At 44.6% G+C, this 119,168-nt stretch overlaps 4 protein-coding genes across 4 annotated transcripts; 3 read left to right on the forward strand and 1 right to left on the reverse strand.

The window, feature by feature from the left end:
• Positions 1-10,260: 10,260 nt before the first annotated feature.
• Positions 10,261-31,189, forward strand: dcaf11 (ddb1 and cul4 associated factor 11). The gene is made up of 15 exons (XM_080522309.1): positions 10,261-10,433; positions 12,083-12,308; positions 13,388-13,515; positions 14,436-14,593; positions 14,697-14,761; positions 14,841-14,941; positions 16,511-16,657; positions 20,347-20,401; positions 21,001-21,069; positions 21,270-21,327; positions 25,186-25,371; positions 25,496-25,649; positions 26,699-26,851; positions 27,112-27,218; positions 29,671-31,189. The coding sequence occupies exons 2-15, from the start codon at positions 12,097-12,099 to the stop codon at positions 29,746-29,748; spliced, it is 1,671 nt and encodes a 556-aa protein (XP_080378435.1). The 5' UTR covers positions 10,261-10,433; positions 12,083-12,096; the 3' UTR covers positions 29,749-31,189.
• Positions 31,190-34,799: 3,610 nt separating this feature from the next.
• fitm1 (fat storage inducing transmembrane protein 1) lies at positions 34,800-39,300 on the forward strand. Its single transcript, XM_080522305.1, has 2 exons — positions 34,800-35,176; positions 38,615-39,300. The coding sequence occupies exons 1-2, from the start codon at positions 34,881-34,883 to the stop codon at positions 39,276-39,278; spliced, it is 960 nt and encodes a 319-aa protein (XP_080378431.1). The 5' UTR covers positions 34,800-34,880; the 3' UTR covers positions 39,279-39,300.
• Positions 39,301-39,320: 20 nt separating this feature from the next.
• Positions 39,321-85,932, reverse strand: psme1 (proteasome activator subunit 1). The gene is made up of 11 exons (XM_080522306.1): positions 85,753-85,932; positions 85,465-85,497; positions 70,911-70,973; positions 70,734-70,835; positions 42,543-42,600; positions 42,271-42,368; positions 42,060-42,128; positions 41,471-41,538; positions 40,188-40,242; positions 40,016-40,102; positions 39,321-39,538 (listed from the first exon to the last, which is right to left on the reverse strand). Exons 1-11 carry the CDS (start codon positions 85,789-85,791, stop codon positions 39,458-39,460), a joined length of 753 nt encoding a protein of 250 aa, XP_080378432.1. The 5' UTR covers positions 85,792-85,932; the 3' UTR covers positions 39,321-39,457.
• Positions 85,933-95,370: 9,438 nt separating this feature from the next.
• Positions 95,371-109,346, forward strand: pck2 (phosphoenolpyruvate carboxykinase 2 (mitochondrial)). The gene is made up of 11 exons (XM_080522298.1): positions 95,371-95,686; positions 101,107-101,319; positions 102,223-102,407; positions 103,936-104,006; positions 105,327-105,462; positions 105,545-105,732; positions 106,352-106,514; positions 106,654-106,869; positions 107,438-107,575; positions 107,811-107,906; positions 108,193-109,346. The coding sequence occupies exons 1-11, from the start codon at positions 95,655-95,657 to the stop codon at positions 108,660-108,662; spliced, it is 1,908 nt and encodes a 635-aa protein (XP_080378424.1). The 5' UTR covers positions 95,371-95,654; the 3' UTR covers positions 108,663-109,346.
• Positions 109,347-119,168: the final 9,822 nt, after the last annotated feature.

The following is a 119,168-nucleotide window of genomic DNA, read 5'->3' on the forward strand; positions in this document are numbered from 1 at the left end:
CAGAGTTTTGACCACGAAGAGGCTGAATTGAACCAGATTTCATCATCATGGTCATTTCAAACCCAGTGATTGATGAAGAAGACACAGAAGGTGGTTCTGCCATCGGTGACCCCGTCTGGAACATGTTTGAGGAAGCAGAAGACGCTTCGTCCTCCATTCGTCCTCGTCTCCTCGTCTCCTCGCCTCAGCAGCCGCCACTTTTCACCTTTGAGGCTCCTGGCTTTTGGAACAACGACCCAGCTTCGTGGATCATAGCCGCTAACGGCTAGCGGCTCCCGCCACCTGTGCTCCTTTTCTCCTCTATGAGTCTCTTCCAGGCTCAATCTTTCATCAAGGCTCATAAAACGCCCACTATAACTTCAAAACACTGTAAAAACTTGGATATTTAAGAGGAAACAAGCCGATATAAACACAACAGATCGAGATCTGCACATCTCTTGACGTCACGCCCACGAAGAAGGATTCCCCCGATTTCCTCGGCTGGAGATTCAAAATTCAAATAACTTTATTATGCAACAACAGTGGTGGGGCAGAGTCGGAGGAACCTTAGAAGTAGTAGCCCAACTATCGTTTTTTGCAAAGTAGTGTTTTAGATTTCACTAGGCCTTTAAATTGTTTTCACAAATAAAACACTGAAAAGTGTTGCGTGCAAAAGTATTCAGCCCCCCTGAGTCAATACTTTGTGGAACCGTCTTTTGCTGCAATTACAGCTGCAAGTCTTTTGGGGTTTGTCTCTACCAGCTTTGCAAATCTAGAGACTGAGATTTTTGGCCATTCTTCTTTGCAAAACAGCTCAAGCTACCCTTCGCTTAGATGGAGAGCGTTTGTGAACGGCGGTTTTCAGATCTTGCCACAGATTCTCAATGGGGTTTAGGTCGGGACTTTGACTGGGCCATTCTAACATGAATATGTTTTGTTTTAAACCATTCCATTGTAGCCCTGGCTTTATGTTGAGGATGGTTGTCCTGCTGGAAGGTGAACCTCCAACCCAGTCTCAAGTCTTTTGCAGACTCCAACAGGTTTTCTTCCAAGATTGCCTTGTATTTGGCTCCATCCATCTTCCATCAACTCTGACCAACTTCCCTGTCCCTGCTGAAGAGAAGCACCACCACCATGTTTGACAGTGGGGATGGTGTGTTCAGGGTGATGTGCAGTGTTAGGTTTCCGCCACACATAACGTTTTGCATTTTGGTCTCATCTGACCAGAGCACCTTCTTCCACATGTTTGCTGTGTCCCCACATGGTTTATGGTAAACTGCAAATGGGACTTCTTATGCTTTCTTTGAACAATGGCTTTCTTCTTGCCTCTCTTCCATAAAGGCCCGATTTGTGGAGTGCAGCCCAATAGTTGTCCTGTGGACAGATTCCCCCACCTGAGCTGTGGATCTCTGCAGTTGGTCCAGAGTCACCATGGGCCTCTTGGCTGCATCTCTTGTCAGTGCTCTCCTTGTTCGGCCTGGAAGTTTAGCTGGACGGCCGTGTCTTGGTAGGTTTGCAGTTGTGCCAGACTCTTTCCATTTCCGGATGATGGATTGAACAGTGCTCCGTGAGATGTTCAAAGCTTGTGAAATCTTTTTATAGCCTAACCTGCTTTAAACTTCTCCCCAACTTTATCTCTGACCAGTCTGGCTCCTTGGACTTCATGGTCCTGTTTGCTCCCCAATATTCTCTTAACAAACCTCTGAGGCGTCACAGAACAGCTGTATTTGTACTGAGATTAGATTACACACAGGTGGACCTATTTAGTCATTAGGTCAACATTCAATCATTCAGCAGTCATCAGGCAACTTCTGAAGGCAATTGGTTGAACTCAGAGAAAAGGGGGCTGAATACTTTTGCACGCTGCACTTTTCAGTTTTTTATTTGTGAAAAAAATTTAAAGTCATATAATTTTCTTTGTACTTCACAATTGTGTGACACTTTGTGTTGGTCTTTCACATAAAATTCCAATAAAATATATTTATGTTTGTGGCGTGTAATGTGACAAAATGTGGAAAAGTTCAAGGGGTATGAATACTTTTGCAAGCCACTGTACATTTATATTTTTGCACAATAATAAAAAAAAAATACTACAGAGAATGACCACAATCTCAACATAAACCCAATTTTAATGAAACCTTCTGGCGCAAAATACAGTGAAATGAAAAACTTCTATAGTTGTTGTATTGTGGGTGTTTTTACAAACTCCCCCCATAAGATACCAGTGGGGAAATCTAAGATGGTGGCATTGTGGGCTCTGCGGTACTCGTTCATGGTCGCCACCATCGTCATTCTACGGAATTGACACAAAACGGTATGAGTGAGCCATATTCCAAGTACTACCGCCTCCCACTGATGGTGGTGCTGTTGTGGTGATTCGGGGGGAAAATGGTGGAACAAAATGGCGCTGATCACCAGAAGTGGCCATATTGGTGGCCATCTTGAATTCTCCACTGGCAACTTCTTACCCCACAGCGTGGCTTTGCTGCATGGCAGCATCACTGACAGCTCAGGTTTCAGACCACACTGATGCAACATTTCATTCAACCTTTAGTTCAGACTCTTAGGTCCATATAAAAACAGAATAAACAATGTGCACTAAAAACAACAAACACACACAACAATAAATTTGAATATTTTTACCCACATAAGCTAGTCTAGTCCTCCGGTCCTCCGGGGTCCAGTTGTGTACCTGACACTGCTTTCCTTAGCTCTGATTCTAACCTTTATAATACCCTTGTTGGAAAAGCTCCAGTCTGTTCATGAATCTGTTTACCACATTTGTAATAGCCGCATTAAAAGTCAACATGATATTTAGCAAAAGTTTCAAGTGAAAACGCACCGTTTTCGTATTTAATGTGGCAGCTCTCTTGCAAGGCAGCGTCAGCGATACTCAGCCCCATTGACAACGTTTCAAGTGAAAATGCATCATTTACACGGCATCAAAAACTTGTTCACTGTCCTCAATAAAATGGCAGAAACCCTAATAACAATGGAGTTGGCATGTTTGGTAACCAGTTGATACTATTGTTTGTGTTTGTATTGAAACCACACACATGCCACGGAGAATAACGCTATAAAAATTACCAATGGGAGACCACGGACATTCTAGTGGACAGACGACCAAGTTGGATTGTTATTACAGTGACTGTCAAAATAAAACGTCAAGTGCCATATGACAAGTGAATATGGACGAGTTACTATGTCCAGCTTCTGAGCATGTGCAGAACTATTACTCACTTATATATCCATGGGGTGCATACGCAAAAGCAGATTTTCAAAAAAGTTGCATTTGACCCCGTTTCTATGGAGACGGAGTCACAGCATTTTCAAATAGTTGCATTTTCAGTGGCACAACCACCTCGTCGTGTAAACGGTCCTCTAAACGCAACCAAACTTTTGCAATTTTCACTTGAAAACGTCACCATGGAAACGGGGCCATAGATTTTGAACTTGGGGTCCTCTCTGTGCAGAGGTTTCATGGTCATCCTGTGCATACTGAACCTCCAGTTCACTCTCAGTGTCTCAAAACGTGTTTTGAACCTTGAGTGCGTCTGTTTGTCTCTTTGTACTTTTCCCGAAAGTCAGGTGAGCTCGGCTCCGCAGGAACATCATCAAACCGGACTCTCCTGAGGCACCAGAGTCCGGCCTCTTTTCGGCGATTGCGTCGCCAAGTACTTCGAAGAGTTAAAATTTAATCCGGCCGCATGGTGAATGATTGCAGGTAATGATCGGCTTGTCGTGCCATCCAGTTCCCAGTGATTACGGCTCTTCTCGTGCTGCTGTTATGACATGTTGCTGTACAAAGATACTCCCACGGGGATTTGAAACAAAAACTGGTCACTCTGGTTGTGGATGAGTTAATGAGGCTCCTGCTTGTGCACAAGTTGTGGTGCTGAAGCCACTCAGCTTTAATTGCTCACATACTTCAGTGTCTTCATGGTTAATGGTAAGGATAATAACTCAATTAAAAGCAGTTGACCTTCAGCCTGTCATAAAAAGAATCCATCAGTTAGTTCATCTCAGATCACATCAGACAGCACACTGATGTGTCGGGTTTAAAACCGGGTCTGTTTAGATTACACATGCTCCCCCTATACATGCCTGTGTGGGGTTTTTTCTTTTTTTCTTTTTTGTGCTATCCTCCTCCTACATTCCTGAGACGTGCTTGTTAAGTTAATTGTTGACTCTCAATCGGCTCCAGGTGTGTGGCTGATAATCCGTCTCTCTGCCCCGCTGGTGAACCGCTGAGCTGCACAGGGTGTACCTTTACCTTTATTACCAAATAGGCCGTGTCAGCACAATTTTAGAATAAAGCGGGCATATGAGACGGATGACGAGACGTCTATTCATCTTTTATACGCGTTGATTTGGGAGGCCGCTGTTGGGCGGAGGCGGGCGACAGGCCTGGACAGGTCATCAGTCACACAACTGCAGAGTGTCACCGAATAACACCGACTGTGTTTTTAGTCTGTGGGGGGAAAAATCCACCCCCAAGCTGGGACTGAAACCAGGTATCTTAAACCGACGCATTATAGCTAATCACTGCTGCTATCCTTTCCCTCACCACCCTCATTTTCAACTTTTAATTAAATTAAGCCTTAATGATCTTTAATTTGCCTCCATTAGGTTTCTGCTTTCAAGTTTGAGTGTTTGTCTCTCTATGTCAACTGTATTCATAATTGTCTTTCAGGACATGTGCTCGCCTGTCGACACAGGGCGGGAGGCAGTGTGCAGGTTAATGAGCCATCATGTGGTTAACACGCGCACACACACACACACACACACACACAGCCAATTTAGAGCCTTTAGTTAATAATCATCTGCGTAAGCCTATTAATAGATAAATGGTAACTTCAAAACCAAATTCACAAAGTGCTTTAAGTCCAAAGCGAGGTCAAATATATTTACATTTTATAATTTTTTTATTTATTGTAAACATGTCAAAGCACACACAAAATACTGATGCAAAAAGAAAACCTTTTTTTATACTAATCTATATGTATCTGTATTTATACACCAATATACACATGTGCATGCACACACAAGTAGTGTATACATATACACATATGCGCGCACACACACACACACATACACACACCCTTTCTAAATTATCTCTGTAAATTAATATATTCTATGAAAATTCACATACAATAAATGATCTGTATCCAAGTATACATACATCTATCTAGAAAACATACATAAATACATACTTACAAACGTAAATATATCTACAAACACATGTATCATATAACTTGGTCATCACATCTGAAAAGAACATCCCAGATTAAAGTTAGATTTTGCCACAGCTAAAGCGACTCTACTCAAGATCTCAGGCCCTAACAGATAGGATATTAGATAAGATATTAAAACCTTTAACGGCTAAGATCAGGACCAAAAAACAATCACTTCAATGAGTGAAAGAGTTCTTGAAAAGAGCTCAGGGAGAACATGCAAACTCCTCATGAAGCTCAGGCAGCTACTGGTGTCAGATGTGGGATTATTTCATTGTGGCTGCTCAGTTCTGGGTACTTCTAGTTAAAGTGTTGCTTCCTTAACATCGAGGCCACTACAGTGTATCACTAGCAATAATTATATTAGGGAGTTTGAATGTGTGATCCAATTCTTCCGTTTTGCTTCTTGCTTTTTTTTTTTTTTAAGAAATATACATCCAGATTACTAATATGTTCTTTTTTTCAACTTAATACAGTGTTAATAGAATATGGGATTGATAAAGAATTGCATTGTAATTATCAGGAATGAAATAGAATCGCATGTACATGCAAGTAAAAAAATACAAATATATTCCTGTGATGAAGTTGTTTTCACGGGAGTTTGCACTTTCATGAGTATATTTCATACTTAAATTCAATTTACACCACTTTAAAAAGTGCTTAACATAATCTGAAACGTAGTAATCCAGAGTAAATACTGTTAATGTAGATTTTTTTTCTCCCATGAGGAATCTACAGTTTATTAAGCTTCAAATACTGGGGTGTGTCTCTTAATTTGAAGTTTTTATTGCCATTTCTAAAATTTTAGACATTTATAATCCTTTACTATTCTCATTTTCTAATCTTTGTGTAGCTGCTGCGATGATTGAATGTCCTCATATGGGATTATTATAAATCTCATTGAGCCCACCCACCATTTTTTATTAATATCCAAACTGCCTTTTTTTGTAATGTCTTTTTGTAATGTCTGGATTACTCACTATGTATAACAATTGTATATTTCCCACATCACTGTCCTTAGAGGGTATGTTCTTAAATAAATACTTTAAAGGGGAAAAAATGAGCCATACAGTAATATGATTTATTAGAAATGGTATTTTATACATGTAAGGTGAAATTAATGCTCTTTTTAACGATGTAATTGATGATTTTTAGTACTTTTTTCACTCAATTTGAGTCCAGTTGAATGTGTCAGTAGTTGTTTCCACTTGTGGTAATTGGTATGCCAACACTGCCGGAGTCAGCCTCCTCTGCGGATAGATCAAAGCTAACAATGCTTTGAACATCTCAGCCAAAACTGGAATAAAAGAAAAAAATGTTAACAGTATCTTATTGTGCAGTTTGACCCTCATAACCAGCTAAATGTTAGTACAAATGAAACTCTTTATCAGGCTACGTAATGATAACAGAATGATAGTTACAGATGAGGAAGGCGGAACAAAAGCTTACAGGACAAACTGTACCCAGAGGAAGAATGCAACATCTTAAATTGTCACTCAGAAAGGGTTTTCTTTTAATGATACAATCAGGCAGGCGGCCTCCGTCTTAATGACAATCCCATGCGTTCTGATTAACAGGAACAAAACTTCTCATTGTGTGATTCCAGCATGAAAGAAAAAGCCTTGCTTGGTTTGTTCTAGTGCTCACATGTATCCATTCCTGCAGCAGCGGATGGGTGATTAAAAGTTAGAGTAAACCTTATGTTACCATGGTTACTCTTACGTGTGTGTGTGTGTGTGTGTGTGTGTGTGTGTGTGTGTGTGTGTGTGTGTGTGTGTGTGTATATATATATATATTTGGGTGTGGGTATTTGCTGATTATTTTCCATTTGTACATTATTCCTTTAGTTACATTGATAATTATTAATCAATCAAAATATGATTTTCAGAATGGCTATTGTAGTCAACATCTGGGTATATCTGGGTATTTATTTATTTATTTATTTATTCACCATCTAAAATCTGTGAAATCATAACACACACACACACACACACACACGCACACACACACAAACTGCTCTGTCAAAGTCTGCCATGTTTAGCCCACAGAGTTTCAGGCCACATCCGTTCCTTTTAAACATAATGCAGCTGCTCCCGTCATAAAAAGGCATAAACAAAACATTGTTAGTTAAATCGGCACACAGTAATTACAAGTGATTAAACTGAAAGCTGCATGTGTTACACAGGAATGGTGTTATTAAACCCATACTTTATTTTTAGTGTATTGCGCCGCACATGCATGATGCAACAGCTGTAGTAAGTTTTTTGGGACATTTCATTTTATTTTGCTCCAGAAGGTTTCAATAAAATTGGATTTATGTGGAGAGTCATTTTCAGCCCAACAAGTTTCAGTATTGTTTGGTTTTTGTGAAAATATTAACATTTTCATCATGTATACTATACTTTGCATGTATACTCTAAAGTGTAAATTATAGGTTAATTAAAACACTATTATATTGTTCCAGTTCACACAGGACACAGGATTGTTTTACAGTTTACTACAAATTTACTCTATTTGTGTATAATTATGTTTACAACAGATGAGACTTTTTTTTTATCGTGAACTACCTAACATTGGAATTTACCTGAAACATAAGATATTTACGCACCTTTAAGTGCTTTAAAGTCATGATACATGAAATATTGAAGTGTTCACAGCTAATCCAGGGTGGAAAAATATCTTCTTTTTTTCAGTGTGTTTTATCTGTAATTTTTTAAATGTATTTTATTTCTATATAAAGCTTTTATGTATTTTTTATTTCTTTGTAAATCACAGTTGTTGTGAATTTTGCCTTGTGAATTGCCTATAAATACATTTGACTTTCCTTGCCTTGCCTGCAACGTCTAATTATTCACTCCAATCAAAAGATACCTAAAAGATGTTTTTATTAATTTTCAAGTCCAAATGTATTTAATGAGCCCCTCTTTATAGATGAGGGTATAATATTTATATATCACAAGATCATTACAATGTTCTGGACTATTTGCAATAGTGCGACTTGCTCGACGAACTGATGAAAAGCCCAGGCTGCTGCTGACGTCGGCCTTTGGTATTAGAGAAATGAGTGGAAATGAACAGTTTAGGGTTTTAATTTCATCACTTCTGTTTGTTTTTGTTAATTCTTTATCTTTGTGAGGAGGCCACGTGTGACTTGTTCTTGTTCCACTCTCTCTCATCATCACTATCAGATTTCCCCTTTCTTACATTGTTCTGCTGAACATCTGCTTCTCCATGCCGCCCGGCGAGCCGCTCAGCGAGCTGCTCCACGCTAAGCACTTCAGCCGTGCCACGTAACACACAGTAATATTGAATTTCTCCTGTGAAAAACAGGCAGGAATATTCTCAAGGACATTCTGCTGAAATGACTCTCAGGTTTGAGTTTTAGTTCTCTTTTTTAAGTGATTTGGTGTGTGTGTAATTAGATTACACCCCCCACTTTGCCACCCTGAAGCTCCTCCACGGACTCAAACACAAATGAGAAGCAAGAAAAGCAAGTGGTAAACTCTACTACAGATTACCAATAAGGATAACATCTATTGATTTCAATTTTTTCTTCAGACTTGATCTGGTTGAAATAATTTCTGAACTGTAATAACTATTTTGTGACCATTGAATGTATTCAATCACACATCACAACCCCCACAACCTTAAAAAAAAAACTCAATCCCACTGAAGTCGTCCAAAAACACACATTCAGTGTGAGATTTTAAAGAGAAATTAAACAGTTTCCAAACCAACTCTTGTTCATTTTTCTTACAGGAATTATTCTTGTTGAAATTATGTTCATCATTGACTTTATCATTCTTTTTAAGTCATCCATCCATCCATTATCGTCATCGTCATCGTCATCGTCATCATCATCATCACCCTCATCGTCATGATCATCATCATCCATCCATCCACCAATCCATAGCCTTTGTTGTATTATTGGCCAGTAAGGCTCCATGCCTCTCGTTACAGTGCCCCCTACAGGTTTGACATGCTTTGTGTAAATGAAAATGATCTGGTTTGAAAATAGTTACTTTTAAAAAGCGTAGAAGGAAATATCTGTTTTTGTAAATACCCGGCTCAGTGTAAACGTGGCCTCTGTCTCCTGAAACTTCCTCCAGCTCGTCATAATTTCTAACAGCTGGAAAAGTTCATCTTCGAGGCCAGATTGGACTCCAGCAGGCCGGTTCTGGCCCACGGGCCGTACATGTGACACCCCTGACCAAACCATAACTCCAAAAGAAAGCTGTTGTTTTTAAAATATGCACCGCCGCTGTGTTGTTGGGCCTGCTGAGCCTGTTGCTCTAAATGAAGTCCATCCTTTTCTGCCCCGGCTCTGGATTCTTTGGCACGCGGTGGATGGAGACTCCTGGTTCTGGTTTGCATCCAGGAGCAGCACGGTCTGACATATTTACCGCTCCTCCCCAAGTCTCACTCCAGCTCTTCTCACTCTGGATATTTGCTGAAGCAGGATTGGCTTCATGGTTTCTGACGTCACTAATGCACAGTTTACACAAGTCCTTTATAGTAACTATCAAATATATTAAAACATTATATCATCACACACACACACACACACACACACACACACACACACACACACACACACACACACACACACACACACACACACGCATTTGAATTGTTCTGTGGAAATAATTCCAATCCATCCGGGATTAAAATTTCTAAAGATATTTGCAGTGATTATTGTGACTGGGATGGGAAAACGTTCTGCTTTCTTCAGGAAAAGCTCATTCCTGACCATGTTTTGATCAGGAAATGTCCCAACTGACCGACCTGTGCGCACCTGTCATTTCCGCATTCCACTTCTCCGTATGAGCGACATGTGTCTCCAGAAAAATAAAGAAAAATAACCGAGTTTTAGAGTTAAACCTCTTCAGGTCACCCCTTAATATATTTGTAGACACATTTTTTAAAGGGGAACAACGACGTTGTTTTTTAAAAAATGCGTGGTCGGCCGTGACGTCAGAGTCACGTGACGGTGGAGCGAGCAGGAGGGGCAATTCAGGGTATTGTAAACAACATGGCGATCCGCGGACTGGCCCTGATAGAACACTGAGCACACAGCGCTTAACACTGCCCCTTTTTTTGGGGGGGGGAAAACAAAGCATAAACCCGCTCCAGAACGCGCAGAAAGCCCCCCTCCCCACTCCCAGACCACACCGAACCGGACCGAGGGGCTGTCAGGACGGACTTCTGGACCGACAAACGGTAGATAAATGTTATCGATAAGGTGGTTAGCATCGCGGGCTAGCAGATAAGAAACTCCTCATGAATGATGTTTCTGATTAAATTACCTCTGTTTGCAAGAAGACAGTTTGTGTTGAAGTCACAGTACACAAGCTTCGAGATTAAAGTCAAGGTGCAGCTTCTGGAGGAGTGTTTTATTTTTCTTTTAATGTTGTTTAACAACGTTGTGGCTGCATCACAATGTTTTGCCAGGTGTGTGATTGTTTTTCTTTTTTATTTGCAGTTTTTGTTTTCTAATTTAAACATGTTTTTTTCATATTAACATTATTTTCATGATGAGCAAACATGCAGTGCAGAGGGCAGGAAATGCACGTTTATTATTTAATTATGTCTGAAGGTTTTAACCTTGTTTAATATCATACCACTAGTGCAGGAGAGGCATACACACAGGGCATCCTGCCAGTTACATATATATATATATATATATGTATATATATATATTATACACACACCTCTAGATACGCATAGAAATACACATCTATCTAATTCAGGGGTCTGCAACATTTATCACCAAAAGGGACATTTCTGTGAGATTCCAACCAAATCAAATGTATCTGGTCGTCCCATAAAACGTGCAACACAGCTTTAAAGAACAGTAGTTTTGAAACGTGTACAAAAACTGGATCTTGCATTGCGTTTGTGACAGTTCAGTTACAATTAAGGATGGTATACATTTTCATCACATTTACGTTTCATCCTTTTTTCCCCAGCATTTTTCAGGCATTTTTTTTTTTTTTACATTTTAGAGTAAAATAGAATAGAAATATTATGTTAATCCCCAAGGGAAATTTCTTTAAGCCTTGTTCCACACAGAATAGAGATGCAAATAAAGTTGAATATCAAATAAGATGGATTAAAATATTAAATAAGTGATGTTAAATATGAACATAGACACTAATGCAAGTACAGAAAAAAATACATTAACCCAAACTCTATTTGCAGGGCGGCAGTATAGAGTCTTGTCACAAGGTGGAAGGACATTTGAGCAATTTTAATAATTTTTGTCTTTTTATTTTTAAACCTTTCTTCCCTTTTAGAATTTTTAGTCATTTTAAGCATTTTTTTCTCCCTATTTTTTTTCTATTGGGCCTTTTTTTAAAAGCCCTTTTTCTTCCAATAGATAAAAGTCATTTAGAAAATGACTCTGAGATAAATGAGATAAAACGTTATTGCGGTGTGATTTAATGAAGCTTTTAGGGAGCCACTACTAAAGAGCCACAGGTTGAGAAAGAAGAAGTCAAACTTATCTCATTCTACTCCTTCTCCCTATATTCAATAATCACGAGTATTATGTAAAAAAAAGAACATTTATATCTATAATGATGAAGAATAGTACCAGCAGAATAGATGTGCAGTGCTAAAACTTGTGTCATGTGTTAATTAATACTGTGATGTGAGTCTGAGCGGCTCTCTCATCACTGATCTGTCTCCTGATCATTTCTTCTTGCATTTCGCCTCCAGTGATAAAACAATAAACTATTAACACGCCATATTTGAAATTTTCACCCGTAAACTTTCACACTGTGCTCTAAAATTTCACCAGGGACTATTACTCAAGTGTGTGCACATGTAAAAACTATTCTGTCTCAACTGTCCCCCGTCCTGCCAAGGCCCTCGTCAGTCTATGGGCTCTCAGTCCAGTTCTGGGATGTCTGGAGGTCGGGGATCTTCCAGTGGCAACCCAGCTGAGCAGCCTGAAGCAGCAGAACCCAACCAGAACAGCAGCAGCAGCAGCAGCAGCAGGAGCCGCAGGACGGCCGACAGGCAGCAGGGAGACAGACAGTCTGCTTCAGAGGACGTCGACTTGGCTGAAGTGCTGGCGTATCTACTGAGGAGGTGAAACGTCACTGGAGCTCTTCATCAGTCAACAGGCGCAGTCAGGGGTCGAAACGGGCGTCAACCCTGAGGGCTCCAATCCAGCCAGACCACAAAGAAAATTGGGAAAAAAATCCAAGAAAACATTGATTTATTTACTTTATTTTGATCATATTTCATCAAACCACCACACTGAGACCCGAGCTGGGATTCCAGTGAAGCTGCCATGAAAGCTCGTGACCTCGTTGTTATCAACCAAGGCTCAAACTGGCAGGGTTTGTTCAAACATCATTGTTTCTCAATGTTGAGATTGTATTTATATTTACTGGATTTGAAAAATATATCCGTTTCCATGACTTGTGTTCTGCGCCACAAGAAAAATAAAGTTTAAATTGAAATGTGTTATGGCATTAACACCCAGTGTTTAGGAATAGTGGCGAGAGAACAACCAGCAGTTTACAGACGAGGCTGATCACTTGTGTCATTTTATGGGAAAAGCATTTAAAGCATATCAACAAATGTTTCTTTTTTTGGTTCCTCTTTGATGAAATGATCTTTTTGTGTGTTATACATAGATAATTTAACTTGAGCACTCGTCATGTTCTTGATAAATCAATGCCAAATGACTATCTACTAAAAATGGTGTATTCACCAAACAATGAGGAAAAATTGATGCTGCTTCTTGCAAATCTAGAAGATTAATCACAATTCAGTATTACTGCAGACTGCGACCTACTTCTCTTCTGATCCTGAGCTAAGGAATACATTACTACCTTTCTGAACTCTTGTTTCTACATGAGATTGCACAATGCGTGATGGTAAGGAGTTGGATGTTTCCCCAGCAGCTTGAGCCTACATCAGTGACTAAAGATTAACGACTGGACTCTGTTGTGTTGTTTTTTTCTGCAGTTAGAAAGGCTGGGGAGCTTGTAAATATCCCTCTGTTACGGTTTCCACTTGAAATGTAGCTGGATAATTAATAGATTAATAATAAAAAAAAAAAAATCAGTTTTCTTGTAACGGCATGGCACTGGCTGACTGAGGCATGTTGTGTGTGCGAATGTTCGCGCGCGTGTGTGCGTGTGTGCGTGTGTGTGCAGGGGCCAGGTCCGGCTGGTCCACGGCAGCGGCGCCACCGGCCTGCAGCTGGTCCAGTCCTACTCCGACTCTGATGAAGACAGCGACGGAGCCTGGGAGGGACGGCTGGGAGACCGCTACAACCCACCAGGTGAAACACACACACACACACACACACACACACACACACACACACACACACACACACACACACACACACACACACACCGTTAGATGTAGAACGAAACATCAGGCCCGAGGGCCAAAACCAGCTTGCAAGAGGCTCCAAACCACCAAGCAAATTGTACAACTTTCAAAGAAAACATTGTTTTTTTAAAAATAAAAACATGTTTCTTTAAGAGTAGCAGACACCAGTTTGTATAAACACCCATAATGCAACAGCTATCGGAGAAGTTTTTTTTTTTCACATTTCACTGTATTTTGCGTCATTGTAGTAATTTTTTGGGACTTGACTATTGACAAAACTCGACAAGATTAAATGGCAAAAGGTCAAAGGCCAAAACAAAACACTTGACAAACACATGAATGAATCGACTAAAATGACTAAAACATGTATAAAACTGTTAAAAATACAGTAAAGAAACTTCTATTTATAACTTTATGAGTCGTGTCACTTCATTTTATAGTTTCTTCATGTTTTGTGGCTCCGGATTAATTTTATTTGTTGGATCGTGGCAAAAAAGGCTCTTATGTTCATGAAGTTTTCAGGCGCCTGATGTAAACTCATAATTTTCAATCACTTTTTAAATTCAAATAATGATAATTATGCACTTTTTTATGACTTTATGACAATATTTGATTTGATTTCTCTCTGTTCGAAGCGCTCTAGAAATGACTCTTATTTGGTGCTGTATAAATAAAGTTGGATTGAAATGAATTAAAAGCTGCTTAATTACTCAAAAAACACACGTACGTTTCACAGTTTGCATTAAAGTATTGGAGAAATAATAACTTTATTCCAATTATGTGATTGCAGGAAGTCGGTTGAACAAACACAACAAGTTGTCTTTTACTAACACTCGTTTGTTTCTTCAAACAATGTTTGTGTAGTGGACACGCAGCCCGACACAAACGAAGTGGACCGCAGTGAGATCCGGACTCAGATCCTGCTGGCCACGGCCTCCTCCTCCTCCTCCTCCTCCTCCTCCTCCTCCTCCTCCTCCTCCAGCGTGAAGGCCCGTCACAGCTTCACCCACATGCTGGCTGAGGTCCGACCACACCAAAAACACAAACGCACCAGTAGTGAGTGAACAAAGGCTAGTTTTGGGTTGGACTGGCAGTGATCTGTGGGCGTGTCTCGTTCCGATGCAGAGGGAACAAGGCAGGTGTCGGGGCTCCAGCTTCTCCCACGGCGAGTGCAGTCGCATCCGCACACAGTGAGTGTCCTTTAACTGCTCCTGGACACACAATGACCAGAACGTACGTGGAGGCATTGATCCGTGTGGCGTTCTGCAGCTTCCTGCCAAACTACGTGTCCCACAAGGACGCGTACCAGCAGAAGGCCTTCTGCGGAGTGTACAGCGAGGACGGCAACATGTTCCTCTCCGCCTGCCAAGGTAAATATCAGCAAACCCAACAGGAGAACTCTGGGGAGACAATCGGAGCCCACCGTGAGTCCTGATGCATAAAACTACACCAACCGTCCGAACGCCTCGTCCACTCCTGCAGCGCTGGAAGCACAATGTGCTGCCAGCGTAGAGAGGCTTCAGTGGACTGGTGCGTTTACCCCGTTGCCATGGAGACAGAATCTCGGCATATTCAAAAAGTTGTGTTTTCCCCCATTTCAGTGGACATGGACTTGGACCTTTTTGAAAAAGTTCCGTTTTCCACGGGCACTGAGTTAGACCGTTTTTAAAAAGTTGTATTTTTCCTCCTTTAGACAGAGACCGAGTTCGACCATTTTCAAAAAATTATATTTTCCACATTTCCATGGAAATGAAGTAGGAACATTTTTTAAAAAGTTGTGTTTTCCCCATTTCAATGGAATTGGACTGTTTTCAAAAAGTTGTTTTTTTTCCACAGAGATCATTTGAGCTGTTTCAAAAAGTGGCCTTTTCCACAGAGACTGGGTCAGACTTTTTTTTTAAGTTCCATTTCCACGGAGACACAGTAGGAGCATTTTCAAAAAGGTCTGTTTTTCTCTCCGAGACATAGTTTGAGCTGTTTCAAAAAGTTACATTATCCCAGATCCCACAGTGGAGTGGGCCAGTTTTCAAAAAGTTGTGTTTTATCCCCTGTTTCAGTGGAGATGGAATTAGACCAATTTTTAAAAAGTTGCATTTTCTCCATTTCTGCAGAGATGCAGTAGGATCATTTTGAAAAAGTGCCATTTTCCACAGTGTTTTTTTGAAAAGCAGCATTTTATCCATTTCCACGTAGATGGAGTTGGACCGTTTTCAAATATTTCCGTTTTCCATTGGCACTAAGTTCGACCGTTTTCAAAAAGTTATATTTTCCACATTTCCGTGGAAACGAAGTATAAACATTTTCAAAAAGTTGTGTTTTCCCTATTTCAATGGAATTGGACCATTTTCAAAAAGTTTTTTTTTTTCCACAGAGACAAAATTTGAGCTGTTTCAAAAAGGTGCATTTTCCACAGAGACTGGGTCAGACTTTTTTTTTTAAGTTCCATTTCCATGGAGACACAGTAGGAGCATTTTCAAAAAGGTCTGTTTTTCTCTCCGAGACATAGTTTGAGCTGTTTCAAAAAGTTACATTATCCCAGATCCCACAGTGGAGTGGGCCAGTTTTCAAAAAGTTGTTTTCCCCTTGTTTCAGTGGAGATGGAATTTTCAAGAAGTTGCATTTTCCACAGAGAAAAAGTTTGAGCCGTTCCAAAAGGTTGCAGTTTCGGAGTGGGACAGTTTTCAGAAAGTTGTGTTTTTAGTGCCAAGCACCGTTGTCACATAAACGGACGCCCAGAATGCTACGGAAGTTTAGCATTTTCACTTGAAGACGTTTGAAAGCGACCTTTAGCACATCTTGTCTCCACACAGAGAGTAATGGAGTAATTTCACGGCATCGATGATTCACAACATGAGAGACAATATGACCTCAGTTTAAATCTCTGTGGGATGTTTTCAAATGAATGTTGTTGTTTTTTTTTGTCTGTCGCCGCGCTGCAGATCAGAACATCCGTCTGTACGACACCACCCGGGGCCGTTTCCACCTGCGGCGCACCGTGAAGGCCCGAGACGTGGGCTGGAGCGTGCTGGACGTCTGCTTCACGCCGGACACTCAACACCTGCTCTACTCCAGCTGGTCTGACTACAGTAAGACTCCACCACAACACGTACTGTAATTATGGCTTTTAAAGATGCAGGGCATTCGCTCTGCAGACACTTGCTGCTTTGGGATGAGAAGATATTAGACAATTACAAAGATTACATGTTTAATTCATTGAATAATAATGTCTGCAAAAATGTGATTTAAAAATTTTGGGGGGGGGGGGGGAAATGCATTTTTTTGTAAATGAACTGCTGAGTTTCTGCCCCCATTATTGGATATTTTGTCGAGTTTGTAAAAAACAGAGCATACTACTTATACTATGTACTGTTCTACACTATCATACATACTGTTCCTCCAAATGTTTGTATGTATAAACATATAGACATGCAAACAATCACATTGTATCTGAGTACATCTCTTTTACCTATCTGCACTGTGTGTATATCAATCCTGGCAGTTCACTCTGTTTTGAGAGGATTTTTCTTTTTACTGGATTGTTTTCTTTTTTTAAATTTGTGCATATTCTATTTTTTGTGCTCTTTTTTTGCTCTTGTTTAGATATTTACATATGTTTACATATTTTAATTCCTTAATTTTATAAGTTCTGCACCTTTTTACCTTGAGCTGTTGTAAGTTTGTGTTTCCCCCTGGGGAGGAATAAAGCTCTATTCTATTTCCTAATCAGGGTTAAAAAGAACAATGCATTCCCTTAAAACATCATGTCTTATAGTATTTATATATCACAATTTCTTCTTTGTTCAGTTTATTATTGCTTCTCTATATAGTGCAGATCCAGAGTGCATCCTAAAAATGATAATACAGAAAAAACCTTAATGTCTTTCAGGATCTTTACTTAAGATTAATAAACTGAACTATTTCAAGTCTTTTTTGTTACATTAGTTTTAAGGTCATATAAATCAAAATTCAGCATTTCAAAATATTAGAATAAATCAGCTGTTTTGATTTTTCCAATGAACATGTTTAAAGTCTTCGTGTCGATGTATAACTGACCAAATGTAGCAGCCAACAATGTTGTAATTTTAACCATTTTAAATGTAATACAGCCAATAGTGTAAGAATTGTTAAGATTTTGAACATAAAAAACATTTTATTGTAATAAACTCAATAATTTAACAATTTTGACAATTTTGTCAGGCCAATAAGGTATTAATTTTAAGAATTTTAAATGTAATAAAACCGACAATATAATAATTAGAATTGTATACATAATAAATCCAATAATGTATTAATTTTAAGAATTTTAAATGTAATAAAACCGACAATTAGATTTGACTTTATTGTCATTGTACAGGTACAGGTACAACGAAATTACATTCACAATATGAATTTTATACATAATAAAGCCAATAATGTATTAATTTTAAGAATTTTAAATGTAATGCAGCCAATAATATAATAATGTTAAGAATTGTAAATGTAATAAAGCCAATAATATATTAACTTTAAGGATTTTAAATGTAATAATGCCAATAATATAAGAATTTTAAGAATTTTAAACATAATAAAGCCAATAATATAATTTAATTTAGAATATAATAAAGCCAATTATGATTCATTTTAAGAATTTTCAATGTAATAAAGCCAATAATATATTGTCTTTAAGGATTTTAAACGTACTTAACGTAACATAATAATTGTGGCCATTATAATGGTCATTTAATAGTTGTAGCCATTTGAAATGTAATGTGATCATTTTGAGCATTGTGTTTATTGGAGAGGTTTCTTAGAGCTGGATAAAAGTGGCTTAGCAGACTCTATACATGTGATTTCCTCTTGCTGAGTGTGGATAAAGGATTTGATTCCTCTTGACCAGGCCAAAGCAGAGTTCTTCTGCTCTAATAAATGAGAGGCTATGAGTGTAATAACTGCCCCACGGTGCACTTTGTTATTAGTATTTCTCCTCCTGCACACTGACAAGCCACGTGACGACGCTAAAACGCTGAGGATTCACAAAGTGTCTGGAGTCCAGAGCGACTAAAGTAAACTGCTGATTCACTTCCCTCTGCTTCAAGTGGTGAGCGAGGGACTGATTCCAGTCTCGCCGGAGTCGCTTGGCCATGTTTTCTAAAACGAGGCACAGCTTCTTAAAATATGTCCGCACTTCATAGCTCTGATAGTGGCTCGGTTTCTACGGCCGGCCTGAGTCCAGTGCAGGTTTGCGGATGAGTTGCAGATGGTCCGGTCTGGTTTTGAGAGACGGATGTGCTCAGCAAAACACACTCCGACTGCTTGTATTGTTTGAATGTTTGAAACACCGAAATAAAAGGAGACAAAAAGGAGAAACTCCCTTTTTAACAGAACCCGGCAGAACCAGACTCACTCTGGGCGATCCCACCGTGAAAGTTCCCATAATACTATTAGTATCTACAAGATATATGCTGAAGACCACTAAAATATTGATTTCTATTGGCTTTTCCCTACATGAGCTTGAAGAAAGTTCCTTTGGCAGTATGGACATCAGTCTGAACAAGACACAAATGTATTAACCCGCCTGTGTAAAGAGGCGGTTGTCATTTTGCTTTGACAATAAAGGATTAGGTTGCATCTCCTCCCGTCACCGTTTAGTGCTCTACGCAATTCGATCATTTACTCAGGCATCCTTCTGTCTTCTCTACCGTTACCAGCTGTTGCTGGACGGATTCCAGAGCCTTGAAGCTGTCTGTAGCGCTTTTCCAGGAGCTCCTACTGAGCCTCACTCGCCTCGACTCGGCCTCACTCGCTTTCCATTACAGTACAGATTGGTCACGGTGTGGGCGGAGTCATCGGAGTTTTCCCGCCGTGCACAACTGAGCACCCCCGATGCAGAGTGAACCTGCTTTGGATATATCTTTATATACTTATTAATAATATTACCAAATATGGATTGGTACACTGTCCGGTGTTGCGGAGTGTTACTGGTGCTCCAGTTAACTGGTGACTTCACGATACTTTAATAGAAATGTGGATAAACGGCGTTTTCCAGGGCAGCTATGGATTTCAGTCGGGTTTTTAACATCTGCTGTGAAAAGGAGACGCTGGAGGAAGCGGGTCACCAGTTAACAGGGAAACCAGTTAATCCAAAACGCTGCGGTTCGGAGACTTCCTGATACTTCGCAGCGAGTCGCTCCATCGACCTCCTGAATCCTCTGGTCGACCACCTGACGAAAACACCTGCACATTGTTGCTGATCCGCGGGTTGATTTCTGAGTGTCTATCTCAGTCGGTGAGCGTTTCTTTTGTGATCGGGGTTTTAAAAAAATGGCAGGCGAATGACACACCTTCTGACTCATCTGTGTCGCGACGCACCGGAGGAAGCATTGTTCTGATCGTCTCTACTGAGCATGTGCAGGACGACTACTGACTGCTAGCTTGGTGTGCATGTGCAGTCTAGAAAGTTGTGTTGTTGGCCGTTCCCACGGTGACGGGAGTTGGAGTGTTTTCAAAAAGTTGTGTTTTCAGCCTTCCAAGAACCGTTGCAGACTGTCGTTTTCACTCGAAAACATTGTTGTCAACATTGTTGTGCCTCGCTGTAGTTTGCTCCAGAAGGGTGCATTCAAATGTTGAGATTCTAGTCACATATACTGTGCGTCACAGAACAATGAAACATTAAATTTGAAATCTAAAGGTAATTATGGCACTATTTAACCGTCCCGTCCCACTTGAGATGAAGCCAGGCTGACGGAGGACGTGTTGGACGTGGTTTCATTCATCTCTTCTCTTCGTGTCTCTGCAGTTCATCTGTGCAGTATAGATGGAGACGGTGAAAACCACACCGCCCTGGACCTCAAGTGAGTGTTTCCCTTCTGACATGACAGAGCAGGTCCTCCATCACGTCCTTCCATTACCACCTGGATAAATGATGCTGTCGCCGCGCGTCACCCCGACATCCATCCTCCCGCTCCTCACCCTCCCCCCAGCTCCCCACCTTCTCTCCCACTCCCCACCCTCCCTCCCGCTCCCCACCCTCCCTCCAGCTCCCCACCCTCCCTCCCGCTCCCCACCCTCCCCCCAGCTCCCCACCCTCCCCCCAGCTCCCCACCCTCCCCCCAGCTCCCCACCCTCTCTCCCGCTCCCCACCCTCCCCTTTGTTACACCCAGAGATCATTAATCCCAGCAAAGTGCTGCTATTTACACCCTGAGCTCTCCTTCCAGAGAGGTTGTCATCTTCATAAAGCTGCTTTCTCTTTGCCATGCTGCATTCTCACTCCTGTGTGTGTGTGTGTGTGTGTGTGTGTGTGTGTGTGTGTGTGTGTGTGTGTGTGTGTGTGTGTGTGTGTGTGTGTGTGTGTGTGTGTGTGTGTGTGTGTGTGTGTGTGTGTGTGTGTGTGTGTGTGTGTGTGTGTGTGTGTGTGTGTGTGTGTGTGTGTGTGTGTGTGTGTGTGTGTAGTCCAGATGAGAGGAGGTTCTGTGTGTTCTCGCTGGCTGCGTCCACAGATGGCAAAGAGATCCTGGGAGGGTGAGTACAATTTGCTTTCCTGTTCTCCAGGCAGTGACTGACAGAGATTGAAGGCTCTTCTTTTTCTTCCATTTAAAAAAAAATTTTTTTTTTTTACAAGTGCTAATTTGTGCAACTCTTTCATTTGTTCTGTGTAGAAGTTAAACTCACATCCAGCAGAGATTTCAACAGTGAAAGTGTCTCCTCTTTCTCTACCGCAGAGCGAACGACGGCTGCCTCTACGTTTTTGATTTGGAGCAGAATAAACGAACACTGAAGGTTAGTGCGACTTTTCTCTTCTTCCTGCATCACGTCTGCTTTTTTTTCTTTCTTTTTTTTTTCTTGGTCAAGGTGAGCCCAGATCAAAGTGTGTCGGTTTAGGTAAAAGTGTTCCGCCGTCCTGCTGTTTAATGCAGTCAGGCTCCGCCCCGTGGCGGTTAACCCTCCCCCGTCCTCCTCCTCCTACATCTGCCCTCTGCCTGAGCATCAGTGGTTGACCTCGACCATCTGCTGCAGCACTTCTGGATGTCGGCTCCTCTCTTTCCTCCGTCGTCCCAAATTCTGGGATTCACCCCTCCTCTTCCTGAAAACCGGCCCTTGTCTTGATTTTGACGTGAGCGTTGTCGTCAGCCAAATTCCGTCTCGCTTGACCCTCCTGTATGGAAGTAAAACTGTGCCATCAGATTCTGAATTCCAATTTCTAACTCTGAATTTTTTTTACCATCGAAATCAGACTTTGAATTTTAAAAGCTGGCGAATTTCAAGTACGTAATTTTTTTTTGCTTCTGAATTTTTTTTCAACATCTAAAAATATTCAATGTGTCTAAAAAATTCAGCTGCAAAAAAAATTCAGCCGCAAAAACAAATTAAGCTGCGAAAAAAGATTCAGCTGCAAAACAGCCATCAGGACGATGCAATCGATACCTGTCTCATTCACCCAACATCCAGTCAAGGGAAGCTTGATTGGATGTTTCAAACAGGAGACAATGGAACTATTTTCTGCATGTCAAACATTGCATACAGTAAATATCATTTCTTTGAAAACATTTTCACACATCATTAAAAGTTCGCCACATGTTGTTTCATAACTTCTGGTGATTTGCAATGTGTGGTTTAATGTCTCATGCAGAATTTACACACATAAATGGCAAATACTCAGCGAAGCGCCGTCACTCCCGCTGGCCGCCACGGCTGATTGGCCCAGTGTTGCACCGGTCACGTGACCAACAAAGCTTCCCTTGATTGGATGTTGGGTGAATGAGACAGGTATCGATTGCATCGTCCTGATGGCACAGATATTCTGGCTGTTTTGCAGCACAATTTTTTTTTTGCAGCTGAATTTTTCGCAGCTGAATTTGTTTTTGCGGCTGAATTTTTAGACACATTGAATTTTTACACACTGAATATTTTTAGATGTTGAAAAAATAATCAGAAGCAAAAAAAGATACGTACTTGAAATTCCACAGCCTTTAAAATTCAAAGTCTGATTTCGATGGTAAAAAAAAATTCAGGGTTAGAAATTGGAATTCAGAATCTGATGGCACAGTTTTACTTCCGTACTCCTGCATTCTTGGCAGATTTCACCTTTACACTTTCCATCTTCACTGCTTGACTCAACAACTATTGGGTTGTTTAAAACCAGTAAACCAGAAGATGTAGCAAACCTTGTAAGTAATGAACATAATGCACACATTGCTGCTGTTTTGCTGTTATTTGGATTATTAGATAATCAGATTAGGGCTGCAACTAATGATTCGTTTGCTAATTGATTAATCTGTAGATTATACAAGATTATTCAATTAAAAATTTTGTTTAGCCTTTTTAGCAGTTATTAAAAACACATTTTCATGAAGACAAACACTAGAATTGTTCATTTTACAGCTTTTTGTTTAAATTATTTATGTAAATTAGCTATAAAAAAAATAGACCTGATGAGCTTAATGCTTAATAAGCAATAACTGGTCACAAATATAAAGTGGTGTGTTGACCTTTTCTCAGGTTGCAGGTCACATGACTTAAAGTATTTAGTGTGAAGTTGCTCTTAGTCTTTGAGGACTTGGGCCAGCTACAGTAGAACACATTTTTATTAATCAACTATTTTAATAATTATTTTAATAATTATCAGTGATAATAGATGCGCTGCCTTGCCCAATAAAGACGTCATCTTTGGGCCGCTGGTGGCTTTGATGACGCATTCGCCGTGGCGTTGTCTGCGATGTCACAATGTTCCGCCCAGTGTTGCAGTAATTGTTCAGTGAGCTCTTGTCTTGACGGCGGGGGAGGCGGACCACCGCCCAAAGCCTCCAGCTCTTCCCAGAAGTTGTCCATGGGGTTCAGGTTCAGGTTCAGGCCTGGTGGGACCTGATGAATCCTGCTGTTGTGGTCTTGGAATAATCCAGTGTCGTCAGGGAGGAACAACACTCTATTGATGGGGAAGCCTGAACAAGCAGTGTGTTGAGCTGAGCTCACCCTCGGCTCCAGATCACAGCTCTGCTCTCGACATGCTTGCAGCTTGGCGCTAGGCATGATGGGAGCCTGTCCTCTCCCCCCTGGTGCTCCAGAGTTTCATCTTTACGCTCCCTAGCAAACTGAAGCCTTTCATTTCCACCATTCTCTTGACTGATTCGTGGTTTTCTCTGGGCTCCACAGCTGTTCAGTCCCAGTCCCAAAGGAGCATTTCCCTTTGCATTGTGGAAATGCTCCTGCTGTCACGGTTACAATGACGGTACAAGAGTCCACACAGGAAGGAGGAAATATTCAGGAACCACTTTTAGTTGTTGATGGAAGGAAATTCCTCATCACTCATAAAAACAGGTATTTCCAGCATTAGATTTTGGTGGAACATCCGCGGGTTGGTTGACATCGTACTGAAGCTCCAGAACATTCCCGAGGCATTGTGAACACAAGATCCCATTTGTTCCCTCCATCTCCCAACATCTCCATTCTCACTGGAAAAACAATCAACCATCAGTTTCTCAACAGTTTACACTTTCTCCTGGCTTCAAGACTCTTCCTTCGAGAAAGTTTTTTTTTTTTTTCTTTTTACCCCGAGTCGGTCAAATGTTGATGTATATTTTCACTGGAGCGACGCCATCTTTGATATCCCAGAAACCCTTGCAGCAGGTTTCTAAAGACGACGTCAGGTAGTGAAACATAAACACAGTTTGTTTTGATCGATTTGGGAAACAGAGTTGGAAATGAGTGAAGGTGGTCTTGTTTGCTTGTTTTCATGTGCTGGTTTGTTCTCTGGGCAGAAGTGAGACTTTTCATGGGAAGTAGATTTTAAATAGGCATTCTGCTAGAGTAACTTTAAACATTGTTTTCCTGCGATTTCATTTAAAAAGAAACAGTGATGTTAGTTAGTTCTTTACCCAGCATTAGCAGGTTCTACAATCTCCTGAGATGTTTTTTCTGAATGCCAGTAATTTGACCCCAGCATCTCTTTTGTGACTGCGGGGCGTGTCTTTCTACATGGTTGTTTAAGAAATGAGGAATTGGGGTGGAAGAACTTGCTGCCAGCTAAAATATAAGCACCAAAGCAGTAATTATCCAATTGGAGGCTTTTACCTATTAGTTAAATCCAGGTGACGACTTTTCTTTTTGGTCAGGTAGTTTATATTTGTATTGAGCAGAGTTGACCCAAACTTCATCGCTCGTCGTACTATGTTTTTATTTTTGGCTCATTAGAAGTGTAATCTGATTCCTTTCATTATTAAAAGGCCGTATGCGTCCTGTGGAGCTGTGAATCTTAGGGCGTCCTCAGGTCTCCTACGTCCTCCACCCGGTGACCCCTGTTGACTCACTTCATGGTTTTTCCATTGATCCTGGAGTTATTAGTGGGATTGTTTGCCAAAATAAATTCAGTTCACCCGTTCAGTTGCCCGAAAGGAATCCTGTCTGGAAAGTCATTATGTGAAGTGTGGCTGTTTGTGAGGCGTACGACCACAAGGTTGTAATTCGAGTTCGTTTCATACACAAGTTTTCCATGTGCACAGACATGCCCGAGCACACAAAGAAACATTTATATTCCACTGTCTTCCTCTCTGTTTAACAAAGGAAATCCGACAATCTCTCACACTTCTTCCCCGACTCGTCCCAAAAAAGAAAAAAACCCTGTATTTGTTCTGTCTGCTTCAGATTGATGCCCACGAGGACGATGTGAACGCGGTGGCGTTCGCTGACAGCTCGTCCCAGCTGCTCTTCTCTGGCAGCGACGACGCGCTGTGCAAGGTGTGGGACAGACGGACGCTGCGGGAAGACAGACCGCAGCCTGTGGGACAGCTGGCCGGCCACCGAGACGGCATCACCTTCATCCACAGCAAGGTGGGTGGGGGGGGGGTCCACTCACCCATCTGTCCTCATATACAGGAGATACTGTATATGTTTCATTGCCACTTATTGGTTAAACCCTCTGGTTTGTGTTGTTTGGTCTGGTTTCTCTGTTCAGGGTGACGCCCGCTATCTGATCAGCAACTCGAAGGACCAGTCCATCAAGCTCTGGGACGTCAGGAAGTTCTCACCCAAAGAAGGGTTGGCGGCCTCCCGCCTGGCCGTCACCCAACAAAACTGGGATTACCGCTGGCAGCAGGTTCCCCAGAGAGGTGAGGGTGAGGGGGAGGGGGAGGGGGGCTGATGGTGAAGGAGGAGGCAGGGGAGGGGAGGAGGCCTCGTGTACACGCCAGTGTTTTCAGTGAAAACGCATCGATTTTGTCTTTTTGTTTCAGAAAAGCTTCACTTTTGACACGACAGCTTTTTGAAAACAATGTTCGCTTGCACAGAAATGGAAGAAACGCTGAAAACGATATCGTGGGCATGTCAGGCTATGAGGTGGAGCTGTTGGTTGTTTTTGTAATGAAACCACACACATGCAGCAGAGAACGATTACGCTGTCAACCAGGGGTCTCCAGCTCCCGTCCTCCAGCCCCTGGCCTGCATGCTTTAGTCTCTCCCTGCTTCAGCACACCTGAATCGAATGATGACGTCATCAAAAAGCCCAATAACGAGCCCCTCATTGCAATCAGGTGTGTTGAACTGGGAGGAGCTAAACCCTGCAGGAGGACCAGGGTTGGAGATCCCTGCTGCAAACATTAACGGGAGAACACAGACATTCTAGTGGACGGATGACCAAATTGGATTATTACAGTGACTGTCAAAATAAAATACAGAATCTCAGGAGAATATGGACTGGGAGTCATGACATTCTGAAGGAAACTTTGTTCTGATGGTCTCTACTGAGCATGTGCAGAAGAAGTATTTACTACGGCCGTGGTGTACATGCAGCATTTCCATCATTTACACGAGTGTTTTGGAAATATGGTTTTCCCCTGTTACCAGGGAGCCAGACTGAGTTTTTTCTCACAGTTGTGTGTTTTCAAAAAGTTGCAGTTTCCCCCCCGTTACCATGGATATGAAGAATTTTTTACCCCGTTGCCACAGTGATGAGGCGGAGCTGTGTTTTCACTCCGAGCCCCGTAGTGGTTGAAACAGATCCCCAAAACACAAAAAAAGTTTCCAGTTTTCACTTGAAAACATCGTAAACGGGGCCTCAGGGGCGAAGATTTGTAGAGGAGGCGATAAAAGATGAAACATCATGATTGTTGATTTGACCACATTTGTGCGTCACCACGATGTGTATTCCCCGTCCTCACAGCCTTAAAGAGGCACAAGCTGACAGGCGACACCTCAGTGATGACGTACCGGGGTCACGGCGTGCTGCACACCCTCATCCGCTGCCGCTTCTCCCCCGAGTTCAGCACCGGACAGAGATTCATCTACTCCGGCTGCTCCACCGGGAAAATCGTCGGTAAGTCTCTCTCTCTGTGTGTGTGTGTGTGTGTGTGTGTGTGTGTGTGTGTGTGTGTGTGTGTGTGTGTGTGTGTGTGTGTGTGTGTGTGTGTGTGTGTGTGTGTGTGTGTGTGTGTGTGTGTGTGTGTGTGTGTGTGTGTGTGTGTGTGTGTGTGTGTGTGTGTGTGTGTGTGTGTGCGTGCGTGCGTGCGTGCGTGCGTGCGTGCGCGCGAAGAAGCTGAGTCTTCAGAAACTAAACGGCGCCATGGGTTTGTCCAGTCTACGATGTCCTGACGGGCACGGTGGTGTCCAGACTGACCGGTCACGACGCCTGCGTGAGGGACGTCAGCTGGCACCCGTATGAGGACAACATCATCAGCAGCTCGGTGAGACGGACACTAGTTTCAATCAGGTGGAGGCAAAGGCCAACAAAGGATATCTGCCGTTTTCATTTTCTGCCAGATAAAAGAACAAGCGACAAGATAGTTTTGTACAATGTTTAATCCGTCAACAGGAGGTGAACAGTCTTACTGCTTGTTTCAGTGACTTCAGCAAAACCATTAAAGTCCCAGTGAAATCTAAAACACTACTTTGCAAAAAACGATAGTTGGGCTACTACTTCTAAGGTTCCTCCGACTCTGCCCCACCACTGTTGTCGCATAACAAAGTTATCGAATTTTGAATCTCCAGCCGAGGAAGTCGGGGGAATCCTTCTTCGTGGGCGTGACATCACGAGTTGTGCAGATCTCCATCTGTTGTGTTTATATCGGCTTGTTTCCTCTTAAATATCCAAGTTTTAACAGTGTTTTGAAGTTATAGTGGGCGTTTTATGAGCCTTGATGAAAGATTGAGCCTGGAAGAGACCAGAGAGGAGAAAAGGAGCACAGGTGGCGGGAGCCGCTAGCCGCTAGCGGCTATGATCCACGAAGCTGGGTCGTTGTTCCAAAAGTCCGGAGCCTCAAAGCCTCAAAGGTGAAAACTGGCGGCTGCTGAGGCGAGGAGACGAGGACGAATGGAGGACGAAGCGTCTTCTGCTTCCTCAAACATGTTCCAGACGGGGTCACCGATGGCAGAACCACCTTCTGTGTCTTCTTCATCAATCACTGGGTTTGAAATGACCATGATGATGAAATATGGTTCAATTCAGCCTCTTCGTGGTCAAAACTCTGATCCTCCAGAATGTAAACACAACTTGGGCGTGTGCACAACTCGTGATGTCACTCTATTATTGTCAGAAGCTCCGCCCAGCAGAGGAAATACTGCTGTTTATCGGCTATTTTCTCGCAGATTGCCGTGTTTTAACATTTTACCCTTGGACCAGTTAGTATAAAAAATGTCCCTAGAAGCGACAGCCAGAGTGTTTTGGAGGTCGAATTTTAATTTCACTCGGACTTTAAGATGTCAGGTTCAATCAGGTGTGGACAAATGACAAGACGACTATGTTCCACTATCAAACAGGTGCAGGCAAAGGCCAACACTGAAACTAAATGGCTTTCTGCTTGTTTCATTCTTGTACAGCCAATACCAACATTTAGTAAAATAATACTTTGTCAAGTTCAATCAATGACAAGAAAGATCAGTGTTTGGTTTAGTTAAATCCACTGTAAATCAAGGAAAATATCTGTGGGCAAAGATCCTTTCTGCCCCTTTCAATTAGAAAAAGATCAACTAATGACAAAATTATTTTTGGACATTTTCACGGCAGTAGGCAAAGGCTACGATGCAAGGTAGCAAGGTTAGGCACTGGCAAAGGCTAGTTAAGGACAAGCGACTATAGCTATGCTGTCAGGTGCAGCCAGAGGGAAACAAAAGAAAAACAATCTTTCTGCTCATCTTAGTCATTTGTATTCAATACCATAAACCGGTAAGGTAACTATTTGTCAAGCAGGTGCTGGCAAAGGCCAAGAAATGACGAGGTAGCTTTGTGCAGCCTTTAATTCAGAGGAAGCAAGGCAAGTTTATTTATAGAGCACCATTCAAAGACAAGGCAATTCACAGTGCTTTACAAAGACATAATGAAGAAATTAAATAAATACAGAATAAAAGCTTTAGAAGAAATGAAAGAAATGCATTAAAGCAAATAATGAAGAAAAGTATAATCATTAAGGTAAGTGATTTATTAAAATAAGTTTAATAAAGTAAGTGGAATCAATTTTTTTTAATACAAAATCCTGTACAAATAAGAATGTTTTAAGTCCTGATTTAAAAGAAGTGTGTGTGTCAGCAGTCTTCAGGTGTTCAGGAGGTTTGTTCCCCAGGTGAGGAGGGAGGAACTAAAAGCTGCTTCACCTTGTTTCTTCTGACTGGAGGAACACTGAACCTCTTCCTGAGGACCTCAGAGGTCTGGAGGTTTATATTCTACAAGGAAATCTGAGATGTATTTAGGCCCCAGATCATTTAAAGGTTTATAGACTAGAAAGCAAGATTTTGAAGTCAATCCTTTGACACACAGGCAGCCAGTGGAGAGGGTGGAGCACGGGTGTAATGTGCTCCACCCTCTTTGTGGTGGTGAGGACTCTCGCTGCAGCATTCTGGATTAACTAAGGCCAACATGCAGGGGAGCGAAATGCGAGGGTTAATTAGACATTGGCAAAGGCCACCGGCTCGCTTCAGTGGATTGCAGGCCAAGGCCAACAAAAGGCAAGCTACTATGTGCCTGTTTCAATTAGAAAGCCAACATCATGCCGTCTCTTCCAGGGTCAGTCAGGTCCAAGGAAAGGCCAACAAATACAAGTTAGTTCCAGTTTTTAAAAGCCAGTCTGCAGATGGTTGTGGCGAAATGATCTTTTCTTGGTTAAAAACAAGTCTGAGTGTCTGAAAGGTTTGATTTCTCTCCAGTGGGACGGCGCGGTGCGAATGTGGGAGCACCGACAAACTCATCCTCTGGAGGAGGATAGGGAGCGAGAGAAGGACTGACGGCGGGAAGAAGCAGAAGAAGGCGTGGAGGAGAAGAGGACGTGACATCACAGACGGGGCGAGGCGGGCCTCACCGGAGAAAGGCAGTGATCCCGGGAGGACTCGAAGAGACTTTAATTCAATGCTGGATAGTCATGATTACACTTCTACCGTGGCTGTGTTGTTTGGGAAAATGGTCGCAGCCTTAATTAGTGCAGATTGATGCCTGGTGCGACGGCCGCCGCCGCCTGGTTTGTTTTCTTTATATTCACATCACAGTCTTGTGCAGAGCACTCAAACAGCACTGCACTCAACGAGCCGATAAAACCTAATGATAAGTTAGTTATTATATATATGAAGAGGTTGAAATGATGTTTGATGTGGCAGCAGCAGGAAGAGGGGAGGATTCTGATTTTGTATAAATGTATAGTATTTTAATGGGTTGTTCATTCAGGGAGTGCGTTTAGTTAGCCGCTGATTTGGCATCAGTTTTGATTCTGCTGTGTGTTCAGTTTTTGGAGCCAACACACTTCAAACTCCACACGTTAGAGCTGTTTTTATCTCCCAAGAACCCAGCGAGCATGGAACTCCTCCGAGCAGCCCGCCACCAAGTGATTAAAACCAGGACGTGTGTGTGTGGTGCGGTGGTGAAGCGGCGCGCGGACATGAGATGAGTAAACTGATGCTCATCTGTTTATGCAATTTTCAGGTGTTTATATCTAAGTCCACATTTCACTCTGTTGATTTACAGTAAATAAATCTTTTCTTTAAATGTATGAAGGACAAACAATTGTTATTGTTGGACGTTGTAAAGAAATGTTGACAGCAATGACACTGGTCAGAGGTGTCAGTAAAAAAGTGCCGTGATAACCTTTCGATTTAAAGTTTATCTTTGTTCTGTTAGAGTAAGTGCAGAAATTGGCAATATTTTTCCCCAAAACCAAACAATTATGAGAAAAAATGACTACAATCTCAACATGAAGCCTTGTAATGAAACATTCTGGTGTAAAATCCAATGGAAACTACAAAATATTTTGCCTATAGCTATTGCATTCTGCATATTTGTCTTAATCTGCATATTATAGCCTTATTCCAACATGGATTAAATTCATTTTTTCCCTATAAATTTTACACAAAATACAACACAATGATAACATTTGTTATTTTTTTTTAACAACGCTTGCAAATTTATTAAAAATTAATTGCAAAATCTAGTTTGGATAAAGGCTGTAACATAAGAAAATGTGGAAAAAGGAAATACTTCCTGGATGCATCGTCGTGTCTCTCATGTTCACCTCAGGCAGTCCTGCTCTTGGACTGGGATATCGAGAAGATTAGAAAATGACCACAGTGCAGAAATAAAACTTTGCACTCATGTCCTGGTCGTTACAGTGAACAACTGTAATCAACAACTGACAGATATTTAAAGTTAAAGTCATTCATTGTACTTTTTTTGTCCAAGAACATTGTATTCTGTATGTATACGTTTATTGCTTTTCCTCCATTAGAATATTGGATCAGAGGAGCGACATTCAGAATCTGCTGTGTCTGTGTGAGCTGGACTGGCTCCGCCCACACACACCCATCTATAGTAAGAGGAGGAAGTACTTCCTCTCCTGGTGCCATGTTCCAGAGCAGAGCTGCCTGATTGTGGGAGGAGTAAAAGGGAGGAGCCTACCTTGATTATGATTGGCTGAACCCCCGATGACAGTATATAGAGTTTGATTTCTGATTGGCTGGTTGGAGCAACACACTTTTAAAAAATAAACCAAGATGTTTGAGGCATCATTTCCAGGTATGGAGACACATATTACCGTTGAAAAACAATTTAAAGGTGAATGTTGTACAGCATGATCCCTTTGAATACATAAACTGGTGTGGGAGAATTTCTGTTTCCCACAAATTTACATTCTGCAAATTATTAGGCAAGTCATTTGGACCATATCATCATGTTTATGCTGATATTCCAACTCCAAGCTGAATTAACAGGCGTGATGATTGGATTCGTGCACATCAGGTATTGTGTGTTTTTGCAACGAGAGAGGGCGTGTCCTCAGGAGACCAACAGCAAACAGCATAATCACCAGGCTGATTGTTTTTTCTTTGAGCAAAATGGGTCAAAACAGGGATTACTCTGGGGAAAAAGAAAAAGTCTAATGCAGAATGCTTGAAATGGTAAAGCTTTTGGTTTGTGTTCACAGAGCTAAAAGTCAACAGGGTCTTACACACACACACATAAACAAACAAAAAATGCATTGAGAAAAAAAAATGCAAATGAACTGCCAGAGATTGATAGAAAAAATAAAACGTGAGGTTCTGAGGAACCCAATGTCCTCCATTGCTGGTATGTTCCAGAACTGTAAGCTACCTGGAGAAATCAACAGAAGAACCCAGAAGACAAGATGTCCAGAGCTCAAGGACATCGCAAATATAAAGAAGGATGAAGTCCCACCACCGTTGAACAAGGTCTGAAGGCTGAATATTTGGAGGCAGAATTCTTAAAGGTTTTCTGGACTGATACAACAAGAGTGACTCTTGACGAACCCGCTGATCAGTCTTGTGGCTGGACTTCCAGGTGGCCGAGGGGTTCTGTCAGGGGAATAAATAAGCAATCAAACTGACAATAGGCTGCACAAAAACTTTACCCTGTTCGTTTTACAACATCCATAACATTCATAGTTGGGATCTGGGTTTAGATTATTTAAAGTTGTTCATATTATTGCTTTGGTTACTTGGAGCCATTGCAAGTTTCCCTGAACGCTCCGATGAGTCTGCCCTTTAAATGTTGCTGCCACAAGGAATTGTGGGACAGCGTGACCTGGTCTCCTTTGGTAAAGGAAGCATCAGTGTTTCCTAGGCTAAAGGAGGCTCTAAAGAAAGCATTGAGCCTCCTTTCCTTAGCTTATTGAGAATTCAAATGTTCCTTATCATGGCCGCCATTTAAACACTTCCGGAGGAAAGGAAAAGAAGATAGGAAAGGAGATAGGAGGGACTATTCGGACGCACCCCATGGTTTTGATGCAAGACGATGCTCCATCACATGCACCAAAGTTTTGGTGAGCCAATAAGACCCGACCAATGACAGGAAAATGACACGAAATCCATCCATCCATAGTCTGTATGGGGTGGCCTTCCGAGATTATATCAGCTAGCGGGGGCAAAATGGAAAGCAAAGAATCCCAGACATCTCCGTCCCTTGCGACTTCCTCCAGCCCTTATGAGGGAACGTCAAGACGCTCCCGGCCAAATCACAAATATGGGAGCCTTTCACATCCAGACAGACTGGGACTCGGTTCACTTGGGAGCCGAGAATTTTCACACCTCCCTGTGGTTCACGTTCACTTTAGAGACCAAACCTCCTGGAAAATGTCCTGCAGTTACACCAGCGGCTATTTGGGGGTGCTGTCACCCAAAACAAACACTGACCAGAGAGGAAGTGACACACCATTGATTGGTCCAGACCGAAACTGGAAGTCCTGCTGCTTTAGCTCGTGGTAGCTCGGCTAGTTAGCTTGTAGCTAATGGGTTGCTCCAAACAACCACGATATTTAGTCTTCAGACCAGATATCAATGAGTCTTCCTCACCACTTCTTCCTCACTACTCCACTTATCTCCGTCTGCTTCTTCTGATTCGCGTGGTTAGCTTTGTTTGTTTACTACCCAGAATGCATTATGCTCTACTTCACGTCCTCTCACCTCACCTGCTAGAAAAATCATTTGTAAAGGAACAGAGACCGAGGTTTCCAAGGCAACCAGAGATCTCTTGTCAGACCCGGTTCAGACTTGGTGGGCATGTTCTCGTCACCCAAACGAAACAGTTTTTCCCTGAAGAGTCTCTGGTCTGGATCAAACAGAGGAATGTGAACACGCCTTTCGTCCGTCCAGCGATTCCTGGGCCGACCTCGGGGCCTCCTGCCAGTCCACTTAAACCCTATTGAGAACCTTTTTCTGAACGGTTTTCTGAAACGGGACATTTACCACGAAGGAAAACAGTCCACAGTGCGCTGTGGTTGATCCTGAACAGATAAAGAAATTGACAGAGTCCACGGAAGGAAGAATTGTGACGTTATTGAAAAGACGAATGGAATTATTGGTGGAACTGATTAGATGTACATTGTCAGTTTGTTCATTATTTTCACTTTAACAGATGAAAATAAAGAAGATGAGAAAATATTTGCTTTTTCATTGAGCTGCCGGATAATTCAGCTCACCAATGTCTGCCAGATGGCACAGAGATATTCTCTGCATATTGTAGGACCCTCTCAGTGAGAAACACCAGAACACACACACACACACACACACACACACACACACACTGAGAGACAACTGACAATCAGCTGTGTCGGGAGCCGAGGCGAAGCTGTCTGAAGGTCCCTGTAATGACAGCAATGCAGTGAGTGCTCTAAAATTAGCCTCTTTGGCATGCCTCGTTTCATTTGCACCTACTGTTCCCACTTAATACAGATTATTTCCCCAGTGAAAACAACTTGAATGGACGACACCATGTTTGGTATGTGAGCACTCAGACTCTTCTCCACTCTGCCTTATTGAGCACGAATCCTGGGGAAAGACTAAATGTAGTTAGTTTGGCTAGGAGGGCCGGGGAGGTTTAAGAGGCTCCGGCCTGGAGGACCGGGGCCTGGAAGGAAAGGCTGCGAGGAACGCAGCTGTTCCTGGCGCCAAATGCAGCCTGGCAACAGTTTATAACTTAAATTAGTTTTGGCTGCGATGGCGGCGGCGGCCCAGTCGAAGAATGGAGAGGCTCAAGAAGAGATGAATGATCCATTTTAGGTTGATTCCTTTTTTTTTTCTTAGCAGAAGAAACTGTTTTCTGGAGGAGATCCAAGTGCTGCATGATATCTTACAGTTTTCTTTTTTGTGTGTGGCACCATTAAGGAGAACATTCACAGCCGGGGTTGGAAATAATGGGGTCAGTTTCAACAGCAGGCATTAGTAAGCCTCCTCTTTCAGCCCGGAGGGGGAGGGGGAGGGGGAGGAGGGCGTTGGAGGGTGAAAGGGACAGAGCAGTAGTATTTTTATAAAGCATGTGCTCCCTCCTGCACCAGCTGAGAGGTCCCAGAGTGGAGCCGGAGTGACTTTCACACACAAAAGACAAGTGAGTCAGACTCCACAAGGTGTCCTGAAGGAGACTAATGGAAGGCGACATCAACGCGGATCTGAGGAGCAGGAATGGCCTGGCGTCAGACATCAGCTTGGACAAGTTGGAGAGGATGGCGGCGGAGATGCTGCTGCCGGTCAGATTCCTGATGGGACTCCTGAGCGTTGCCCTGGACTCGGTCACTGACCTGCTGGGGAGAGTCGTGGGAAGCAGCCTGGTCAAGAAGCATTTCCACCTGGCGCTGTCGGGCCTGGTGCTCTTTGGACCGGCGCTCAGCTTGTGGGCGTCCAAGTACAGCGTCTTCGCAAACAGCAACAACTTCCTGTACAGGTGAGAGCTCCAAGGCCAAAACCTGAATGGAGACGAAATCCCAGTTCCTCTTTGAAGGTTTATATCCTCAAAATAAGATACACAAAGTGTGAAGACGTCAACAAACATAAATAAATTGTTCTGGAGCCACAAAACATTCAATCATAGAAAAATCACTGCTTACCAAGTCATTAATGTAGGTTTGTTGATGGTACTTTCACCATGTTTCGTGGTGACAGTTTAGAATTAATTTAGCTGTTTTAGCTCCAGTAGCCATTTTTAGCAGTTTTAACTGATTCAGCTAAATTGGTTGTTTTAGCCATTTTTACCATTTGCCCCCAAATTTGCTCCTTTCTTGACTGTTTCACATGTTTAGGTTAAGTTCTTTTTAACCAATACTCCTTCTAACATTGATTTTTTCCCCCCGGGTTTAGCTATTTTAACAGTTAGTAGCCATATAGTAGCAGTTTTAGTATTTTTAGCCTTTTGACCATTTTTTTCATGTTCACGCCATTTTAACTGTTTGACTTGTTTTTGCACGATTCTTATGTTTTAAACATTTAGGCTACTTTTGACCAATCCTCCTTCCAACATTTCTTTCTGGTTTTTACCTTTTTTTCTTCTTCTTTTAAATCATCGTCATCATTATTATCATCATTATTACTATTTTTAATAGCAAGTTTAGCAGTTTTAAACTTTTTAGCCAACTTTACTTACTAACTTACTGGATTGTTCTAACCATTTTGATCATTTACCAGACTATTTGAACCATTCTTGATTGTTTCAATATTTTATAAATAGCCATTTTAGCAGTTTTAGTCTACTTCATGGCAATTTCAGCCTTTGTAATAGCAATTTCAGCAATTTTAGACTTTCTTTTAGCAATTCTAGGGTTTTTTATTGAAATGTAATCAGTTTGATCCTTTTTATAGCGGTCTTACCACTTTGAGACTGGACGAGAGAGCCGATACAGAGGAACTGAAGACCTACAAGCTGCAGGTTACAGAACCTGGTATTAAACAAATGATGGCTTTTGAACCACTGGAGCAAATTCCATATATAGTGAGAGGGAAGATGGATGTTTCTGAGAACGTCTGAATGACATTTATGAAGAAAATGACTGAGTCGAGAATGTTAAATGGTGAAAGTGACAAACGTTCATTAGATTCAGGTGTGTTGAAGCACGAAAACATTGAAAACATGTAGATCAGGCTAAATTGTTCTTTGTTTTCATAACTTACTCTTATTTTACATGAAAAATAATATCCAAGTAAAGCTAATTTAATTTTGTGAAGTAGATTAAAGCAAATAATCATGGTTAATGTAATGATATATGGAGTTAATTTTACTCAAAAATATAATCAAATACATGCAGAAAAAGTATTATTTATACAGACTAGTTTTATTTGACCTACATAACATAGTTAAATTTGTTATACTTGAAAATGAAATTGACTACATTTGTAATTTATAGAACTTTAGTTTTGCTCAATCTACTTTACAAAATAAAGTTCACGTTGCTTTGATTTTGTTTTTCATGTAAAAAAAAAAAGTTTAATAGTTTTTATAAAGGACTTGATCAACATGAATAAATTACACAAAAAGATAAGATAAGATAATCCTTGATTGATCTCACAGACGGAGTTGCCATATTTCTTATTTCTTCAAGTAGATCTAGTCGGGTATTTTAATCAGTGGAGTTTAGGCCCCATCTCCTCCTGTCCTCATGTCAAAGTACCCTTGAGCAAGACAGTGAACCACAAACTGCTCCCAATGGATGAACTGAGCAGCGTATACGGCAGCTTCCTGTGAATTAATGGGTGAATGTGATTAACAGTGTAAAGTGCTTCGGGGAATTCTATATCACTACAATCCATTGATCATTTTTTAGTGTCTGTGACCCAGAAGAACTCCACAGATTAGATTCAGAGCACTTCCTCCTCCGTGTTTCTTAAAAATGTTAGAAGGAAAGAAAAATGGCAGGTTAAAATTCTTTGGATGGAAGTTTTGGGAAATTAAATAGTTGAAGAGCTGAATATTTCAGTTCAGGTGGAAATTTCCTGTATTTCCAGGAAAGGAAACACTTCGTCCTGTGTTAAGTTTTCCATCTTCCCGATGAAGTGACTGAGCATCCACCCATCTATCCTTCCATCCATCCATCCGCATCCATCCATCCATCCTTCCACAGGAGGAACATACTGTACAAACTGTACCCAGAAGCCCAGAAGTTTAGAAGTTATGCAACTTATATTGGTCTGTATTCTTTCAGAAGGATCCGATTCATGAATATCTGTAGCCAAGAGTGTCAAACATGAGGTCTGTGGGCCAAAAGCAGTGCGCAGGAGGCTCTACTCATTCTTCAATTCTCAAAGAAAACATAGATTTTTATGTTATTGTTTTTTGTTTTTAGCATATTTCATAGCGGTAACAGTCACAACGCAACAATGAGACCCGAGCTGAGCTCTCAGCGAGCCTGCCATGTGAGCTAGTAAAGTAGCATTAGCCTCAAAGCCATGCTGTCAGGATGAGCTTTTAAAAGCAACCATAATGCAACAGCCTCAGAAGCTTGCTGCGGGAGCAGTGGTTAGTGCTCTCGCCTCACAGTGACAAGATCAAGAGTTCAAATACCGGCCAGGGCCTTTCTGAGTGGAGTTTGAATGTTCTCATTTGAGTGCATTAATTTCCTCCCACAGTCCAAAAACCGTTAATTGGTGGCCTTGAGCGTTTGTGCTGTGATGGACTGGCAACCTGTCCATAGTGTGTCCTGTCTCATAGTCGCTGGGATTAGCTCAAGTGCCACTGCACTGGATGAAACAGGTTGATGGATTATGGCACTAGTTTACCAGTCTGACTCTTTCATGTCACTCGACATGAAATGATGTTGAATGTGGCTCCTGAACTAAAATTACTTTGACACCACTGATCTGGCCTCTTTTATGGCCTTCTCCAATGCTTATGTTACGCTAATGCTTATGTTTTGTCTGCGTGTATTTATGTATTGCATGTATGTATTTGACCAACGTTTTGCAAAAACTCCTCACTTGAATTTCATAAAATCTTCAGGGATGATTTGTCATCATCCAAGGACCAATGGCTACATTTTGGGACGTTAACAACTGACCGTTTTCCAATTAATTCCAAACACTGCAAAAAAATGTCCCCTTATCTCACCACACTCAATTTCTTGAGAAATGTTCTAGAAATTACATCAGTAATACATTTCCCAGAATGCCTTGCAGCCTCTCTGCAACCTGGTTGAGGCATTTCCAGAGTGACAAGTCATGTTTCACACAGTGATGTGAGCTTCATGCTGCGTAGCACCTGAGCTACTGAGTTAGCATCATAGCTAACGGCTATGATGCTACTGATGCTAACTCAGTTCCACAAACAAATGTGGCATTGGTCTACGCTCTACCGAGTGTAGCTCTAGTAAAAAATGCTTCTGCTTTCTCTCTTCAGAAAGTTCCTGCGGTCCACGTGGGGTTGGACCTTCCTCCTCTCAGGCTCCTTCATCATCCTCCTCTGTCTCTCGGCCCGCTGCTCGCTCTCTGTCTCCCTCCGCCACCTCTCCCGGATCGGCCTGGTGGGCCTGCTCTTGTGGGGGTGCCGGTACGTCCTGACCCTGCTGGAGGATGCTGCAGGGACGTGCTTCGAACCCGTGACCTCTGACGCCCAGAGCTCCTCTTCCTCCTCCTCATCCTCCCCCCTGCTGCTCCTGCATGAAGACCAAACAAAAGCCTCCTGCCTGCGCGCTGGCCTGCTGTGGCGAGGCTACGAGCTCTCCCAGGACGTCCTGGTCCTCTGCTTCTGCTGCCTCCTGCTGGTGGAGGAACTCTCTGCCTTCGCCCGGTCCAAGTCTCTCCGGACACCCCCCGGCGGAGCCCTCAGACTCGTCTTCCTCCTGTGCGTCGTCCTGCTCCTGCTCTGGATGTTCCTGCTGCTGTGTCTGCTTGCGTACTTCCCCAAGTGTCCATCCCAGCAGCTTGGGGGCGCACTGGGCTACCTGGGGTGGCGGGGGCTCTATCAGGGCTGGTACCGCCTCGGTCCCGGCTGGACCTGCCCCAGATTACCAGGGGAGGGCCTCTTCCCCCCTGCAGACACTCAGACAAACTCAATAGCTTGAAGAACTTCTGAGGAGATTCAGGGAACAAAATCCACACGAGACGTCTGAATGTGGCTTTTCTTTATTAGTGGAGGTGAATTTAACACCGTCGTGTTGCTTTAAATTTGGTAATTTGACCCAAAAGAGAGAAAATGAAGACACTTCTGTCAGAGTGTAAGGAAAGTGACTGGATGAGAGCCTCAGTAGATCAGAGCCTTCCCGTCTCCTCTGGGCTTCTTAATCTTGTCATAGTTCTTGGTAATGATGTCAAACAACACGGCCTGGAGGGGAGGAGGGGACGGAGGGAGGAGAGGAGAGGATGGAGGGAGGAGGGGACGGAGGGAGGAGAGGAGGAGGGGGGAGGAGAGGATGGGGGAGGAGAGGATGGAGGGAGGAGAGGAGGAGGGGGGAGGAGAGGATGGGGGAGGAGAGGAGGAGGAGAAAAGACTGAGTGAGCAAGAGCCACTGAAAGGTTACGACGAGGTATAAAAGACAAGATGCCTGGACGTGGAGCCGCGCTGCGCTCCTTTCATTGTCACCTGCGACGCCTCGTTCACTAATGGCATCAAACGCCGGCCAAAGAGGAGAGACAAAGTGATTAATGGACGGGAGCTGCGGCGCCAATCAACCCGACACCAGAGCTGCAATTAGTTTAATTACCCTCCTATTAGGAAGGGGCAGATTCCATTGAGCTGCTGGGGAAGTTTCAACACAGACGGTGACCAGAGAGATTTACATTCAAACAAAGCAGGTCTTACATAAGTGTTGTGGATGTCCAGGATGACCACGCGGAGCTCTCTATACTGGGACTCGTCCAGCTCGTGGACCAGCTGTCTGTAGTCGCCCTGCAGACACACGGTCAGTTTAGAGAAACGGTGCCATTGTGACTCAAGCGTGTCCTCAAGGTGTAGGAACACCGACGATACCGACCACGTGGGGTTGTTTGGAGGCTTTGGCCACGGCGTCGCCTCTCTCCATGTAGTATCTGGAGAGACAGGCGTCGGCCATCATTAATTCATAGAACTCCCATCGAGGAAAGTGTCTCTTTAAATGTCTAAACCAAGTGTGACTTCTTTGTTTCCTGAACAAAGACACGCGCTGGCCTTGTGTTTGTGCTGATCGTGGTGGAGATGAGTCCATGACTGATTAAAGGGGAGTTTCTATTTGCTGCAGAGCAGTTCTGATGCCTCCAGCCTATTTTACTGATCTAAATCACTTCAGCTGGCTTCTGTCCTCCAATGCTCCCGCTGTAGATGTACAACGCTAGAACTGCTGCTCTACTTCACTGAGGCTCCGCTCTCACTGCAGGGAAATTCTCATTTTCTGCTCACAAGTCGCCGATCCGTGTGAACGTTACAGTTCTGGTTCTGGCTCACCAGACCCAGGCCTTCATCACATGTGGCACCAAATCAAATCTGTATCTGATGTTTTTCAATGTGAATCTGCGCCACAATATTAAAGCTGTGTTCTTTTTTCCCCTCAATCTCCCTTCCTTTATCATTTTGTCTAGATTTTGTTTGCTCTTACTGAATAACCACTTAAAAATTAATCTTCACACGCCGACCCGTGTGACGTCCATGTTTACTTGTAAACATGGTGACGTGACGTCACGCCTTCTTCAGCGCATGTGGACCAGTTTGGGGTCGGATAGCGTTCACACAGTGGCCTGATGGAGGTCGTGTTTAAAACATAGTGTCAACGATCATACAAAGGAAAGGGAATCGCGCACGGAGACCTGCAGTGTGAACGTAGCAGCCCGTCAGATTAAAAGCCTGATTCACACGCAGCAGACGGTCAAGCTGGTTTCAGGTCAGACACATTAAACATTACTGGTAATAGAAACACCGCCGTCTAGCAAAGGAAGGGCGGATCGTCTATAAAATTCAAACAGAGATGTGAGTGGATTTATGTCTGTCGAGTTGAACAGAGAATCTCAGGACGTTTCTATTCTTGAGTCTGGTTCTGCAGGTTTCTTCCTTAAAAAGGGAGCTTCTCTCTGTTTCTCTATAAAACAAGACTGAATTGACTCCATCGGGAGGAGGACATGGTTTGTTGGGAAGTGACGGACTCCAAAGTGGCGACTGGTGCACAGAGGAATGAAGGGAAAATATGCAACCCCTCTAATGTGAAAGAATCAGCCACATGGTTCAGCTTCAGTGTGAAAATGTTGCATATGAATCAGCGTTCTCCACAAAACAGCTGCAGGTTCTTACTTGGAAAGCTGAGTCTGGGCTGCTTCCATCTTGGTGCGCGAGTTTGTCAGCAGCTCAAACACTTTCTCCTATGAGACCAGACAGGAAATACACTTCATTTAGAGTCAGACAGTAAAATAGTGACACGATGACCTTCAATTTTTAAGGTTCCCTACATGATGAAAATGTTGATTTTAACAAAATGAAACATTTACAACAAAAAATGACTACAATGTCAACATGAAGCCACTTTTAATGAAACATTCTGATCCTAAATGCAGTGAAATGTCCAGAAATGTGTTCAAAAATCAGTGTTTTCTTTGATATTTTGACAATTTCTTGGTGTCTTGGCCAACAGTCGGAAACATAGCTATCAAACTCACTTTCTCACAAATGAATCTTGAAGTTACTGAATGAAGGCTGTCTGGAGTTATAGGGGTTTTTCAAAAGAAGAGTTTTCTTTTCTAAATTCATTCTCATTATTTATTCGTGGACGTGCACTTTGCCGCCCCTCCTGGGCATGTAGAAGAGGAATCCATGAGTGTGTGGAAACTGAATTCTACACCTTTCAAGTCAAGTTAATGAAGCACATTTTAATGTCGTTACAAACCTGCACAGCCACGCCAAAATTGTTCCCGTCTTCAATTTTGGGGATCTGGAGTTGCACCCACATCGAGACCTTTCCAGAAAAAAATGATCCATTTATGGATTTATTATGGTATTTGTGTTGAAAAACCTTGAGGACTGAGCTTCTTGGAGCACAATAAAGGTTTTCACTGAACACAGAAACATCCATGTGGTCCAAGTTGAGACTCACTGACCGTGTGGAGCTTCTCTTTCAGCGTCTGGATCTCCGGCTTCACCTCCTGCAGGAGGCTCTCCACTCGCTCGTTGGAGCAGATCGGCCCGCAGGGCGGTCCTGAAGAGCCAAACGTTTACCAACAACACTTTCTGCTGTACGTTGACAAGCTGTGTTAACCAACAAATCAATACTTCATTTTAAACTCACCTTGTCTGAAGGAATAAATCACCTGCGTGGTGCATTATTTAGCAACCCCCCCCACTCCTCCTTTCAACAGTAATTACTATTTACCTGAATCTTCTTCCTCTTTATCGCCGTCCTTGTCTTTCTTCCCCTCTTTAGCCTCCTTCTGCAACAGAACACCAGAAAACTTCAGGTCCTTCCACCTCCTATTAATCACCCAGACAGCTCAGGAATGTGCAATATTTATTTATTTATTTTATTTAGCGCCCACCCCCCCCGGCCCCTCAGTGGGCTTCATGCCAATGTCAAAGGTCGGATTCTTTGAAAAGTGGAATCCGGTAGGATTTCTGCAGCTTCTCCTGAGAGCTCAATATCCCCAAATATGTTTCCAATGCTTTGATTTTCCCTCATAAAAGAAGTGAAATTGGCAAAATCACTATAAACACTTGTCTAAATCTCCCAATTCAATAAGCCAGCAACAGTTTCTTTCACTGCATGTGGCCTCCAAACCTTTTATTCTCAACCATCTGAGTGAGTGCTTCACTCGAGTGTGTGTGTGTGTGTGTGTGTGTGTGTGTGTGTGTGTGTGTGTGTGTGTGTGGGTGTGTGTGTGTGTGTGTGTGTGTGTGTGTGTGTTTAAGATCAGTCAATACCTAATGCCAACTCATTGCTGGTTTGTAAAACAGCCCCTGGTAAATTGTAAATTGCAGTGATTGGTTGCCATGGCGACCACGGACTCACAGCTTCAGCAGTGTGTCCTTGTATAATGAAACACTAAATATAAAACCGGAGAGTGAGCACCCCCAGTCGTGAGGCTCCACGCTGCAATCTTCCTGGAATATAAAACACAATCTAGACTGCAAAAACAAACAAACAAACAAACAAACAAACAAACAAACAAACAAACAAACAAATTAATAAATAAATAAGCTGGTCAGTTAATAATCCCGAGGTGCACGGCCCCCACGTGTGCAGAGGATGACTGGGATGGTTTATTATTGCCCTGCAGCCTGGACTGTGTTGTCTTCTACATCACTGTGTGCAGTCTACATGTAGACGAGCAGCGTGCACGTAGACCAGCAGCGTGCACGTAGACCAGCAGCGTACATGTAGACCAGCAGCGTACATGTAGACCAGCAGCGTGCACGTAGACCAGCAGCGTGCACGTAGACCAGCAGCGTGCACGTAGTCCAGCAGCGTGCACGTAGACCGGCAGCGTGCACGTAGACCGGCAGCGTGCACGTAGTCCAGCAGCGTGCACGTAGACCAGCAGCGTGCACGTAGACCAGCAGCGTGCACGTAGACCAGCAGCGTGCACGTAGTCCAGCAGCGTGCACGTAGACCAGCAGTGTGCACGTAGACCAGCAGCGTGCACGTAGACCAGCAGCGTACATGTAGACGAGCAGCGTGCACGTAGACCAGCAGCGTGCACGTAGACCAGCAGCGTACATGTAGACCAGCAGCGTACATGTAGACCAGCAGCGTGCACGTAGACCAGCAGCGTGCACGTAGACCAGCAGCGTACATGTAGACCAGCAGCGTGCACGTAGACCAGCAGCGTACATGTAGACCAGCAGCGTACATGTAGACCAGCAGCGTGCATCGGCGTGCACAAACTCAAGCTGCATGCAATTAGCACTTAATTCAACTATGTGCACTAAATCCAGATGTCAGCACTTTCCAACTCTGTACACCAGTGTAGAGTGGAAGCCGGGAGTTAGAACTCCCAAGTTTTATTTCCACTGGAACACAAACATTTCTCAGAAAAACGCCTTCATTTCTTTCTTTTTCCACAGTGTGAGGTGTCTGACTGTGGTGTCTGGCTGCAGGACTCCACTCTCAGGCTCTCTCCACTGTCAGACAGGAAGTGCTCATTCAAAATAAAATGCGACAATTCAAAATAAAATGGAACAGAATGAAATGCCCTCCCCCTTGAACTGCTACCTTATCGTGGTGGGGGAGTTTGAGCACCCGAATGACCCTCGGAGCTATGTTGTCGGGGGGCTTGCCCCCCCAGTAGGGTCTCCCAAGGCAAACAGGTCTGAGGCGACGGGTCAGACTAAAAGCAGTTCAACACACCCCTATGAACACACACAAGAGGAGCACGGAGACGTCGCCCGGTTTGGCGCAGCCGGGGCCACACCCTGGAGCCAGGCCCGGGGTGGAGGCTCGCACGCGAGCGCCTGGTGGCCGGGTTCTTGCCCGCGGGACCCAGCCGGGCTCAGCCCGAAGGGACGACGCGGGCCCCTCCTCCTCATCCTCCTGTGGACCCACCACCTACAGAGGCTGCCGTAGGGGTCGGGTGCAGTGTGGATTGGATGGCAGTCGACGGCAGGGGCCTCGACGACCCGATCCCCGGACACAGACTCTGGCTTTTGGGACATGGAATGTGACCTCGCTGGGGGGGAAGGAGCCCGAGCTTGTGAGGGAGGCTGAGAGATACCGTCTAGATATAGTCGGGCTCACCTCCACTCACAGCTTGGACTCTGGAACCCAGCTCCTCGACAGGGGCTGGATACTCCTGTAGGGATTTACTACCTCATATGGATCACTATTTATGTTTTGGTTGGCTATCGATAATGATTAATAATTATCAAAGATAGTTATTAATAATGTTAATGAAATTTAATCTGATGTGTATCAGAACCTCGGAGCTCCACCTGTCTTAACAGGAAATGATAGACAATTCAGTTCTATCAGTCTCATAAGATATACTAAACACTTAATCAGGAATTTGAATTAATAGTCAAATTAATTACAATTACCAGAATTAACAGTAAAGCTTGAAGGATTTTGGAGTTCTTGACACAGAAGAGGTCGACATTTCATTCACCTTTGTGCTCATTAATAAAACAGCAAGTATGATTCCAAACATTATATTTATTTACAATGAAAACAAATAAAACACAGATTCTAACTACCTATATACAGCTTGGTGTGTGTAGGTGTGTGTGTGTGTGGAGAGAGAAAGAGAGAGAGAGAGTTGGAGGGAGTGTGTGTGTGTGAGACGTGTGATGGAACTACAAAACAAGATGGCGGATCACAAGAAACTACATTCCAAATGGAGGTTATCAGAGAGCAGGAAGTCTGTCCTGGGTCTCCACCATGTGCTGGAGAACAATGGAACAATAGAAGCTAGCCACAGCGTCTGCTTCCTGTGTGTCTCTGCTAAAGGACCATTTCTAGAATGACTTGATGTGACTGCGATTTGTCTTGTAAAACCTCAGGAGTCGTCAGATGGTGGTCAGTTACTGTGTGATGTTGTCTTTGATGTGATATGTGTAGGGTTGTGAGTTAACAAGTTAGTAAAGCAAAGATTAGCATGCAGACCCTGTGTCTGTGGCAGAGCTAACGTTGGTTTACAGGTTGATAACTGCTCCTAATATCATTATCTATAGAACTCAATCACTGTAACAGAATCAACACATCTTCATAAAGTTAAACAGTTCTATCATAGCATCAGGTTTAACTAATCTCAGGTAAAGCCCAGTTGTTGTTCCCACTTCCTTGAAGGAGTTCAGTTGTTGTCCTGCTGGAGGGAAGCTGGTGTCTTCTCCTGTAGTTAGCACCTCCTGCTAACTGTGGTTGCTGGTTCTGCAGACCGAGGAGAAGAAGATGGAGTTGATGTTTCAGGAGTCCTTCTTTGCAGCTCCTGGTTGTTCCTTTTGTCCAGACTGAGGATCTGGTCGCTCAGGTCTGTGATGGTTTTCCTGCTTGTTCAGGAAAAACACAAAGAAGTTCTGTGAGGCGTCGTTTCCCTGGTCCGTCCTGGAGGAACTGGTTGGTTTCCCTGGAGAGCAGACTCTGGGTGCTGGTCTCTGGATCAGGGGAAGGTCTGACCCTCGTGGTTGGGTCAGCAGAAGAGTTGAGGAGTGAAGGCCTCTGGTTGAGAGAGCGTCTGGTGTTAGCTGTGTGCTAACGCTGGGGGAGTTGAGCTGCTGGGAGCAGCTCTTCAGCAACCCACCTACTCAGGGTCCAGTCTTGCAAGAGAGAGAAGCCTGGCTTCGCAGGCTTTTTGTTCCACGTGTGGATTCAGAGGTGTCAAAGCCTGAGAGCTTCAACCAATCAGTGACTGGCTGATTACATGGGGGAAGCGTCTTTTGAGCAGAAAGGGGGGGAGGAAGGTCCTGCAGAAGGTCCCCCCCTCACTCCGTATGAAAGACAATCACATTCCTGGGTCAGAATTCATATGTCATGACTGTGTATCATGACATATGACAATTGTCTTTTCCTACAACTGAACAAACTTTCTGTGGTCCTGTGAGATCCCAACACTCCACTTCTCTGGAGTTGCCCACGGTGTAAGGCGGCGGGCTGAAGTGGGCTTACTTATTGCCCTACAGCTCAGCCGCCATGTGTTGGAGTTCACCCCGGTGAACGAGAGGGTTGCGTCCCTACGCCTTCAAGTAGGGGACAGGTCTCTGACTGTTGTCTTGGCCTATGCACCGAACAGCAGCTCAGAGTACCCAACCTTCTTGGAGTCCCTGGGAGGGGTGCTGGATAGTGCTCCAACTGGGGACTCCATTGTTCTCCTGGGGGACTTCAACGCCCACGTGGCCAATGACAGTGAGACCTGGAAGGGGGTGATTGGGAGGAACGACCTCCCCGATCTGAACCCGAGCAGTGTTCTGTTATTGGACTTCTGTGCAAGTCACAGCTTGTCCATAATGAACACCATGTTCGAGCACAGGGGTGTCCATAAGTGCACGTGGCACCAGGACACCCTAGGCCGGAGGTCAATGATAGACTTTGTGGTCGTGTCATCGGATCTCTGGCCGTGTGTCTTTGACACTCGGGTAAAGAGAGGGGCAGAGCTGTCAACTGATCACCACCTGGTGGTGAGTTGGATGCGCTGGACCGGGAGGAGGCCGGATAGACTCGGCAGGCCCAAACGTGTTATGAGGGTCTGCTGGGAACATCTGGCCGAGCCCTCCGTCCGCGCAGTTTTCAACTCCCACCTCCGGGAGAGCTTCTCACAGATCCCGAGGGAGGTTGGAGACATTGAGTCTGAGTGGACCATGTTCTCCACTTCCATTGTAAAGCAGCGGCTTGGAGCTGTGGCCACAGGGTCTCTGGCGCCTGTCGTGGCGGCAATCCCCAAACCCAGTGGTGGAAACCGGAAATAATGGATGCAGAAGGAACATTAAAAGCTACTTTCAGGAAGCTGAAGGAGTCCTATCAGGCACTGTTAGCTCAAAGGACTCCCGAGGCAGTCAACAGGTACCGGCAGGCCAAGCGAGCCACAGCCCGGGCTGTGGTGGAGGCAAAAACTCTGTCTGGGAGGAGTTCGGAGAGGCCATGGAGGAGGACTTTCGGTCGGCCCCGAGGAAATTCTGGCAAACCGTCCGGCGCCTCAGGCGGGGGAAGCAGTTCTCCACCAACACTGTTTACAGTGGAAGTGGGGAGCTGTTGACCTCAACTGGGGATATCGTTGGGCGGTGGAAGGAATACTTCGAGGACCTCCTCAATCCCACCACCACGTCTTCCGTTGAGGAAGCAGAGGCTGGGTTCTCAGAGGTGGACTTGTCCATTACCCAAGCTGAAGTCACCGAGGTTGTTGTGAAGCTCCTCGGTGGCAAGGCACCAGGAGTGGATGTGATTCACCCAGAGTTCCTTAAGTCTCTGGATGTGCAGGGACTGTCGTGGCTGACTCGTCTCTGCAACATCGTGTGGCGGGCGGGGACAGTACCTCTGGACTGGCAGACCGGGGTGGTGGTCCCTCTCTTCAAGAAGGGGGATCGGAGGGTGTGTTCCAACTACAGAGGGATCACACTCCTCAGCCTCCCCGGAAAGTCTACTCCAGGGTACTGGAGAGGAGGGTCCGGCCGTTAGTCGAACCTCGGATCCAAGAGGAACAATGCGGTTTTCGTCCTGGTCGTGGAACACTGGACCAGCTCTATACCCTCCACCATGTTCTCCTGATGGTGGAACACTGGACCAGCTCTATACCCTCCACCAGGTTCTCCTGATGGTGGAACACTGGACCAGCTCTATACCCTCCACCAGGTTCTCCTGGTGGTGGAACACTGGACCAGCTCTATACCCTCCACCAGGTTCTCCTGATGGTGGAACACTGGACCAGCTCTATACCCTCCACCAGGTGCTTGAGGGTTCGTGGGAGTTCGCCCAATCAGTCCACATGTGTTTTGTGGATCTGGAGAAGGCGTTCGACCGTGTCCCCTGAGATGTCCTGTGGGGGGTGCTCCGGGAGTACGGAGTCCGGGGTCCCTTGTTGAGGGCTGTTCGGTCCTTGTATTCCCGGAGCAGGAGTCTGGTTCGCATTGCCGGCAGTAAGTCGGACCTGTTCCCAGTGCACGTTGGCCTCCGGCAGGGGTGTCCTTTATCACCGATTCTGTTCATCATATATATGGACAGAATTTCTAGGCACAGCCGGGGGCCGGAGGGGGTCCAGTTTGGGGACCACAGGATCTCATCTCTGCTATTTGCGGATGATGTGGTTCTGTTGGCCCCATCAAACCTGGACCTTCAGCGTGCACTGACACGGTTCACAGCCGAGTGTGAAGCAGCTGGGATGAAGATCAGCACCTCTAAATCCGAGGCCATGGTTCTCGACTGGAAAAAGGTGGCTTGCCCCCTCCAGGTCGGTGGAGTGCCCTTGTCACAGGTGGAGGAGTTCAAGTATCTTGGGGTCTTATTCACGAGTGGGGGAAAGATGGAGCGTGAGATCGACAGGCGGGTCGGTGCAGCGTCTGCAGTTATGCGGACGTTGTATCGGTCCGTCGTGGTGAAGAAGGAGCTGAGCCAAAAAGTGAAGCTCTCGATTTACTGGTCGATCTTCGTTCCTACCCTCACCTATGGTCATGAACTATGGATCATGACCGAAAGAATGAGATCCCAGATACAAGCGGCTGAAATGAGCTTCCTCCGTAGGGTGGCTGGGCGTACCATTAGAGATAGGGGGAGGAGCTCAGTCACCCTTAGAGATAGGGTGAGGAGCTCAGTCACCCTTAGAGATAGGGTGAGGAGCTCAGTCACCCTTAGAGATAGAGTGAGGAGCTCAGTCACCCTTAGAGATAGGGTGAGGAGCTCAGTCACCCTTAGAGATAGGGTGAGGAGCTCAGTCACCCTTAGAGATAGGGTGAGGAGCTCAGTCACCAGGGAGGAGCTCGGAGTAGAGCCGCTGCTCCTCCACATCGAGAGTAGCCAGCTGAGGAGGCTCGGGCATCTATTTCGGATGCCCCCCGGACGCCTCCCGAGGGAGGTGTTCCGGGCATGTCCCTCCGGTAGGAGGCCTCGGGGCAGACCCAGGACACGCTGGAGGGACTATGTCTCTCTATGGCCTGGGAACACCTTGGGGTGCCACCGGAGGAGCTGGAGGAAGAGTCTGGGGCGAGGGAAGTCTGGGCAACTCTGCTCAGACTGCTGCCTCCACGACCCGGCCCCGGATAAGCGGCAGAAAATGGATGGATGGATGGATGAAATGCCAACATGCTCGCAGAAAATTCAGAATGCGTATATTAGTCAACAGCGCAACATTAAAAGCTACTTTCTTGAATGTAGTACAGTATATACAATTTTTGCCTTTTTATCTATATAGCACGTGTAGCCTGAGTATTTATGCCAATAAATTATTGTATATTATACTATTTCTGAATGTATAGTATAGGATCATTTATGGCCACAAATGGTCGTATAATATACAATTGTTACGACTGTGGTCATATTTGTGTGTTTGTCGCAATTATATGTTGCTCCAGTAGCTCCAAGGCTGGGATCTAATAATCATTAATAATATCTTCCATGCAGTATTTTTGATATGAGAAAAATGCAGCAGAGCTCGTGACTTGAACAGTGGGTTATTACAATGTGAAAAATGATAGGTCTCTACTCCAGCATTTTAAAGTTTAGTCTTTTATAAATTACATTGTTTATTTCAAACATGCACAAAATGAAATAAACAAAGTATAACTTGTCAAATCCCACGCCCCTCCATAAATACTAGAATGTTTGTTTTTATTGTATAAAGATGGGTGATATGTACTTCCTCACACTTCTGTAAATATTTAATTAATCTTTTGATGGGACCCTGAAGAGACCCATTTCTTCAGTGTTGTCCCATCGAAAGATATAAATGTTCACAGAAATGTGAGAGGTGTACTCATTTTATTAAGATACCTTATGATTTATATGGCTCAAGTATGTTTATATTATAAATTAGCTTGAGGCCAGTCAGTTAAAAAAAATGCTCTTTTTCTTAAAATGACTTATTATAAGCCAAGATATCAAAGCTATTGTAAAATGTTCGACCATGTGATACATATGATGTACTTTCACTGTTATTTAAACTGTATACACTATGACTTTAATGAATATTACTCCATTTTCCATTTTATCTTTTCTTTTGTCTTATTCAGTATTAGTGACCATAATTCATTAATTATTGTGCTGCTTTGGTTCTTGTTCTGCTGGATCACATAGATTTACACCTGCAGGAATGTCAATAAATATACTACCTTCGCTCTGAGATGTTCACAGTACAGTTGAAGTGAAATATAAAGCAACAATACAAAGGAGAAAACATAAAAAGTCAAAACAATTTTATTGTTCTTTATTCAGTCATGTGTGGCATTCGAAATATCCTTGATAATGTCTTTTGTCAATGATTTCTTTACAAAATGTTCACATCTCCAATATTATAGAAAACAAATTTAAATGGCTCGAAAAGTAATTCATTTTCCGACTCGTCCAGGATTAAATCTTTACATGAGACTTTGTACTGCAGACCAGCCTCGGCCTGTTCCTGCTCCTCCATGTCCAGTACTGAAGGGCCTGTTCCTGCTCCTCCATGTCCAGTACTGAAGGACCTGTTCCTGCTCCTCCATGTCCAGTACTGAAGGGCCTGTTCCTGCTCCTCCATGTCCAGTACTGAAGGGCCTGTTCCTGCTCCTCCATGTCCAGTACTGAAGGGCCTGTTCCTGCTCCTCCATGTCCAGTACTGAAGGGCCTGTTCCTGTTCCTCCATGTCCAGTACTGAAGGGCCTGTTCCTGCTCCTCCATGTCCAGTACTGAAGGACCTGTTCCTGTTCCTCTATGTCCAGTACTGAAGGGCCTGTTCCTGTTCCTCCATGTCCAGTACTGAAGGGCCTGTTCCTGCTCCTCCATGTCCAGTACTGAAGGGCCTGTTCCTGCTCCTCCATGTCCAGTACTGAAGGACCTGTTCCTGTTCCTCTATGTCCAGTACTGAAGGGCCTGTTCCTGTTCCTCCATGTCCAGTACTGAAGGGCCTGTTCCTGCTCCTCCATGTCCAGTACTGAAGGACCTGTTCCTGCTCCTCCATGTCCAGTACTGAAGGCTCTGTTCCTCCTCCCTCATGTCCAGTACTGAAGGGCCTGTTCCTCCTCCCTCATGTCCAGTACTGAAGGGCCTGTTCCTGCTCCTCCATGTCCTGTACTGAAGGGCCTGTTCCTGCTCCTCCATGTCCAGTACTGAAGGGCCTGTTCCTGTTCCTCCATGTCCAGTACTGAAGGTCCTGTTCCTGCTCCTCCATGTCCAGTACTGAAGGCTCTGTTCCTCCTCCCTCATGTCCAGTACTGAAGGGCCTGTTCCTGCTCCCTCATGTCCAGTACTGAAGGGCCTGTTCCTGCTCCTCCATGTCCATTACTGAAGGGCCTGTTCCTGCTCCCTCATGTCCGGAACTGAAGGGCCTGTTCCTGCTCCTTCGTGTCCAGTACTGAAGGGCCTGTTCCTGTCCCTCCATGTCCAGTACTGAAGGGCCTGTTCCTCCTCCTCCATGTCCAGTACTGAAGGGCCTGTTCCTGCTCCTCCATGTCCAGTACTGAAGGGCCTGTTCCGGCTCCTCCATGTCCAGTACTGAAGGCTCTGTTCCTCCTCCCTTATGTCCAGTACTGAAGGGCCTGTTCCTGCTCCAACATGTCCAGTACTGAAGGGCCTGTTCCTCCATGTCCAGTACTGAAGGGCCTGTTCCTGTCCCTCCATGTCCAGTACTGAAGGACCTGTTCCTGTCCCTCCATGTCCAGTACTGAAGGGCCTGTTCCTGCTCCCTCATGTCCGGAACTGAAGGGCTTGTTCCTGCTCCTTCGTGTCCAGTACTGAAGGGCCTGTTCCTGTTCCTCTATGTCCAGTACTGAAGGGCCTGTTCCTGTCCCTCCATGTCCAGTACTGAAGGGCCTGTTCCTGTCCCTCCATGTCCAGTACTGAAGGGCCTGTTCCTCCTCCTCCATGTCCAGTACTGAAGGGCCTGTTCCTGCTCCTCCATGTCCAGTACTGAAGGGCCTGTTCCGGCTCCTCCATGTCCAGTACTGAAGGCTCTGTTCCTCCTCCCTTATGTCCAGTACTGAAGGGCCTGTTCCTGCTCCTCCATGTCCAGTACTGAAGGCTCTGTTCCTCCTCCCTTATGTCCAGTACTGAAGGGCCTGTTCCTGCTCCAACATGTCCAGTTCTGAAGGGCCTGTTCCTGCTCCTCCATGTCCAGGACTGAAGGGCCTGTTCCTCCATGTCCAGTACTGAAGGGCCTGTTCCTGTTCCTCCATGTCCGGTACTGAAGGGCCTGTTCCTGTTCCTCCATGTCCAGTACTGAAGGGCCTGTTCCTGTTCCTCCATGTCCAGTACTGAGGGGCCTGTTCCTGCTCCTCCATGTCCAGTACTGAAGGGCCTGTTCCTGTTCCTCCATGTCCAGTACTGAAGGGCCTGTTCCTGTCCCTCCATGTCCAGTACTGAAGGACCTGTTCCTGTTCCTCCATGTCCAGTACTGAAGGGCCTGTTCCTGTCCCTCCATGTCCACTACTGAAGGACCTGTTCCTGTCCCTCCATGTCCAGTACTGAAGGGCCTGTTCCTGTTCCTCCATGTCCAGTACTGAAGGACCTGTTCCTGTTCCTCCATGTCCAGTACTGAAGGGCCTGTTCCTGTCCCTCCATGTCCAGTACTGAAGGACCTGTTCCTGTCCCTCCATGTCCAGTACTGAAGGGCCTGTTCCTCCTCCCCCATGTCCAGTACTGAAGGGCCTGTTCCTGCTCCTCCATGTCCAGTACTGAAGGGCCTGTTCCTGCTCCTCCATGTCCAGTACTGAAGGGCCTGTTCCTCCATGTCCAGTACTGAAGGGCCTGTTCCTGTTCCTCCATGTCCGGTACTGAAGGGCCTGTTCCTGTCCCTCTATGTCCAGTACTGAAGGACCTGTTCCTCCTCCCTTATGTCCAGTACTGAAGGGCCTGTTCCTGCTCCAACATGTCCAGTACTGAAGGGCCTGTTCCTCCATGTCCAGTACTGAAGGGCCTGTTCCTGTCCCTCCATGTCCAGTACTGAAGGACCTGTTCCTGTCCCTCCATGTCCAGTACTGAAGGGCCTGTTCCTGCTCCTTCGTGTCCAGTACTGAAGGGCCTGTTCCTGTTCCTCTATGTCCAGTACTGAAGGGCCTGTTCCTGTCCCTCCATGTCCAGTACTGAAGGGCCTGTTCCTGTCCCTCCATGTCCAGTACTGAAGGGCCTGTTCCTCCTCCTCCATGTCCAGTACTGAAGGGCCTGTTCCTGCTCCTCCATGTCCAGTACTGAAGGGCCTGTTCCGGCTCCTCCATGTCCAGTACTGAAGGCTCTGTTCCTCCTCCCTTATGTCCAGTACTGAAGGGCCTGTTCCTGCTCCTCCATGTCCAGTACTGAAGGCTCTGTTCCTCCTCCCTTATGTCCAGTACTGAAGGGCCTGTTCCTGCTCCAACATGTCCAGTTCTGAAGGGCCTGTTCCTGCTCCTCCATGTCCAGGACTGAAGGGCCTGTTCCTCCATGTCCAGTACTGAAGGGCCTGTTCCTGTTCCTCCATGTCCGGTACTGAAGGGCCTGTTCCTGTTCCTCCATGTCCAGTACTGAAGGGCCTGTTCCTGTTCCTCCATGTCCAGTACTGAGGGGCCTGTTCCTGCTCCTCCATGTCCAGTACTGAAGGGCCTGTTCCTGTTCCTCCATGTCCAGTACTGAAGGGCCTGTTCCTGTCCCTCCATGTCCAGTACTGAAGGACCTGTTCCTGTTCCTCCATGTCCAGTACTGAAGGGCCTGTTCCTGTCCCTCCATGTCCACTACTGAAGGACCTGTTCCTGTCCCTCCATGTCCAGTACTGAAGGGCCTGTTCCTGTTCCTCCATGTCCAGTACTGAAGGACCTGTTCCTGTTCCTCCATGTCCAGTACTGAAGGGCCTGTTCCTGTCCCTCCATGTCCAGTACTGAAGGACCTGTTCCTGTCCCTCCATGTCCAGTACTGAAGGGCCTGTTCCTCCTCCCCCATGTCCAGTACTGAAGGGCCTGTTCCTGCTCCTCCATGTCCAGTACTGAAGGGCCTGTTCCTGCTCCTCCATGTCCAGTACTGAAGGGCCTGTTCCTCCATGTCCAGTACTGAAGGGCCTGTTCCTGTTCCTCCATGTCCGGTACTGAAGGGCCTGTTCCTGTCCCTCCATGTCCAGTACTGAAGGACCTGTTCCTGTTCCTCCATGTCCAGTACTGAAGGGCTTGTTCCTGTCCCTCCATGTCCAGTACTGAAGGACCTGTTCCTGTCCCTCCATGTCCAGTACTGAAGGACCTGTTCCTGTCCCTCCATGTCCAGTACTGAAGGGCCTGTTCCTGTCCCTCCATGTCCAGTACTGAAGGACCTGTTCCTGTCCCTCCATGTCCAGTACTGAAGGACCTGTTCCTGTCCCTCCATGTCCAGTACTGAAGGGCCTGTTCCTGCTCCTCCATCTACAGTACTGAAGGGCCTGTTCCTGCTTCCTTTATGTCCAGTACTGAAGGGCCTGTTCCTGTCCCTCCATGTCCAGTACTGAAGGGCCTGTTCCTCCTCCCTCATGTCCAGTACTGAAGGGCCTGTTCCTGCTCCTCCATGTCCAGTACTGAAGGGCCTGTTCCTGCTCCTCCATGTCCAGTACTGAAGGGCCTGTTCCTGCTCCTCCATGTCCAGTATTGAAGGGCCTGTTCCTCCATGTCCAGTACTGAAGGGCCTGTTCCTGTTCCTCCATGTCCAGTACTGAAGGGCCTGTTCCTGTCCCTCCAGGTCCAGTACTGAAGGGCCTGTTCCTCCATGTCCAGTACTGAAGGGCCTGTTCCTGCTCCTCCATGTCCAATACTGAAGGACCTGTTCCTGTCCCTCCATGTCCAGTACTGAAGGGCCTGTTCCTGTCCCTCCATGTCCAGTACTGAAGGACCTGTTCCTGTTCCTCCATGTCCAGTACTGAAGGGCCTGTTCCTGCTCCCTCATGTCATGAACTGAAGGGCCTGTTCCTGCTCCCTCGTGTCCAGTACTGAAGGACCTGTTCCTGCTCCTCCATGTCCAATACTGAAGGGCCTGTTCCTGTCCCTCCATGTCCAGTACTGAAGGGCCTGTTCCTGCTCCCTCATGTCCAGAACTGAAGGGCCTGTTCCTCCATGTCCAGTACTGAAGGGCCTGTTCCTGTCCCTCCATGTCCAGTACTGAAGGGCCTGTTCCTGCTCCCTCATGTCCAGAACTGAAGGGCCTGTTCCTCCATGTCCAGTACTGAAGGGCCTGTTCCTGTCCCTCCATGTCCAGTACTGAAGGGCCTGTTCCTGCTCCCTCATGTCCAGAACTGAAGGGCCTGTTCCTCCATGTCCAGTACTGAAGGGCCTGTTCCTGTTCCTCCATGTCCAGTACTGAAGGACCTGTTCCTGCTCCTCCATGTCCAATACTGAAGGGCCTGTTCCTGTCCCTCCATGTCCAGTACTGAAGGGCCTGTTCCTGTCCCTCCATGTCCAGTACTGAAGGGCCTGTTCCTGCTCCTCCATGTCCAGTACTGAAGGGCCTGTTCCTGTTCCTCCATGTCCAGTACTGAAGGGCCTGTTCCTGTTCCTCCATGTCCAGTACTGAAGGCTCTGTTCCTCCTCCCTCATGTCCAGTACTGAAAGGCCTGTTCCTGCTCCTCCATGTCCAGTACTGAAGGGCCTGTTCCTGCCCCTCCATGTCCAGTACTGAAGGGCCTGTTCCTGTCCCTCCATGTCCAGTACTGAAGGACCTGTTCCTGTCCCTCCATGTCCAGTACTGAAGGACCTGTTCCTGTCCCTCCATGTCCAGTACTGAAGGGCCTGTTCCTCCTCCCCCATGTCCAGTACTGAAGGGCCTGTTCCTGCCCCTCCATGTCCAGTACTGAAGGGCCTGTTCCTGTCCCTCCATGTCCAGTACTGAAGGACCTGTTCCTGTCCCTCCATGTCCAGTACTGAAGGGCCTGTTCCTGCTCCTCCATGTCCAGTACTGAAGGGCCTGTTCCTGCTCCTCCATGTCCAGTACTGAAGGGCCTGTTCCTACATGTCCAGTACTGAAGGGCCTGTTCCTGTTCCTCCATGTCCGGTACTGAAGGGCCTGTTCCTGTCCCTCCATGTCCAGTACTGAAGGACCTGTTCCTGTTCCTCCATGTCCAGTACTGAAGGGCCTGTTCCTGTCCCTCCATGTCCAGTACTGAAGGACCTGTTCCTGTCCCTCCATGTCCAGTACTGAAGGACCTGTTCCTGTCCCTCCATGTCCAGTACTGAAGGGCCTGTTCCTGCTCCTCATGTCCAGTACTGAAGGGCCTGTTCCTGCTCCTCCATCTACAGTACTGAAGGGCCTGTTCCTGCTTCCTTTATGTCCAGTACTGAAGGGCCTGTTCCTGTCCCTCCATGTCCAGTACTGAAGGGCCTGTTCCTGCTCCTCCATGTCCAGTACTGAAGGACCTGTTCCTGCTCCTCCATGTCCAGTACTGAAGGCTCTGTTCCTCCTCCCTCATGTCCAGTACTGAAGGGCCTGTTCCTCCTCCCTCATGCCCAGTACTGAAAGGCCTGTTCCTGCTCCTCCATGTCCAGTACTGAAGGGCCTGTTCCTGTTCCTCCATGTCCAGTACTGAAGGGCCTGTTCCTGCTCCTCCATGTCCAGTACTGAAGGACCTGTTCCTGTCCCTCCATGTCCAGTACTGAAGGGCCTGTTCCTGCTCCTCCATGTCCAGTACTGAAGGGCCTGTTCCTGTTCCTCCATGTCCAGTACTGAAGGGCCTGTTCCTGTTCCTCCATGTCCAGTACTGAAGGCTCTGTTCCTCCTCCCTCATGTCCAGTACTGAAGGGCCTGTTCCTCCTCCCTCATGCCCAGTACTGAAAGGCCTGTTCCTGCTCCTCCATGTCCAGTACTGAAGGGCCTGTTCCTGTCCCTCCATGTCCAGTACTGAAGGGCCTGTTCCTGCTCCTCCATGTCCAGTACTGAAGGGCCTGTTCCTGTTCCTCCATGTCCAGTACTGAAGGGCCTGTTCCTGTTCCTCCATGTCCGGTACTGAAGGGCCTGTTCCTGTCCCTCCATGTCCAGTACTGAAGGACCTGTTCCTGTTCCTCCATGTCCAGTACTGAAGGGCCTGTTCCTGTCCCTCCATGTCCAGTCCTGAAGGACCTGTTCCTGTCCCTCCATGTCCAGTACTGAAGGGCCTGTTCCTGCTCCTCCATGTCCAGTACTGAAGGGCCTGTTCCTCCATGTCCAGTACTGAAGGGCCTGTTCCTGTTCCTCCATGTCCGGTACTGAAGGGCCTGTTCCTGCTCCTCATATCCAGTACTGAAGGCTCTGTTCCTGCTTCCTTTATGTCCAGTACTGAAGGGCCTGTTCCTGTTCCTCCATGTCCAGTACTGAAGGGCCTGTTCCTGCTTCCTTTATGTCCAGTACTGAAGGGCCTGTTCCTGTCCCTCCATGTCCAGTACTGAAGGGCCTGTTCCTCCTCCCTCATGTCCAGTACTGAAGGGCCTGTTCCTCTTCCCTCATGTCCAGTACTGAAGGGCCTGTTCCTGCTCCTCCATGTCCAGTACTGAAGGGCCTGTTCCTGCTCCTCCATGTCCAGTACTGAAGGGCCTGTTCCTCCATGTCCAGTACTGAAGGGCCTGTTCATGTTCCTCCATGTCCAGTACTGAAGGGCCTGTTCCTGCTCCTCCATGTCCAATACTGAAGGACCTGTTCCTGTCCCTCCATGTCCAGTACTGAAGGGCCTGTTCCTGCTCCCTCATGTCCAGAACTGAAGGGCCTGTTCCTCCATGTCCAGTACTGAAGGGCCTGTTCCTGTTCCTCCATGTCCAGTACTGAAGGACCTGTTCCTGCTCCTCCATGTCCAATACTGAAGGGCCTGTTCCTGTCCCTCCATGTCCAGTACTGAAGGGCCTGTTCATGTCCCTCCATGTCCAGTACTGAAGGGCCTGTTCCTGCTCCTCCATGTCCAGTACTGAAGGGCCTGTTCATGTTCCTCCATGTCCAGTACTGAAGGGCCTGTTCCTGCTCCTCCATGTCCAGTACTGAAGGGCCTGTTCCTGCTCCTCCATGTCCAGTACTGAAGGGCCTGTTCCTGCTCCTCCATGTCCAGTACTGAAGGGCCTGTTCCTGCTCCTCCATGTCCAGTACTGAAGGGCCTGTTCCTGCTCCTCCAAGTCCAGTACTGAAGGGCCTGTTCCTGTTCCTCCATGTCCAGTACTGAAGGGCCTGTTCCTGCTCCTCCACGTCCAGTACTGAAGGGCCTGTTCCTGCTCCTCCATGTCCAGTACTGAAGGGCCTGTTCCTGCTCCTCCATGTCCAGTACTGAAGGACCTGTTCCTGTTCCTCCATGTCCAGTACTGAAGGGCCTGTTCCTGCTCCTCCATGTCCAGTACTGAAGGGCCTGTTCCTGTCCCTCCATGTCCAGTACTGAAGGGCCTGTTCCTGCTCCTCCATGTCCAGTACTGAAGGGCCTGTTCCTCCATGTCCAGTACTGAAGGGCCTGTTCCTGTTCCTCCATGTCCGGTACTGAAGGGCCTGTTCCTGTCCCTCCATGTCCAGTACTGAAGGACCTGTTCCTGTTCCTCCATGTCCAGTACTGAAGGGCCTGTTCCTGTCCCTCCATGTCCAGTACTGAAGGACCTGTTCCTGTCCCTCCATGTCCAGTACTGAAGGGCCTGTTCCTGTTCCTCCATGTCCAGTACTGAAGGACCTGTTCCTGTTCCTCCATGTCCAGCACTGAAGGGCCTGTTCCTGTCCCTCCATGTCCAGTACTGAAGGACCTGTTCCTGTCCCTCCATGTCCAGTACTGAAGGGCCTGTTCCTGCTCCTCCATGTCCAGTACTGAAGGGCCTGTTCCTGTTCCTCCATGTCCGGTACTGAAGGGCCTGTTCCTGTCCCTCCATGTCCAGTACTGAAGGACCTGTTCCTGTTCCTCCATGTCCAGTACTGAAGGACCTGTTCCTGCTCCTCCATGTCCAGTACTGAAGGGCCTGTTCCTGCTCCCTCATGTCCAGAACTGAAGGGCCTGTTCCTCCATGTCCAGTACTGAAGGGCCTGTTCCTGTCCCTCCATGTCCAGTACTGAAGGGCCTGTTCCTGCTCCCTCATGTCTAGAACTGAAGGGCCTGTTCCTCCATGTCCAGTACTGAAGGGCCTGTTCCTGTTCCTCCATGTCCAGTACTGAAGGACCTGTTCCTGCTCCTCCATGTCCAATACTGAAGGGCCTGTTCCTGTCCCTCCATGTCCAGTACTGAAGGGCCTGTTCCTGTCCCTCCATGTCCAGTACTGAAGGGCCTGTTCCTGCTCCTCCATGTCCAGTACTGAAGGGCCTGTTCCTGTTCCTCCATGTCCAGTACTGAAGGGCCTGTTCCTGTTCCTCCATGTCCAGTACTGAAGGCTCTGTTCCTCCTCCCTCATGTCCAGTACTGAAGGGCCTGTTCCTCCTCCCTCATGCCCAGTACTGAAAGGCCTGTTCCTGCTCCTCCATGTCCAGTACTGAAGGGCCTGTTCCTGCCCCTCCATGTCCAGTACTGAAGGGCCTGTTCCTGTCCCTCCATGTCCAGTACTGAAGGGCCTGTTCCTGCTCCTCCATGTCCAGTACTGAAGGGCCTGTTCCTCCATGTCCAGTACTGAAGGGCCTGTTCCTGTTCCTCCATGTCCGGTACTGAAGGGCCTGTTCCTGTCCCTCCATGTCCAGTACTGAAGGACCTGTTCCTGTTCCTCCATGTCCAGTACTGAAGGGCCTGTTCCTGTCCCTCCATGTCCAGTACTGAAGGGCCTGTTCCTGCTCCTCCATGTCCAGTACTGAAGGGCCTGTTCCTCCATGTCCAGTACTGAAGGGCCTGTTCCTGTTCCTCCATGTCCGGTACTGAAGGGCCTGTTCCTGCTCCTCATCTCCAGTACTGAAGGGCCTGTTCCTGCTTCCTTTATGTCCAGTACTGAAGGGCCTGTTCCTGTCCCTCCATGTCCAGTACTGAAGGGCCTGTTCCTCCTCCCTCATGTCCAGTACTGAAGGGCCTGTTCCTCCTCCCTCATGTCCAGTACTGAAGGGCCTGTTCCTGCTCCTCCATGTCCAGTACTGAAGGGCCTGTTCCTGCTCCTCCATGTCCAGTACTGAAGGGCCTGTTCCTCCATGTCCAGTACTGAAGGGCCTGTTCCTGCTCCTCCATGTCCAGTACTGAAGGGCCTGTTCCTCCATGTCCAGTACTGAAGGGCCTGTTCCTGCTCCTCCATGTCCAATACTGAAGGACCTGTTCCTGTCCCTCCATGTCCAGTATTGAAGGGCCTGTTCCTGCTCCCTCATGTCCAGAACTGAAGGGCCTGTTCCTCCATGTCCAGTACTGAAGGGCCTGTTCCTGTTCCTCCATGTCCAGTACTGAAGGACCTGTTCCTGCTCCTCCATGTCCAATACTGAAGGGCCTGTTCCTGTCCCTCCATGTCCAGTACTGAAGGGCCTGTTCATGTCCCTCCATGTCCAGTACTGAAGGGCCTGTTCCTGCTCCTCCATGTCCAGTACTGAAGGGCCTGTTCATGTTCCTCCATGTCCAGTACTGAAGGGCCTGTTCCTCCTCCCTCATGTCCAGTACTGAAGGGCCTGTTCCTGCTCCTCCATGTCCAGTACTGAAGGGCCTGTTCCTGCTCCTCCATGTCCAGTACTGAAGGGCCTGTTCCTGCTCCTCCATGTCCAGTACTGAAGGGCCTGTTCCTGCTCCTCCATGTCCAGTACTGAAGGGCCTGTTCCTCCATGTCCAGTACTGAAGGGCCTGTTCCTGCTCCTCCATGTCCAATACTGAAGGACCTGTTCCTGTCCCTCCATGTCCAGTACTGAAGGGCCTGTTCCTCCATGTCCAGAACTGAAGGGCCTGTTCCTGTTCCTCCATGTCCAGAACTGAAGGGCCTGTTCATGTTCCTCCATGTCCAGTACTGAAGGGCCTGTTCCTGCTCCTCCATGTCCAGTACTGAAGGGCCTGTTCCTGCTCCTCCATGTCCAGTACTGAAGGGCCTGTTCCTGCTCCTCCATGTCCAGTACTGAAGGGCCTGTTCCTGCTCCTCCATGTCCAGTACTGAAGGGCCTGTTCCTGCTCCTCCATGTCCAGTACTGAAGGGCCTGTTCCTGTTCCTCCATGTCCCGTACTAAAGGGCCTGTTCCTGCTCCTCCATGTCCAGTACTGAAGGGCCTGTTCCTGCTCCTCCATGTCCAGTACTGAAGGGCCTGTTCCTGTTCCTCCATGTCCAGTACTGAAGGCTCTGTTCCTCCTCCCTCATGTCCAGTACTGAAAGGCCTGTTCCTGTTCCTCCATGTCCAGTACTGAAGGACCTGTTCCTGTTCCTCCATGTCCAGTACTGAAGGGCCTGTTCCTGCTCCTCCATGTCCAGTACTGAAGGGCCTGTTCCTGTCCCTCCATGTCCAGTACTGAAGGGCCTGTTCCTGCTCCTCCATGTCCAGTACTGAAGGGCCTGTTCCTCCATGTCCAGTACTGAAGGGCCTGTTCCTGTTCCTCCATGTCCGGTACTGAAGGGCCTGTTCCTGTCCCTCCATGTCCAGTACTGAAGGACCTGTTCCTGTTCCTCCATGTCCAGTACTGAAGGGCCTGTTCCTGTCCCTCCATGTCCAGTACTGAAGGACCTGTTCCTGTCCCTCCATGTCCAGTACTGAAGGGCCTGTTCCTGTTCCTCCATGTCCAGTACTGAAGGACCTGTTCCTGTTCCTCCATGTCCAGTACTGAAGGGCCTGTTCCTGTCCCTCCATGTCCAGTACTGAAGGACTTGTTCCTGTCCCTCCATGTCCAGTACTGAAGGGCCTGTTCCTGCTCCTCCATGTCCAGTACTGAAGGGCCTGTTCCTGTTCCTCCATGTCCGGTACTGAAGGGCCTGTTCCTGTCCCTCCATGTCCAGTACTGAAGGACCTGTTCCTGTTCCTCCATGTCCAGTACTGAAGGGCCTGTTACGGTCCCTCCATGTCCAGTACTGAAGGACCTGTTCCTGTCCCTCCATGTCCAGTACTGAAGGGCCTGTTCCTGCTCCTCATCTCCAGTACTGACGGGCCTGTTCCTGCTTCCTTTATGTCCAGTACTGAAGGACCTGTTCCTGTTCCTCCATGTCCAGTACTGAAGGGCCTGTTCCTGTTCCTCCATGTCCAGTACTGAAGGACCTGTTCCTGTTCCTCCATGTCCAGTACTGAATGACCTGTTCCTGTTCCTCCATGTCCAGTACTGAAGGGCCTGTTCCTCCTCCCTCATGTCCAGTACTGAAGGGCCTGTTCCTCCTCCCTCATGTCCAGTACTGAAGGGCCTGTTCCTGCTCCTCCATGTCCAGTACTGAAGGGCCTGTTCCTGCTCCTCCATGTCCAGTACTGAAGGGCCTGTTCCTCCATGTCCAGCACTGAAGGGCCTGTTCCTGTTCCTCCATGTCCAGTACTGAAGGGCCTGTTCCTCCTCCCTCATGTCCAGTACTGAAGGGCCTGTTCCTCCATGTCCAGTACTGAAGGGCCTGTTCCTCCTCCCTCATGTCCAGTACTGAAGGGCCTGTTCCTCCTCCCTCATGTCCAGTACTGAAGGGCCTGTTCCTCCATGTCCAGTACTGAAGGGCCTGTTCCTGTTCCTCCATGTCCAGTACTGAAGGGCCTGTTCCTCCTCCCTCATGTCCAGTACTGAAGGGCCTGTTCCTGTCCCTCCATGTCCAGTACTGAAGGACCTGTTCCTGTCCCTCCATGTCCAGTACTGAAGGGCCTGTTCCTGTTCCTCCATGTCCAGTACTGAAGGGCCTGTTCCTGTTCCTCCATGTCCAGTACTGAAGGGCCTGTTCCTCCATGTCCAGTACTGAAGGGCCTGTTCCTGTTCCTCCATGTCCGGTACTGAAGGGCCTGTTCCTGTCCCTCCATGTCCAGTACTGAAGGACCTGTTCCTGTTCCTCCATGTCCAGTACTGAAGTGCCTGTTCCGGTCCCTCCATGTCCAGCACTGAAGGACCTGTTCCTGTCCCTCCATGTCCAGTACTGAAGGGCCTGTTCCTGCTCCTCATCTCCAGTACTGAAGGGCCTGTTCCTGCTTCCTTTATGTCCAGTACTGAAGGACCTGTTCCTGTTCCTCCATGTCCAGTACTGAAGGGCCTGTTCCTGTTCCTCCATGTCCAGTACTGAAGGACCTGTTCCTGTTCCTCCATGTCCAGTACTGAAGGGGCCTGTTCCTGTCCCTCCATGTCCAGTACTGAAGGGCCTGTTCCTGCTCCTCCATGTCCAGTACTGAAGGGCCTGTTCCTCCTCCCTCATGTCCAGTACTGAAGGGCCTGTTCCTGCTCCTCCATGTCCAGTACTGAAGGGCCTGTTCCTGCTCCTCCATGTCCAGTACTGAAGGGCCTGTTCCTGCTCCTCCATGTCCAGTACTGAAGGGCCTGTTCCTCCATGTCCAGTACTGAAGGGCCTGTTCCTGCTCCTCCATGTCCAATACTGAAGGACCTGTTCCTGTCCCTCCATGTCCAGTACTGAAGGGCCTGTTCCTCCATGTCCAGAACTGAAGGGCCTGTTCCTGTTCCTCCATGTCCAGTACTGAAGGGCCTGTTCCTCCATGTCACATAGAATAGAGAAGAGTAAATGTACTGCAGTATTTAGAACAGAGAAGAGTAAATGTACTGCAGTATGTAGAATAGACAAGAGTAAATGTACTGCAGTATTTAGAACAGAGAAGAGTAAATGTACTGCAGTATTTAGAACAGACAAGAGTAAATGTACTGCAGTATTTAGAATAGACAAGAGTAAATGTACTGCAGTATTTAGAACAGACAAGAGTAAATGTACTGCAGTATTTAGAACAGAGAAGAGTAAATGTACTGCAGTATTTAGAACAGACAAGAGTAAATGTACTGCAGTATTTAGAATAGAGAAGAGTAAATGTACTGCAGTATTTAGAACAGACAAGAGTAAATGTACTGCAGTATTTAGAATAGAGAAGAGTAAATGTACTGCAGTATTTAGAATAGACAAGAGTAAATGTACTGCAGTATTTAGAACAGACAAGAGTAAATGTACTGCAGTATTTAGAACAGACAAGAGTAAATGTACTGCAGTATTTAGAACAGACAAGAGTAAATGTACTGCAGTATTTAGAATAGAGAAGAGTAAATGTACTGCAGTATTTAGAATAGAGAAGAGTAAATGTACTGCAGTATTTAGAACAGACAACAGTAAATGTACTGCAGTATTTAGAACAGACAAGAGTAAATGTACTGCAGTATTTAGAACAGACAAGAGTAAATGTACTGCAGTATTTAGAATAGAGAAGAGTAAATGTACTGCAGTATTTAGAATAGACAAGAGTAAATGTACTGCAGTATTTAGAACAGAGAAGAGTAAATGTACTGCAGTATTTAGAACAGAGAAGAGTAAATGTACTGCAGTATATAGAACAGAGAAGAGTAAATGTACTGCAGTATTTAGAATAGACAAGAGTAAATGTACTGCAGTATTTAGAACAGAGAAGAGTAAATGTACTGCAGTATTTAGAATAGACAAGAGTAAATGTACTGCAGTATTTAGAACAGACAAGAGTAAATGTACTGCAGTATTTAGAACAGAGAAGAGTAAATGTACTGCAGTATTTAGAACAGAGAAGAGTAAATGTACTGCAGTATATAGAATAGACAAGAGTAAATGTACTGCAGTATTTAGAACAGAGAAGAGTAAATGTACTGCAGTATTTAGAACAGAGAAGAGTAAATGTACTGCAGTATGTAGAATAGACAAGAGTAAATGTACTGCAGTATTGAGAACAGAGAAGAGTAAATGTACTGCAGTATTTAGAACAGACAAGAGTAAATGTACTGCAGTATTTAGAACAGACAAGAGTAAATGTACTGCAGTATTTAGAATAGACAAGAGTAAATGTACTGCAGTATTTAGAACAGACAAGAGTAAATGTACTGCAGTATTTAGAATAGACAAGAGTAAATGTACTGCAGTATTTAGAACAGACAAGAGTAAATGTACTGCAGTATTTAGAACAGACAAGAGTAAATGTACTGCAGTATTTAGAACAGACAAGAGTAAATGTACTGCAGTATTTAGAATAGACAAGAGTAAATGTACTGCAGTATTTAGAATAGAGAAGAGTAAATGTACTGCAGTATTTAGAATAGAAAAGAGTAAATGTACTGCAGTATTTAGAATAGACAAGAGTAAATGTACTGCAGTATTTAGAACAGACAAGAGTAAATGTACTGCAGTATTTAGAACAGAGAAGAGTAAATGTACTGCAGTATTTAGAACAGAGAAGAGTAAATTACTGCAGTATTTAGAATAGACAAGAGTAAATGTACTGCAGTATTTATAACAGAGAAGAGTAAATGTACTGCAGTATTTAGAATAGACAAGAGTAAATGTACTGCAGTATTTAGAATAGAGAAGAGTAAATGTACTGCAGTATTTAGAATAGAGAAGAGTAAATGTACTGCAGTATTTAGAACAGAGAAGAGTAAATGTACTGCAGTATTTAGAACAGAGAAGAGTAAATGTACTGCAGTATTTAGAACAGAGAAGAGTAAATGTACTGCAGTATTTAGAACAGAGAAGAGTAAATGTACTGCAGTATTTAGAACAGAGAAGAGTAAATGTACTGCAGTATTTAGAATAGACAAGAGTAAATGTACTGCAGTATTTAGAACAGAGAAGAGTAAATGTACTGCAGTATTTAGAATAGAGAAGAGTAAATGTACTGCAGTATTTAGAATAGAGAAGAGTAAATGTACTGCAGTATTTAGAATAGAGAAGAGTAAATGTACTGCAGTATTTAGAACAGAGAAGAGTAAATGTACTGCAGTATTTAGAATAGACAAGAGTAAATGTACTGCAGTATTTAGAACAGAGAAGAGTAAATGTACTGCAGTATTTAGAACAGACAAGAGTAAATGTACTGCAGTATTTAGAACAGACAAGAGTAAATGTACTGCAGTATTTAGAATAGAGAAGAGTAAATGTACTGCAGTATTTAGAATAGACAAGAGTAAATGTACTGCAGTATTTAGAACAGACAAGAGTAAATGTACTGCAGTATTTAGAATAGACAAGAGTAAATGTACTGCAGTATTTAGAACAGACAAGAGTAAATGTACTGCAGTATTTAGAATAGAGAAGAGTAAATGTACTGCAGTATTTAGAATAGACAAGAGTAAATGTACTGCAGTATTTAGAACAGACAAGAGTAAATGTACTGCAGTATTTAGAACAGAGAAGAGTAAATGTACTGCAGTATTTAGAACAGACAAGAGTAAATGTACTGCAGTATTTAGAACAGACAAGAGTAAATGTACTGCAGTATTTAGAATAGAGAAGAGTAAATGTACTGCAGTATTTAGAATAGAGAAGAGTAAATGTACTGCAGTATTTAGAATAGAGAAGAGTAAATGTACTGCAGTATTTAGAACAGACAAGAGTAAATGTACTGCAGTATTTAGAATAGACAAGAGTAAATGTATTGCAGTATTTAGAACAGACAAGAGTAAATGTACTGCAGTATTTAGAACAGAGAAGAGTAAATGTACTGCAGTATTTAGAACAGACAAGAGTAAATGTACTGCAGTATTTAGAACAGACAAGAGTAAATGTACTGCAGTATTTAGAATAGACAAGAGTAAATGTACTGCAGTATTTAGAATAGAGAAGAGTAAATGTACTGCAGTATTTAGAACAGAGAAGAGTAAATGTACTGCAGTATTTAGAACAGAGAAGAGTAAATGTACTGCAGTATTTAGAACAGAGAAGAGTAAATGTACTGCAGTATTTAGAATAGACAAGAGTAAATGTACTGCAGTATTTAGAACAGAGAAGAGTAAATGTACTGCAGTATTGAGAACAGAGAAGAGTAAATGTACTGCAGTATTTAGAACAGAGAAGAGTAAATGTACTGCAGTATTTAGAACAGAGAAGAGTGAATGTACTGTAGTATTTAGAATAGACAAGAGTAAATGTACTGCAGTATTTAGAACAGAGAAGAGTAAATGTACTGCAGTATTTAGAACAGAGAAGAGTAAATGTACTACAGTATTTAGAACAGAGAAGAGTAAATGTACTGCAGTATTTAGAATAGAGAAGAGTAAATGTACTGCAGTATTTAGAACAGAGAAGAGTAAATGTACTGCAGTATTTAGAACAGAGAAGAGTAAATGTACTGCAGTATTTAGAATAAACAAGAGTAAATGTACTGCAGTATTTAGAACAGAGAAGAGTAAATGTACTGCAGTATTTAGAATAGAGAAGAGTAAATGTACTGCAGTATTGAGAACAGAGAAGAGTAAATGTACTGCAGTATTTAGAATAGACAAGAGTAAATGTACTGCAGTATTTAGAATAGAGAAGAGTAAATGTACTACAGTATTTAGAACAGAGAAGAGTGAATGTACTGCAGTATTTAGAACAGAGAAGAGTAAATGTACTGCAGTATTTAGAACAGAGAAGAGTAAATGTACTGCAGTATTTAGAACAGACAAGAGTAAATGTACTGCAGTATTTAGAACAGAGAAGAGTAAATGTACTACAGTATTTAGAATAGAGAAGAGTAAATGTACTGCAGTATTTAGAATAGACAAGAGTAAATGTACTGCAGTATTTAGAACAGAGAAGAGTAAATGTACTGCAGTATTTAGAACAGAGAAGAGTAAATGTACTACAGTATTTAGAACAGAGAAGAGTAAATGTACTGCAGTATTTAGAATAGAGAAGAGTAAATGTACTGCAGTATTTAGAACAGAGAAGAGTAAATGTACTGCAGTATTTAGAATAAACAAGAGTAAATGTACTGCAGTATTTAGAACAGAGAAGAGTAAATGTACTGCAGTATTTAGAATAGAGAAGAGTAAATGTACTGCAGTATTGAGAACAGAGAAGAGTAAATGTACTGCAGTATTTAGAATAGACAAGAGTAAATGTACTGCAGTATTTAGAATAGAGAAGAGTAAATGTACTACAGTATTTAGAACAGAGAAGAGTGAATGTACTGCAGTATTTAGAACAGAGAAGAGTAAATGTACTGCAGTATTTAGAACAGAGAAGAGTAAATGTACTGCAGTATTTAGAACAGACAAGAGTAAATGTACTGCAGTATTTAGAACAGAGAAGAGTAAATGTACTACAGTATTTAGAATAGAGAAGAGTAAATGTACTGCAGTATTTAGAATAGACAAGAGTAAATGTACTGCAGTATTTAGAACAGAGAAGAGTAAATGTACTGCAGTATTTAGAATAGAGAAGAGTAAATGTACTGCAGTATTTAGAACAGAGAAGAGTAAATGTACTGCAGTATTTAGAACAGAGAAGAGTAAATGTACTGCAGTATTTAGAACAGAGAAGAAGGGTAGATGAGACACTATGTCGTCCTGAAGGGAAGGAAACATGACAAATAGAATGAAAGCTGATTCAGGAGGTCTGAAATAATTCTGCCTCATGTCATTGTCAATAATTCCTCACCAGTAACATTATTGCCTCAAATAGCAACGTTTTAATTTCTTTCCAGAAATGTTTGTAGTTCTTCCATCTGAGCCTGGAGATCAGAGGCTGTTTTTATGATGAGACATTGAATTAAATTGTTCAAAATGTGGCTACATCCTCTTCTATATGTGTAAGGTTTTCTTTATTTATGAGAATCAGATCATTTATCTAATTGAAAAGTGATTCAGCATTCTCTTAAGAAGATGCATAGAGGTTGATAAAGAAACTCAAAACCTCCATTATACTTTTTGTTCAAAGTATTGTTCCCCGTTCAATACGAGTGAATTTTCTTTCTCGGCTGTGTTTTTATAAATTGAATATGGAATATGATGGGGGGTGGGGTTCTCTCTCTTCAGTCCACTTGGCTCTGGACCTTATAAATACTCTGAGCTTTATTCACATTATATCTACCTGGATGTTCCTCCAGTGTTCTTGTGCTTCTTCAAACTGAACATGATCCATGAAACCGTGACGTAAGTTAAGCCACTTACGTCAGTTGTATTTTTAAATATGGCGGCGACCACATACACGTATGGCGGCGGCCACAAACAAGTATGTCGGCGACCACAAACTAGTATGTCGGTGCCCGTAAGCCACCATTATTTGATATCGCACTGGCGAGGTTTCAATTCTGGAGGAGCACGGTTGCATTCCGGATCATGTTCTCTTGCCTCCCACCGACAGTGGTGCTATGATTGTGCCTTGGAACAAAACATGGCGACGACCTGCAGGAAGCGGCCATATTCCATGTAGTACTGCCACCGACAGTGGCGCTGTGGTGGTGATTCTGATCAAAATAGCAAAACAAAATGGCAGCGATCATAAGGAAGCGGACATATTGTCGGCCATCTTGGATTCCCCAATGACGGCCTCTCGAACCAGCGTATACGCTGGGCAACAACAACACACTTCCGCCCCGAACTACAAAATAAAGTCCCCCACCACCACACACTAACTTAGTGAATTATGACTTTAGCTGATCACCACACTATTTTCCTCCACATGCACCAACTTCATCTATGTGCTCTGAAGCACTAAGTGCAGACGTCTGCATTCTGCGCAACTGTCTGCGCTATTTTCATCCATGTTCACTAATTTAAGCTACGTGCACTGAATCCATCTGCATACACCAATTCTACTTGTGTGCATTAATTCCATGGGTGTGCACCATTTCAAACTGTGTGCACCAACTTCAGATGCACTGACTACATTGAGATGTATGCACTAATTCTACCTATGAGCTCTTTAATCTGTGGACACTGTTTCCAGCGTTATGCAATATTTCCAGCTTTATGCAGTTTTCATCTTCTTGCTCAGTATCTTGCTTTTCCTACTCATACATTGTCTTTCTCATTAATTTACACATAATCTGTGTAAAACTCGTTATTGTAAAGTGTCTCTCAGTCAAACTAATCTAATTGTAAATGTAAATAAAGCAACTTGAACCTGAAAACCACGGAGGAAGACATTGTGAACAGTCAGGATTGGAACACCTGGAGGATTTTAGTTCTTGTTAAAGTAACCGTACATCCTGCTCTTAGGTGTGGATCAGAGTTCAATGACGTGAATGAACAATCCAGCTCTGATATGGTGGTTTAACCATCAAATGTGGACCCACCTCCTCCTCCTTCTTGCGTTTGGCCTCCTCTTTAGCCGGATCTGGGAAGGGAATGTCCAGCGGAACCTTCAGAGACGCCAAATCCTCGTCGCTGAAAGAGGTCTGACAGAAAAACGCACCACGAGTGTTATGGTTGAATGTCTTGATGAGGACAGTTCAGACCCGGACAGGAATCACCTTCAGCAACATCTCCAGCTCCTCCATCTTCTGAGGGAAGAACACGGAAACCAATTTCTCCGCCTGTCAGACAAATGAGCAGATTCTGAGTTTATGGCTCAAAATGAGTTTCTCAGCACTTCTTTAAACTCAAAGCTCCGCCGTTAATCCCCCGTCACAATCCCATACCAAATGATTTAAACTTTGTCTTTTGGTTGATTTTTCTTTCTCTCTGCCGTTATTATTTTAGCAGCAAAATGATCAGATCACAGATCTAAACTGCAGTTAATGTAATAAAAAAGTCAGTGTTAGTGGATTTGTAATGTTCATACAAGAAATCAAGAAATTCAATAAAGTGTTTACAAATACATAGTTTGATGTGATGTTCATTCAAAGCTGGAGGAATGTAGAAATGTGCCACTTTGTCTCCAAAATATGTATATTTCATTACATTTCTATTAAAACCTAGTGGTATAAATTTATAAATCATTGATTCGGCATACTTTTATTCATTAATGTTGCACCTCAGTGGCTCAGTGTCACTTTGAATCCAAACTCACTTTGAAAATACTTACATTTTTCCTGGAAAAATACAGGATTAAGTCCCACAAGTAGACTGGCAAATACATGTTTAAATTCCAGTGAAATAAAAAAAAAACAACTTAATGATTTTCAGCCGTTTTAGTTGCAAAACAGCTCAAATGTGGGTGTTAATATGTGAGCAGTTCAGAACTGTAAAACAAATTAAAGTAATAATGCATGATGTTAAAGACTATCTATCAGGGCTGTTCAGATGATTTATACCAGGGTCTCAAACTCAATTCACCTGGGGACCACTGGTGGCAGAGTCTGAGTGAGACTGGGCCTCATCGGGGATCCCACAATAAAAGTTGCACAAAATAAAAAAAACCTTCTTGGAGTCCCTGGGAGGGGTGCTGGATAGTGCTCCAACTTGGGACTCCATTGTTCTACTGGGGGACTTCAACGCCCACATGGGCAACAACAGTGAGACCTGGAAGGGAGTGATTGGGAAGAACAGCCTCCCCGATCTCAACCTGAGCGGTTGTTGCACCCTCAAGCAGACGTGACTCCGTCTCTTCGTTCGGCAACTTTATTCTTCCCAGTTCAACTCTCTTTACATAGTTTTGATGAGGCTCAATGCAGAACATACACGGGCTCACAACTACACTGCTAAAACAACACCAGCTCAACTACCCCGCGCCAGCTGATGACATCACCCGTTGAACTCCTGACTCCAATCGGAATAACAAAATATTAGCTGAATTAACATGGAAATTAACAGCAAATTTTTACTTTCCTTTTCAACCTTTTCAGATCACTGTCATTTACATTATGGAAACATAAATCAAATACTAATAATAATGAATATTTATTCCAGGTCGCAACATGGTGTTCTGTTATTGGACTTCTGTGCCAGTCACAGCTTGTCCATAACGAACACCATGTTCGAGCACAGGGGTGTCCATAAGTGCACGTGGCACCAGGACACCCTAGGCCGGAGGTCAATGATAGACTTTGTGGTCGTGTCATCTGATCTCTGGCCGTGTGTCTTCGATACTCGGGTAAAGAGAGGGGCAGAGCTGTCAACTGATCACCACCTGGTGGTGAGTTGGATGCGCTGGACCGGGAGGAGGCCGGATAGACTCGGCAGGCCCAAACGTGTGGACTCGTCCATTACCCAAGCTGAAGTCACCGAAGTAGCTTTGAGTCTCTGGATGTGCAGGGACTGTCGTGGCTGACTCGTCTCTGCAACATCGCGTGGCGGGCGGGGACAGTACCTCTGGACTGGCAGACCGGGGTGGTGGTCCCTCTCTTCAAGAAGGGGGATCGGGGGGTGTGTTCCAACTACAGAGGGATCACACTCCTCAGCCTCCCCGGAAAGTCTATTCCAGGGTACTGGAGAGGAGGGTCCGGCCGTTAGTCCAACCTCGGATCCAAGAGGAACAATGTGGTTTTCGTCCTGGTCGTGGAACACTGGACCAGCTCTATACCCTCCACCAGGTTCTCCTGATGGTGGAACACTGGACCAGCTCTATACCCTCCACCAGGTTCTCCTGATGGTGGAACACTGGACCAGCTCTATACCCTCCACCAGGTTCTCCTGATGGTGGAACACTGGACCAGCTCTATACCCTCCACCAGGTTCTCCTGATGGTGGAACACTGGACCAGCTCTATACCCTCCACCAGGTTCTCCTGATGGTGGAACACTGGACCAGCTCTATACCCTCCACCAGGTTCTCCTGGTGGTGGAACACTGGACCAGCTCTATACCCTCCACCAGGTTCTCCTGGTGGTGGAACACTGGACCAGCTCTATACCCTCCACCAGGTGCTTGAGGGTTCGTGGGAGTTCGCCCAACCAGTCCACATGTGTTTTGTGGATCTGGGGAAGGCGTTCGACCGTGTCCCTCGGGACGTCCTGTGGGGGGTGCTCCGGGAGTATGGAGTCCCTTTGTTGAGGGCTGTTCGGTCTTTGTATTCCCGGAGCAGGAGTCTGGTTCGCATTGCCGGCAGTAAGTCGGACCGGTTCCCTGTGCACGTTGGCCTCCGGCAGGGCTGTCCTTTGTCTTTTTGTTTGTTTTGGCAGGGTTTTTCTCTTCTTTTATTAAAAAAAACATTTTTAAATACAACACAGTCATTCCTAGGTGCTTTTAACAGAGAAAATAGAAAAGCCCAACATATCCACATGAGCAAGCAGGTTTATTTGCGACTGTGGAAAGGAAAAACTCCCTCTAACAGGGAGAAACCTTTGTAGAAACCAGACTCAGAGGTGGCGGCATTCTGCTGACCGGTTGGGGTGAGAGGATAGAGGAGAGGAGAGGAAAGACAGAGAGAGATTGAGAGGATAGAGGAGAGGAGAGGAAAGACAGAGAGATAGACTGGGTGGGGAGATACATACAATACCCTTGCTAGTGTTACATATATATATATATATATATTTTTTTTTACAGTAATCACAATGATCCAAATATTTTCCAACTGTTATGAGATTAAGCCAGCCTGAGCAGTACTATCTAGATTCTAGACAGTAACATGATTTTCTAGATTAAACCAGACTGAGCAGCTTTATCTGGACAGTAACATGATTTTCTAGATTAAACCAGACTGAGCAGCTTTATCTGGACAGTAACATGATTTTCTAGCAAGAGTACAAATTAGCAGGTAGACAAAAAAAAAAAAAAAAAAAAAGCAAAACAAAGAATAAAAACATGATTTTGATATCTGCACATCCAGAGACTTAAGGAACTCTGGGCGAATCTCATCCACTCCCGGTGCCTTGCCACCGAGGAGCTTCACAACAACCTCGGTGACTTCAGCTTGGGTAATGGACAAGTCCACCTCTGAGAACCCAGCCTCTGCTTCCTCAATGGAAGACGTGGTAGTGGGATTGAGGAGGTCCTCGAAGTGTTCCTTCCACCGCCCAATGATATCCCCAGTTGAGGTCAACAGCTCCCCACTTCCACTGTAAACAGTGTTGGTGGAGAACTGCTTCCCCCGCCTGAGGCGCCGGACGGTTTGCCAGAATTTCCTCGAGGCCGACCGAAAGTCCTCCTCCATGGCCTCTCTGAACTCCTCCCAGACCCGAGTTTTTGCCTCCACCACAGCCCGGGCTGCGGCTCGCTTGGCCTGCCGGTACCTGTCGATTGCCTCGGGAGTCCTATGAGCTAACAGTGCCCGGTAGGACTCCTTCTTCAGCTTGACGACATCCCTTACTTCCGGTTGCCACCACCGGGTTCAGGGATTGCCGCCACGACAGGCGCCAGAGACCCTGCGGCCACAGCTCCGAGCAGCAGCTTCGACAATGGAAGTGGAGAACATGGTCCACTCGGACTCAATGTCTCCAACCTCCCTCGGGATCTGTGAGAAGCTCTCCCGGAGGTGGGAGTTGAAAACTGCGTGGATGGAGGGCTCGGCCAGATGTTCCCAGCAGACCCTCATAACACGTTTGGGCCTGCCGAGTCTATCCAGCCTCCTCCCAGTCCAGCGCATCCAACTCACCACCAGGTGGTGATCAGTTGACAGCTCTGCCCCTCTCTTTACCCGAGTGTCCAAGACACGCAACCGGAGATCAGATGACACGACCACAAAGTCTATCATTGACCTCCGGCCTAGGGTGTCCTGGTGCCACGTGCACTTATGGACACCCCTGTGCTCGAACATGGTGTTCGTTATGGACAAGCTGTGACTGGCACAGAAGTCCAATAACAGAACACCTCTCGGGTTCAGATCGGGGAGGCCGTTCCTCCCAATCACCCCCTTCCAAGTCTCACTGTCATTGGCCACATGGGCGTTGAAGTCCCCCAGGAGAACAATGGAGTCCCCAGTTGGAGCACTATCCAGCACCCCTCCCAGGGACTCCAAGAAGGTTGGGTACTCTGAGCTGCTGTTCGGTGCATAGGCCGAGACAACAGTCAGAGACCTGTCCCCTACTTGAAGGCGTAGGGACGCAACCCTCTCGTTCACCGGGGTGAACTCCAACACATCAACAAATCATTCATATTTATGTTCAAAATACATTTGGTTTTAGTGTGTTCAATAAATGTTTATTCTGTTCGACCTAAAGTGTGTTTTGAATTTTGGCCCCCTGTGCAATTGAGTTTGACGCCCCTGAACTACATGGACAGAATTTCTAGGTACAGCCAGGGGCCAGAGGGGGTCCGGTTTGGGGACCACAAGATCTCATCTCTGCTTTTTGCAGATGATGTGGTTCTATTGGCTTTATTGAACCTGGACCTTCCGCGTGCACTGGCGTGGTTCACAGCCGAGTGTGAAGCAGCTGGGATGAGGATCAGCACCTCTAAATCTGAGGCCATGGTTCTACACCAGAAAAAAGTGGCTTGCCCCCTCCAGGTCGGTGGAGTGCCCTTATCCAAAGTGGAAGAGTTCAAGTATCTTGGGGTCTTGTTCACGAGTGGGGGAAAGATGGAGCGTGAGATCGACAGGTGGGTCGGTGCAGCATCTGCAGTTATGCGGACGTTGTATCGGTCCGTCGTGGTGAAGAAGGAGCTGAGCCAAAAAGCGAAGCTCTCGATTTACCGGTCGATCTTCGTTCCTGCCCTCACCTATGGTCATGAACTATGGGTCATGACCAAAAGAATGAGATCCCAGATACAAGCGGCTGAAATGAGCTTCCTCCGTAGGGTGACTGGGCGTACCCTTAGAGATAGGGTGAGGAGCTCAGTCACCCTTAGAGATAGGGGGAGGAGCTCAGTCACCCTTAGAGATAGGGGGAGGAGCTCAGTCACCAGGGAGGAGCTCGGAGTAGAGCCGCTGCTCCTCCACATCGAGAGGAGCCAGCTGAGGTGGCTCGGACATCTGTTTCAGATGCCCCCCGGACGCCTCCCCAGGGAAGTGTTCCGGGCATGTCCCTCTGGTAGGAGGCCTCGGGGCAGACCCAGGACACGCTGGAGGGACTATGTCTCTCTATGGCCTGGGAACGCCTTGGGGTGCCACCAGAAGAGCTGGAGGAAGAGTCTGGGGTGAGGGAAGTCTGGGCAACTCTGCTCAGACTGCTGCCTCCACGACCCGGCCCCGGATAAGTGGCAGACAATGGATGGATGGATGGAACTTCTTAAACATGATTGAAGAATTTACAGGGACAAAAAAAAAAAACATAGCCCCCTCTAAATCTGTACTCTACTTTACCATGGATTTTTCCCACTTTAAAAGCCCCTATGTATGTATTTATTTTATATTATATTTTTTTCCTATTTTGTGTGTTGTTGGGTTTTTTTGTTTGTCCGTTTGATTCTTCTGTATAAAGATTGAACTTGTGGTTTTTACTTTGATATTGTATCCTAACTATTATATACTATTATATAGATTATTCATTCTATATGACATTCAAGTGCCTTGTTATATCAAGGTTCGCAAAATTTACCAACGTAAAGTTTGATGAAAACATTTTTTTTATATGAGTTTATAAATATATATATATATTATAAACTTGTCTCCACAGGAAAGTATGAAATGTATAAATGTATGACTGTATTCTTTCTCTCAAAATGTAACTTCAGGTTAGTTAGTATAAGGTCAGGAAAGGAAACAGTACAAAGTATTTCTGTTCAATTAGAACAATGTGGGGGTCTGCATGACGTCATCATCTCACAATACACTTGCTATATCTTTAAAACCTGAGAATCACTTAATTAATTCCTGGGGAAATGATTTATCAACGCAGCAGAAACAGAATGTTTCCAGCTCGAACACAACACAAAGGGAGTTTAGCGTGGAGTAGGACACAGCTTCACGGAGGTGTGAATCGCCTGCTCCTGCGGAGGAGCTGCTGTTCATTGTTTTAATGTCAGTGCTGTTCTCCTCGTCTAGCTGGTGTTTTAAAATGGTGACATCTGGCAGCAGAGCGCCTCGCTTTACAACGGCTGTGCAAACATCCACGTTGATGTGTTGCAGTGTTTTGAGCGTAAAATACATCCAAACAGCAACATATTGTTATGAAATGTAGGATTGCTGCAATGATAACTTCCCTAGCGTCCTCACTGGCTGCAAACTGTGGAATGGATTTCCTGACTCATCACTCCGCGTCTCATTGAGACCCGCCTCCATTCCGGAAATCCATTCCACATTTTGCAGAGCAGCGTCAGGGAGACACTTGTGGAGTCATTTCAGTGTCAGTAAAGCAGACAAGGCTTCATGGATCTAAAATCTCCGCAGGTTGGGTCAGAGAAAAACTTAAAAACATCACAAAAAGCCCACTAGCCCGTTCAGGCTACACATACTTTTTCTCTTATATTTTTTTCTTTTTGTGGATCCTAGGAACCAGACGCGAAGCCGCAACCTCCCTCCCCCCAGCTGCAGCTCGCTTCACAGACCCGCCCGTGATCGCACTCCCACACAGCTGCAAACCTAAGGCCTCCCTTCAAGCTCTCTGAGCTTTTGTCTGGGCAGCGCTGCTAGATTAGCCTGAAGTGTTTCATGTACGCTGGTAAGTATCTATTGTGTATGGGCGTGAGCGCGCATCATCACAGGCTTGGGACTCTGGTTTTCCACCAAAGAACAGGATTTCTGAGGAGATCTCTGTGGGGAACCGAGCCACGGAACCGAGCCTCGCCAGAACTTTCTCCCTCTTTCTCCTCCTCTCTCTCTCTCTCTCTCCTCTCCCACATGCGCACACACGCCCCCTGCGCAGAACCCGCGGCCACGTGTGTTAACTGATCGAGACAAGCTCTCCACATCGCCACATTTAGCATCCGAACCGCTAACTTGTGCCGCTGTGATACATCCGTATCGTCACAGGAGTTTGACTACATGTCTCAACATCCAGTTAAACTCCGGCGCTACAGTAATGATTCTGCCCTGGTGAGACCACTTGCTCCGAGGGTCCCCCGCGCCACCTTGTTTATCTAGTCGCCGAGCAACTGCCGAGTGAAACGCCTCTAGTGGCTGCGTGGGTCATCGCAGTCTCTCTTTACGCCCACCTGGTGGTTGCATCGAATCATTGCACTCTCCCTCCCACGCCCCTAGTGGTCGTCACGGTCACCGCCCCGAACCAGACGCTTGCCTCCCTCTGACCTCCGTTCGAGATCATGACACCCACTCACACTGACCCTCCAAGGTCCGCCACCACCTGATGGATACTCGTGGTCATTACATTCCCACTCAGACTCTCACACACACCCACACACACACACACACACACACACACACCACACACACCCACACACACACACACACACACACACACACACACACACACCCTCTTTATTTGTACATAGTGTTTGCTGTTTAGTAGATGAGATCTCCGTGTTTGATGACGTTTGTTACTTGATTGTGTTGGTTTAATAAATCATTTCTGAATTATTTCTGAATTAATACATTTTTGTTAACGAATCTCACACCTTCCCAGTTATTTAAGATTGTTATATTTGCAGAGGAAAATTAGTTAACTTAAATAACTCTTTTTACAAATGAGACTGATATTTTGGTATTAGCTATTTCCAGTTTAGCTGGTAGTGCCCCAATTTCATTATTATTTGATAATCAATTTATTAAAATTAATAATTTTTCATTAAAAAATATTTTTGATAACTTATTACCTTTGAGTAATTACTCAATTACTCTTGGAGTTGTTTATCAGTAATTGACCATTTACTTCCATTAATAATTAAAAATTTTCATAAATTACTTCCAGTGATCTATTACTTTCAGTAATCTATTACTTACAGTAATCTATTACTTACAGTAATTTTTGAATAACCAACCATAAATCCCAACACAGTTGTGTTCTGTTTTTGTTGCGTAGTCCATCTAGTTTAGTTTGTTTATTAGTTGTAAGTTGGCAACCAGGAGTGAAGAGGGTTTTGTGTGCAGTGTTGTCCTGTCATGGTGTTCCTATTGCTTCATGTGAAAATAAAAGCCTCTGCTGCTCACAGCAGCTATAAATATAAGCTCCACTCTTTGAGTTCTTCTGTACCTGTATCACTGTATATTTAAAATGGGTGTAACCTCCCATAACTGAAGTCCCTGGAACTGGTTTCGATTGGTATGTTTCACAACAACTGACATAGCATTTGTCAGGGTTAGTGGAACTCAAGAAGCTCAGTTCAAAAGTGTTTAATATCAAAACAACAGCAGAAGTGAAGTCAGGCAGTCCAAGGTCAAAACCAGCATAGGCGATTGAGAAGGAAATCCAGGAGAAGTCGGGCAGGCAGGAGGTCAGAAAACAAAGCCAACACGATGAAAAATGGCGGGTATGACTGGTATGAGAATGCAGATGAACTGGCAACCAGAACTACAAGAGAGGGGAACTAAATACACACACTGATGACAATAACAAACAGCTGTGATCAGGAGGAGGAAGCAGGAGAGCACAGGGGCGGAGCTAAGGGGAACACAGGAGGGGAGGAGTGAAAACTCTCAGGAAAGGAGGGGTGAGTGAGAGCAGGATCATGACAACATTTCTGCACCCAGTACCAGTCGGGGTGGCATTACATGCCAACGTTGGCGGTCCATTCCCTTCGCCAGCCGCACTAATGTTATACTTTCATATCAAGGTGGGGGCCACAAATTATTGTCGGGGCCGTGATTTTGAGACCCCTGGTTTACATCCTTTCAGTTTCAAGAGGAAATATGTGAAGGAAAATACCACAAACGGATTTATTGGGATGGACACTTTATTGTGAGTGTATTAGTGCTCTAAACTAAAAGTGCATACTTAGTGTAAAACAATTTAAGGTCAGGATTTATGGTTGTGATTACCTTTGAAAATGACTGTAAGTAATAGATTACTGCAAGTAATAGATTATTGGAAGTAATTTATAAAACATTTAAATTATTAATGGTAGTAAATGGTCATTTACTCATTAATAACTCCTAGAGTAATTGAATAATTACTCTAAAGTTAATAAATTATCAAAAATAATTTATAAATGAAAAATTATTAATTTGAATAAATTGATTATTTATCAAATAATAATGAAATTGGGGCACCACCAGCTAAACTGGAAATAGCTAATACCAAATATCAGTCTCGTTTGTCAAAAGGTTATTTAAGTTAGTTAATTTTCCTGTGCAAAATCTAACAATCTTAAATAACAAGGAAGGTGTGAGATTCAAGCACAGACTGTTACAAACCAGTGAATTGTCAACAATAAATACACAATAATTACCAGGAATCGATCAATTCAGCTAAAAGGTGTTTATTAACAAAAATGTATTAATTCAGAAATAATTCAGAAATGATTTATTAAACCAACACAATCAAGTAACAAACGTCATCAAACACGGAGATCTCATCTACTAAACAGCAAACACTATGTACAAATAAAGAGGGTGTGTGTGTGTGGTGTGTGTGTGTGTGTGTGTGTGTGTGTGTGTGTGTGTGTGTGTGTGCACGACCACTAGGGGCGCATGGCGGAGCACGGAGGGAGAGCACAATGCCTTGTTGCGACCACCAGGTGGGCATAAGGAGCGATTGCGATGACCCACGCAGCCACTAGAGGTGTTTCACTCGTTGTTCCTGGGGATGCGGCGGTTGCTTGGCGACCAGGTAAACAAGACGGCCGTTGCGCGCATGCGCGGGGGATGCGCATGCACCGGTGAGCAAGTGGGCTCACTGGTGCAGAATCATTACTGTAGCGCCGGAGTTTAACTCGATGTTGAGAGTCAAACTCCGGCGGCGATATGGATGTATCACGGCGGCACAAGTTAGCTGTTTGGATGCTAACTGTGGCTATGTGGAGAGCTTATCTCGATCAGTTAAAGGACCCATATTTCACTATATTTCATGTTTCACAGTCCATCCTATGCTCATGTGGGATAATAATTTGGGTGATACAGTATACAACACTCAAAACTTGTGAACTTATAGTTATTTCTTAGATTGAGCTGACGTCCCCTCTCATGGTTCTCAGCTCCTCCTCCCCCGTCCACACGGACACTGCAGCCCAGCTCACAGCCGCCTCCTCCACCCCCTCGGTGACGTAGCCAGCAGCTCACGCTGGTAGTTGTAGTAATGTACTTACAGATCTCAGCGCCTCGTTAGCGTCTTTTATTGTGGGAATAGCAGCAGGTTTCAAGAGGAGCTTCTGAGTAAGTCCAGTTTCAAAGTTCCATAGTTCTGGAAGCTTCTTTGGTGAAGAGTCGCTCGCAAATAAACACATTCTTTGTGGATTTCTGAGGCAGGTCTGCAGGAAAAAAGTCCAGCCACATTTACCGCTGTGCTTCTTCTTTCAGCAAGACAAATAGTGTGGACACATACTTGCACCCGAAAACACATTTTCTCCAGTGGACATGAAGGTGGTAACACATTTTCTCCAGTGGACATGAAGGTGAAAACACATTTTCTCCAGTGGACATGAAGGTGAAAACACATTTTCTCCAGTGGACATGAAGGTGAAAACACATTTTCTCCAGTGGACATTGTTGGGGCCACTCAACCTCATGGAAGGGGGAGGGGAGACCACGTTTTGAGAACAAAGGACCACATGCCTACAACTGAAAAAGTCTGCCATTGGTCACGTGATCACCCCCTGGACCCCCCCTTCCAAGGTGCAATACTAGAGGCCAACGGCAGGGGGAGCCCGAGAGCTCCCTCACCAGCTGGAAGGTCCAGGGCGGGCCCTCCGTCAGGATTGGTCCACATGACCCAGAGCCGACCGGTAACACGAAACCACAACAAGAGGTATAAAACACCCCCGCCGGGGTGATTTCTGCCTCTCCAATGTTGAAACCTGCGTAAAGACGGACGCATCCGTTTCGCACGGAGACGAAGTGCCACGTGTGCCCGCTGACCGGGCCGGAGTTCCACACCCGGCCGGACGAGCCGACAACCACCGTGGAACTACTTCTACTTTTCCCTTTTTCCTTTTTTTTCTTCTTCACCGGAGTCCGAGTGTGCAGCTGGCAGCGCACCCTCCTCCCGCCTGCAGACCTGAAGCCGCTTCTTCTCCCCCTCCTCAAAATAAGCGCTTGATCCTCCTCGGATCATCCTGTGGACTTTTCCTGTCCACAGACCAGTTTTAGCTTGTTTTACCTGGGACGCCAGAGAAAACAAACTCCAGCCGGGAAATCAACGCACTTTCCCGGCCGCCGGCAGCACGTTCACCCTCATCAAACTGAGTAAGGCTTAGAGTCTGGGCAGGCAATGAGAATAACGTGACTGTAATATTGCTGTGTGTTTATTATTGTGTTGAAGTCAGGGACGCCGATCCCGTGTTTCCAACCAATCTGTGTCTGCGCGTTGGATTTACATCCACGCGAACCTCCGCACTGTGTAACCCGCTCTCTCGCTCTCTCTCTCTCTCGCTCTCTCTCTCAACTTGCACAGACCATTTCTAGATGACTGTGCAGTCCAGAGACAGTGTGCAGAGCTGAACATATTCTGTCCACTGCCCTTCTCCCTCCCTCCTTTTCATTTTTCCTCTCCTCCTCATAAACGATCGCGTAAAAGCAGCCGCGCGCTGCTGCACCCGCTTCTGTGACCGTGTGTAGTTCACTGTCCCTGGGATTTCTCAGCCACGAGCCCCCAGGCGCGCTCCGAGCAGGCTCACGAGCCGTGCACGAGCACAGTGACGTCACGCTGTCCAGAACGAGTGCGCTAAGCGCCTCTGGTGGCCGCGTTGGTGATTGCAATCTCTTGAAAGACCGCCACTCGGTGGACAAGTCGAGTCATTGCATTCTCCCTCCGTGCGCCGCCGCGCCCCTAGTGGTCGTTCCGGTTACTGCCTCGAACTAGACGCCTGCCGCCATCTAGTGTCCGTTCGAGGTCGTTACACCCACACACACTGACCCTCCAACGCCTGCCGCCACCTGGTGGACGTTCGTGGTCATTACACCCCACTCAGGCTTCCACACACTCACTCATACACACTCACACACCCACACACACCCTCTTTCTTTGTACATAGTGTTTGCTGTTTAATAGATTAGATCTTCGTGTTTGATTGTTTATTACTTAATTGTGTTGTTTTAATAAATAATTTATGAATTATTTTTGAATAAATACTTTTTGTTAATAAACGCATTTTAACTGAATTGATCGATTCTTGGTTATCATTGTGTATTTATTGTTGACAATTCACTGGTTTGTAACAGTCTGTGCTCGAATCTCACACCTTCCTTGTTATTTAACATTGTTATATTTACACAGAAATATTAACTTTACTTAAATAACCCTTTTTGACAAACGAGACTGAAATTTGGTATTAGCTATTTCCAGCTTAGCTGGTGGTGCCCCGATTTAATTATTATTTGATAAATAACCAATTTATGCAAATTAATAATTTTTATTAATAAATTATTTTTGATAATTTATTAACTTTTGAGTAATTACTCAATTACTCTAGGAGTTGCTGATGAGTAACTAACCGTTTACCTTATTAGTAATTCCAATTTTTCCTAAATTACTTTCAGTAATCTATTACTTTCAGTAATCCATTACTTACAGTAATTATTCATGCTAATTACCAACCATAAATCCCAACAACATGATGGTGAAAACACATTTTCTCCAGTGGACATGAAGGTGAAAACACATTTTCTCCAGTGGACATGAAGGTGAAAACACATTTTCTCCAGTGGACATGATGGTGAAAACACATTTTCTCCAGTGGACATGAAGGTGAAAACACATTTTCTCCAAGTGGACATGATGGTGAAAACACATTTTCTCCAGTGGACATGATGGTGAAAACACATTTTCTCCAGTCGACATGAAGGTGAAAACACATTTTCTCCAGTGGACATGAAGGTGAAAACACATTACACATTTTCTCCAGTGGACATGATGGTGAAAACACATTTTCTCCAGTGGACATGAAGGTGAAAACACATTTTCTCCAGTGGACATGATGGTGAAAACACATTTTCTCCAGTGGACATGAAGGTGAAAACACATTTTCTCCAGTGGACATGAAGGTGAAAACACATTTTCTCCAGTGGACATGATGGTGAAAACACATTTTCTCCAGTGGACATGAAGGTGAAAACACATTTTCTCCAGTGGACATGATGGTGAAAACACATTTTCTCCAGTGGACATGAAGGTGAAAACACATTTTCTCCAGTGGACATGAAGGTGAAAACACATTTTCTCCAGTGGACATGAAGGTGAAAACACATTTTCTCCAGTGGACATGAAGGTGAAAACACATTTTCTCCAGTGGACACGAAGGTGAAAACACATTTTCTCCAGTGGACATGATGGTGAAAACACATTTTCTCCAGTGGACATGAAGGTGAAAACACATTTTCTCCAGTGGACATGAAGGTGAAAACACATTTTCTCCAGTGGACATGAAGGTGAAAACACATTTTCTCCAGTGGACATGAAGGTGAAAACAGTTATCGACAGCAACAATAACAGCAGCGTTCAATGTGAAGCAGCAGAGAAGAGGCTCCTTGGCACATTCGTGGGCGTGTCTTGTTTTTGTTTCTCGTCATGTCAATCTTCCTGGAGGCAGGGCTTCTCCAGCTCTGTTGCCACCTCAGTAAGGTGGTGCCGTCAACAAATTGAATCAAGGTGTTGAGCTCCCCCACCAGTGAGAAGAGAGAAAGATCACTGGGGGGGGGGGGGGGGGTCAGTTGGCTGCGGACTGGGTTTGACCAAGTTGCATTTCGGACACCCGCTGTATCCAGGTGGGGTTCGACCAATGATGAGGCTTTTCCAACCTGGGGCTTGCAGCCACCTCATGTTTGTGGTCCTCCTCCCCTGCTGTTCTATTGTTTCCCCATTGTCTTTGCAGTCTATTGACTTGGGGAAGAACTGCTTGGGAGAGAAAATGGATTCACAGGGCCTAAAATGTAAATACTAAGAATTTTGCTTTGTTACCACCTATAGATCCAGATAGCTGTTAATAATATATCTGTGAAAAATAGTAAGAAATCCTGCAAAAATATCACTTTTAGTGAACCATTAACCTGGATAATTTCAAGAAAATATCCTAAAAATGGTCTATAATATTGCATTTTGTTTGACTTGCATTGCAGATAATAACAGGACGTGTGCATCTGGCAGGGTTGAAAACATCCATGACACAAAGAAACTCGCTTTCTGGACAAAAACATGGAAATATTTGCAGCAAAAAAAAGATTTACCTCCTTTATGAGCTTCTGGTAAAAGCCCTCCACCTGCAATACAGAAATAATGAATTAGAAAGGTGAGATTTAATCTGTGACGTCTTTATGAAACAAACTACCAACAAGCCTCATAAATACACATTGAACTCATTTAATCCCACAATAAAGTCTAATCTGACTGGAACTCTCCTGTTGGTATGAGCTATTCATGGATAAATAATAAAAGTGTGTGTGTGAGGGAGAAATAGGTGTAAAAAGTGATTGTATAACATTTAATAGAGCGGAAATGCAGAAAGCGGATCTGACCTGTTTCTTCGTGTCCAGACTCAGATGCAGCGTAGCCATGACCCCGACGGAGGAAAACTTATTTGACGTCGTTCAGAAAACACAACACGTTAAAACAAGGCGAGGATGGAAAAAGAAGCGTGGTAAAAGTGGAATTCAACCCTGAGCTCGACACGGACGAATACTCGCAGTTACTCAGCAGAACAGGTGAAAACTAAGGGTATTGTCGTGCCGCAGTGTACATACAGGGACCAGGAGACTGAGGAATGCTTAGGAAAGTCTTTATTTGAACCACACCCAACATGCCCTGCTCCACGGGGTGTGCTCACCAGCCTCACCACAGCTTAGGGTGTCACACACACACAATGCACATAAATCCCATGAAAGAAAAGACACATGAATACACAAACTGTAACAGACTCTGAGAAAAGACGCACAAATACACAAACGATAACTGACTATAACAGTAAGACACAAACACGGAACTATAACATGTAACCAGGGCAACAAATAAACAAAGTTACAAGGACTTCCCACAACCCCCCCCCCCCCCCCCCCCCACACACACACACACACACACACACTCCACAGCGGCAGCTACTTTATGTTTAGTTCCGTTCATATCCTCTCAAAACTTTTTATTGGAGATGAAGGTATTAACTTCTTCCTTAAATGTGATTTTGACCTCAAGAAACTGTCTGTCAAGCTCTCCTCTTTCATCAGCAAGTCCCCACAGCACCCCGCTGTGGAACTCCCGATACATGTTATTTAGGAACAAATCTTTATTTTACAGGAATTGGCTGGATCGAGGTGTTTGGTCGGTGATGCATATTCTTGATGATAATGAAAATGTACTGCCTTTTGGCATCTTTTGTTCTAAATCCAAGATAAATAAGAGAAAACAATATAACATTTTAATCAAAATGCTTCCTTCAGCCTTTGATCATAATGTCATATAATTTACTCCTCAACCATGTTAATCTAAAGCTTCCTTCTCTGTTAGTTAATGGACAGTCCATCATTAATCCCAGTCTGCACAACACTTTCATACTATCTTTGTTTGTCAGAGAACTCTATCTTGTTTCACTTTACAGAAACAGAATTAGCAGCAGGTTTCAAGATGAGCTTCTGAGTAAGTCCAGTTTCAAAGTACCGTAGTTCCAGAACCAGTCTTTGGTGAAGTGTCGCTCGCAAACAAACACATTCTTTGCGGAAAAGAAAAAATAGTCCAGCCACATTCGCCGCTGTGCTTCTTCTTTCAGCAAGACAAATAGTGTGGAACCATACTTGCACCAGAAAACACATTTTCTCCAGTGGACATGAAGGTGAAAACACATTTTCTCCAGTGGACATGATGGTGAAAACACATTTTCTCCAGTGGACATGATGGTGAAAACACATTTTCTCCAGTGGACATGAAGGTGAAAACACATTTTCTCCAGTGGACATGAAGGTGAAAACACATTTTCTCCAGTGGACATGAAGGTGAAAACACATTTTCTCCAGTGGACATGATGGTGAAAACACATTTTCTCCAGTGGACATGAAGGTGAAAACACATTTTCTCCAGTGGACATGATGGTGAAAACACATTTTCTCCAGTGGACATGAAGGTGAAAACACATTTTCTCCAGTGGACATGAAGGTGAAAACACATTTTCTCCAAGTGGACATGATGGTGAAAACACATTTTCTCCAAGTGGACATGAAGGTGAAAACACATTTTCTCCAGTGGACATGATGGTGAAAACACATTTTCTCCAGTGGACATGATGGTGAAAACACATTTTCTCCAAGTGGACATGAAGGTGAAAACACATTTTCTCCAGTGGACATGAAGGTGAAAACACATTTTCTCCAGTGGACATGAAGGTGAAAACACATTTTCTCCAGTGGACATGAAGGTGAAAACACATTTTCTCCAGTGGACATGATGGTGAAAACACATTACACATTTTCTCCAGTGGACATGAAGGTGAAAACACATTTTCTCCAAGTGGACATGAAGGTGAAAACACATTTTCTCCAGTGGACATGAAGGTGAAAACACATTTTCTCCAGTGGACATGAAGGTGAAAACACATTTTCTCCAGTGGACATGATGGTGAAAACACATTTTCTCCAGTGGACATGAAGGTGAAAACACATTTTCTCCAGTGGACATGATGGTGAAAACACATTTTCTCCAGTGGACATGAAGGTAAAAACAAATTTTCTCCAGTGGACATGAAGGTGAAAACACATTTTCTCCAGTGGACATGAAGGTGAAAACACATTTTCTCCAGTGGACATGATGGTGAAAACACATTTTCTCCAGTGGACATGAAGGTGAAAACACATTTTCTCCAGTGGACATGAAGGTGAAAACACATTTTCTCCAAGTGGACATGAAGGTGAAAACACATTTTCTCCAGTGGACATGATGGTGAAAACACATTACACATTTTCTCCAGTGGACATGAAGGTGAAAACACATTTTCTCCAAGTGGACATGAAGGTGAAAACACATTTTCTCCAGTGGACATGAAGGTGAAAACACATTTTCTCCAGTGGACATGAAGGTGAAAACACATTTTCTCCAGTGGACATGAAGGTGAAAACACATTTTCTCCAGTGGACATGATGGTGAAAACACATTTTCGCCAGTGGACATGAAGGTGAAAACACATTTTCTCCAGTGGACATGAAGGTGAAAACACATTTTCTCCAGTGGACATGAAGGTGAAAACACATTTTCTCCAGTGGACATGATGGTGAAAACACATTTTCGCCAGTGGACATGAAGGTGAAAACACATTTTCTCCAGTGGACATGAAGGTGAAAACACATTTTCTCCAGTGGACATGAAGGTGAAAACACATTTTCTCCAGTGGACATGAAGGTGAAAACAGTTATCGACAGCAACAAAAACAGCAGCGTTCAATGTGAAGCAGCAGAGACTGAGACAGCGCAGAGAAGAGGCTGCGCTCCTTGGCACATTTGTGGGCGTGTCTTGTTTTGGTTTCTCCACATGTCAATCTTCCTGGAGGCGGGGCTTCTCCAGCTCTGTGCCACGTCAGCAAGGTGGTGCCCCGCGTTGAGCTCCTCCACCAGTGAGAACAGAGAAAGATCACTGTGAACTCAAGCTTGAGGGAATCAATGAAAAAACCACTTTGGGGATGTATATGAACCTCAAATAGAACTTTTATGATGTTTAAAGCACAGAAAAGTCAATTTAGTATAATATGGGACCTTTAAGGAGTAAATATATAAAATGTCCATCCATCCATCCATCCGTCCATTTTCTACCACTTATCATGTCCAGTTGCTCCAAAAGTAAAGTAGTTAATTTCAAAGTGATCAGTGGTATATATAGGAAACAGGGTTTGGTGTGAATGGGTGTGTGTTTGCTGGCCTGGGTGGCATGAAGGAGTGTTGTTGCGTGGGCGTAGATGGGTGTGTGTATGTGGATGTGCTTGGAGGCGGATACAAGGCTGGAAAGGTGCACTCACCTGGGGGAGTGGCAAGGAGAGAGACAGTTTGGGTAGCCACAACTTTTGTTTTCTGGTTTTCTTTTATTAATCCAGTATTCATTCTGGCAATATTCTCGCTAAGTTGGTGTGCGTATGTCTTCTGTGTTTGGATTGTATTATCAAGGTTATTGTCATTGCTTGGAGGTTTTGTTAATTTAAAAAAATTTTCGTTCCGGACTTTCCACAGGCCACAGTGCATTCTGGGAGTTTGAATTTTTACAAGGGGAACATTTATCTATCTATCTATCTATCTATCTATCTATCTATCTATCTATCTATCTATCTATCTATCTATCTATACTGTATATATAAAACATAATTTTTGTTATAAACACGCACACTCACACACACACACACACACACACACACACACACACACACACACACACACACACACACACACACACACACACACACACACACACACACACACACACACACACACACACACATTCACAGGTGGAAGCGTCTCAAAGCAGGTTGAACCAGACCGACTGTTCTTGTTTGACAGAAGCAACTAACAATTAAAATGATTCAAGGCTGGAGAACATCAATAGAAACTGAAATCTTTCAATAAACAAACAGAAATAATCACTGTTTTTTGTTTTGTAATCTGATCAATCAATAAATTGAAATTCATTATTTTCTATTGTTATATAGGAGACAAACATACATTCACTGCTCTGGGCAGTTTTAAAGCACCAGCTCACTTCAGATCGAAGAGTTTGGACTGTGGGACAAAAGTGATGCCTGCACAGAGGACGTGATCTTTGACCCCTGAGCAGAACTGAGGACAATCTCAATGTGAAGGGGGAGTTTGAACCACTGCACCACCGCGCCGTCAGTCTGTAGACTGTACCACGTATCAGGTGTGAAACACAATCGTCCTTACGATCGGATAATAAAAGAGTGAGAGTTTGTTTCCTGCTGCTGTGATGAATGAGTTTGTTTCCTGAATGGGATCACAGCTTGTTTAAAGCTTTCCAGTATTAGTGGATCTTTTCTGGACGTACTGCTCCACACACACATCTAAACTCGGTGAACGTTTCTGATCACTTCTGGTTTCCACCATTGGGTGGTGCTGCTGCTCTGAGTACAACAGGAGCTTGGTGTCAAATTACAGGTCAAGTGAACGGCCTGTCAAAACACACAGGATGTGATATTCAGCAGGAGGCTTCATTGACTTTGACATAAAAGAAAACTTAATAAAAGACTTTAAAAGGCAGAAAAAGCTGGAAATAGTTTCCTTTCACAATTGGTGGATTCTATTCATGTCCTGTACGACATCAGTTGTACAACACACTGGAAGGTTTATCTATTTATTTGTTGTACTTTTTGCTTTGTGACGTTTTGTCTAAACTTGGGGTGTCAAACATGAAGTTCAGGGACCAAATCGGTGACCAAGAAGCTCCGATCCGACCAAACCACCAAGCAAATTGTAAAAGTCACTGTCTTTTGCATGAAAAGGTTTCATTAAAATTAACTATGTTGAGACTTTAGTCCTTTTCTATAGTAATTGTTTGATTTTTCTGAAAATATTAACACTGTGCCACAACAAAAGAAAAAACTTTAAAGCATAAATTTAAATGTAATTATGAATCTATTTTCACGTTTCGGACCACTCAACTGGACTGTATGTGGCCCCGGAACAATATGAAACCAAATCATCCAAAAATGTCAAGTGTAATCACATGCTAAAAATCAAACTGGATGAAGGAGTCTCTCGGCCAGCTGAAAGCAGAAAACTGTCCACATCCATCCTGTTAATGTGGCCCTTGTGTAACTGAGCCGTGCCGTTCCGTGTTAAACTCTTAAACATCTCCCTCTCATCTCTGTCCAGCCTGCTGACGGCCTTTGATCAGAGTGTTTCTCAACTTCAAAACCAGAGCACTCGTCACCCACCCAGTCAAATCAAATAGTCAATAACTAATGGCGTCCTCATTGTAAACAAGTGCAGTCTTTGCCCTTTGCCCAGCCCCGAGGGATTATCACTGCCAGGTGATTTATATGGAGGTAATTAAGAGGAAACCGTATCAGCAGACGGAATATATGCAATCCACATGAATGAATCCAGTGATAGTGTGTGTGTGTGTGTGTGTGTGTGTGTGTGTGTGTGTGTGAGAGAGAGAGAGAGAGAGAGAGAGAGAGCGAGAGAGAGAAGCAGAGAGTGTTGGCCTCATGACACGCTGCACGGTGACAGATCTCTGTTGACAATGGGAGGCTCTGACGTCCTTTCTGTCCACACAAGATCCTGTATTTGTTTTATGCTCTATGCCCCCCCCCCCCAACTCCCACCCCACCTCAGCTCCACACCCCCCCACCCTCCAGCCAGGAGTTCACAGGGATGAATCGATCCACCTTTGCTGTCATGCTGGAGCACACAAACGGCACGGCGTGCAGACCAGGGGTCACATTCAAACCCGTTTGATCCTGAGTCAAACAGTGATGTAATAACCTTTCAATTAAAACTCGAAGGTCTTTTCCTTGTCGTGGTGCAGAGTATATGATGAGACACACCTGTGCAGTCCTGCAGCCTCATCAGCATATTGATATGCCTCGTGAGCGGCAGAGGGATTATCTCTGCAAGGGAGACGACGTGCTCACCAACACACATTTATACACATCTGTTAACAATATTTGAAAGAAAAGGGGCTTTTGTGCGTAGAGAGGAAGTCTTAGATCTTTGAGTTCAATAACAAGCTTTCATGCCAGTGCCACTCTGGCCCGTTTCCACGGTATTTCCAATGTATTCAAGGGAAAACGGAAACCTTTTTAGCGTTTTAAAGTTCCGTTGTCACGACAACGGTGTGCTCAGAGCCACGGAACACGTACCATTTTTGAAGAGCTGCCACTGGTCATGCATAGTTGTTCTGCACATGCTCAGTAGAGACAATCCAACTCGGTCGTCTGTCCACTGGAATGTCACTGTACTCCTGTTCATTGTCATATTCTGCAAAATTCACTTTCTGATGGTTTTCCAGCAGTACTAATCGTCTCCACACCTGGAACGACGCCCCCGAAGTGTAGAAAGTGTGTCCTCTCTCTCCCTGGCTTGTTCCAGGTTTTAAAAAGTGTGTTGCTCCAAGCAGCCAATCAGAAATCAAACCCTATATAGTGTCATCAGGGGTTTAGCCAATCACAATCAAGGTAGGCTCCTAACGTTTGACTCCTCCCACAATCAGGCAGCTCTGCTCTGGCACATGGCACCACGAGAGGAAGTACTTCCTCCTCTTCTCAAGATGGGCATGTGTGGGCGGAGCCAGTCCAGCTCACACAGACACAGCAGATTCTGAATGCAGCTCCTATGATCTGATATTCTAATGGAGGAAAATCAAGGAAAAGATGGATTTGGGCAAATAAAGTTTGAATTCAATGTTTTTGGACCAACGAGACCATGTGAAAGTGTTGAAAAGCAGGATGATATGACTCCTCTAGCATTCATAGTGTGTTGTTCTCTGAATACATGTGTTCCTGGTGCAAAAAGAAACAACAGCACCCACTCGTGGCCCAATGTGCAATTGAAGGATCGAAGCAACTATAGTGAGACTGAATACTTTTTTCAGCTGTAAAAAAGAGTTTCAATGTAGATTTATTCATGATCATTTACGGCAAAATGTGTACAAATATTCAAGAAAAAAGTACATGAAATAAAAAATTTATTTTCTCTTCTAGTACTTGAGTGAATTTCAGAATCAATATTTTTACTTTTACAAGAATTTGAGTACTTTTGCAGATTGAAATATATATATCTACTGAATTGGAACGTTGGAATGTGTATTTTGCGGCATGAAGACTCAAATGAAATCTGTTTTAAAAAGTGGTTTTGCAAAGTGTATGTTGAGCTGATTAGAGGCTTCATGTGGTTAAACAACAGATAACTGAGTTTTCATGAAAAAACATCCATTTCAAAAGGCCAAAGTCTCAATCTATTGACAACATTTCTCACTGAACAATGTTAATTATTACTCAGACACACATTTCACCTCCTTTTTTGGTGGATTTATGTTCAATGTTGTGTTTCCAGAAGCTTAATTGAAAACTTTCATATGAGGATGAGACTTAATATCAATTAACAAATGATTGATCTGCTTTTGTGACCTTTAGTCGGTAAACGGGCCTCGTTACACCGGGCTATACTTTAAATCTATCAGCTTGACAGCAGAACAAAGACTTCATACATCCCACGTGGGTAAATGTGGAAATAGAGTACGACCCAACTTCAACGGCTTCTTGTGGGTTTTTTCTTTTTCTTCTTCTTTTTTTTAAAAACCGTTTTCAGCATTTCTGAAAGTTTCTTTTCATAAGTTCTGCAAATACGGCACACATGTTCATTCATAATGACTCTGTGTGTGTGTGTGTGTGTGTGTGTGTGTGTGTGTGTGTGTGTGTGTGTGTGTGTGTGTGTGTGTGTGTGTATGCGGAGGCCTCTTTGGTCTCCTGCGGAGTCTGCAAAGATCATGACACTGCAAAGGCTGAAGTTTAACTGGGAACTCAGTTTATCTCTGACCAGTGTAATCTTCTGTAACCCCCCCCCCCCCCCCCCCAACACACACACACACACACACACACACACACACACACACACACACACACACACACACACACACACACACACACACACACACACACACAAACGGGTTTATCAGACTAACTAATAAAAGTGATGATTACATCTGCTCTGAGTAATCCCGTAAAAACTGGGTCTTCACAAGCAACCAATCCAGTTTTTGAGACAATTTGTAAACTGTCCATGCAATGACTCTGAAATACACAACAATGAAATTATATTTGATGTAATGGCAGCAGCACATTTTAATCCAGTCCACTGAGTCTCTAAAAAGTGACTGAATTCATTGTCCAGCTCTCTTTTGAAATGTGCATGAAATGAGCTGAACTTTCTCTCTCTCTCTCTCTCTCGCTCTCTCTCTCTATCTATCTAGCTGTCTGTCTGTCTGTCTCTCTCTCTCTCTCTATCTTGCTCTCTCTCTCTCTCTCTCTCCCTCTCTCTCTATATATCTATCTATCTATCTATCTATCCTTGACCATATTTTCTTTTGTAACAAGAAATCTGAAGAGTCTGAATTAATAATGATAGTTGATTTTAGAAGACATTCTTCAATATATATCTGTGTATGTATGTAAATTCTAAAATATATGGAAAGAAATGTAAATATTTAGTATATAAAAATTCTGAATCATGAGTTTATTCTACATAATTAATTTTATAAAATTAATCATTATTATATTAGAATAAATACTTTTCTTTAAAAAAATGTTGTACCTCAGATTTTTTGTGTTGATTTAGATCAACATTGTGTGTGTGTGTGTGTGTGTGTGTGTGTGTGTGTGTGTGTGTGAATAATGTAGATGTATTTGTGTGACGTTCACAAAGCATTCTGCAGGGGAGGGACTTTCTCTTCTACTCATGTCGAGTATGTGTGTGTGCATGTGTGTGTTGGGGGTGGGGTGGGGGCTTAAACCTTATGAACCCTCCCCTGCCTCATTGGCTCATTCAGGTCACGTGGCCACACAGAAGGTAAACAGGTGTGTTTGATTTGCATTACCTCCTTCCAGCTACATTTTTTGACCAGTATGTGTATCATTTGTTACGTAGAGGTTTTAGATTAGAGATTTAAAGACAGTTTGAGTGTTTTTTCTTTCTTGTAATGTGAAATGTTTACTTCCTGCCTCGGCTCCATGCGTTGTTTTTTTCCGGATCTGGTTCAATAATGGATAGAATTAAAAGTTCAAAACAGTAAAAATCAAAGAGAAAATAATGCAAATTAAAGATGATTTGAGTTATTTTCTTTGTTTTACATTTAATCTGAAAGCTTTACTTTCCGACCCTGCGTCTCTTTTCACTCCGTTCCCGTGCGTCTTTTCCAGATCTAATAAAGTAATATATGGATTTCAAAGTTTAAAACAGTGGAAAAAAGAAGGTGAATTAACGGTGATTTAAAGCAGCTTGAGCGTCTTTCCTCGTCATGTAACATGAAACCTCTGCTCTCTCTCTCTCTCTCTCTCTCTCTCTCCACTCCGTGCGTCTCTTCCAGTTCCGGGAGCGTCGCTGCGCTCCGGCTGAGCGCTGCAGGAAATCCTCCAAAACTTGCATCATCCAGCCCAGAAATCAGACAGCATGGACTCAGCCCGCAGGCACAAGTGACCGACAGGACGTTTGGCTCTTATCGTCCAGGTTTACTGGTGACCAGACCTTTTTTTTTCTTTTTTCTTTCCCCCTGAGTGGATGTTCCTCTCGGAGCAAAGTGCAAGGTCTCCTCACCGCAGCTCAGATATGAGCCTGGATCAGCTGTAGCAGCAGCTCTTCGCTTCTCCTCCTCAGCCTTCACCCATCAGATCACCTTTTTTTCTTTCTTTTTTTTTACACACTTTCATAACTTATTTCTACCAAACATGTCGTGTCTTTTACTGGGAGTCATACGAAGGTGAGTAACCGATTTTTCCTTTTAACTTAAATGCTCCCAGCAAGGTTATTTCTCATTTTTTAGTTATATTTATGAGCTATATTTCGACTTCATTTAAGAAAAACTGTTTGAGTCACTGACACTGATTTTGTTATCTTGAGATTAAAAAAATACTTTAAAACACAATATAGGGAACCTAATGCATATTTTTACACTTTTATATGGCAAATAATAATTTTCTTAAGGTTCAGTCAGCTTACAAACGCAGATGGGTATAGAGAAGAATTAATTATTTCTGTTACTTTGTTTTTAAGAAATACAGATTAATATACATTTTTCCAGCCTGTAACCAGATAATTTAGTGGATCCCAGACATAACCCCCCCCCCCCCAAACTGTCTAAAATACAATGCAGTGCGTGATTCAGATTACATTGACCATAAATGTATACCCCATTGTTTAGAAAAGAATTTTCTTTACTTGAAGTTCCAGAAAAGTGTCTGCAAATGCAGACCAATTGCTTCTTCTCGATCATTTAACACATTGTATACTTTATGTTTATGATAAAATTGCCTCCTATGACATTAAAAATGAATTTAACTGCTATAATTGCTCATAAAAGTGCTTCCTTCTGCTTTAAGTACAGGCTATCCTGTTTGGTTTTTTGGTTTAATGTCACAACACAAAACTGCAAACACTTAAATTATTTCTTGCTCAACTCGTAATGAGAGGGCCAGTTTTAGAGCTGACACACTGTAGGAGGCTCATAAGCTGATTTTTAATAACTGTTACCAGAAATTGTGAAAGCTTCTTGCGCTGTCAAACTTGTTGGACTTGCTCTCCGGCTCTCGTCTGCACTCACTGTGGCAGAACTGTGTTTTTCTTGTTCCCTTCATGAATGAAGTCTGTCTTCAGGTCGATAGTGTATTTATTTGCCTACTTTCACCCCTTCAGGCTTTATGCTGAGGCCACATGACTGCAGTCAAAGTGAGCACTACTCTAATGTGTGTGTGTGTGTGTGTGTGTGTACTTTTCTTTCAGCCATTAAGGATGCATGTAAGTGTGTGTGCTGGAGACTCATTCTGTTTGTATTCAATGGTTAATGGCTGAGAGCTTCACAGGATGTCCAGAGCTGGGTTTTGGCTTCCCTAAGAGAACTTTGTGTACCATGAGAGCATGTGTGATGTATGAAGCACGTGTGCATGTTTTTTCTGCAGCTTGTTTCATAAAGTAGACTCTGCCCCGAGAGAGGCTATCCACCAGGATCTGGGGGGGGGGGGGGGGAGGCGGGGTTGGGGCGTGTAGGCCTGTGGTGATCGAGGATTGGCTCGCTGGTTTGGAGGTGTGTTTGTAAAAAGTTGGGTCCTCTGCGTGGATCAGTCCTCATTCAGGTTTTCAAGTAGCAGCCTGCTGGTGAACCTCAGGCAGAGCAGGGGGGTGTCAGGAGGCAGAGATAACGCCGTGGAGGGGTGTATGACTGCACGAGGAACGGTCACAAAACGCTTCAGCCTCTCTAATGCAGATAAGAGACAACAGAGCTGCTGATCTCGCCGTCTGAAGAAGAAAAGCAACGTCCCTCTGCGCCCATTAATGAATTTCCCATCCAATCCTCCGCTAATCCCAGTCACACTGGAGACGATGTGCAGCTACACACCACTCATTATGTAATTGGCGGCGTGATGGGGCTGATGTACGGGAGAGCATCTTGCAGTGTGTGTAGTTTGTCCAAGACGTTGTGGTCAAACATAAGGGCCGTGGGCGAGAAGCGGCCCGGGACAGGCACTCTGCTCACAAAGACTTCACATGGAGACTCAAACTAGCAGCTTCCTCTTTGGGTTTTTTTTGGCACATTTCGCTGTATTTTGCTCAAAAGTTTCATTAAAATGGACTTTACGTTGAGATTGACCAGCGATGGTTTACAATGTCTGCAAAGTCAACCCTGCGAGGGGTGGTGGTCGTACCGCTTTTATTTTCTACATGTAAAGCTGTTCAGCTTTTTAGGCCAAGCACGTATCAGATCGTATCGACTCTGAAGAAAGCTGAAACAGTTCATCTGTAATTCTGCGAGGACTGTGTTGATTTCTTTCAGATTTAATGTCGAGTACTGAATCAGTGGAAAGAAGCAAAAATAACGCTTTATACAACTTGGGCCCTCTTTACACCGCAACGCTTTCAGGTGAGCACTTTTGTTGTGTTTCGGGCGTCTTTTTGAAACCGCGCTGACTCAGACCCAGCCTGCACGGCGACCACGCAGATTTGCTGAAAATGATGTCATCGCCCCACCTCTCGACCTGATAACCCCTTCTCCGAGAAGTTGCTTAGCAACAACAACAACGGCGGACGTGACATTTTTTAAGAATGACTGGGAGAAAAGATAGTTTTGGCTTGTGTGGACACGGCCTCGGTCTCCGTGGAAATGGCGGAAAGACAACTTTTCTGAAACGCAGCTACTGGTCATGCGCATCACGGCCATAGTGAAAAGTTCTTCTGCACATGCTCAGTAGATGAATGAATGTTTCTTCCAGAGTGTCATGACTCCCAGTCCATATTCGTTTGGGACTTGGTAGTTTTATTTTGACAGTCACCAGGACTAGCAGTCTAACGGCAACCACGAGTGGCCTCACAGGAAAACTACACAGTGTTCTGCTTTCCTGGTCATTTCTGTGTGAACGTCATTTTCAAAACGTTCGAAACCTTTCTGAAACCACGTTTCAACTTGAAAACATTGAGTAAACTGGGAGTTAAAGGGGCGTTGAGCCGATCCCAGCCAAGTGTTGGAGAAGAACAGTCCTTCACGGGGCAAATTCAAACTCTTTGCACTGTGGGAACGAATCGAATACGTGCAGAAAACCCATGAAAATACAGAACATGCAGACTCTGTACAGGAAGTCCCATTCTGGACCACTGCATTTATGATACATATGTGTGTGTGTATATATATATTTATTTATTGCAGTACGTGAGCTGGTCGTCTCCATGGATCGTCTCGGTGACTATTTGCTTCCTCACTAATAGTTAAGCTGGCGGCAGGTCCACTGCACACGGGGAGTTTGAACTCTGTTCTCAGCTCTTTGCCCCCTCGCCGTCGACTTGCACGTTATCTCTCTCGTTTTGAAGTCCTTAACATGCCTGCTGCTCCTGCACTTTGCACGGCGATACCACATCCATGCGTGTGTTTGTATGAAGTCGCGTGTGTGTGTGTGTGTGCGCGCGCGTGCTTTACTGCTCGTATAATAAATCTATCCCATTATTGGACTTCTCCCGTGGCCGTCGGGTGTTATAGTCCACATGTATGTTCGGAGGTAGAGCTGAGGTCATCCACATGCAGAACACAAATCCCCTCCCCACTGTGTGTGTGCACCTTTGTTGAGCACATGCAGCAGATGCTCATGCATACAGACATGCAGAGCAGCTGGTTTGTGTTTGTGAATATCATGCAGCCCACAAACAATAGCCCGACCCCCCCCACCCCCCGGCAGGCCCCCCTTTATGCATTTACCAGTCAGTTTGGGCTCTGGGCTCACGCTAACCGTCACCCTGGAGCAACATCAATTTTTTTTATTGGAATTGAGCTCGGAACCGTTGAGACCTGATGTTAAAGTGTTTCAGGTGATGGACTGCTCTGACGGAGACTCTTTACACTTGTCTGTATCATGTGTTTTGTGCTAACCATGGTATCCTCTGCCCAGGTGAGGCACCGTGTCTCTGCAGACCTCCAGGCATGGACAGCCTTGAGCTTTCCCCAGAGATTTGTTTGGGAAAATGTTAGAGACCGTGTAACTCAGACCGGCGCATCTTCTTAAACTAAGTACTCGTCCATATGAGCCAAAACAATCTTTTTCTCCCAGGAGTTCTCAAAAAAACCCCAAACCCATCTGCACGTCACAATGAACACGGCTCAACATGAAGCTTAAGAGTATGTAGTACATATGTCAGGCCTTTGGGGGCGCTGTGTCTCACCAAACCAGGGGATTAGGTCATCTTTATTTCCCCACAGATGGCAGTCTTTGCCGTCCACACCTCACCGCCTCGATGGGGTTTTGGAATTTCGGGGTTTTAAAACGCCGCCTCGTGTGGATGATCTGCTCAAACCGACTCGTTTACGTGAACCGGCATTCTCGTGTGGACGCTCCCTAAAACACTGACGTTTACATATGACCAGTGACACCGGTAACTCGTTATTTACTTCGCAATGCGTTACTCTCATTTGGAGGAGCTTCTTCCCTCAGGCTGTCCGCCTGCTGATCCTCAGAGAAAACGGAGCTGACAATTCTCCTTGTACATATTGTGTACTTGCAGTATTGACACTGGTCTACCCATATTTGTCTTTTGAGTACCTTAATTTTCTTTATTAATAATATTGAAGTATAGTGTGCTATTCTCTTTATTTATGTTCTAAATTGTATGTTTTTATGATGTCCTATAAAAACTTGTTTCGGTGCGGAACATGTACATTTCACTGCAGATTAAAGGACTTATGACTTTTTCAGTGACGAGTCATCCAACACGTTGCTATTTCCACACCAGTAATCAGATTAAAGTTACAGTGTGTTACTATTGTAGCGTCCAGCAGAACGTTGGACAGGACGACAAGTTTTTATGCCTGTAAAGTCACTTATTGACTGAAAATAACAGACATCGATTCACCGGGCTGCTCTGCCTCACAGAGATGTCATACTATGTTCACGCATGTCTTGTGGACTCGCTGCCACTGGAAGCGCATGTTAACGTCTGAACAGGCCGGACCTGCGACTCTCCACCCGGGACTGTTGGTGGCTGGTAATCTTCAGGCTGGTTGCAATATTGGGGAGAAAGAGCTAACGTATCAGTCTAGTAAGCAATGGGAAACTTGTTGAGTTTCTTATTTCACAAACTGACCACTGACTGGAGGCGAGAGTGTGAAAGCAGTCTGAGCGCCCTCTACTGGATACATCACACAAGGACGGCAGAAAAATTCACAGCATTTTATTAGTGGAAAAGAAAAAAGTGAATATCAGCGTCAATCTGCCAACTTTTGTCCAAATGCTGATTATTCTCTAATGGAATAATTGACCGACTCATCGACCGGCCGTCTAACCAATGAAACCCTTTTGGTTTTCTATGTTTTTTAACAGTTTGTACCATGAAAATGACAAGTAGAGGTGGATTACATCGAGTCTTGTTTGATTAACTACCTAAATGCACATCTCACAGTCTGCCAGCCTTCATTTTTGTGGTTTTCGTTCGTGTAAAAAAAACAAAAAACAATTGTCTGCGGAATCCACTGCAGGATGTTCTTTACTGTGAGGTACAGGTTGTATACCAAAGAGCTACTTGCAGGGCAGGTCTTTCCAGAAAACTCGTCTGTGCAGGAATGAACGAGGGAGACATTCGGTTTGTCTGTATGTCCGACGGTCCGAGGGTCTTATGTGTGTTTGCTGAATGTCGATTGTCCTCCTCCAGGCAGGGGGGCGTCGGGGCAGGGGTCGGGGTCCGCTCCCTGGCCTCCATCCCCTCGCTGCCCCCGGCGGTGGCGGATTTCGTGAAGGGGGCGGCGGACGAGTGTAAACCCAGCAACGTGCACGTGGTCACCGGCACGCCGGAGGAGACGGCCAACATCCTGGCCGGCATGGAGAAGGAAGGGATGGTGAAGAGACTCCCCAAATACCACAACTGGTGAGGCTTCATGTCCTCCTCTATTGTGATTTCGATCCCGCTCATACAACAACGCGCTCGGGTGAAAATGCAAAACTGTTGTTTTCGGCGTCTGTGTGCGACAACAGAAACGCTGCTACTGCTCATGCACACCTGGGAAAACGGTAATCGTTCACATCTGAGCAAATTCTTAGTTCAAATATAATTTTTTTTCTTCAATTTTGTCATTCACTTTGTATTGATTTTTGGAACATTAACAACCATACAAGACATATAGATAATAAAGAACAAAATATTAAATATATTAACCAGCCGGTAAACAAAAAAAAAAAAGTGAATCACTACAAACATTTACAGGCTCATTGGTCGTGTCATCATATCTCAGCTGTTCACACATTGGCAATGTCCTCAATGTTTACTTTCATCTTAGCCTCAGATCACATTGGAATCTTTATCGTCATCTTGATTTATATACATTACATCGTCACCTTTTCTTTTCATAAAGTGTGCTCGAGGCACGTCTGAGCTCACTTTGAGTGGAAATTCTAAAAAACAACAAAACAAATGTTATTTCCGCCTCAAAAATGGCCTGAATTTGAACAAAGTTTCCTCCGTCGTGTCATGACTCCCAGTCCTGGACTTGGTACTTTTATTTTGACAGCCACCGTAATGACAATCCAACTTGGTCGTCTGTCCACTGGAGTGTCTGTGTTCTCCCATTGGTAACGTTTATCGTGAATTTTCTCTCTGCCTATGAAACAGCACCTGCTCGTGGCCCCAACATGCTAATTACATCAGTCTTAGCGTTCCTGCCGTTTACATGTAAACGTTAAACATTTCTGAAACGACGATGCAAAAACAACGTAATCCATCACTGGAAGCGTTTTCTTGTGTAAATGGAGTCTCGACGTCTTTGCCCGGAAGCTGGTTGGCTCGTACCGACCCGAAGGACGTGGCTCGAGTGGAGAGCAAGACGGTGATCGTGACCAAGAGCCAGAGGGACACCGTCCCCATCCCGGCCGGCGGCGCCAAGAGCCAGCTGGGGAGCTGGATGAGTGAGTCGGACTGGCAGACGGCGCGGCGGGAGCGATTCCCCGGCTCCATGGCAGGTCCGTCTTTCAGCCACACTTTGTCACATACAATGTTGTTTCTGATGACTTGCTCCTCCTTTAAAAAGTCCCTTAGTTACTTTACTGATTACTTGTTTTTAAAAGTAACCATGTTTGATCGCCAGTTACTTTTATAGTTACTTTCAGATGCTGCCGACAACACCCCCCACCGTCTCAACATAAAAAAAAACAAACTGGTTTTTCCAAAAACTCTGCTGATCCCTGCCTGGCCTCATATTTAACCTTTGACCTTCATTCTTTGTTGTTTATATCCGACTCACGCTTTTCTTATCACATTTTTATTATTACTGGTATTTATTTACCCGGTGATGGAGTTGTAGTCTGTTGTTGCATTATCAATGTATTTATTTATTTGCACTGCCTACTCTATGCAATTTTTAATCTCCACCATTGCTTGAAAAAAGTGGCGGGGCTTCCTGCGAACTTTTACACAACTTATTAATTGAATAGATTTAAACTGTTTCGAAACTTAAACTCCAGATTTAAAGATGAATAGTACCCGTGTAGTTTTATTACAAAATCAAGCAACAGCGCGGAATAGTTGTCGTCACGTGAAACGTTGTTGTGTAAAAGGGGCCTTTGTTTGTGTGGTCACATGTTTAAGAGAAAATGACTTTAATGCTCCTCTCCTCAAACTGTAACGATTGGTCGCAATACACACCCATTATATATCTGAAATGGACCGAAAATGTCCTGAAATGAAAAACTGAGCAACTGAGAAAATGTATGTTTCATTTAAATGATGGGTTCAAACTGAATTACTTTTCTTCAATAAAGTATGGCGAAGCTTCATGGCGTTAAACAGGAACGACTTTAAAATGTTTTTCACAAAAAAATCCAAGTTTTTTTTTTTTTTTTTTTTGCACAACTGATGTGCTTTTTTGTATGGGAAGAACGATGGAAAAATAAGCTTAAGAAATGTAAAAAGAATAAATATGGAGGTTTATATTTAATGTGCTTGTGAACATATCAAGCTATTAAGATTTACATCAACATTTAAAGGACTGAAAACGACTCGTTCAACATAGATGGAAAAAGACAACATTCCTCATATTTTCTTGTTGAACTGAACAAAATGTCGTGTAGCATTCATAGATGTTAAACAGCAAACAGAAGACCATCTTCTCTCATCATTTGAAAATAAATTGGAACATAACAATGATATTAATAATACATTTAAATTTCTAGGTTTAAAAAAAAAATAAAGTTTCATCTTTTTTACATCAAATTTGAGTTTTAATTAACAAAATTAATTGGTCATTTCTTAAAATAAAGACGTACATCTTAGAAGAAGTCTCATCTGAAGCTCCACATGTTGAAAACTGCTGAGAGTTTTGAAACCTGTTTTTCTCTGAAGGTCAAACCTCGCCAACATTCTTTCTGAGTAATTTTCAAACACCATTTTTCTTTTTCTTCCCCCGAAGCAGAGAAACTATCCGGTGTCTGAATGTTTGTGAGGCCAGTCGGCTCAGTGTTTCTCTGCTTGAACACCTTCGTCCCTCCGCAGGTCGGACCATGTACGTCATCCCCTTCAGCATGGGTCCAGTCGGATCTGCGTTATCCAAATACGGCGTCCAGGTACGATTTGTCCTCCTCTCCAAATACATCAGAACCCTCGTGCTGCTTTATTACTGCGTATTGGCATTAAAGTGACTCTACATATTTCTGAATAAACACTTGATGGTTATTAACGGGTCAAGGTTACTCTATTGGTGCCTGAAGGTAGACTTGTTTTACAGGTTTGTGATCACTTTGCACGTCATGACAAATAAAGACACACGATGAACCAGACAATACCTGGTCGAGTGAAACAAGACGGACAGGACGAGAGCTCAATGTTCTGAGTCGGTGAACTGGGCCGTGGCTGCGTACACCCTCAGGAGGCTGACAATAACAGTCGTCTGCGTACTTGTTTATGGTTCTGTTGTCACGTCTGCTCCGACATGTTTGTGTAAAGGATAAATAAAAGGGGCGACGGCAGCCACCTTTGTGGAGCAGAACACTGGGCCAGACAGAACCCCATTTATTCTCACTCTTTGTGATCTTTCAGTTAAAAAGTCTCAACTCCACCAAGTTTTTGCAGATTTCAAGCTGCTGTAGAAGTCGTTTGGTTAAAATGTGGGGCTGGATTGTATTAACAGCAGAGTAGACGTCAATAAATAACTGCTGCAGGCGTCCCTTTATTCTCTACGTGTTTAAAAATGATATTTAGTAGAGTTAGAGTGGCGTCCTGCACTCCTCTGTTCGGCCTGCATGCAAACTGCATTGGATCCAGCCGGTGTTCAGTTTCCCTCAGTATCACATTCCTTCAGGTCGACCTCACTTTCTAAATTTCAGAATGTAAATTATAGAGGATTTTCTCTATTACAGTTGATGAGACATTAGATTTGGGATAAATGTAATAAAGCCAATAATGTCATAATGAAGTGTTTTTAAATGTTGTACAGCCAATCGTGACAGAATTGTAACAATCTTTCATGGTAATAAAGCCAATAACATAATTGTAACCATTTTAAATATAATAAAGCCAATAACATTTTTGTAATGGTAATTGAGTCAATGATGTAATACATTTAAATGTAATATAGCCAATGTAATAATTTCAACCATATTAAATGGAATAAAGAGAAAAGTGAAAAATGTAGTTGCACGCAAATTTTAAATAGGATATTCAAGTCATTATCCAAGATAACATTTGCTCGTAATCTATTACATTAATCCTTTATTCCATTAATTACATGATCCTGATATATCCTGGTTACACACAGTAAATAAGAGTCCGTCCTTGGAAGTAAAGTTTTATTTCTGCAGGTTCTGTCATTTCTGAACCAGAGATGGTGACAGTGGTCAGGCACAGTTATCACATGAAGTTTTCTGTCTTGTGTGTTTGTCCTGCAGGTGACAGACTCTCCGTACGTTGTGGCCAGTATGGGGATCATGACCCGCATGGGAACCCCAGTTCTGAACAAACTGGCTGAGGGAGAGGAGTTTGTCCGCTGCCAGCACACTTTAGGACGACCTTTACCCCTCAAAGGTTCATCTCAACCGCCCGAACCCACGGCGGTGCACATTCTGCCTTATTCCAGGAGTAACTGGGGTTTTCTTCCCCCATCCAGCTCCTCTGGTCAACTCGTGGCCCTGCAACCCGGAGAAGGTTTTGATCTCCCACCTGCCGGACACCAGGCAGATCCTGTCCTTCGGCAGCGGCTACGGAGGAAACTCTCTGCTGGGCAAGAAGTGCTTCGCACTCCGCATCGCCTCCCGCATCGCCAAGGACGAGGGCTGGCTGGCCGAGCACATGCTGGTGGGTTAGTGGGCTGAAGCAGGTGAAAACGTACAGACGGGCTACAACCAAGTGCTGATCAGGCACAATCTTATCGAGTACAGACACAATATTTTCAGGTCTTCTTTCAGTTTGGGTTCCTTCTACAGAAATGCCTTCCTTCAGGAAAATGTCTTAGTATGGCATTTATTCCCAACATATGCAAAAAGTAACTGCGGCCCACAATGTCGCCTAACAACCACTACAGGGGTGGAGTGCGTGCTCCAGGTGGCGCTGCAGAAGCTGCTGATACTAGTCGGTTTAATAAGGTGACATGTTGCATGTCTTAAGTCCCAGGAGGAGCAGGAGCATCAACCTGGACAACTGTTCTGTCTCGTCTGTGTTTTATGTCTTTGAGCCCCTAAAGGCCACACCTGTAATTACCACTTATCTCTAGACCTCGCCTATAGATGTCGTCAAAAACCATGAAACAGAGATTCAGTCTTTCAAAGCAATGCACAGTTGGATTTAAACTCGCTACTGTATTTCATTGTAGGTCGCCAGAAATGTTGCTGCTGGTAACCTATGATTGAGAGGAATGGCGCCACATTGTTACCTGGAGACTCTCTGTACTCACCCTCTCTCTCTCGCTCTCTCTCAGATCCTGGGGATCACCAACCCTCAGGGGGTAAAACGTTATGTGGCGGCCGCCTTCCCCAGTGCCTGCGGGAAAACCAACCTGGCCATGATGAAGCCGGCGCTGCCCGGCTGGAAGGTGGAGTGTGTGGGAGACGACATCGCCTGGATGAAGTTCGACAGCCAGGGTGAGGAGAGAGGGCGGGACGGAGAGAGGGAGGGAGGGATCGTGGTCAGTATATTGGCAGACGTTGGCGATGGGCTCTGTGGGTGTGAAGCTTCTCGTTTCTATGGAAACTGCTCTCTGACCACAGCCCGTCTCTGCAGGTAAACTCCGGGCCATCAACCCAGAGAACGGCTTCTTCGGCGTGGCTCCGGGCACCTCCGACAAGACCAACCCCTACGCCATGTCCACCATCGCCAGAAACACCGTCTTCACCAACGTGGGCGAGACCAGCGACGGCGGCGTGTGGTGGGAGGGGCTGGCCCCCCCGCCTGCCGGCGTCACGCTCACCGACTGGCACGGAAAGACCTGGCAGCCCGGTGAGCCTCCAGGTTCAGCCTCAGTTTCAGTCCCAGCAAGTTGCTGCTGCTCGAGGATGAAGCAGAAGAAAATGAATAACAATAATAATAATAATACACACACATATATTCAGAATTAATTTATGTAAAACACTCATAAGGAAAATGAAGGAAGAAATGGATGTATTGAGAATATAATATAAGGTAATATTATACATGTATGAAATATCAACATGTTATGTAGTATCTTACTACATTCTCTATATAAAAGACAACTAGACAAACAAGGGGAGGGTCAATTTTTTTTTTTTGTTAAAGATAAAATGACAACAAATTAATAATATACGGAAAACAAGCATAGCCAGACAAGATTAATTACAAAAAGAAGTGAAAAAGCTGAAATGTAAATAAGAGTAAAGGAAAACATAATGGAAAAAGGACAATAAAAAACACACAAAAATACTGTACATATTTAGAATCGACCCCCCCCCACAGACACACACACAGAATATGTCCAGTGTTTCTGCTGCCACCCGGTGGCGGCCTGCTGCTATGTCATGTTTCCATGACGTCCTGTCTCCACACACAGGAAGCTCCACCACCTGCGCCCACCCCAACTCCCGCTTCTGCGCCCCGGCCGCTCAGTGTCCCATCATCGACCCGCTGTGGGAGAGCGAGCAGGGCGTTCCCATCGACGCCATCGTCTTCGGAGGAAGGAGACCTGAAGGTCGGTTCAGTTCATTTCAGTGCAAAAAAAACCCCAAAAAGGATTAGATTCATATTAAAGAATAAACAGAGCTTTAAGAGAATAGAATAGAAAAATGCTTTATTCATTCCTTTTCGATATTTGAAAGTTTATTCCATAAAGACTTGCAGTCATACGTCCTGCATCACTTTGCACAGATTCCATCTGATCCCGTTGAATAAGTGCAGTAAACATGATGAATGGTTTCCGTTGTCAGGAGTCCCGCTGGTCTACGAGTCCTTCAACTGGCAGCACGGCGTGTTCGTGGGAGCCGCCATGAGATCTGAGGCCACGGCGGCCGCCGAGCACAAAGGTTTGTAATGTGCTGGAGCAGGAAACGAACTCGCCTCGACTACGACGTTCAGAAGATCTGATCAAGACTACAAATGTCACATTGTAGTTACACACACTTTTATTTTGTTCTCTGTGCGTGTGTGGTTTCATTACAAAAACAGCTCAAGCTGGTGGCACACAATATAAAAACGCCATTTTTGTTAGCATTTCCGCCGTTTCAGAACGATGCGGTTTCACATTGTGGAGGCAGAAAGAACAGGGAAGGTGTTAGTGTGACTTCTTGCGCTGACACTTTGTCCCTCCAGGCAAGACGATCATGCACGACCCCTTCGCCATGAGGCCCTTCTTCGGCTACAACTTCGGCGACTACCTGGCTCACTGGCTCAGCATGCAGAGCCGAAAGGCGCCGACTCAGCTCCCCAAGATCTTCCACGTCAACTGGTTCAGGAAGGACCCGGCGAGCGGCTCCTTCCTCTGGCCCGGCTTCGGGGAGAACGCCCGCGTGCTGGAGTGGATCTTCCGGCGCTGCGGCCGCGAGCGGGACGACGAGGCGGCCGCCAAGAGCGTGATCGGCTGGCTGCCGGCGGACGGCGCCATCGACACCAAGGGCCTGGGCGGCAAGGTGGACATGGGCGCCCTGTTCGACGTGCCCAAGGCCTTCTGGCAGAATGAGACCAAGGAGCTCAGGGCCTACTTCACCCAGCAGGTGGGTGCCGACCTGCCGCCGCAGATCGGGGCGGAGCTGAAGGCGCTGGAGGACAGGGTCCACCAGTAAGAACCTGCAAGGGACGGAAACGGAGCCGCCGGCGGGCTTCACACGCACCTACGGGTCCGAGTCGGGTGTAATGAGGCGAAAGGGGAACGTCTCGCTATTATCTCTGGTTTTCCCATTGAGGGACAAAAAAACGTGGCGCTTCAATAAATTTTTTTTTTTTTTCAAACACCAGCAGGGACGTTAATGTTCTCTTGTGCCTTGACGATGCACACCTTGATTACTTGACACTAACACACAGGGACGGATGGTGGTCGGAGCCAACATGGCTACCTCACGGTGCCTTTTCACAAAACGGTATTCAAGCTGCTTGCGTTTACACATCAATTCTCACTGTGTAGATCCATTTTATCTATTTAAAAAATTACTTTTAAATTTGCATAAACCGCCCTTTTCATTTTAATCGGAAATTTTTTCTTTCTTTATCTTATTTCTTTTTAACATAAGACTTTTACATGAAGGTCCTTTGGCTGCTGAGAAGTTTGTGGATGAATCTACATTTATTAATTCAGCCATTTCAGTAATGTTTGTGATAAAACTGTATGATTCCAGCTGATGTTTACACACGCACACTGTGAGATTATGGACCAATAAATAAAATGCGACAGAGATTATAATTTTTTTTTTTTTTAAGGTGTATGTTTGACAAGGTTTTTGTTATGGTGTAATGAATAAACAGTTTCAATTGCAGAAACAGCGACTTGTTTGTTTTTACTGCAACTTTCACATGAAGAAATCCACACGAGGGAAACTTGGTTCAGTATTAAAAAGTGAGTTTTCCCCCATATTTGTTTACAAATAGTGAATTGTATATTTATTTATATATGTATATCAATCATACTTAAAGAGAAACATTTCATGCCTATTTTGTTTAATTCACTGTCATTTGAGTACATTTAACAAGAGATTTTTTAGAATTCTTTATTAATGCAAATGAATTAAAAAATGGAAATTTTCGAGTCAATGTTGCAAAAACAAAGACATGAGATTACAAATACTTTATTGATCCCAGAAGGAATTCTTTTACAACCCTGCTCCACACAACATGATATCAAATAAGACAGGAGAGGGAACACTATCTACAAATCTATTTAATGATGAAAAGAATCAACTTGACACGGCCGTTGCTTTTTCTCCTCTTTTCACTGCATCGGCACTGGATCTTCTAAACTCCGCTGCATTTACGGACACGGAGCAATTGATGAACTCTTTTATTTCCACCTGCTCTGAAGTCCTGGACAGTGTTGCTCCACTTACAGCCATTTGTCCCAAGCCAAAGCAGGAACCGTGGCTCAATGGCACTACACAAGCAGCTCTGCGTGAGTGTCGGAGGGCGGAGCGGAGGTGGAAGAAGGATCGATTGGAGGGTTCGCACCAGATTCTTAAAGAGTGCTGGAGAAGTTATCAGAGTGCTGTTAAAGCTGAAAAAACGAACTATTTCTCAGACTTGATTTTAGATAATATCAGTAAGCCTCGAGTTCTTTTTAAAACTATTGGTTCTGTTTTTAGTCCGAGTCCTTCCACTTCATTGGAGATGTCAAAGAAAACGTGTGAACAATTCCTCTCCTTTTTAATGAGAAGGTTGCTGCTATTAGGGCCAACATGTCTCCCTCTTCATTGTGGTGTTCTGTGTCCACTCAGTGCTCAGCTGTTTTCTGTCAGTTTGAGTCTGTGACACTGTCTGTGCTCACAGGTATAGTTTCTAAACTAAAACCTTCCTCCTGTCCCACAGACCCAGTCCCTCCTCAGGTATAGTTTCTAAACTAAAACCTTCCTCCTGTCTCACAGACCCAGTCCCTCCTCAGGTATAGTTTCTAAACTAAAACCTTCCTCCTGTCCCACAGACCCAGTCCCTCCTCAGGTATAGTTTCTAAACTAAAACCTTCCTCCTGTCTCACAGACCCAGTCCCTCCTCAGGTATAGTTTCTAAACTAAAACCTTCCTCCTGTCCCACAGACCCAGTCCCTCCTCAGGTATAGTTTCTAAACTAAAACCTTCCTCCTGTCCCACAGACCCAGTCCCTCCTCAGGTATAGTTTCTAAACTAAAACCTTCCTCCTGTCCCACAGACCCAGTCCCTCCTCAGGTATAGTTTCTAAACTAAAACCTTCCTCCTGTCCCACAGACCCAGTCCCTCCTCAGGTATAGTTTCTAAACTAAAACCTTCCTCCTGTCCCACAGACCCAGTCCCTCCTCAGGTATAGTTTCTAAACTAAAACCTTCCTCCTGTCTCACAGACCCAGTCCCTCCTCAGGTATAGTTTCTAAACTAAAACCTTCCTCCTGTCCCACAGACCCAGTCCCTCCTCAGGTATAGTTTCTAAACTAAAACCTTCCTCCTGTCTCACAGACCCAGTCCCTCCTCAGGTATAGTTTCTAAACTAAAACCTTCCTCCTGTCTCACAGACCCAGTCCCTCCTCAGGTATAGTTTCTAAACTAAAACCTTCCTCCTGTCCCACAGACCCAGTCCCTCCTCAGGTATAGTTTCTAAACTAAAACCTTCCTCCTGTCTCACAGACCCAGTCCCTCCTCAGGTATAGTTTCTAAACTAAAACCTTCCTCCTGTCTCACAGACCCAGTCCCTCCTCAGGTATAGTTTCTAAACTAAAACCTTCCTCCTGTCCCACAGACCCAGTCCCTCCTCAGGTATAGTTTCTAAACTAAAACCTTCCTCCTGTCTCACAGACCCAGTCCCTCCTCAGGTATAGTTTCTAAACTAAAACCTTCCTCCTGTCTCACAGACCCAGTCCCTCCTCAGGTATAGTTTCTAAACTAAAACCTTCCTCCTGTCCCACAGACCCAGTCCCTCCTCAGGTATAGTTTCTAAACTAAAACCTTCCTCCTGTCCCACAGACCCAGTCCCTCCTCAGGTATAGTTTCTAAACTAAAACCTTCCTCCTGTCTCACAGACCCAGTCCCTCCTCAGGTATAGTTTCTAAACTAAAACCTTCCTCCTGTCCCACAGACCCAGTCCCTCCTCAGGTATAGTTTCTAAACTAAAACCTTCCTCCTGTCCCACAGACCCAGTCCCTCCTCAGGTATAGTTTCTAAACTAAAACCTCCTGTCTCACAGACCCAGTCCCTCCTCAGGTATAGTTTCTAAACTAAAACCTCCTGTCTCACAGACCCAGTCCCTCCTCAGGTATAGTTTCTAAACTAAAACCTCCTGTCTCACAGACCCAGTCCCTCCTCAGGTATAGTTTCTAAACTAAAACCTCCTGTCTCACAGACCCAGTCCCTCCTCAGGTATAGTTTCTAAACTAAAACCTCCTGTCTCACAGACCCAGTCCCTCCTCAGGTATAGTTTCTAAACTAAAACCTTCCTCCTGTCCCACAGACCCAGTCCCTCCTCAGGTATAGTTTCTAAACTAAAACCTTCCTCCTGTCTCACAGACCCAGTCCCTCCTCAGGTATAGTTTCTAAACTAAAACCTTCCTCCTGTCTCACAGACCCAGTCCCTCCTCAGGTATAGTTTCTAAACTAAAACCTTCCTCCTGTCTCACAGACCCAGTCCCTCCTCAGGTATAGTTTCTAAACTAAAACCTTCCTCCTGTCTCACTGACCCAGTCCCTCCTCGCTTTTTTAGTGCCCTCCTTGTGTAAGAAAGCTGTTGTAGAGCCTTTGATTAAAAAACCTGGCCTTGACCCTGCAGTTTTAGCAAACTACCGTCCAATCTCTAAATTACCTTTAGTGTCTAAAATTTTAGAGAAATGTGTTTTTGCACAGTTGCAACCTGTTTTAGATGCAAATGGCACCTTAGACCCGTTTCAGTCAGGTTACAAAGCTTTGCACAGTCCTGAATCTGCACTTTTAAAGGTTTTTAATGACTGATTCTGGAGGCTCTGCCATTTTAGTGCTTCTAGACCTCACGGCTGCTTTTGACACAGTCGACCACACAATTCTTTTAAACTGCCTAAGAGATTGCGTGGGTGTACCAGGGGGACCGCATTGGAGTGGTTTAAGTCCTACCTGTCGGGGAGGTCCTTCTCCGTCAGGCTGGGGGACTCCACCTCTTCTTCTGCCCCGCTTCACCGTGGAGTCCCCCAGGGATCTATCCTGGGACCCATTCTTTTTGCTTTGTATCTCCTCCCACTTGGAGAGATTTTTAAGAAGCATGGCATGTCTTACCATTTTTATGCAGATGACTGCCAAATTTACATGCCTATTGCCAAGAATGAGCACAGCCCCCTGACACCTCTGCTCCTCTGTCTAGGTGACATTAAGGCTTGATTGGCCCAGAATCTTTTAAAACTGAATGAGGGAAAAACCGAAATGATGGTATTTGGATCAGCCCTCACGGACTTGGGATCACTCAAATTATTTGCATCCCAAAGTCACCAGCCTTGGCGTCACCATAGACAGTGATTTTAGATTTGATAAACAGATCAATGGTGTTTTAAAATCAGGCTTTTATCATCTTCGACTTTTATCTAAGGTTAAGCCGTTTTTATCTTTTAATCTTTTTGAGCAAGTCGTGCATGTTTTTATTTCTTCTTGTCTGGACGACTGCAACGCACTTTATTCTGGCGTTAGCCACAAAGCACTTTATTCTGGCGTTAACCACAAAGCACTTTATTCTGGCGTTAGCCACAAAGCACTTTATTCTGGCGTTAGCCACAAAGCACTTTATTCTGGCGTTAGCCACAATGCACTTTATTCTGGCGTTAGCCACAAAGCACTTTATTCTGGCGTTAGCCACAAAGCACTTTATTCTGGCGTTAGCCACAACGCACTTTATTCTGGCGTTAGCCACAATGCACTTTATTCTGGCGTTAGCCACAAAGCACTTTATTCTGGCGTTAGCCACAAAGCACTTTATTCGGGCGTTAGCCACAAAGCACTTTATTCGGGCGTTTGCCACAAAGCACTTTATTCTGGCGTTAGCCACAACGCACTTTATTCGGGCGTTAGCCACAAAGCACTTTATTCTGGCGTTAGCCACAACGCACTTTATTCTGGCGTTAGCCACAAAGCACTTTATTCTGGCGTTAGCCACAATGCACTTTATTCTGGCGTTAGCCACAAAGCACTTTATTCTGGCGTTAGCCACAAAGCACTTTATTCTGGCGTTAGCCACAAAGCACTTTATTCTGGCGTTAGCCACAAAGCACTTTATTCTGGCGTTAGCCACAAAGCACTTTATTCTGGCGTTAGCCACAAAGCACTTTATTCTGGCGTTAGCCACAAAGCACTTTATTCTGGCGTTAGCCACAAAGCACTTTATTCTGGCGTTAGCCACAAAGCACTTTATTCTGGCGTTAGCCACAATGCACTTTATTCTGGCGTTAGCCACAATGCACTTTATTCTGGCGTTAGCCACAAAGCACTTTATTCTGGCGTTAGCCACAAAGCACTTTATTCTGGCGTTAGCCACAAAGCACTTTATTCGGGCGTTTGCCACAAAGCACTTTATTCTGGCGTTAGCCACAACGCACTTTATTCGGGCGTTAGCCACAAAGCACTTTATTCTGGCGTTAGCCACAAAGCACTTTATTCTGGCGTTAGCCACAACGCACTTTATTCTGGCGTTAGCCACAAAGCACTTTATTCTGGCGTTAGCCACAAAGCACTTTATTCTGGCGTTAGCCACAAAGCACTTTATTCTGGCGTTAGCCACAAAGCACTTTATTCTGGCGTTAGCCACAAAGCACTTTATTCTGGCGTTAGCCACAAAGCACTTTATTCGGGCGTTAGCCACAAAGCACTTTATTCTGGCGTTAGCCACAAAGCACTTTATTCTGGCGTTAGCCACAAAGCACTTTATTCTGGCGTTAGCCACAAAGCACTTTATTCTGGCGTTAGCCACAAAGCACTTTATTCTGGCGTTAGCCACAAAGCACTTTATTCTGGCGTTAGCCACAAAGCACTTTATTCTGGCGTTAGCCACAAAGCACTTTATTCTGGCGTTAGCCACAAAGCACTTTATTCTGGCGTTAGCCACAAAGCACTTTATTCTGGCGTTAGCCACAAAGCACTTTATTCTGGCGTTAGCCACAAAGCACTTTATTCTGGCGTTAGCCACAAAGCACTTTATTCTGGCGTTAGCCACAAAGCACTTTATTCTGGCGTTTGCCACAAAGCACTTTATTCTGGCGTTAGCCACAATGCACTTTATTCTGGCGTTAGCCACAATGCACTTTATTCTGGCGTTAGCCACAAAGCACTTTATTCGGGCGTTAGCCACAAAGCACTTTATTCTGGCGTTAGCCACAAAGCACTTTATTCGGGCGTTTGCCACAAAGCACTTTATTCTGGCGTTAGCCACAACGCACTTTATTCGGGCGTTAGCCACAAAGCACTTTATTCTGGCGTTAGCCACAAAGCACTTTATTCTGGCGTTAGCCACAACGCACTTTATTCTGGCGTTAGCCACAAAGCACTTTATTCTGGCGTTAGCCACAAAGCACTTTATTCTGGCGTTAGCCACAAAGCACTTTATTCTGGCGTTAGCCACAAAGCACTTTATTCTGGCGTTAGCCACAAAGCACTTTATTCGGGCGTTAGCCACAAAGCACTTTATTCTGGCGTTAGCCACAAAGCACTTTATTCTGGCGTTAGCCACAAAGCACTTTATTCTGGCGTTAGCCACAAAGCACTTTATTCTGGCGTTAGCCACAAAGCACTTTATTCTGGCGTTAGCCACAAAGCACTTTATTCTGGCGTTAGCCACAAAGCACTTTATTCTGGCGTTAGCCACAAAGCACTTTATTCTGGCGTTAGCCACAAAGCACTTTATTCGGGCGTTAGCCACAAAGCACTTTATTCTGGCGTTAGCCACAAAGCACTTTATTCTGGCGTTAGCCACAAAGCACTTTATTCTGGCGTTAGCCACAAAGCACTTTATTCTGGCGTTAGCCACAAAGCACTTTATTCTGGCGTTAGCCACAAAGCACTTTATTCTGGCGTTAGCCACAAAGCACTTTATTCTGGCGTTAGCCACAAAGCACTTTCCCGCTTGACGTTAGTCCAGAACGCTGCGGCACGACTTTTAACAGGGACCAAAAAACCAGAACACATCACCCCTAGCCTAGCATCTTTGCACTGGCTCCCTGTTCATTTTAGAATTGATTTTAAAATGTTGTTGTTTGTTTTTAAAGCTTTGAATGGACTGGCCCCTCAGTACATTACAGATCTCATCCAAATGTACCAACCCCCCCCCCCCCCCGCTCTGAGGTCTGAGGGCTCCAGCTCGGGGGTCCAAAGACCAAGTGTAGAACCAGAGGGGACAGAGCGTTCTCTCTTGTCGGCCCTAAGCTGTGGAACGCTCTGCCCCTCCACGTACGAACAGCCCCCCCACTTTGGACTGTTTTAAATCACGTCTTAAAACCCACTTTTATTCTCAGGCTTTTAACGCCGCGTGAGTCGTGTGGTCCCCTGTGTCCTTTATTTATTTTATTGTTCTTATTTATTTTTATTGCCTTTTAAGCGTTTTTATATTTCTATTTATTCTTTTAAATTGTTGTATTCTTATTTGTAGTTTTTTTAATGTGTTTGTAGTTTTTAATCTGTTTTTATTTTTATTTTATGGTTTTTTAGTGTTGGACTGTTTTTTTTTTTTTTTTTTCATGTGCAGTCACATGTGCAGCACTTTGGGAACACGTTGTTGTTAAAATGTGCTATATAAATAAAAGTGGATTGTATTGGATTGGAACTTTCAACGTGAAGCTGTGTAGGCGCGGTGGTGCAGTGGTGAGCTTTGAGGTGCTGCAAATTCATCTGCAACAGTCTCTCATCACCATCTATGGTCAGTAAATGAACAGAATTCCAGGTTAGTCAGAGTGAACAGGATTTGTTCTCCCTCCCATCTCTGCCACACTTGGTACGTTCCACTCAATCCACCGTGAAATGATGATCGTGTGTGGCGGTCAGACCTGCAACTTGCTGATGAGGTGACTGAAGATAAAGACATTTATATTTTCACAAAACCAATAGGATTAGTACCCAGAAGCCTTCTGGTGAAAAATACAGTGAAATGTCAAAAAATATGTCTCCTATAGGTGTTGCGTTATGGGTATTTTTACACCTCGACATCACTACGTTTGATAGCAGTGAGGTGGCTGGCTTTCATGTCACCATCAGTGTGGTGTCGTGTCGCTACTCTTAATTAATTTGTTGAAAAAATGTATTTTCTTTGGAAGTTTTACAATTTGTCTTGGTGTTTTGGCCGCATTGGAGCCTCTTGCAGGCCAGTTTTGGCCCACGGGCCTCATGTTTGACACCCTGTAATGATAGAGGAATCTTTTGTTTGCAATAACTCCATCAAGCTTGTGGTAGAATACCTCCACTGAGCGTTTGCATTCTTCTTTATGGAGCCTTTCCAGGATTTCAGTGCCTGATAAAATAATTGAAGCTCAACATTCTTCACTAAGTCACTTTCTTTGCGTCCTGAGAAGTTAAGGCCGATCTGGATGTTGTACAGTATGATAAACAAATCCGAGGAGCATTTGAGTGCATACAGGGAATTTTATTTTAACTGATACCAGAGACACTGATACCAGTAACTGGTCCAATACAGTCCTTGTACTTTTACTACACGAGACAAGCCAGTGAGTATCATGTGACGTGGTCTGCCAGCAACATCAGCAGCAGGGAGACAAGAGAGGATGAGTGATGTCAGCAGTCTGGAGATTCTTTAAGATTAATGAGAACGACAAAAGTAACACAATGAATTATGTTCTGCTAAACTAAAAGATAGTTGGGACAACATCAGCAACTTAATCACCAGCAACTTAATCGCCAGACACATTTGGACCAGCAGAGCTACAACGATGTTGTTGATGAGTTTAGCTGCACAGTGGATCCAGGGGGATTTTTACTCCTATTTGTGCTACATGCTAAATGCTATAACGTTTTAGGGCTGACACAACAGCGATGCTACATGCTCATGCTAAAGCCTGTTTGGGCTTATACACCAGTGACGCTACATGATACACACTAAAGAGTTTCGGGGTTCAAGCCAGTGATGCTACATGCTCATGCTAAAGAGTTTTGAGACTTATACACCATCGATGCTACATGCTACATGCTAAAGACGTTTGGGGCTTATACACCATCGATGCTACCTGCTACATGCTAAAGAGGTTTAGGGCTTATAGACCATCGATGCTACATGCTACACTCTACACCTTAAAGAAGTTTGGGCTTATACACCATCGATGCTACATGCTAAAGAGTCTCGGGGCTCACGCCATCGATGCAACATGCTACATGCTATATGCTAAAGAATTTGGGGGCTTATACACCAGAGATGCTACACGCTACAAACTAAATAGTTTTGGGGCTCACACCAGGATGCTACATGCTACACATGATTAAAATGATTCTAGGATAACTTGTCCACAAAACTGCAACCCCGGACAACTCGTCCGAAGAAAATAAATCCTGTACTTTTGCATATTATTTGTAATTGATATGTTATATATGTTTCATATATTTCTACTATATGTCCATATATATTTAGTATGATATCATATGGCTTTTTATTCATGTGAATAATGGTCTTCTTTGCACACATGATGCCCCCCCACCGAAACGTCAGCACTCCGTGTGCTTCGTATGCACATCCCAGCTCGCTAATGACTATCAGTAATATTTTAATCAAGTAAGTCGCTATTGGAAGATGCTTTTATATGATGCACATGACACATCATTCAAAGCGGTCAGCTATGAAGCGGCGTTGTACCGTTCCGCCATCGAGACACTACAATGTCTTTACACCGTTACAAAGATATATTTGTCCTGAGCTCGATGTCAAAAGTTCTCCATTTGCAATCCCACAGTTTAAAAAAAAAACATTGTTTAAAGTCTGCACTATTTTTACTGGCGTAATGATATTGTTGTTATGCGCACTGTGTTTGAGTCACATGTAAGCTGCTGGTCCCGGAGAGTGCAAAACATTCAACATGGAGGCAGCCGAAATAGATTTCCTCCTCGGAACAGTTCAGAGGAGGAAAACATGACAAAAACCTTTAAGGTGCTCCCTGCTTGCGTGGCCTGGGGGCCCTGCTCTGGCCGGTCCCAGCTTGGCGGCTTGGGTCGGGGCCTAGGGCTTTGCGCCCTCTACCCTTCTCTTGTGGGCCCCTCTTGCCTGGGGGGGGTCTTGTCTACACTCTCCGTCTGGTGCCTTCCGGGTTGGGGCGTGGCTCTCCGGGCTGGTTTGTCGGGGCTTCCCCGGGTCTGGGGGGCCGCCGGGTGCCGGAGTGGCGGAGTCTGACCCTGGTAGCCTCGGGCCCCAGGGTTGTGCTACAGGCCCCCCACAACAGTTCCAACCACACCCAGTGGACAAACCACACACACACACACACACACACACACACACACACACACACACACACACACACACACACACACACACACACACACACACACACACACACACACACACTTCCACTCCTCATCGATGAGATTTGCTGCTGATTTTTCTTGTTTCCTGCTGTTGTTCTTTCAATTATCAAAATCATGTTTTTGTTTTATGTTTTGTTATCATTGTTGTTGTTGTTTTTTTTTTTTT

This window comes from Blennius ocellaris (assembly GCF_963422515.1).
Source record: "Blennius ocellaris genome assembly, contig: SCAFFOLD_89, whole genome shotgun sequence".
Lineage (NCBI taxonomy): Eukaryota > Metazoa > Chordata > Actinopteri > Blenniiformes > Blenniidae > Blennius > Blennius ocellaris.

Excerpts from the sequence above, each read along its gene's own strand:
- fitm1 (XM_080522305.1), top strand. The coding sequence starts at position 34,881 with ATGGAAGGCGACATCAACGCGGATCTGAGGAGCAGGAATGGCCTGGCG. Across the intron at positions 35,177-38,614 it reads AGCAACAACTTCCTGTACAG|AAAGTTCCTGCGGTCCACGT; the intron begins GTGAGAGCTCCA and ends TTCTCTCTTCAG.
- psme1 (XM_080522306.1), bottom strand. The coding sequence starts at position 85,791 with ATGGCTACGCTGCATCTGAGTCTGGACACGAAGAAACAG. Across the intron at positions 42,601-70,733 it reads AACGCAAGAAGGAGGAGGAG|AAGGAGGCTAAAGAGGGGAA; the intron begins GTGGGTCCACAT and ends GTTCTGTTGCAG. Across the intron at positions 42,369-42,542 it reads TAAAGAGGAAGAAGATTCAG|GACCGCCCTGCGGGCCGATC; the intron begins GTAAATAGTAAT and ends TTGGCTCTTCAG.
- dcaf11 (XM_080522309.1), top strand. The coding sequence starts at position 12,097 with ATGGGCTCTCAGTCCAGTTCTGGGATGTCTGGAGGTCGGGGATCTTCC. Across the intron at positions 21,070-21,269 it reads GGCAAAGAGATCCTGGGAGG|AGCGAACGACGGCTGCCTCT; the intron begins GTGAGTACAATT and ends TCTCTACCGCAG. Across the intron at positions 26,852-27,111 it reads CTCCACCGGGAAAATCGTCG|TCTACGATGTCCTGACGGGC; the intron begins GTAAGTCTCTCT and ends GGGTTTGTCCAG.
- pck2 (XM_080522298.1), top strand. The coding sequence starts at position 95,655 with ATGTCGTGTCTTTTACTGGGAGTCATACGAAG. Across the intron at positions 104,007-105,326 it reads TATCCAAATACGGCGTCCAG|GTGACAGACTCTCCGTACGT; the intron begins GTACGATTTGTC and ends TTTGTCCTGCAG. Across the intron at positions 105,463-105,544 it reads ACGACCTTTACCCCTCAAAG|CTCCTCTGGTCAACTCGTGG; the intron begins GTTCATCTCAAC and ends TCCCCCATCCAG.